This window comes from Tachyglossus aculeatus, chromosome 13 (assembly GCF_015852505.1).
Source record: "Tachyglossus aculeatus isolate mTacAcu1 chromosome 13, mTacAcu1.pri, whole genome shotgun sequence".
In the NCBI taxonomy this organism is placed as follows: Eukaryota; Metazoa; Chordata; class Mammalia; order Monotremata; family Tachyglossidae; genus Tachyglossus; species Tachyglossus aculeatus.
The window spans coordinates 133,750-255,645 of NC_052078.1; the positions used below are offsets into that span (position 1 = coordinate 133,750).

The 121,896-nt window shown below is 54.4% G+C and overlaps 2 protein-coding genes across 2 annotated transcripts; both read right to left on the reverse strand.

The window, feature by feature from the left end:
- Positions 1-13,009: 13,009 nt before the first annotated feature.
- Positions 13,010-82,400, reverse strand: LOC119936124 (sodium channel protein type 5 subunit alpha-like). Its single transcript, XM_038755545.1, is given in 28 exon segments — positions 13,010-15,468; positions 17,251-17,521; positions 17,863-17,967; positions 19,143-19,280; positions 19,631-19,684; positions 21,244-21,531; positions 22,501-22,623; positions 29,121-29,294; positions 29,800-29,954; positions 30,565-30,685; positions 36,890-37,342; positions 40,117-40,473; positions 41,201-41,374; positions 42,725-42,963; positions 43,380-43,494; positions 50,320-50,506; positions 50,508-50,692; positions 51,340-51,519; positions 51,918-52,115; positions 53,117-53,258; positions 56,150-56,213; positions 58,565-58,795; positions 61,988-62,079; positions 64,346-64,474; positions 65,336-65,425; positions 71,601-71,719; positions 72,597-72,895; positions 82,301-82,400. Coding segments are annotated over 27 exon segments (5,877 nt in total). The 5' UTR covers positions 72,864-72,895; positions 82,301-82,400; the 3' UTR covers positions 13,010-14,242.
- A 7,546-nt stretch (positions 82,401-89,946) lies between these two features.
- SCN10A (sodium voltage-gated channel alpha subunit 10) lies at positions 89,947-121,658 on the reverse strand. The gene is given in 32 exon segments (XM_038755441.1): positions 89,947-91,343; positions 96,822-97,092; positions 97,872-97,976; positions 98,263-98,400; positions 98,643-98,696; positions 100,003-100,290; positions 100,937-101,059; positions 101,968-102,141; positions 102,317-102,471; positions 103,279-103,402; positions 106,036-106,330; positions 106,390-106,511; positions 106,960-107,102; positions 107,105-107,324; positions 108,097-108,270; positions 109,626-109,864; positions 110,839-110,965; positions 111,388-111,597; positions 112,916-113,101; positions 113,378-113,575; positions 113,911-114,052; positions 114,204-114,267; positions 114,976-115,194; positions 115,598-115,689; positions 116,029-116,157; positions 116,524-116,604; positions 117,190-117,308; positions 118,332-118,646; positions 119,326-119,385; positions 119,784-119,825; positions 121,180-121,310; positions 121,622-121,658. Coding segments are annotated over 32 exon segments (6,087 nt in total). The 3' UTR covers positions 89,947-90,033.
- Between the last annotated feature and the right edge of the window lie 238 nt (positions 121,659-121,896).

A 121,896-nucleotide genomic window follows, 5' to 3' on the forward strand; every position in this document is an offset into this window, starting at 1 on the left:
CCCATCGATGGAGCAACCAGCCTGCCACAGTTTTGTTTCTGATCATGCTTCTTGTCCACTTGTGGCCAGCAGCCATCCCCTGGAGCAGCTCTGGATCAGCTCCAGGTCAACACCAAGCTAGCTCTGTGGTCCGAATGCACAGTGGCACAGATCAGGACCCCCACTGACAGGCAGTGAATGTGCCTCTGGGCACCCTGCTGGACATCATGTTGGTGTGGGGGCCTTGGGGAATGGAGAACTGGGAGCCTCCTCCCCCCTGCTCTCTCAGCCTTGCCAAGAGTCTGCAGGCCTCTGTTCACTCTGAAGACTGAGGTCTGGTCCCACCCGCCTTCACCCATCCACGTCCCCCACCCCTCCTCACTAGTCTTTACTCCCTCTTCACCCCTCTTTCTCTCTCACCATCCTCACCCCACTCATTCACCTTCTCCCTCCTCACCCACCCCCTCATCCTGCTACATCTCCGCTGGCCCAGACCTGCATTTCTACACCTCGTAATAAGTCCCGGAGGGGCGAGCTGTGGAGACAGCTGGATCCTGGTGGGGACAGGGTCTATGGCAGCTATGCAAGCAGAGTCAGCTGACACTCTTCCCTATCGCTGTCCTCTCCGCCTTTCCGATCCATAGGGATGCCGAGGATTGTCCACTGAGGGAGAGGGGTCATTCCGGGCTAAAGGGAGAGAGGTCACAGAGGACCGAGAGGAGGGAGTCAAAGAGTGCCAGAGGAGGAGGGTGGGGGTCATGGAGGGCTACAGGGAGAGTGGTCTCAGAGGGCAGAGGGGAGGGAGTCATAGAGTGCCCAGGGAGTACGGGGAGTCACAGAGGGCTACAGGGAGGATGGTCATGGAGGGCTACAGGGAAGGTAGTCACAGAGGGCTGTGGGGAGGGTGACATAGAAGGCCAAAGGAGGAGAGAAGGACTCTCCTGCCTTGAACTCACTGCTAGAAATCCCAGGTGTTAGCTGCCCTTGGACACTGCATCATAGTTGGGAAGAAAAGGAACAGTGTTAGAAATGGGGAGATGAGAGACAGGTCCCTGAAGCAGAGTTGGATACCCTGTTTTGACCCAGTGGACCCAGACTTGGTTCTTCATCATAATCACCGAGTCTTGGAGCCAATGGGGTATATTTCTATGGAATCAGAGTGTTCCCCATTCTCCCCCTCCTCGAGCCCTACCAGCCCCATGGCCCCTCCCTGTATGGCCCCCTGGCTCATTTCTGACACGTTCCCAGCCCCTACCGAATGTCAGAATCTCAGCTCCTATTTATGGCATTGACTCCCAGGGACGCGGCACGGCAGACTGCCGTGACCCTGACAGACAGGGCCTGGGGGGACTGCTGAGACCCCCCAGCTGCCACCAGCCACAGCCTCGGGGACCAGGCTGGAGCTACACTGGGCAGGCGTGGGACAGGGCCTGGGCCCGGGTTCCTCCAGTTGCTGACCATCCACTCCCCGGCCTGCACTGGGGACACCCACAACTGCTAAACTATCAGTCTCCACCCCATTCGGTTCTGGGACCCTAGTCCCCCAGCTCCCTGCCATCGGCTACCTATCTTCCCATCAGTGGACACTCAGCTCTGGGATGAATGGCACCCTAGGGGCTCCCGAAGAGGCGCCAGGATAACATGGCAATAAAACCCATGCAAGGGGCTGGGGGGAATCCATCTCCATACCCTGACCCAGACCAAGCCCAACCCACTCTCTTTGTCCTCCCTTCCTTGCTCTCTGCCTCTGTCTCTCTCTCCCTTCTTCCCTCCCTCCCTGTCCTCCACGGTCCAGGGTTCTACAGGGCCCCCAATGCCCCAGTCTGTGATATGGGAGAGGAGATGACCTTATGGAGACCAGGCCGGAGGCAGAGATAAAAGAGGATAAATTCCTGCTAGGGGCAGCCCTGGACAAGGGGACTGGAGGAGCTAGAGTGACCCAGACCAGATGGGTAAAGTGGTCACCCTGCCCCCAGCCTGCTGTGTGCCTGGCAAGAGACCCCCAAGGAGGCAAGGATGAACATGGCCTTACCACTTCCTGGGCCTGTTCTAAATCCTTCCGGGGCATGTGCGTGTTCGGTGGGGGCAGGGAGTGGGGATCAGAACTGGGCAAGGACTTGGGGTCCTGTTGGCCTTGATAGGAATTGGGGACCTGCTGAGAGCGCTGGTCCAACTCTCGGAGATCCCCCTTCTCCTCCCCCTGCCTCAAAGCGGGAGACAGAGTTCCTGGGCAGTGGGAGGGAGGGGATGTTGTCCCAGAGGGGCTGTCAGCGGGTGTCAGTGTAACGCCAGCAGGAAGGTGTTGGCTCGAGGTGTCGAGTGCGGTTTAGTGCCTGACATTTCTGGAGCCTCCAGGCCTTCAGCAGCCCAGGGAGAGTCAAGGACCCCAGGCCCAGGGTGGGGGAGGTGGGGGCGGGGCCTGGTCTCTGGCAGGCTGGTGAGTGGGCTGGGGAGACCAGGACCCAGGTCGGGGAGAGGTGAAGGCAGCAGCAGAACCATGTTTCCCAGGAACCTCCAGCACTGTTGTCTGAACTCAACCAGCCTAGCTGTTGAGAACAGGTTTTTCTCCAGGGAGGGAGTCCTGACTGGCGCAGGCACCCAAAACCAGCCTTGGCCTGGGCCACCCAACCACCAGCTTGGGACTGGGCCGAGACCTGGGCCTAATAATAATAATAATAATGATAATAATAATTGTGGTATTTGTTAAGTGCCAGGCACTGCACCAAGTGCTGGGGTGAAGACAAGTAAATTGGGTTGGACACAGTCCCTGTCCCAGATGAAGCTCACCGTCTCAATCCCCACTTTACAGATGAGGTAACTGAGACACAGAGAAGTGAAGCAACCAGCCCAAGGTCACACAGCAGAACTTTAGACTGCCCCTCTATATTATAAACTCGTTGTAGGCAGGAAATGTGTCTGTTTATTGTTGTATTGTACTTTTCCAAGCACTTAGTACAGTGCTCTGCACACAGTAAGTACTTAATAAATACAACTGAATGAATAAATGAATGAATAAAAGTGGTGGAGCCGGAATTAGAACTCATGGCCTTCTGGCTCCCAGGCCCATTTTCTATCCACTATGACATGCTAGGCCACCCCATCACCAGCCTGGGCCTGGGCCTGGACCCTGGCCAGCCTCTCCCTGTCTGTTAGGTTCTCTGTGGCTCAGTCTCTTTGCCTATGCCTCTGTGTCTCTGGGTGTGTCTCTCTGTATCTTGGTCATGGGCCCAGGCTGGTGGCTGCCCAAGCTGTGAAGCTTTCTTCCAGGCTTTGGAACCTCCAGTTCAACCCCAATGGGACTCTACGGACCATGTCTGGACTAGTCAGTCTCCGTCCTGGAAGCAGGGGGCTGGTATGGATGGCCTCTTGAGGTCCAGTATAGCTCTGGCAGGCCCAGAGCCCAGCAGCTGGCTAATGCCCATCAGTCTGGGGAAGAGGGGTCTGTGGGGTCCTGCAACATACCCTGGGCAGATAAGAGGGGGCAAGGGGGACTAAGGGCTGGCTTCCTCCAACCCTCACCGGGGATTGTGGATGGCACCCTTCACCTAGGTGCACACCTCCAGTCTGACACTTTGGGGATGGGGGCAGGGGGGAACTCTTCTCTGTTGTACCCCTGCCCCCTAACCATCCCACTCCTACCTCTTGCAGCCCTCCCCCGTCCTCCCTCAGCCCCTGATTCTGCCATAGGCCGAGTTCCTATAACATCCTGTCCTCTCCCCAGTGCTTACTTCAGGGCCCTCCACAAAGTGAACACTCAATACATACCACTGGTAAATTGATCTTGAAACAAATTGCCCTGAACTAAAGAAAATATTTGTCTGTCCATCCGTCTGTTGGCCTACCTGTCTGTCCCACGCGGCCCTTCCCCGAGGCTGGTTGATGGCGTTGTTCGGGGCAGGTGCCCTGGGTCCCATCTCGGGGGGGTGGGTTGGGGGGGTAGCTGTAACCCGAGTTGCCAGGACGGGCCCGGGAGGCCGGACGTGTCTCAGAGAGTAGACAACCAAACCCGCCAGCCACAGCGATGCCCGGCGGGGGCAAAGGAAGGGCAGGACCCCGCCCTCCCCTCCCCGAGCGCACTCGCCCCAGCACCCTTTCCCCAAGCCAGGCCGCAGGTGCGGCCGCTGGACGTGAAGAGTCGGAGCAGCTGCTTCCCTCCCCCTCCCCTGCCCTCCTCCCTACCCACCAAGCTCCCCCCGCCCTCCTCCTCCACCTCCTTCCCCTCCCGCTCCCCGCCGGGCCCTAATCCCCTGCCTCCCGGCACGCGGGATCGGATGGCCCCGCGCACTCTGCGGGCTCCGGACTCAGGAAACGCGGCTCCGGACTCGGCGAGCCGTGCAGGTCGCGAACGCAGATCAGCCGCGGCGGCGGCGACATCTGAGCCCTGGGCGCGGGTGCCGGGGGCGGGGGGGCGGGGGAGGCGCTCCTTGCGCCTCTGCGGGAAGGGTTTCAGTGCCCCCGGGACCCCGCCCGGCAGCCGGGGGGCAGCCCGGGGCGCTGCGGATGTTGCAGCGCTTTGCGGCGGCCGGGGCGGGACGGAGCCTTTGATCAGGACAGCCCGCCCCGGGCAGGGCCGGGAGCTCGGAGATCCCGGCTGGGGCTCCCAGCTCGCTGTGGACCCCCGCCACCCCGCCACCCGCTCTCGGCCTCGGTTTCCCCGGTGCCTCCGGAGAAGCCAGCCAGCAGGTCGGGCCGAGGGGCGCCAGCTCAGGCTGGGGCTGACCCTCTTGGCTGCCCAAGGATGAGTAATAATATTAATACTCATTATGGTATTTGTTAAGTGCTTACTATGTGCCAAGCACTGTACTAAGCGCTGGGGTAGATACAAGGTAATCAGATTGTCCCACGTGGGACTCACAGTCTCAATTCCCATTTACAAATGAAGTAACTCAGGCACAGAGAAGTTAAGCGGCTTGCCTAAGGTCACACAGCAGACAAGTGGAGGAGCAGGGATTAGAACCCACGACCCTCTGACTCCCAAGCCCGTGCTCTTTCCACTGAGCCATGCTGCTTTTCCTGCTTGTACATATCTATTCTATTTATTTTATTTTGTTAGTATGTTTGGTTTTGTTCTCTGTCTCCCCCTTTTAGACTGTGAGCCCACTGTTGGGTAGGGACTGTCCCTATACGTTGCCAACTTGTACTTCCCAAGCGCTTAGTACAGTGCTCTGCACACAGTAATTGCTCAATAAATACGATTGATTGATTGATTGCTTTTCCTCGGAGAGAGCTGAACCTCCACTGCAGCGGGCCGAGCCCCCGGGGCGCAATGGACACTGCAAACTGCGGCTCCTGGGAGTTCGAACTGATTTCGGGCTTTCTCCCACGGTCCGACCCCACAGGACAGGGACTCCGTACACCGTCCCGTCTCCTCCTCCAGGCCGGGACTCCCCAAGGCTGGAGACCGGGCCTGCCCTCCGTACATCTGGTCCCGCGCTCGGACCCCCTCCCCCCAACCCCCAGAACCTCGGGCCTCCATCCCTGCGGCCGGATGGCCGGAGCAGCAGGGACCCGAGAGCGCAGGGCCGGACTCGCCCCGGGACGGACTGACCCCTGGCCTGGGCCACCACCGGCGCCCTGACTGGCTCGGTGGCTTCCTACGACCCTCTCCCCCCGCCGCCCGGGTCTCTGTCTCCTTCCGCCTCCGAGGATGCTTTGTCCGTGATGTCACAGGCTCCGAAATACCCGCTCCTCCGCCCGCACCCCCCGGGCCCCGGGCTCAGCGCCCCACCAGACCCTTGAGAGCTCGTGTTTGGCAGCGGGGGCGGGGGGCGGGGGGGGGGCGGCTGCCGCTGACGGGACCCAGGGACCCTCCGGGAGGGCGGGCGGGCGGGCGGGGGCTGTCGTTGCGGCCGATCCAGACCCCGAGGAGGTGTCGCCCTGACGGGTCCCAGCGTGGACGAGGGCGCGGGGTTACTGCGGCGGGGGGAGAGACGGAAGCTCAGGCCCGGGGCCGGCGGGAGGGGCGGGCTGTCCCTGTGTTTAAGGAGTTTGGGGGAGGGGAGGGGACACGGAACTCTTCGCTCTACTCGTCTCTCCATCTTTCCATCTCTGTCTCTTTCTCTCCAAATATCCCTGTCTCCGTACCTCATCTTTCTCCGAGCAGCGTGGCCTAATGGATAGAACACCGGTTTGGGAATCGGAAGGATTTGGTTCAAATCCCGGTTTTGGCACTTTTCTGCCATGTGACCTTGACTTCTCTGGGCCTCAGTTATCCCATCTGTAACATGGGTACTAAGACTGTAAGATCCATGTGGGACATGGACTTTGTTCAACCGGATTAGCTTGTGTCTACCCGGCGCTTAGAACGGTGTTTCGCACATAGTAAGCGCTTAACAAATAGCATCGTTATTATTCACCTCTATCTCTTCCACAGTCTCTCCCTCAGTGGCTCCCGGGAATATATCCCCTTTGTTTCTGGCGGCTCGGATTGACCAAGGTTTGTGGCTTGGAGTCCCCCACCCTAGGCTTCTCTAGGAGAGGGGAGCCTACAGGCCCCAACCCCCCCCCCCCCGCCCCGCTCACACCTCCCCAGCGACGGCGTGCGAAGAGCCGAAATGCCAAGCTGGCTGCACTGTCGGGTGCGTTGAGAGAGCCGCCGTCGAGATAACAGTCGCTAATGAGTTTCCCGCCCGCCTGTCTCCGGCGCGATGGTGGCCGCTGTAGCCGCCGGCTCCCTCCCGGCCCCTTCGCTCAGGCGCCCTCTGTATGTTCAGCCCCTGTACTGGGGCGCCTAGTGCGGGCGGAGTGTTGTCTTGGGCACGTCCTCTGTGCGGAGAGCAGTCCTGGGCGCCTACTATGCGCAGAGTGGTGTCCTCAGCCCCTAACGGGGGCAGAACACTCTACTGTGCTCTTGGAACGTGGAAACACACAGAAGCACCTCTCACCCAAGGGCTCCTTCTCATGGCCTTCACGTGGCCACATCATGTGGGGCCCCTGGCGGCTCCCCACGAGGGGCTGATTGACATGTCCAAACCCTCATCACAGCTCAGCCTGGCATCCGATCTGCCATGCCTGCACCCACCCCGACCCAGGACCAAGGGCAGGTCGGGGTCCCCAGCCAGGTTTAGAGTGATGGGACAGGCCAGGACTACATTCATGGGGAAACAGGGACTGCGGGGGCAGGGGTCAAGGCCGGCAGGATTAAGTCTGGTAATTATTCTACTCTCTGGGCCTTCACACACATGGAAAGCTTTTGGGTTAATCTGCTTTCTGGAACAGAAATCTCCTTTGGTCCTTGGCTGGAAGCCAGAGCAGGCAGCCCCATCGAGGCTGGCAGGGGAGGGGGAGGGGCAGCAGGGACTTTTCTGGCTGTGGGATCCGACCAGGGTCACTTCCGGTCCACATGGGGCCCATGGAGGTGAAGTGACTTCCTCGAGGGCACTCGGCAGGCGTGAGGGCAGTGCTAGGACTTGAACCCAGGCCTTTTGACTCCCAGGCTTGGGTTCTGTCCAGGAAACTCCACCACCTTAGGCAGGCTGGGTCCTGGGGTCTGGGCCAGTTCTGAACGTCTCCCGTGACCCCTGCATGGGCAGGGGGGTCAGGGGATGAGTAGCACAGGTCTTGATCTTAATTGAGGCCATGGCCTGGCTCCTCCAGCCCCAGCTGGGCTCCCCTCAGCTTAGAGACAGAGAGACAGAAACTGGAGCAGAAAGGCTGACCAACAAGACTGGCAAGAGGATCCTGGCATTGTTGGATATGCTGCCCATGCCCTGCTCATCCCTCTGTCCTTCCATCCACTCTACCTGCCCCCCGCCCACCCCCAGCTCCTTGTCCTTCCATTCCCGTGTTCTCATCTCCATGCACTCAGCCCCCACACTCCTGTTCTGGTGTTATCCCCCCATCCCTGCCTCCAATCCTCCTGTCCCCCTGCTCTTGTCCCTGTGTTCTCATCTATGGGCCCCTCAACACCCCCGTCTAGACTAGGGCATGGCTCTTCCCTGGCCTGGGGCCAAGCCTACATAGGGAGGGTGGGCCCAGCCAGCCTTTGGGACAGGCTTGAGACAGGGAGAGTCCCTGGCCCTCCGGAACCTGGTCCCAGACCTGAGGGGAGCTCTCCAGGTTCAGAGCTGTGGAGACCTCCCAGGCCCAGACTTCCCAGGAACCGGACCTGCAGGGGCCTCCCAGCCCCAGACCTGAGGGGACTTCACAGGAGACAGAGCTTCAAGAAACTCCCAGGACCCAGAACTCTGGGGAGCTTCTGGGCCCTGGGTCTGCGGGGAGCTCCTCAGAAGGATGTGGCCCTCTGTCAGGGGTAGCTGCTGAGTCCATGACTCATGACTCCCGACGTGGGGGTGCACACTTGACCCGGAGGTTTAAGACTTGCAGGAATGTGGCAGGCAGCTGCACTGACCTCAGTAACCCCCTGGTTGGGAGAGGGGAAGGAGGGGGGGCACCAGGGACAGGGCACAACAAGGGGAGGTTGCAGGCAAGGACCAGGGGTCTATAGGGCCAGGGGCTCCCAAAGCCCCCCTGAAGGCAAGGGCCCACTCTGATCGAATAATATGGACTGTCTCCCACCGGGCAGGACTGGGTCCTCTGGCCTCCTCCATGGCCCATCCCCAGTCTGTGTCTCCCCCACAATATGCACTAGATGTCTGGGAGAGTCCCCATTTACCCACTATGACCTCTGACCCCTGCACCTCAGGGCTGTCCATGCCACCAAGCGGGTATTCTGTCCAGATCACAGCCTGATCCTTCACTAAGTAAAATGGTCTCTGCTTGTTCTCCTCGTCTCTCCGCTCGCCAGCCTAACGGTCTGTCCTTCTCCCTGCCTGCTTGTCTGGGATGGGATGAGATAGGAGGTTCCAGAGACCACACTTCCCAGGCTCACTTAGCCCCTCCCTCCCATCCCAGTGGCCACAGACCCTATTCCTCTTCAGGACCAGGGGGTAGTGGGCAATGAGACACCACCCTGGACTTGCAGGGGAGGGGGAGGAGACATGGCAGGCACGGAACACAGTGGGGAGGGAGCCTGTGGGCAGGCAGTGAGGCACTAGAGGAAGGAGTGTTTGTGGAGGAGAGAGCGAGATAGGGGATGGGAGGGGAGGACCCCAAGAGTGAAGGGGGAGCCTCTATTTCCCTTCTCTCTGGGTTCATATCTGAGAGTGTGAGCAAGAGAGTGAGTGACAGAGTGAGTTAGAGAGTGTCAGAGAATGAATGAGAGTGTGAGAGTGGGTGAGAAGGAATGTGAGTAGGTGAGAGTGTGAGTGTGAGTGAGTGTGAGAAAGTGTGAGAGTGAGAAAGTGAAAGTGAGTGAATGTGAGTGAGTCATAGAGAGAGTGATAGAGAAGGAGTGAGAGAATGAGTGTGTTTGGGGGCAGGGGTGAGATTGTCAGAACCCCCACTTCACTTTGAACACACAAAAATTGTCCTGCCAGGCCTGGACAACAGGCCCCTTCACCCACCACAGAGAAATGCTTCACTCAGTGACCTCATTCACCCTCACACAACACTGGGAGGTGTGGAGGGTAAGCTCATAGCACACCCATCATACAGACGAGGAGATTGAATTCCACAAAGGATGACTTAAAGTTCCTCCTACTTAGACCGAGGGCCCCATGTGGGATAAGAATTGAAAAACATGAAGATCTTGTATCTACCCCTGCACTTAGTACAGTGCTTGGCACATAGTGAGAACTTTAAAAATACCACAATTATGAATTATTATACATCATAAGGTCACAGGGTAGTCTTGAAACTAGGACATGAGAGCATGTGTGAGGTGGAGTGTGGTGAGCACCATGATTGTGTGGAGTGTGTTTGGGTGAAGGTGTGTATTTATCAGTGGGTAATTGTATATGGGTGATTACATGTGGGGTAATTGTACTTGTGTGCATCCCTGCATATGTATGCTTTTGTGGGTACAGTTGAGTGGCTATATGAGATTGCATGTGCGTGAGTGCCTAGCTGCAGTCAGTTGTGTATTTGTGTGCATGTGACTACCACCATGGTGACACACTGTCCAGCTGGGGGCTTGTGTCTTTGGAGAACCAGGGTTGCTAACTCTTATGTCTGGCTGCTGGTTCCAGTTCCCACTCACAGCAGGAGGAGCGGGTGGGTGGGAAGGGCAGGTGGCAGCTGGTTAGGGTTCCCCCTGCCCTTACACACAAATACACACACACACACACACACACACACACACACACTTCCCCTGGGAGCAGGGTGCCAGCTGGATTGGAGACAGAGAGGTGCCAGCTGGTGCCCCAGGCCCAGAGCCATCCCAGAGGAGGAGACTAACTCAGTCCCTGCTAGGAGACTTGCTAGTCACCCGGGGGGAGGAGAGGGGGAGGGGGTCGAGGGAGGGGGAGCCGAAGAGTGGCTCACCCACAAAACTGCAGTCCTGGAGTACATAGCCAGGCCCCTCTGCTTGAAGTCAAAACACCAGCTGGCCTTTCCCAATGGGTTTCCAAAAGCCTAGTGCACTGGCCTGTACCCATGTCCAGCACTTGGTCTGACCTAACATAAGCTATCACCGGATACATCCTTGCCTCCCTCCTGCTCCCACTGTCCATTTGTCTGTCTTTTTGTGTGTCTCCTCCATCAGTCAGCAACTAGGGGGCAGAAACCATGTGTCTCGCCTCTGTGCAGTGCTACTGCCCTATCGCTCAGTGCATTGCCTGCACTCAGCAGGTGATCAATACTGACTGGTTGATTGCCTGTTAGCCCAGCTGGCCCTGAGGAACAGGTTGACAGGCTTCTTTCCCCTCTCATCATTCAATCTTATTTATTGAGTGCTTACTGTGTGCAGAGCACTGTACTAAGTGCTTGGGAGAGTATAATATAACAGTACAGCTCTCCTCCCTGACTCAGTTTCTTTCTCAGTCCACAGCCAGGCAGCAGGGCCAGGTGAGATGGCCTTGCAGTTGCCCAGGGTCAGGGCCCGGTTTGTCTGCTTGCATATGCTGAGCTGCCGCCCAAGGCCCCTGTTCCCCTGGAGAGCCCCGTGCCCTGCTGTGGATGGGGAGCCCGCAACCCCAGACTGGCCCCCACCCTCAGGGAGTGGGTTACCCTTACCCTAAGAATCATTTCTGACACCTGGGGCAGGGGTTGAACCTGCCTGGGGTCAGCGTTCTCAGAGTGGTCAGTTAACCAAACTCTCCATCGGGTCTGGGGGAGCCATCACCACTCAGATCAGCCTATGGCCTTAATGGTATGGCCAATGTCAGCTGGGCCCCACTTGGGGCAACTAGGTCCATGGTGACCCCAGGACCAGTCCCTCTCTGGACACTGAACCCAGCAGAATGGGCTGGGGGCTGAAGGCATGATTCCCTGGCTCTGGCCTGGCCCTCCACAGCCACCTGTGGAGGATGCAGCTTGGCTCACTTTGTGCCCAGCTGGATTAGGGGCTGACCAGACCAAAGCCAGACTCTCTCCCCATTTCACTTTGCTGCTCAGATTATTTATCTAAAAAAATCCATTTAGTCCACATGTCTCCACTCCTCAAAAACCTCCAGTGGTTGCCCTTCCACATCCACATCAAACAGAAACTCCTCACTACAGGCTTTCAAACATTCAGTAAGCTTGGCCCTTCCTAATGTACCTCATTGATTTCCAACCACAATTCATTCTGCACTCTTTGTTCCTCCACCTCCAACCTACTCTCCACACCTGGATCTCAACTACCTCACCACTAACACCTTGTCCACATCCTCCCTCTGGCCTGGAACTCCCTCCCTCTTCATATCTGACAAACCACCGCTCTCTCCACCTTCAAAGCCCTACTAAAATCGTATCTTTTCCAGGAGGCCTTCCCCGACTAAGCCCTCGTTTCCCCAAAACACTCTCCCTTCCATGTCACCCTTGAACTTATATCTGCACCCTTTGAGCACTTGATATTCACCCCACCCTCAGCCCCATAGCATTAATGTCTATATTAGTGATTCATTTTAATGTTTATCCCCATCTCTAGACTGTAAACTCCTTGTGTGCAGGGGACATATCTACCAACTCTGTTGTACTGTACTCTTCCAAGTGCCTATTACAATACTCTGGACATGGTGCTCAATAAAAACAGTTAATTGATTGACCAAGGCTCTCCACTACCCTCCACAAGCCAAGCAATAACTTCCACCCACATCTCGTGTCCATGAGCCTTTATTGATCTGTTTCACACAGCCTGATTTCTGACTCGGGTCTTTGAGGCCAGGGATGAGGACTTGGCCCTGGTGCTTCCAAATTGGCACCTAGGGCCGCCCCCCTACAGAAGCCAAGGCCTGTCCCCACTCCCCATTCTGGGGCTGAGAACTGCCATGCCAGGCCTCTGCATTAACCAAGCCCATCCTGGCAGGATCTGGGTCCCACCTTCATTCCATAAGCAGACCTTCGGAACCCGGCCCTGCCTGGGAGCTGGGTAGAAGTAGGGCGGTGGGCTGGTGGGCCCTCACTCTCTGCACATGAAGGTGAACCAATTTTCATAGAAAAATAAGCTTTTCCCCCTGAGAAAACTGGGGCAGGGTTGGGGGCTGAATTCTAGTCACACAGCAGAGTCAAAGCAAACCAAGCTCACCTCCCCATGGGTGGGGCAGAGTGAGAGTGGGGCGGGTGTAGGGCCACGGCAGAGACGGAGGATAGTAATACTTTCCCCTCTAGCAGGGCCTGTCCTTGGGGTGTGAAACCCCACATGAACGTCCAGTCTGCCAGCGCCCCAGAGAGGTAGGTAAGTATTGTTAAACCCATTTCACATCTGGGTACACTGAGGCACAGAGATTGGGCAGCTCACCCCAAATCAACCTGGGAGCTGGGGACTGGGCCTATTCCTGCTGACCGATGAGGTGCGAGCTTGGGCAGCATGAAGACAGTGGGTGCAGCCTGCCCAGCTGCCCTAGTGAATCTGAGCATGCTTGCATATTCAAAACCAGCTTCTGCTTGGGGGCTCTGTCCCCAAGATTTGTCTCACAGGGTCACCAGGCTGGATGCTGCCAAGGGCCCAGAGATGCATCCCCGTCGGCCCCAGAGAAACATAGCTGCTGTTCCTGCCAGGTTCGTGCCCAACTCCTGTGCTGCATGGACCCCCCCCCCCCCCCCCGCCCCATGCAGTCACCCTGTCCTGCTGACCCGGTGCTCAGGCCTGGTGGTCGGCTAGTCTGTGTCCATAGGGCAGAAATTGCAGATTCAGAAGAGGGGCCACTTGCTGTCACAGGAACCCCTGGGCTCCTCGGTCCAAGCCTGTGGGGCAGGGGGTGGCAGGGTGAGAGCGCATCTCCACCCCACCCGCCACTTCATGGGAGATGGAAATGGATGTCCAAGGTAGCTGGACATGAAGCATCTTCAGGGAATACTCTCAGAAGAGTGACCCCTGGCACCCAAGGGGAAGCTGAGTCTGCCAGTGGACCTGGGTGCCAGAGCCACGGACCTGCTCTGGGACTCTGCTGGGGACCCCCACAGCATCAATTCAGAGCCAGGAAGACTCGCTGGAAATTCCAGATCCCAATCTCCCACAGTCCAGCCCTGTGCCGGGATCGTCTCTCCTCTCCTCAGGTTCCAGGCAGAAACCACCAGCAAGCGTGGCACCAGGCCACTAGGGACCTGTGCAGCGGATCTATCTATGCTGAGCTTGATTCTCCCTCCGGGCCAAATGGCTCTTGACTGAAGCTCCAATCCCTTGGGAGCCCGGGGTCGTGCCCCAAACCCCAGGGGTACAGACATAGTGGGGGGCCAGGAGGCAATCCAGTGGATCTTGGGGAGATGTCAATAGGCCCAAACCCCTTGAATATTAGTGGGGTGCCCAGGGGGGCAGGGTGGGGTCCCATGCCCAGGGTCACACCAGTGACTGTAAGAGCATGTTGAATATGGCGGCACCCAGGCGGGTGCCCCTGGCTCGCGGGCAGAGAGGCCAACGGGGAGGATCTAGGCCGCAGAGTCCGGCCACCTCTGTGACATCCCATGAGGGGGCAGCTTGTCCCCAACTTCCCCTCGACCACCCACCTGGAATCCATTGCCAGGAACTCACGTTCCTTTCAGCCCAGGGGAAGAGGTCACTTGCTCGCTCGCTCCAGGACCCCAATGCCCAGCACAACTCACCCAGCAAGGTAGGATTTTAAGACCTTGGGCCACCCTCTCTTCCGGCCTGCCACTGTGGTCTACACATCCACTGACACCCTGGCTGTCCACTTGAGGGACCCTGGCAGCGGCCAACCCAGATGCTCCTGGGCCCGTGCGGAGGGAGTTGGGGGCAGCTGGGCACCAGGGCAGCCCCAACGCTCTGCAGCCTGACTCTCCCGCAGGCTCCCCACCCGGGCCCCAGCCCTGGCCCCACCACCCGGCCTCAGACTATGGACTCACGGTCCCGACCCCATGGTGTTAGCAGCCCCCCAAACTCGCCACTCCCGCTCGAGTTGGACCCCTGAGCATGGGTGCGGTCGCCAGTGATGCGGGTGACGCTGTCATAGGACGGTGGGAAGAAGCTGGAGGAGGTGGGACTTGATCGGCAGGAGAAGTTCTCACTCATTCTGTCAGCGATGAGGCCCCGGCACTCGGGCGGGTCAGGCCCCAGAACGTCGCCATCGCCCACCTGCTGGCGGTAGAGGAAGGAAGCATGCTTCACAGAGCGCCGGAGCAGGTGGCTGCGGAACGCCCGCTGGATTACAATGGCAGACACCTCCTCGTGCTTCCGGCGTAATGTGGTGGTGATGGGTTCGTAGGACACCTTGCTCGGGTTGGCTGCCATGAACTTCTCCTCCATCTGGATCTTCAGGGCGTCCATCTCACCCGACTCCCCCAGCACACGCTTGGTGAAGGCGAACAGGATGTCCATGCAGTGGATTCGGTCCCCGCTCACCATCGGCAAATCCATGTGGATGAGTTTAATTCCGTTGGGCTTGGCAACTCGCAGGGGCTCAGGCAGGGCATCGGCAAAGTCCGACAAGGCTTCATATCCGATGAACTGTGAGGCCTCGGGATCAAACTTCTCCCAGACCTCGTAGAACATGTCAAAGTCATCCTCGCTCAGTGGCTCAGTGCTCTCCTCGGTGGCCACGCTGAAGTTCTCCAGGATGATGGCAATGTACATGTTCACCACGATGAGGAAGGAGATGATGACGTAGGTGACAAAGAACATGATCCCAATGGCAGGGCTGCCACAGTTGCCCTTGGAGCCATTGGGGTTGGTGATGTTTGGGTCACAGAATGGAGGCCCCGTGTTGAGGATGGGGTTCAGGAGACCGTCCCAGCCAGCCGATGTAGTGATCTGGAAGAGGCAGAGCATGCTGTTGGCGAACGTCTGGAAGTTGAACATGTCATCGATGCCACTCTCCCACTTGACGTTGGCGAAATTGGCCATGCCAAAGATGGAATAGATGAACATGACTAGGAAGAGGAGTAGACCAATGTTGAAGAGGGCCGGTAGTGACATCATCAGGGCAAAGAGGAGAGTGCGGATGCCCTTGGCCCCACGGATGAGCCTCAGGATGCGGCCGATGCGAGCCAAGCGGATGACCCGGAAGAGCGTGGGGGAGAAGAAATATTTCTGAATGATGTCCGAGAGCACCATGCCTTAAGGAGAGAAAGACACAGAGTCAGTCAGAGAGGCTGAATTGTGTGCAAATAGCCAGCCTGGGGCGGGGGCTGGTGGGTGGGCCCAACTGCTGGCCCCAGGTTGAGATTAGTGTTAAGTGACTCTCCTTCCCAGAAGTAGGAAGTGACTTTGTCAGCATCCATTCCCCATTAGCCCTTGGATGTGCCCTTCCCAGCCAACTGGGCATCCCAGGAACCTCGAGTCACAGTGACCAAAGATCTCCCTTCTCTGCCCTGGACCACCCTGCCTTTGACACTGTGGACCATCCCCTTCTCCTCAACATGCTATCCAACCTTGACTTTACAGACTCCATCCTCTCCTGGTTCTCCTATCTCTCTGGCCATTCATTCTCAGTCTCCTTTGCAGGATCCTTCTCCCCCTCCCGTCCTCTTACTGTAGGGGTTCCTCAAGGGTCAGTTCTTGGTCCCCTTCTGTTCTCCATCTATACTCACTCCCTTGGTGACCTCATTCGCTCCCACAGCTTCAACTATCACCTTTATGCTGATGACACCCAAATCTACATCTCCTCCCCTGTTTTCTCTCCCTCCCTCCAGGCTCGTGTCTCCTCCTGCCTTCAGGACATCTCCACCTGGATGTCTGCTCATCACCTAAAACTCAACATGTCCAAGACTGAGCTCCTTATCTTCCCTCCCAAACCCTGTCCTCTCCCTGACTTTCCCGTCACTGAGGATGGCACTACCATCCTTCCTTTCTCAGAAGCCCGCAACGTTGGTATCATCCTTGACTCCACTCGCTCATTCACCCCACACATCCAATCAGTCACCAAAACCTGCTGGTCTCACCTCCACAACATCGCCAAGATTTGCCCTTTCCTCTCCATCCAAACTGCTAACTTATCGTTCAATCTCTCATCCTATCCCAACTGGATTACTGCATCAGGCTCCTTTCTGATCTCCCATCCTCCTGTCTCTCCCTGCTTCAGTCTGTACTTCAATCTGCTGGGCATGTCACTCCCCTCCTCAAAAATCTCCAGTGGTTGCCTATCAACTTTTGCATGAAGCAAAAACTCCTCACATGGGCTTCAAAGCTCTCCATCACCTTGCCCCCTCCTACCTCACCTCCCTTTTCTCCTTCTACAGCCCAGCCTGCACACTCCACTCCTCTACCGCTAACATCTTCATTGTGCCTCGTTCTCGCCTGTCCCACCATTGACCCCTGGCCCATGTCCTACCTCTGTGCTGGAATGCCCTCCCTCCACACATCCACCAAACTAGCTCTCTTCTTCCCTTCAAAGCCCTTCTGAGAGCTCACCTCCTACAGGAGGCCTTCCCAGACTGAGCCCCCCTTATTCTTTGCTCCTCCTCCTCTCCACATCGCTCCCACTCCCTCCTTCTGCCCTACCCCCTTCCCCTCCCCACAGCACTTGTGTATATTTATTACTCTATTTCATTAATGATGTGTATATTAAGCGCTTAGTCCAGTGCTCTGCACACAGTAAGCGCTCAATAAATCCGATTGAATGAATATATCTCTAATTCTATTTATTTTGATGGTACAGATACCTGTCTACTTGTTCTGTTTTGCTGTTTGTCTCCCCCTTCTAGACTGTGAGCCCACTGTTGGGTAGGGATTATCTCTATATGTTGCCGAATTGTACTTTCCAAGTGCTTAGTACAGTGCTCTGCACACAGAAGGTGCTCAATAAATATGATGGAATGAATGAATAAATGAATGAGAAGAGGAATGTGAAATGGGCTAGCCCTGTGGGAGAGCTCCCTGGCATGTGCTGGCCCACCCACCGGCAATAGATAAGATGACCACCACAAAATCGAAGATGTTCCAGCTGTTGGTGAAGTAGTAGTGGCGCAGAGCAGTCACTTTGACCACACACTCGGTGGTGAAGATGGCCACAAAGAGCAGGTTGATCTTGGCGAGGATGTTGGTCTTCCCCTCACTCTGGTCGTCCGTCTCCACCATCATGGTCACCATGTTGAGGCATATGAGGACCATGATGGTGAGGTCAAAGGCCTGCTTGGTGACGATGTCGAACAGGAACCCCTGGTACTTGTTCTGGGGGACAAGATGGGTGTAAGTTAGGGAAGGGGTAGTGGCCCCAAGGGAGGGTCCTGTCCAGACCAAGAGACAACCTTTGCTCCCCATGGTTTCAATGTCAAAGACTGCCCATTCCAACCTCAGTCTTCCCTCTGCCTCCTCCTGGCCATTCCCCAGCCTTGCACCACTGGGGGCAGCTGAGAACAGGCACTTGGACATGAGCAGAGCTGGGGAGATTTAGGCTTGGAGATGCCAGATACCATCCTTGACCAAGTGAACCCCCAGGGGCCTAAAACTGTGCCTGCCACCCATCCCATCTCCTCAGGTAGCTGAGTGACCACTTGGCCCAATGACCTCACCAGAGGCCGGGGGATGGGCTTCTGTGGCTTCTTGGAGCCGAGCTTCTTCATGGCGTTATAGTATTTCTTCTGCTCCTCCGTCATGAAGATGTCCTGGCCCCCTAAGTGCAAGGAAAATAGAACGGCTGTCACTTTTACCTGGGAGAAGACAGAGTGGCCACACTGGGTAGACACCCTGCAAAGATGCTGTGGGCACAGGAGGAGGCAATTTCCCACATCCCTACGGGATGCTGAGCTGCCACAAACCTGCTCCGATGCAGTGGGGTAGTCTGGATCTTGGGGAGATAGATCTAGGGCAAATATGGGCAAGGATGATGGCAGGGAATAATAATAACAATAATAATTAATAATAATAATGATGGCATTTATTAAGTGCCTACTATGTGCAAAGCACTGTTCTAAGCATTGAGGAGGTTACAAGGTGATCAGGTTGTCCCACGGGGGGCTCACAGTCTTAATCTCCATTTTACAGATGAGGTACTGAGGCACAGAGAAGTTAAGTGACTTGCCCAAAGTCACATAGCTGACAATTGGCGGAGCTAGGGTTTGAACCCATGACCTCTTACTCCAAAGCCTGTGCTCTTTCCACTGAGCCACGCTGCTTCTCTGAGTAGTTGGGAGATGGGTAGGGGCATGGGCATGGGCCGGAAGGTAGCATAGGCACAGCTGTGGACTGCAGTGAGACAGGCCCGGGCCACAGAAAGCCAAAGATGCGCCCAAGCAGTCAGCTGTACTTTGGCAGGCTGTAATATATTTGGAAAGGTTTGATAACAAAGTGCCTCTGAGATCCACTGGTCTGAGGCACCAAACCCATCAGGGCCACATTGCAGACATAGGGTCCTGAGCTGGCTCAGATAATCAGCTCGGTGGCAGATCAGACCAAGGGACAGGATTGCTTTGCTCTCAGAAAGTGAGAGAGAGAGAGAGAGAGAGAGAGAGAGAGAGAGAGAGAGAGAGAGAGAGAGAGAGAGATTTCTGTTTCAAGATGGTGGGGCTGGAATTGGGAGGTGGGGGGAACCACAGCCAGGCCACAAGTGTGCACATCAGAGCTGGTCAGATGTCACTGAAACCTCCTACCCACTGCTTCAAGACCCTCACTACAACGGTTCCCAAGCCAAGTGAGATGGTGGGTCAGCTCCAAGAACAGGGCTGAGTCAAGATGCCATGCTCTTTGCCTACCACCCCTGCAAAAAGAGACCCTCTTGTCAACCCTCAGTCTCCCCTGTGGGCCAGCCAGTGGGCGGGTGGGTCAAAGGGCAGGGGCCCGAGCAGATACATATCTTTTTCTTCTGCTGGTTGAAGTTGTCGATGATGACGCCAATGAAGAGGTTGAGCGTGAAGAAGGAGCCAAAGATGATGAAGATGACGAAGTAGAGGTACATGTACAAGCTGTGCTCCCACAGAGGCTGCTCCTCATACTGCGAGGAATCGGGGGAGACCACTGCCAAGGGGCCCAGCTCCAGCTCTTCCCAGCAACTGGTCCTTGCTCTTAGGACTGTGCTGGACCATTCATTCATTCATTCAATCGTGTTTACTGAGCACTTACTGTGTGCAGAGCACTGTACTAAGTGCTTGGAAAGTACAATTTGGCAACAGAGACATTCCCTACCCAACAACAGGCTCACAGTCTAGACCACACCCGAGGTGGTGGGTGGTGGGCAGGGGAGAGTGTGTGTAAAGGGGAAATAGGAACACTCCTAGGAGAGCAGAGATCTCCTCCTCCCGTACCACCCCCGCCAAGCAGGGAGAGGGCATCCAGTGGACTTACCCCCCGGGAATCCACCGCCGCATACATGATGTCCATCCAACCCTTGAAGGTCGCCTACAAACAGCACAGCCATCAGCCCCTCACCAGCTGCCCAATCCTCGCTTTGGGGGCTTGGGAGGCCAGTGAGACCCTACTATTGTCAGGGGAGAACCAGAACCTTGTGGGAGCCTGGGGAAAGCTCACACCCATCGGACAGCAGCAGGCAAGCCAGATGACACCATCAGGCAGAGGCACTTGGGCCCAAGGGGGCCTGGAGCCTCTGATTGGTTTCCAAGGATTTTTCGCTCCATGTCCACAGCAGTGAAGGCTCAGAGAGTGACCAGGCCAAATCAGCTGCCCCAGATTATTGCCTTGGGAGTTCAATCATCCTACTGAGATTCAGGCTAATGGCCGGTGAGGGGGTACCCAGTGAGGTGGTCCAAGGGTCCAGCTGGGTAGATGGGTGGGGAGGAGACTCCCCCAGGGTGGGCCCCCTACCTCTGCAGAAACCCTGAAACAAAGTCCAGGCACTGGGCAGGGCAGGCGAGCACCAAGCAGGAAAGAGCAGCCCCGGGCAGGGAAGGGTATCCCTGGACAGGGCAGGGTAGGGCCAGGCAGGCCTGGGGAGGGCATTGGCCACATTCCACTGAAGGCGTGGGGATGATGAAGCCCAGAGGAATCTGGGCTGTGGGAGCCAACTCGGTTTTGGTTGGGAATGTAGATGCGGCAGGAGGCATGAGGCCGAGCCACCGGGAGCTCAGTGTCCTCCGGACGGGAATTGGAATCAGCAGAAGCCGGTGACCAGGACACAGGAATGGAATTAATGGTCGCGGCATTTTCAGCTCCCAAAGCGCTTCCTGCCGATGACCTCACTGTCCCTCCCCAAGGCCCGCCTGGGGTTTGGTTGAGGGGGGAGAGATGGGGAGGAGGGTGACAAGCAAGGGTCATTATACCCAGGGCAAAGATCCAGGCCTGAGCTGCGAGATTCCTGCGGGATGACCATCCGGAGGTTGAGGCAGGGGACTCGGAGCAGCTGAGCAGAGGGGGCCAGCGTGATACGGTCCCTTCCCCCAACCTACTGTGGCCTATCTTTCACTATCCTATAGTGACCACTGACATTGGCAGAGCTCAGGATGTGTGTAGGTGTCTATCCTTGTTCACAGAGGGCAGGAACTCCACTCCATGACCTAGCCAGGTAACATCCCCCATTAAACACACATTGGCAACACCCACTGTACACTTGGGGAAACAGGCTCCGGAAGGGCAAGCGCTGGCCTGAGGTCACACAGTGTGGCAGAGCTGGAATTGGGAGTACAGCATGGGACTCCTGCCCGCTGCCCTCCTACTCCCCTACCCCTGCCTCTCTGCCACCCTACCCCTGCCTCTCTGCCACCCTACCCCTGCTTCTCTGCCACCTGGGATTTCCTTACGAGACTCTGATCATGTCCTGGTTCATCTCCTTTGACTTCCAGGTGCTTGCATAGGGACAATGCGGGGGCTGTGATGGCAGAGAAGCTGCCACAGTTAGTCACACTGGCTGCTGGGGTTGGCTGTCTAGCCCCTCTCAGTCCTCTTTCTAGGTACCTGGAGGAACTCACCACCCCAGCCCAACCCCTGCCTGCCAGAGGGCTTACCACCTGCAGGAGGGCCAGGTACCCGGCCCCCACATTGTCAAAGTTGACTTTGACTTTTGTCCAGTACAGCTCTCCCGTGGTGTTGAGCACTCTGCAATCACTCTTGTTGTTGACGAGGGAGGAGTCCAAGGGGGCTTCGCTGTCTGCTGCTGTCTGGTTGACGCAGCGTCCGAACTTGCCAGCGAACATGTTGACCCCCATGATGCTGAAGATGAGCCAGAAGATGAGGCAGACCAGCAGCACGTTCATGATGGATGGGATGGCCCCCACCAGGGCGTTCACAACTACCTGGACCCACAGTGAGAAGATGTGAATGCCCCCCCATCTCTTCCCACCACTCCTGGAGCCATTATGCCCCAGGCAAGCCACCCTATGGGGGTAGTCCTAGGAAGCCCATTGGTAGCCTCAGGTTAGGTTGGGTCCAACTGGGTCAAATGGCACTGAGAATCAGTGCTTTCACAAGGGGAAACAGCTCCCTTCTGCCCTCTGGGTATCGATGGGGTAAGTTGACATGCATCCATCAGCACCAGAGACAAGCACCCACGTGCTCGGGCACACAGAACAGCCTCGTGAGGATACAGACACAGTCACTCGGGGGACAGATAGCCTTGTGGATATACAGACATAGGCACACTGGCTCTCTGATGCATAGTGACCACGGCGCTGGTGAAGATGCCAGAAGGAGCCCAGTTCTGCCCTGGAGACCCTTCTGCCAATAACTCCAGTCTTCCCTCGCCCACCCTCCACTCCCTACCCCCGCCCTGGGCTGAGCCCTCCCTGTGTGGGGCAGTGTCAGCTAGTTGGCAGAGAGCAGGGGAGCTGCAGGCCAGGTGCCCCTCTGGTGTGTGCACTGTCTTCCTCTGTAGATGGCAGCTCCTCCCTTGGGAGGCTGGAGACCTGCTTCTGGAGGAACAAGCTGGCGCGATCTTGTGCCCACACACTTCACCTTTCCAATCACTTCGCCCACGCCAGGCCGGCCGTACAGACGTGGCTGGAACTGGCTGAAATGCAGGGAACCGACTCTCCTCCCCCAGCACAGTCACCCTGCTGGTTCCCACAGATAAACAAATACCGGCCAAGTGGCTGCCCCAAGAGCTTAGCCCATGACATACCATGCTGCTAGCCAGACTAGCTCAGGGATGGACACACACACACACACACACACACACACACACACCCCTATATGTTCATATGGACCTAGACACACGCGTGATCTCACACAAAGACACAGGTATCCCCATATGCAAGCCACCTTACCCTCATCCCTTCGAAGCGGGACAGAGCCCTCAGGGGTCGCAGGGCCCGGAGTGTCCGGAGAGATTTGATGGGACCCATCTCGGCGTAACCCAGGGCATTTGCCACCAGGCTGATCAGAGACACCTGAATGAGACAGTCAAAGGGCTTAGGTCACCTGCACACATTCCACTTGTCTCTGCCTCTAGAGACATCTGGGAGGTGATGACATCACATGGTTTGCTCAGATGGAGTGGGAGCAACGGGTGAGAAAGACCTCAGGGAATTTCTTTTCTTCTGCTTCTTATCCCGTCTCTGTGTGATGGGAACGGGAATAGGTATTTAGTCCCCATTTTATCAATGAGAAAACTGAGGTCCACAGGAGTTAAGGACTTTCCCTTATAATAATATAATATAATGATATCATTATAATAATAATGATATTTGTTAAGCGCTTACTCTGGGCCAGGCACTGTACTAAATATTGGGGTAGATACAAGCAAATCGAGTTGGACACAGTCCCTGTCCCACGTGGGGCTCACAGTCTCAATTCCTATTTTCCAGGTGAGGAAACTGAGACCCCGAGAAGTGAAGTGACTTGCCCAAGGCCACACAGCTGACAATCAATCAATCGTATTTATTGAGCGCTTACTATGTGCAGAGCACTGTACTAAGCGCTTGGGAAGTACAAATTGGCATCACATAGAGACAGTCCCTGCCCAACAGTGGGCTCACAGTCTAAAAGGGGGAGACAGAGAACAGAACCAAACATACCAACAAAATAAAATAAGTAGGATAGAAATGTACAAGTAAAATAAATAAATAAATAGAGTAATAAATATGTACAACCATATGTGGGGAAGGGAAGGAGGTAAGACGGGGGGATGGAGAGGGGGACGAGGGGGAGAGGAAAGAAGGGGCTCAGTCTGGGAAGGCCTCCTGGAGGAGGTGAGCTCTCAGCAGGGCCTTGAAGGGAGGAAGAGAGCTAGCTTGGCGGATGGGCAGAGGGAGGGCATTCCAGGCCCGGGGGATGACGTGGGCCGGGGGTCGATGGCGGGACAGGCGAGAGCAAGGTACAGTGAGGAGATTAGTGGTGGAGGAGCGGAGGGTGCGGGCTGGGCAGTAGAAGGAGAGAAGGGAGGTGAGGTAGGAGGGGGAGAGGTGATGGAGAGCCTTGAAGCCCAGGGTGATGGAGAGCCTTGAAGCCCAGGGTGAGGATGTGCCCAGCTGACAAGTGGCAGAGGCAGGATTAGAACCCATGACCATCTGATTCCCAGGCCCATGCTCTATCCACTACACCACGCTGCTTCTCATAACCCAACTCATCTGATTTGCAGGCCTGGGTTCTTTCCATCAGGCCAGGCTGCTTCTCTACATGGATGTCTCCATGATACTTCAAGATCAGCATGCTCAAAATTAAATTCTTCATCTTCCTGCCCCAAATCCTTTTCTCCCCATAACTTTCCCATCACAGTTGACAAAATCGCTGCCTTCCTGTCTCTCCCCTTCTAGACTGTAAGCTCGTTGTGGGCAGGGAATCTGTCTGTTGTACTCTTCCAAACACAATACAGTGCTCTGCACACAGTAAGCACTCAAAAAATAAGATTGAATGAATGAATGAATGAAACCTGCCACCATGGCATTCTCCTCAGCTCCTTTGCTTTGAACAGTCACCCAAGCTTTTGCTAAATCTCCATTTACTAAAATCCAGTTTTTCTTCCACATTCCCTGGATCCACCCTTTCCTCTCCACTACCCTGGTCCAGACCCCATGTTATCCCAGTTCAATTATAACATCGGCCTCCTCAGCTATCTTTCTGCTTCCAGCCTCTCCCTTCTCCAGTTCACACTTCGCTCTGCTGCCTGAATCATTTTTCTCAAACTCCATTGTGTGCATGTCTCCCAGCTCCTCAAAAACCTGCAGTAATTGCCCATTCCTTTCCCCATAAAGCAGAAACTCCTGATCATTGGTTTTAAGACTTTCCACCAAGTCCCTCCCCATTACCTAACCACTCTCTTCTGCTACAACTCAACTCTCACTCTCAATTCCTCCTAAGCTCACATCACTGTGCCTCATTACTAACACTCCCACTTCTGATCCCTGATCATACCCTTCCCCCTACCAGGAATTCCTTTGCCCATATCTCTCCCCTTCTGAGATCCCACCTCCTCCAGGAGGCCTTCCCAATGAATATTTCTTCCCCCCAGGTTCCACATTCCCGACTATCATCTCAGCACTTTGGCACAGAAAACCTCCTGCTGCACTTCTGTACATAAGGACTTATATATTCTGCTATTCCAACACTATTTAAAGAAGCTGAGCCCCATGGGGAACAGGGTCTATGAGCAATCTGATTATCTTGTATCTATCCTAGCCCTTAGTCCATAACAATTAACAAATGCTCTAATTATCAGAAATTATTTTGTGTACATCTTCTACATTCGATTCTAAGCTCCTTGTGGGCAGGAATCATGTCTTTTACCTCTATTTTACTTTTCCAGATGTTTAGCAGAGTGCTCCACACACAATAGCCATTCAAAATTATTCTATTGCTTGATTGACTGCAAATTGGGACAGTTTTCATCCCCAGAGTTTGTTGCTATCAATGCATACACAATCCAAACCAGGCTTTGGGGGAATAGCCAGGGGGAGGAGGAGACAAGGTTCTTCCTTCATTCATTCAGTCATAGTCATGTTTATTGAGTGCTTACCATGTGCAAAGCACTGTAATAATAATAATAATTATGGTATTTGTTAAGCACTTACTATATGCCAAACACCGTTCTAAGTGCTGGGGTAAACACAAGGTAATCACGTCGTCCCACATGGGGCTTACAGTCTGAATCCCCATTTTACAGATGAGGTAACTGACACACAGAGAAGTGAAGTGACTTGCCTAAGGTCACACAGCAGACAAGTGGTGGAAGCGGAATTAGAACCCATGACCTCTGACTCCCAAGCCCGTGCCTTTGCCACTAGGCCATGCTGCTCCTGCTAAGTGCTTGGGAGAGTACACAATAACAATAAACAAACATAGTTCCTGCCCACAATGAGCTTACAGTCTAGAGGGGGTTGGTACTTGTTAAGTGCTTACTATGTGCCAAGCACTGTTCTAAGCTCTGGGGAGGATACAAGTTAATCAGGTTGGACACAGTCCATCCCACATGGGGCTCACACTCTTACCTCATTTTACAGATGAGGTAACTGAGTCACAGAGAAGTGAAATGACTTGCCCAAGGTCACACAACAGAAATGTGGCAGAGCCAAGATTAGAACCCAGGTTTTTATGACTCCCAGGCCTGTGCTCTATCCACTAAGCCATGCTGCTGCCTTCTTGCCCTCAAGGGGCTGTTAATCTGATGGGGAAGCAAGCCATGGGGGCTGACTTATGAGACTGGGCTGGACCTCAAGCTCAGATCTCACCTGTTTCTGTATTTCTTCACTGCCTTGAGCCAGGGGCCCAGCCCCCTTATCTGCCTAGCCCTCACTCCCAGACCCCAATGCCAGTCCCTGTTCTAGGTTCAATTGATCCATTAGTGATGCACCGAGCACCCCCCACCCCCCACCGCCTGGCAAAGTCCGATTCCCATTGGATAGCCTGAGGTGCCTGGCTGGGTCACCAGAGACCCAAAGGGTTTCAATTACAGCCAGAGAGATTGTGGCTAGAGTCAAGGAAACACCTCCTGATAATCAGGGGCCCAAACCCTGGCATGGTGAGCATGGAGGTGTCTCTGGAGACAATCCAGAAGAAAGTCCCCTGCCTTGGGTTGGCTTGCATGCTCCAGAGCCCCAGTTGCGGATGCAGGTCAGATGTGGCTTTTTGCTTCAAACCAATTCCCTGGCCCTTCTGGGGTTCTTCTCTAGGGCTCGTGGCCTCTGCTGTTTCCCATCTCCTTCTGTCTTGGGGAAGCAGCCCCCGCTGCCACTAGCGCGGCCACCGTGATTGGGGGGCGGCTGAGCCTGGAGCAGTGTGTGCCGTTCCTGCTGCTGGGAAGCTTTTACGTGAGTCATCACAGCCAGATAATTACTTCCACGCTCGGCCCAGGGACACTTTGCGAGTCACCTTGCTCTCTGCCACTGCTGCCACCAAGCCAGATATGGCCACCTTCACGCCTGCCCACTGTCCACCCGAAATGGGGGCAGGGGCTTGGGTCTGCAGGCAGGGCCAGACCCTCCAGAGCTCCTCCCTCCAGCTTAAGGCCAGACATATGGACTAGCAGATGGACAGAGAGGGTAGGCAGAATGGAGAGAGCATGGGGCTGGGAGCCCGGGAGTCCCACAGGCCTGTTGTTTGACCTTGTGCAAGACAATCAATGACATTTATTGAGCACTTACTATGTGTAGAGTACTGTACTAAGCACTTGGGAGACTACAATACAAAAGAGTTAGCAGACACGTTCCCTACCCATAATGAGCTCTTAATCTCCCTGGACCTGTTTCCCCCTTGGTAAACTGGGGATAAGATCCCTGCTCTCCCTGACTCAGGGATCCTTAAGGGGGATAAAGTGAAATTCCAGGTGGCAAGTTCCAGGTGTTGGGCCAGACAGGTGGGGAGGGAAGGTGACCCCTGGGGTCTTGGGAACTTGTCGGGGGATGGATAGCAGAAAAGTTTTTTGAGTTCCATCTTGTCCCTGGGTCCCAAGTATAGTCTTGGGGTGCCTACAGGATCACCTCTCAGTCAACCCCTCCCCGCATCCTCTCATCCCCATTTAGCCGGCAAGGAGGCCAGCCCTACTCCTGATTCCCTTAGGAACTTGCCTCCTCAATTCACATTTCCCCCACCCCTGCCCCAGTCCCATTGGAGCCCACTAAGGGCCAAGCACCCTGCAGTGCCCTTCCCCAAGTAGCCACCGGGCATCTCAGCTGGGCTCCCACCCCCACTCACCAGGCCAAGGAGTGACCCTTATCTTCTTCTTCTTAGAAAGTCCAACTGAGCCATCCAGAAACCAGCTGGGACCAACCAGACACCTGTTAATCCAACCCCCACCATGGGAACTGACAGAAAAACTAAGGGAAGACTGCCACTACCTCTGTCACTAACCTTACCCCTACCCCTACCCCCATTGTTGCCTGCCTCTGTCATTGCCTCTGACACTAACCCTATCCCTATTCATTCATTCATTCTTTCAATCGTATTTATTGAGCGCTTACTGCGTGCTGATCACCGTACTAAGCACTTGGGAAGTACAAGTTGGCAACATATAGAGAGGGTCCCTACCCAACAATGGGCTCAGAGTCTAGAAGGGGGAGACAGACAACAAAACAAAACATGTAGACAGGTGTAAAAACCGTCAGAATAAATAGAATTATAGCTATAATAAATAGAATTATAAATACCCCTATGACTGCCACTGTCCCTACCTCTGTCTGGCACTGCCTCTAAGCCTGCAGTTGCCTCTGCCACTGGCTCTGCTACCACTTTGACACAAATTTGCTAGAAGCATTTTCAAACCTCCAGACAAAGGGGGTCCACTGCTTCTCAGCAGGGACCCCTGAGGCTCCTTTCTCCACCAACTCCTTCCTCATCTGTAGAGACCGGGGGCTACGAAGCCTGGAAGAGGAGGGGCAGGGAGAGCATGGAAAATCAAAGTTCAACAAAATCTCCAAAACACTCCTGATCCCTGACTTCTTCCTGTCTCTCCCACCTGGTCACTGGTTGGTAGAAATGGGGATTGAGGGGCTTTTCACCCCAGTGGGAGAGAGGGACTGTCATCCCCACAGACTCACCAGTGATGTTTTTACCCCCAGGGTTCCCAGAGTTCTGGAGGAGTGGGGAGACAATGGCTTGGAGAGCCAGCTTCAGAATAGAAGGGCAGCTCCAGCATGGCTCAGTGGAAAGAGCATGGACTTTGGAGTCGGAGGTCATGGGTTCGAATCCTGGCTCACCACTTGTCAGCTGTGTGACTTTGGGCAAGTCACTTAACTTCTCTGGGCCTCAGTTACCTCATCTGTAAAATGGGGATGAAGACTGTGAGCCCCCTGAGGGACAACCTGATCACCTTGTATACCCCCAGCGCTTAGAACAGTGCCTTGCACATAGTAAGTGCTTAACAAATGCCATTATTATTATTATTATTATTATTATCCTAAAGCATGGAACAGTCACCACAGTGTCACACAACTCAGTTGTACTATACTCTCCCAAGCTCTTCACACAGTAAGCACTCAATAAATACCAACGATTGACTGATTGATTGTCATGGCCAGCATTCATTAGAGGAATGAGTAAGCACGCATAAAGGGACAGTGTTTCATTACAAAGTGCAAAACCCAACATGGACCTCTTCATCTTGGGCCGTGAAAGACCCAACTCTCTTCCCACCCCTTCCTGGACCCCAGAGCAGGCCTCAGCCCTGAGGTCAGGTGGGTGGGTGGATGAGATTCTTGTCCACATGAGGAGACCCAGCCTTTCCCCACTCTACCCCCAACCCCACAGCAGGTCCCAGCACAGCAGACCTCAGTATGGTGGGCAGACAAGTGGGACTCACGTACACAGTGAGGAAGTCCAGCCTCTCCCTGCTCCATCCCCGACCCTGAGGCCAGCCCCAGCACAGCAGCCGGGACTCACATCCACGAAGAGGAAGTTCAGCTTCTCCCCACTCCATCCCCCACCCTGTGGCCGCCCCAGGGTGGGTGGGACTCACGTCCACGATGAGAAAGTCCAGCCAGCACCAGGCATTGGTGAAGTACTTCTGGAAGCCGTAAGCCACCCACTTGAGCAGCATCTCCAGGACGAAGACGTAGGTGAAGAGCAGGTCAGCATACTCCAGCAGGGCTTTCACAGTTTTCCTCCCCTCCAGGTAAATGTCTTCAAATGCCTGAGGGCACCAGGTGCTCACCTGGCACTGTGCACTGGGGCAACTCCATGCACAGAGCCCATGACACAGACGGACCCCAGGGGGCAGAGATTCCATCTACGGCCTGACTGCGGGTGGTTGTGTGAAGGGGGAGGGGGTGCAGAGAGGGTGTGGAGCGGATATGTTGTGGGGGGGGGAGGGCGGATCTGACCCCAAAGGGGTCATCCTGGATCCTGGATGCTTGATGGGGTTTGGAGGCAACAGTTATCAGCCATTACTTGCCTGTCCCTCAGGAATACAAACTTTCTCCTCTACTAGACAGGAATCCCATGGAGGGCAGGGACCTTGTCTCCTCTCCCCCCTCCCCCCCCCCCGCGTGTGTGTGTGTGTGTGTGTGTGTGTGTGTGTGTGTCCTCAATGGCCAGGACCACATTTCCTCCTTCCTCTCCCCCTTCAGCCCACACCAAGACCAGCCCTGCCCCTCCCTGCACCCCTGCCTACCCCCAACCAGACCACCCGCCCGCACCAGGGCACCACTGCTCAGCAGGATCATGAAGATGATGAAGCTCTCAAACCAGTTGTGCTCCACGATTCGATGACAGGTTTTCCTCAAGCGCCACCACACCCTCCCAGGACACCGCGTGGTATCCACCATGAAGCATGGGCAGCGCTGGACACAACCTGTGCAGGGACAGAGCAGGGACACAGCTGGACTCAGCAGGACTGTCGGGAGTAAATGGCTCAAACCCCAGGGCCCTCCAGCCCTGAGCCTCCTCAAATTGGCAGCCAGGGCCTCTGGCCAGAGGGTCAGCAAGTTTGCAGAAGTTAGTGTGGTCAGAGAGGATCGGCAAGAATGAGGGTGGCAGCAAGAATCAGGGGGCCGGGGGATGCAATGAGGGGCAGCTCAGAAGGGAATACAGAGTAGCCTCAGGCCACTTTTGGCCCTACGGACTCTGCAGTCGCCTTCTCACAGTTGGCATCTACATGGCCTACTGGGCACGGATCCAGGGGCTTCAGAGGCAAGTTTTCCCGGTGAGCTGAATTTCCTGGGGAGCATCCCCTTCTCTCCTTGGCTTCAGGGCAGGCTAGGCCTCCAAGCTCCAATTCCCTCTGAGTGCAGATTCAAGGCATCATTCATTCATTCAATCATATTTATTAAGTGCTTACTGTGTGCAGAGCACTGTAGTAAGCACTTTTATCACAGTTCTGCAGGAAAATGTTGGGAAGCCATCCTCTCCGGCATGGGCAGAAGCAGCAAAGGGGAGGCATGATGAGGCTGGGTGGCTCTTACCTTCAGGGAAGCAGTCCTCAGGGTCTTGCAGGTCCTCCCCTACACCAGGAAGAGGCTCCAGAAGGTCGACGGAGTTGGTCAGGTCGGCCGTGCTGCCCTCCGAGTAGCTGTCCTCGCGCCTCTGCATGGCGAGAGGCACGAGAGCCACTTACCACTCAGCCTGGGGCATGGCAAAGACCCATCCCGATCACAATTGGGCAGAGAAGAACAAAGTGGCTCAGGGCCTCCTCCTCCAGGAAGCCTTCTTTGATTTTTCTTACAACTTCTCGACCGTACATGTACAATCCCTGCCCCAACCCTCCTCCTCAGCTCCCTCCTGCCATGCCTGTGTCTCCGTCTGACCATGTACATGGACAGGAACAGTCTGTGTTCCATCCTGTCTTCCTGTCAGACAAGGGCTCCCCAAGAGTGGGACGGGAGCTCCCCCAGGGCAGGGGGCAAATGTGTTCCCTGCTAGAGGTGTGACTGCGGGGGCCAAGAGCCAACCCCTCTGGCTCTGCAAACCCTGGAGGTGAAAGGTTCCAGAAATTCCCTGAGAAATTCCCCAAGTCGTGGTGAAGCCCTGGCCCGGGGGCCCGGGCCATGAACTGTGGGGCAGGTGTGAATTCTGTTCTCCCCTCAGAGAGCTGTTGGTCACACATCGCTCTAACTGATAAATCTCACCATCAGGGGTGTCACCTTCAGGCCCGAAGGATGGGTCTCTATATATAGCAGAGACCTGGCCAGAACAGAAGCCAGGGCTTAGTGACAGCCACTCGGTCCCTTCCGGTGCTGAGAGGGCCGAGCAGGTCTCGGTGTGGCTGGGAACAGGCTGGCTTGGAGACGACAACCTCAACTCTTCACCATTCCCCAGCCCTCCTGTCTGGGCCCCTGCGGGGATTTGCCTAACCTTCCTCCATCACATCTGCATCAGTCCCTCCTCTATCAATCATCAATCAATTAATGGTATTTATTGAACACTTACTGTGTGCAGAGCACTGTACTACACACTTTCCAGCTTAGTACAATGCTCTGTATGCAATATGCACTTAATAAATACTATTATTGCTACTATTTTACTCCAACTACTGGGGAAAGTACAATCAGCTGACAAACTAGAGGGGGAGACAAACACTGAAGTAAATTACTGATACAGGAAATAGCACAGTATAAGGCTATGTACACATGTGTTATGGGACTGAGTGTGGGGTGAACATCAAGTGCTTAAAGGGGAAAAATCCGAATGCTAGGCAATATATGTGGGAGGGAAGGGAAGGGAAATGGAAGTTTAGTCAGGAAGGCCTCTTGGATTAGATGTGATTTTAGGAGGGCTTTGAAGGTGGGGAGAGTGGTAATCTGTCAGATAAGAAAGAGGAGGGGGTTTAGGGCTAGAAGGAAGTCGTGGGCAATGGCAGCAGGATAGATGAGAAGGAGGAACAGAGAGTAGGTTGGCATTAGTGTAGAAAAGTGTGCAGGCTGAGAAATAGTAGGAGGTTAGCAGGTAAGAAAGGAGGGAGCAAGCTGATTGTGTGCTTTAAAGGCAATGGTAAGGAGTTTCACCACTGAAGGTTTTGGAGGAATGGAGAGCTATGGACTGAACTTTTTTTGAAGAATAATCAAGGCAACAGATTGAATCATGCACTGTAGAAGGGAGAGACAGGAGGCAGGGAGGTCAGTGAGGAGGCTGATGCCATAACCATGGCAGGAAATGCTAATTGCTAGGGTCAGCTTAGTAGCAGTTTGGATGGCAAGGACTTGCTCTCCACTCTACCACCTGTCTACATGTTTTCTTTTGTTGTCTGTCTCCCCCTTCTAGACTGTAAGTCCGTTGTTGGGTAGGGACCATCTCTATATGTTACTGACTTGTATTTCCCAAGCGCTTAGTACAGTGCTCTGCACACAGTAAGCGCTCAATAAATACGATTGAATGAATGAATGAATGAATCTGACCCTTTGCTCACACCATTCCCCAAGTCTGGAACTCGCCCCCCCGAAACCTGCTCCAATTCAGCCACAACACAGCTCTCCCCATCTTCAAAGTCTCCTGAACCCACATTCATTCATTCATTCAATCATATTTATTGAGCGCTTACTGTGTGCAGAGCATCGTACTAAGCGCTTGGGAAGTACAAGTTGGCAACAAATAGAGACGGTCCCTACCCAACAATGGGCTCACAGTCTAGAGGGAAAAACAAAACATGTGGACAGTTGTCAAGTCATCAGAATAAACAGAAGTAAAGCTTGGGGCACATCATTAACAGAATAAATAGAATAGTAAATATGTACAAGTAAAATAAATAGAGTAATAAATCTGTACAAACGTACATACAGGTGCTGTGGGGAGGGGAAGGAGGTAGGGCAGGGGGGATGGGGAGGGGGAGAGGAAAGAGGGGGCTCAGTCTGGGTGATGGTCCCATATTCATTCACAATCGGGTTAGACCAACACCCACCCTTAGCACTTATGTACACATCTATATTTTAATTAAACTATATTCATTCATTCAATCGTATTTATTGAGCATTTACTGTGCACACAGCACTGAACTAAGCACTTGGGAGAGTACCATACAACAATAAACAGACACATTCCATATTATCTACACATTCAGATATGTGCTCAGCTGTTCCATTTTGATATTTTTGGGCTGCTTCCTGCTTTATCCTTGTTCTGCCCAGCCTTCGCTATGTGTAAATAATTTTTGCCAGTCTTTCTCCCCAAGAAGACTATAAGCTCCTTGAGGGCAGGGAAAGGGTATTTTGCTACTATTGAATTCTCTCAAGGGCTTGGCATGGTGCCTAGCACTCAGCAGGAGCTCAGCAAATGCCATTGATTGACTGCTTGACTGGCGGCGGGGGGCGGGGGCGGTGTCTCTCCTGGCAACGAGCCCGCTCTTACTGTCAACTCCCTATGCCCCTACCATCCCATGACTCCAACAGAGATCATGTGGACTGTGGCTGGCCGGAGGCTCCGGGGGTATAAGGAGAGGGGTTGTGCATGTGTGTGTACATGAGCCTGAGTCTGCTGGGCAAGTTGTGTTTTGCTATGGGACAGACCTGTGGAGGCTCAAGTCTGGGAATAGGGATGTGGAAGCCCTCCCCTCCCTCCGTGTACCATGTCTAATTGCCAGTTTTGACCTGGGCCCCTCCCTATCTATCTGTCCCTCCGGGAAGCCTTGTGAGATCATGTTGTCGCTGGTGAGAAGGGTGAGGCAGAGCAGTGTGGGGTGGAATGGGGTCCGGGGGCGGTGGTAGTAACGAAGAAGTGGATTCACTTCTTCCCATTGCTTCTCCCCAGTTTTATACCATTTTCTTGGGGGGGGGGGGGTGACGTTTAAGTGCCCCAAGGCTGTACCCACCTTTGCCTACTATTTTGACACCCTGAGGGGTCCTCTCCTCCTGGTCGTCTTCCCAGATTCCCCTGTGTATGTGACTTCCCTGCCCACATGCCTGGCCCTAGCCAAGTGCCAGGTGGGAGATGGCTTTGCGCTGGGGCCTAGAGGGTGGGGTCGCCACCAGGGCAGCGCCATGTCTGCCATCCTGGGGTCCTGCCAGCCCCTGCAAAAGAAGGTTAGGGGTCCCGGGAGCTAGGGTCACTCACTCTGGATACAGGTGTGCCCCTGCTGTCCAGGAGCTGAACTTTCGCTAAGCTGAGGCTACGTGCCAGCCAATGACACCCCACTTCTGCCCGGCACTCAGGGCACTGGGTTGGGCCCGCGGCTGGCGGGAGGGCGATGGGCGGGTGGTGGGGCGATAAGGCGACGGCTACAGAAGTGTGAAATTCACACCCCACTGTGGCCGCCGGCCCAGAGGCTTGGCCAGACTAGGGCAGCCTGAAAAGGACATTTTCCACATCCTCAACTCAGTGTGGAAGCAGTGGGGAGGCCAGAGAGTGGGACCCTGGAAGAGGACCCACCAGGGAGGGCTGACTGAACACTTGGAGCTGACCTTCCCTGACTTTGGCTTCACCCTCACACTTGGGTCGCAACCTCTAAACACTTTGATCCTTACCCCAGCCCTGCAGCAGTTGCGGACACCATCCTCATACTCAGCTGCTTTCCCCGTTGTAATTTACTTGAATGTCTGTGTCTCCCGGCTTGGTTGTAAGCTTCTTGAGCACAAGGATCGAAACAGGAGTTTCTGTTTCATGTGGTGGTGGATGGGCAACAACTGGAGGTTCTCAAGGAGTGGGGAAGCCTCACTGAAGGCACATCTCACTGAAGCCTTGTTGAATGTATATCTCCTCCAAGAGGCCTTCCCTGACTAAACCCTCATTTCCTTTTCTCCAACTCCTTTCTGTGTTGCCCTGAACATGTTGCCCTTTAATTCACCATGCCCTTGGTCCAACAGCACTTATGTACATATCTGTAACTTATCTTTTTATATTAACATCTGTCTCCCCCTCTAGACTACACTCCTTGTGGGCAGAGAATGTCCTTGTTATACTGCACTCCCCCAGTCGCTTAGTATGGTGCTCTGCACACAGTAAACTCTCAATATGATTGATTGATTAGGGAAATGAAGATAATTTTTTTTTAGGAAATTGATCTGGACAGCTGGGTGAAGTAAGGATTGAAGTGGGGAAAGACAGGAGGCAAGGAGGTCAGGAAGGAGGCTGAAGCAAGAGTCAAGGCGGAATGTGATTAAGTGGTTTGATCAGCATAGTAGCAGTTTGGAAAGAGAGGAAAAGATGTATTTTAGCAATGTTGTTTAGGTAGAACTGGCAGAATTTGGTGACACTGTACTCTCCCAGTGCTTAGTACAGTGGTCTGCATACAGTAAACACTCAATAAATACAACTGATCGATTGGGTCAGGTCCCCGGTGTCCAGCACAGTCACGGCCTTGGTGGACTCAGTCCTGCGGAGTTTGGGGTGAGAGCGCTTTATTCTGACCCAACCCACATTCCCAGCAGAGCAACAGGAAAATGGACAGGAAGGAAGGAATGCATTAATTCCAACATTCCATGCCTCCAAGCCCCCAGCTGGCTATTGCCATTGCATTAAACCCAAACTCCCAGCCACCAGTACCACAGTGCCCCACCGGTTCTCCTGCAACCAGCCCCCCAACCTGTGCTTAACTATTGGGACCTCCTTAATCCCAGCCAAGCTAGCAGGGCTGCTGCCTCTCTTGGGATGAGGAGGAAGGGAAGGGCAAGATGAGAAAGAGAAGAGGGAGAGGGAGGAAGCTGGGAAAGGAGGAGAGGGAAGCAGAGAAGGGGCAATAGGTGAAAGGGGAAGGAAAGGAGTGGAAAGAGAGGGAGAGGGGAAAGTGGTGGGGAAAGAAAAAAGAAGGAAGGGGAGAGGAGGAGAAAAAGGAAGGGAACAAGAGGAGGAGGAAGAAGGGAAGGAAAAGGGGAGGTGGTGGAAAAAGAGGAGGAATGACAGGAGGAGGAGAAGGGGAGGTGAAAGAGGTTCAAGGGGAGGGAAAGGAATGAAAGGGAGAATGAGAGGAGGAGAGGAGGCAGAAACTTCTCACCCTCAGCTTCAAGGCTCTCCATCACCTCGCCCCCTCCTACCTCACCTCCCTTCTCTCCTTCTACAGCCCAGCCTGCATCCTCCTCTCCTCTGCCACTAATCTCCTCACCGTGCCTCGTTCTCGCCTGTCCCGCCGTCGACCCCTGGCCCACGTCCTCCCCCGGGCCTGGAATGCCCTCCCTCCCCACATCCTCCAAGCTAGCTTTCTTCCTCCCTTCAAGGCCCTACTGAGAGCTCACCTCCTCCAGGAGACCTTCCCAGACTGAGCCCCCTCCTTCCTCTCCCCCTCCTCCCCCTCTCCATCCCTCCTGCCTTTCCTCCTTCCCTTTCCCACAGCACCTGTATATATGTATATATGTTTGTACGTATTTATTACTCTATTTATTTATTTATTTTACTAGTACATATTTATTCTATTTATTTTATTCTGTTAATATGTTTTGTTTTGTTCTCTGTCTCCCCTTTCTAGACTGTGAGCTCACTGTTGGGTAGGGACCAGCTCTATATGTTGTCAACTTGTACTTCCCAAGCGCTTAGTACAGTGCTCTGCACACAGTAAGCGCTCAATAAATACGATTGAATGAATGAATGAATGAATGAATGAGGTGTAGCAAGAAAGAGGAAGGAGGAATGAGAAGAGAGGTAGAAGGGAAGATGAAAGAGAGGGATGGGGAGAAGGGGAAGGAGGATGGGGAAAGGGAAGAAAAGAGGAGGAGGGAGGAGGAAGAAGAGGAGGAGGAGAGGAAGATGCTTACTGGGTCCCAGGCCTCTTTCCTGGGCACAACCACCCATGGGCCTGAGAGGCTCAGACACAACCCCAAGAGCCAGCCAATCAGTCTGTTTTCTGGATACCTGCCCCAGGAGGAGCCCTACCTGCTGGTTGGATTCCTGGTCCGTGCAGAGACTGTCCTCATCTTCATGGTCATCTATGTCTGACTCCCCAGGGGCAATGGGCACGCGGATGGCCCCATTGGGATCGGTGACAGAGTCCTCGGGCTGCAGGACTGAATCCTGACCCTGGAAAGCCCCCACAGCTGGGTTAGTCTCCCTGTGGCCCTCAGGCTCCGGAGCCGGGTCTGGCAAGGCGCAGAGGTACACACAGTCGGGCAGGAGCCCCGAGGATGGAGGGGCTGCCAGCTTCCCTGAGGCAGCGGGGGGCCAGGGTGGGCGCAGAGCGTGACCGCACAGACGCCGCAGGGCACAGAAGCCCCGCTGGATGCGGGCAAAGGCGAGCTGCAGGTTGTTCATCTCCCTGTCCTCGTCGGGGGCGGAAAGGCTGTCGGCACTGAAGGAGCTCAGGAGCAGGGCCAGGAACAGGTTCAGCACCTACAGGAGGGTGGACAAGTGGGACACTGATCTTGGCAGCCCGGCCCGACCCCAGCCCCAGCCTTGGCTGGGATTAAAGTCAGGGTTAGGCCTATGTCTGGGGCCCATTGGTAGGGTTTGGGCCTAGGTGGGGAGCCTCTCACTGACGTCACCTTCCTCAGTTAAACCCAGACCCATCTGGGTCTGGACGGCCTGAATCTTGAAGAACAGCAAAGAAAGTGCTCCACCTTAAAGCTTTGCTCCCAACTCCCCAAGCCCTGCTCATCCTGGCAGCCAGAACCACCTTACAGGCCAGCTCTGAAGTCCAGTTTCCATGGCCCCAAATCCACTCAATCGCAGGTCCTAGAGGGCTGCTCCTGCAGCTTGGGGGGCTTCTCAGTAACATAACCTACACCCCTCACCCAGGAGCTCGGGTCCCCTCTCCTTCTCCCAGAAACAGAGTCAATGACTGCTCCTCAGCCATCTCTTCTCCAGGTGGGACAGTCTGCCCCCTCCTCCCCTTTTCTATCTTTCACTGTTCCTGAGGCTCTTCCCTGGACTCTCCCCAGTGTTCCCACTCCCTGCTGATGGTGCAGGGTCAGAAGCCAGACACGGGGCCAGTGGGGGTCTGCCCCTGTGAGAGCTATTGGGAAGGTTACAGCCTGGCTCCTGACCGTCCCCACGGCCATAGCAGTTCCTGTAATATCACCCGTGCACAGCTGACCTTTAGCAGCTGGGGGGGCCACTGTGGCCCTCAGATTGTTTTCGGCTTTCCTGGTGCCCAGCTGAAGTCTCTCCACCCTGGATCCTCATGGTACCAACTTGGCACACCTCTCTGCAGCACCGAACGTGAGTTTGCATTTCTCCCCTTTGGCGGGCGTTTGTCTCGGTGTCTCAGACAGCACCGCACCATCTCTCCCTACCCTGCTTCACCCCAGTGAGCGGTAATTACCCTCCATTCAAATGGAAATCTTTACTTGTGCCTGCCCGCCTGCCCACCTGCTTGCTTGCCTGCTGCAGCCGGCCACCCACGCAACTCCACTTCCGCTCCCTGCACCACACAGCAGCTAGAGCCCCTAGAGCACCAGGCCCTGCAGGGGACCCTCAGGGGCGTGGCTTCCCAGGCACCGCCCCCCGGGCTCCAAGTCCCCCATAAGAAGGTGGCAGCAGGCCTTGCTCCAGGTCTCCCTGTGCTGTGGAAAGGCTAGATGGCTGTTGCGGGAGGCCCAGAAAGTGAACATCACCCCCACAGTTGGGCAGTGCTGCCCTCTCCTCCCATGGTCCAGTCCCATCTCCCACACACTTCCCGAATCCTCTCCTACCCTGAGGGAGAAAGTCCCCATCCTGTTCCCAGCAGGACCTTGCTGGGGACCACATGATCCATGGATGAAGGCACCCAAGGGCATTTAGGGCCCAGGGAGACAGGAGTCCAGGGGCCTCAACCCAGTGTCCCTGTGGGCCTCAGTATCCCCATCTGGTCAGAACCAAGTGCCAGCCTCAGCCCCGTCTCAGGGACCAGAGTTCCTCAGGGATCTCCAGACCTCCTGCCCAGGGCCCAGTCAGTTAGCAGCGTGTGCTGAGCCCCGGGCCCTGATTTACTGCCTCTTCCTCCTCCTCTTCTCCTTCTCTTCCTCCTCCGCCTTAGGGTAGCACAAGACACCAGGCCCCTCTTGCCCCCACAGACAACACTCTGCACACTAGATCCTATCCAGGAGCCTGGGGGAGAGGCATCATCTATCCCAGGGTAGAACCTGTGTTCTAATCCTAGCTCTGCCAGTAGCTGCTGTATGACCTTGGGAAAGTCACTTAAATGTTCCATGCCTCGGTTTCTTCACCTATATGGGGGTTTAATGCCTGTTCTCCCTCCTTAGACTGTGAGCCCTATGTGAAACAGGAACTATGTCCAACCTGAATAACATTTATCTACTCCAGTGCTTAGAACAATGCTTGACCTATAGTAAGCATTTAATATAATAATAATAACAATAATAATAATACCTTGCATGATGAACACCATGTCTAGGGTCCGGGTCCTCCCCCAGAAACACTGACAACATGATCCTGCCTCCACATTGAGCCCCAGGTCTCATGCATATGGGGTTCACAGGCAAGAATGGTGTGGCCCCACTCTCTCGGCTCTGCTGTGCCCTGTTCGAGGAGCAAGCTCCCTCACCTCTTCCCCTCTCTCAAGCCAGCCCATGGGGAGGACACACACAATGGGTAGCTAAGAGGCCCTCCCCGAGGTGGTTGGATTTTCCTTCACCACTCATGCCCCACAGAACGGATCATGAGCGATGACTCCCGTTCAGCCAAAGGTCTGTCCAGATAGAGACTATGTCCCCAACAGGGACACCAGGTCACTGGGTGGGGACCCTCTACTGGCTGCCTCGTGGTTGAATTTAAATCACCCAACCCCACGATTCTCCCCTCTTCATTCGTCATTCTCCTCTAGTGACCCAGAAAGGACCATCCAACACTTCTGACTCTTCCTCCAGTGACCCAGCACTCACCTTCCAACACCCCTTTACCAGTATGGACCGACCAACAACCCTGACATACCCCTCTCCATCCCTCACTCTCTCCCAGTGACCCAGCATGGACCATCCAAGACCTCTGACTCTCCCTTGAGTGGGTGTTCCTCACACCCATGGGAGTGGGATTTTGGGATGCAGCAATTCCAAGCTCTCCCTTCCTGGTTCCATCAACGCCAACCCTACTCCTCCCAGCTTGCACCTATCCAGCCTGCAGATCCTGGCCCATCTCTCTCTGAGAGTGAGACCCCCAAAGTTACTCACCACTAGATTGCCAATGACCATGACCAGCAGGAATACAAGAAGGCACAGCGACTGGCCAGACACCTCCATGCAGTCCCACATGGTCTCGATCCACTCGCCACACAGTATGCGGAAGATGATGAGGAAGGAGTGGAAAAAGTCGACCATGTGCCAGCGTGGAAGGCTGCCCGCAGGGCTGATCTTGAGCCTGTGGTCATCGTAATTCTTCCCAAACAGCTGCATGCCGACCACAGCAAAGATGAAGACAATGATGGCCAGCACCAGAGTCAAGTTCCCCAGAGCCCCCACCGAGTTTCCGATGATCTTAATTAGGGTGTTGAGCGTCGGCCATGACTTGGCCAGTTTGAAGACCCTCAGCTGTGGGCGAAGGGGGCAACAAGGGATCAGTCGGGGGAAGAGGGTGCCCTGGCTCCTCCTTCCCGGGGGAATGGGTCTTGGGGTGAGGGGAAGGGTCCTAGGAGGACCTGGGGCCCCTTGCCACCTGAGCATCCTGAGAGATGGGCAGATCTCAGTCTGGCATGGGTCCAGGGGAGGAGAAGGTGGTTTGGATGTGCTTGTGCCAAAGGTGCCAGCCAAGCTGTAGGGGCAAGGGACTGGGGCAGGATTGATGGTGACAGCTGCCCCACAGTCTGGCCCAGGGCTGGAGATGGGTGGGGGTAATGGAGGGGGTTTGTGGCAGAGGTGGGGCAGAGGACCAGAGTAGGGTTGATGGTGACAGCTGCCCCATGATCTGACCTGGGGCTGGGCATGAGGGGATGGAGATGGGGGCAGGATGTCAGTGAGACTAGGGGCCAGGTAGACCAGGGTTTCAAGGGGACCAAGGGACTGGGTGGGCTAAGGACTTAAGAAGACCATGATTGAGGTGATCCTAGATCCTCCATCCAAGAGGTAGACTGGGGGAGGTGGCTATGAGTGTGGGGTTGATGGAAAAAAATTAGCAGTGGGCTTGGATGGGGATCCTCCTCATTGTGTTGGGTTGTCAATGGACCCCAAGAGCCCAGCCAGGACCCCGATCATGGGGGCTCTGATACCCTCTGTCCACCCTGCCCCGTGGCATGGGCCTCGGCAGAACGGACAGTAATACCAGGCGGAAGGAGCGCAGGACAGACAGGTTGCCCATGCGGGACAGCCCCAGCTCCATCAGGCTCAGGATCACGATGATGCTGTCGAAGATGTTCCAGCCTTGCTGGAAGTAGTAGTAGGGGTCCAGGGCGATGACCTTGAAGGTCATCTCGGCTGTAAAAATCCCAGTGAAAACCTGCAGGGACACGCGGGCCAACGGCAAGATTGGTGGGGATGAGCTCACCTTGAGCTGTTTTGGGGCAGCAGGGGGATAAGCCAGGAAACATGGTCTCCTAGCAGGTGGGAATGAACAGGAATCCACCAGGGTCCCCACACCTAGGCAGCCCCCCCCCGCCCCCAAGCCTGCTTTTTCCAATCAGTCAATAATTCATATGTCCTGGGCACCTATGGTGTGCTGAGTGTCGTGCTGGGCCATTGCTGTGGGCAGAGTGCTGAGTTGAGTGTCTGCTGAGTCAGAGCACTGTACCAGGCCCTTACTGTGGGCAGGGTGCTGTAGCAGGTCCTTACTGTGGGCAGGGTGCTATACTGGGCACCTAGTGTGTGTGGAGCTCTGTACAGGGCACCTACTCTGTGCAGAGCACTGTACTGAGTTCTTAGGAGAGTAGAGAACAGGAAGTAGATGGGGTACCAGTCCTCAAGGATCTTACTATTGAGCAGGGGTGACAGATGCTAAAATAAAAGCCTGGTAGGAAAAAGAAGGAAAAGGTAATATGTACTTGAGTTAGAGAAGAAGTGTCATCAATAGTTGTGAGCTCTTAAGTGATTAGATAGGGCAGAAGCACTGAAGCAGCAGAAAGGGGAAACAGAAGTAAGGGAAATTGGAAATTTTCCAGGGAAGGCCTCCTGGAGGAGATGGGATTTCAGAAAGGCTTTGAGGATTGGGAGAGCAGTGGGTTCCTCGGGGTGAAGAGGGGAACAGTTCCAGAAAGGAAGGGAGGGTGCGAGCAAGATGTGAGTGGCAGGAGAGGTGAGAACAAGGCAAAGGGAACAGGTTGGCTGGAAAAAAACCAAGCAAGCGAGCTGGGATGGAGTGGGAAAAGAAGACTGGAAAACAGAGTGGGAGGAGGAGTGTTTATTGAGAGACATAAAGCCACTGGTCAGGAGTTTCTGCTTCATGCAGAGAGGGCTGGGCACCAATGGAGGTGAGGAGTGGGGAGATGCAGAAAGTTGTGGGCAGAAAGCTGTTTTAGACAAATGATCCGAGCAGCAGAGTGAAGTAGGGACTGGAGAGGGGAGAGACTGGAGGCAAGGAGGTCTGTGAGGAGGCTGACACAGTAGTCAAATTAGGATATGACAAGTGCCTAGACCCGCGGGGGGAATGAATGGAGAAGAGGTATATCCTGGATCCTGGAAAGTGTAGTGATGTAGTAAGCGCCCAGGACAATGCCCTGCAAACAGCAGGTGTCCCGTCTGTTCAAACCCCACCCAATGAGGATGAAGAACAGTTTGCCATTGAAGTTTAGAAATAATAGCAGGACATGGCAGTGGGGTAGGGTAGGGCAGCGGTGGGCCAGGGGTCCCTTACCAGGTTGCCAACATACAGCATGTCCTCAAACTCAGGTGTCATGTCGTAGTGCTCCAGGGCCATGAACAGGGTATTGAGCACGATGCACAGGGTGATGGCCAGGTCGGTAAATGGGTCCATGACTACGAACCTCACCCACCGCTTGATGGACAGCCAGAAAGGGCAGCAATCCCACACCAGGTAGGTCTGGGCAAAGTGGGTCCAGCACAGGGGGCACTGCCGGTGGGAATCTTCCAGTTCTGGGGATGAAGGGTGGGTGTCAGCACCCCCAGGACAGTTCCTTGCTCTTCTTTGGCTACTGGGGCTGCAAAGGTGGGGCAGACCCCCGCAGCAGGGACCACCACGAGGAGGTAGGGAGGGGAGGGTGCGGGAACCACAATCCCAACCATAAGATTCTGGGCAGGCTCACTCCCCTGAGCCAGGTTGCTTCTTCCCATGGAAGGGGTGGACATAGCTCCCCTCACTGCCCAGAGTGGGAAACTGAGGCCTCAGCTGGAGCCGACAGAAGACCACTAGCGTGTTGGGACCTGGGGTATACAACTCTCCCCACCCCAGGGCTCTTCTTCCCATACAGGACCCCACCATACGGCCACGTCCCTACACCCCACAGACACCCTGGCGGATGGATAGACAGGTGGATGGGCAGCAGACTCACCCTCCAAGGCGCTCGTGATGACACTGGCTGCACTCAACGCCCTCTGCCGCTCAAACGGACCCTGGGAATGGTCCTCAGGTAGCTGTTTCTGGCTAACCCCATCTGACAGTGTCGTCTGAGAGGGAAGACATGGCGGGTTCTGACCTCAGACCCCGGACTGGGTCAACTAGCAGATTTGGCCCAACTGTCTCCCCCCAGCCAGAGCTTCCGGCGGCTACCAGCCAGCAAATGGATCCTGGGATGATCTATGAGACCCTCCAGCTAGCCACCGAGAGTGAAGGGGAATGGTTCTGGGAACTTGTCTGCCCGGGTGAGGGGAGGTGGAGGTTGGGCAGCTGAGAGGCTGCTGCTGTTTACTCTCACAGGTTGGTGATGGCTGATCCCCGTGTCTGCTCTCTCGTTCCCCTCCCTCCCAGGTCTGCCTACCAGATGGCCGCCAAGAACCTAGGCATGGCTGAGCCAAAACTCGCCCGGGCCTATACGTGCACCTTGGGGACTGTCCACCTGAGGTGAAACACCTGCCGTGTCCGCACCACCATGGAAAGGCGAGGACACCGATGGGAGTGAGGCCTACAGAAAGCACGTTGCCAGATGTGAATCACATTAAGGAGTGTATGAGCTAGGCCAGGGCAGGATAGCCAGAGCTCTGCAGCCTGCCACCAAACGTGGAGCTTCCTACACATAGCTCAAGGCCCCGCATGGCCCTCTGGCCCATTAAGGAGGGAAGATGACTACAGTCCCATCACAGGCCAGGAGAGAAACCTGCACAGACAGCTATAACGTTACAGTACGTTCCCTTCAATGTGCCTTCAATCTGTAGAAGCAGCATGGCCTAGTGGATACAGCATAGGCCTTGGAGTAAAAAAGACCTGGGTTCTAATCCCAGCTCTGCCATTTGTCTGCTGTATGTCCTTGGACAAGTCACTTCACTTCTCTGGTCCTCAGTTACCTCATCTGTACAATGGGGATTAATACTGTGAGTCCCATATGGGACAGGGGCTGTTTCCAACCCTATTTGCTTGTATCTACCCCAGCACTTAGTACGGTGCCTGGCACATAATAGGCACTAACAAATACCAGAATTATTATTATCAGTAGTAGTAGTATGATTATTATTATTAAAAGTGAAAAGGGGTCCCTTTAAAACATCCAAAACCTTCTGATATCCAAAGACCTGGCCCTTGGTTCATTGGAAAGAGTATGGATCTGGGAGTCACCATTCATTCATTCATTCACTCATTCAATCGTATTTATTGAGCGCTTACTGTGTGCTGAGCACTATACTAAGCGCTGGAGAAGTACAAGTTGGCAACATATAGAGACGGTCCCTACTCAACAACGGGCTCACAGTCTAGAAGGGGGAGACAGACAACAAAACAAAACATGTGGACAGGTGTCAAGTCATCAAAATAAACAGAAGTAAAGCTAGATGCACATCATTAACAAAATAAATAGAATAGTAAATAGGTACAAATAAAATAAATAGAGTAATAAATCTGTACAAACATATATACAGGTGCTGTGGGGAAAGGAAGGAGGTAGGGCGGGGGGAATGGGGAGGGGGAGAGGAAAAAGGAGGGTCAGGGCTGGGGAGGGGGAGAGGAAAAAGGGGGCTCAGTCTGGGAAGGCCTCCTGGAGGAGGTGAGCTCTCAGTAGGGCTTTGAAGGGAGGAAGAGAGCTTGCTTGGCGGATGTGTGTGTGGGGGGCATTCCAGGCCAGGGGGAGGACGTGGGCCGGGGGTCGATGGTGGGACAGGCGAGAACGAGGCACGGTGAGGAGATTAGCGGCAGAGGAACGGAGGGTGCGGGGTGGGCTGTAGAAGGAGAGCAGGGAGGTGAGGTAGGAGGGGGCAAGGTGATGGAGAGCCTTGAAGCCGAGAGGTCCTGGGCTCTTATCCCAGCTCTGTCACTACCTGCTGTGAGAACTCAGGCAACTCACTTCGTTTCTCTGTGCCTCATTTTCCTCATCTGTACAATGGGGATGAAATACCTGTCCTCCCTCCCCTTAGACTGTGAGCCCCATGATGGGCTGGGTCTATGTCTGACATGATTGCCTTTTATTCATTCATTTTTATATCAACCTCAGCACTTACTTCAGAATTTGATACATAATAAATGCTTAACAAATATCACAGTTATTTCCATTATTGTTCCACCTCCCAAGTAAGTCGCCATAGCATTCCTGCAAAGCATTCATGCATTCTTTCATTCAAGCACCTGGGCCCAATGGCTGAGATCTCCATCCTGCTTAAACCCTTACACAAACTATTCCTCAACACCCAGACCACCAAGAAGATGCCACGGGATCTCCAAGGTGCTACCATCATCTCCTGTCTTCAAGAAGAAAGCAGGAGATTAGACTACAACAATGAGCAAGGGTCACATTACTCTCCATTGCTGGCAAGATCCGGACCAATGTCCCTCCATAGAGCAGATCCACAAGTGGCTGAGGAAATTTGGCTGCCCTGAAAAGTTCATCAGGGTTCTGAGACAACTTCAGGACGCTTGGCTGGGCCAGGGCTGGGGATGCCCCATCTGAGCCTTTTCCCATCACCAAAGGGGTGAAGCAGGGATGTGTGCTGGGCCCTAGCCTGTTCAATTTACTCTAGGCAGCCATGCTGGAGGATGCAAACAAGAGAAGCACCATGATCTAGCCATTAGAGCACAGGCCTGGGAGTCAGAAGGACCTGGGTTCTAAACCCAGCTACACCACTCGTCTGCTGTGTGACCCTTAGTTATCTCATCGGTAAAATGGAGATTAAGACTGTGAGCCCCATGTCCAACCTGCTTACCTTGTATCAACCCCAGGGCTTCAAACAGTGCCTGGCACATAGGAAGCACTTAACAAATACCGTTAAAAAGAAAAGAGAGAGCCCTGGATGTGGAGATTAGATGCGGGTGGTAGAATTATAATAATAATGATGGTATTTGTTAAGTGCTTACTATATTCCAAGCACTGTTCTAAGCGCTGGGGTAGATACAAGGGCATCAGGTTGTCCCTCGTGGGGCTCACAGTCTTAATCCCCATTTTACAGATGAGGGAACTGAGGCACAGATCAGTTAAGTGGCTTGCCCAAGGCCACACAGCAGACAGTTGGCAGAGCGGGGATTAGACCCCATGTCCTCTGACTCCGAAGCCCATGCTCTTTCCGCTAAGCCATGCTGCTTCTCCTAGTGTGAAGGAGAATACTCCTCCAAGTTTCTAGGAAACTCTTCCAACGCAACCGACTGCAAGGATCTTCCAAATTAATGAATTGTTCTTTGCAGATGTCTGTACCCTAGCAGTGCAGACCTCAAAAGACATGCTAACAATTGAAACAGCTTCAACGAATCAGCCAGGTGTTACTGTCAGATGATAAGTCTGAAGAAAGCTGAAGTGAGGTTTCAGCTCATGCCAGGGAGCTAAACGCCAGCACAGAATTCCACTACCCCGGCAGCACATGGGTCAATAATACAATGACAGACAAGGAAGAAGGCCAGTTCTTCTTTCGGGAAGCCATTAAACAGAGTGTGGCAGCAGAGTGGCACCAGGCTAAAGACCAAATTGAAGATCAACAGAGCTGCCTGACTTCCTCTTTGAGACTCCCCACAAATGCCATATTTGACTCCTTTACCAACCCCATTAAGGTTACTTATGGGAAATGCTCAGCATCAAATGGGAGGGTAGAATCGCAAACAGTAGAGTCTTCGAGTGAAGTTAGTCTCCTTCTTAACACTGATGCAACACAATTGCACCAGGTAGGAACTCCTTCCCCTAGCACATCTGGGAGATCACCTCTTCCCCCCGGCACCCAAAGCCCTGCAGAAATCACACTTCCTCCAGGAGGATTTCCCAGATTAATCTCTCATCTCTCTACCTTATATCCCCACAACTTCCATTTCAGCTCTTCTCCCTGTAGACTGTAAGCTCACTAAGGACAGAGAACGTGTCTATAAACTCTGTTGAACTCCAAGTGCTTAGCATGGTGCTCTGCACACAGTAAGCACTCAATAAATACCACTGATTGATTGATTCTTGATTTACTAAGCACTTGGGTACCTGTCCCCCACTCTAGCACTTAGGAATATATTTTTATACTCTATTACTTCTTCCTATCTGTAATTTATTAATTCATTCATTCTGTTGTACTTGTTAAGTGCTTACTGTGTGCAAAGCACTGTACTGAGCACTTGGGAAAGTACAATACAACAATAAATAGTGACCACAACGAGTTCACAGTCTAGGGCAGGGAGACAGACATCAATACAAATAAATAATTAATCTTAATGTTTTTTCTCCCCTGTTGGAGTGTAAACTCTTTGTGAATAAGGATCATATCTACTAACTCTATTGCACTTAGTACAGTGCCTTGCAATCGGTAAGTGCTCAGTATATACTGACAGATTCAGTGACTTATGAAGAGAATGAATGGCAGAATTGTAAACCCTCTGAGGGCAGGGATTATCTTTCGCATTTGGTGTATTCTCCCAAACACTTAGTACACCCAGTATGATCTTAATAAATACCACTGATTGATAGCCAAGAGCTGTTGTATGGTGATCTGAAATGTGGGAGCCCAAGCCAAGGGGAACCTTGGATATTCTGTAAAGATGCATTCCAGATCGAGAACCGGGAGACACCTGGGGCAGAAAGACCAGCAGGGCACACTGTGATCCAGGAAACAGCAGCCTCTTGGGGAGTAGAAGCTTCAGGAGAATCATGGGATATGGATGCAAAAGGGAAAACAGCACCACACACTCCAGACCACCGTTAGCGAGACTAGGCTTTGAGGTTAAAGTGCCATACATATGATGCATAAATGGGGAATACTGGAGAAGCCCGCACACTCTGCTCCTCTGCCGCTAACCTCCTCACTGTGCCTCATTCTCACCTGTCCCGCCATAGACCCCTGGCCCACGTCCTACCTCTGGCCTGGAATGACCTCCTTCCTCACATCCACCAAACTAGCTCTTTTCCCCTCCTCAAAGCTCTACTGAGAGCTCACCTCCTCCAGGAGGTCTTCCCAGACTGAGCCCCTTTCCTCTGCTCCTCCTCCCCTCCCCATCGCCCCTACTCCCTCCCTCTGCTCTACCACCTTCCCTGCCCCACAGCACTTGTGCATATTTGTACATATTTATTACTCTATTTTATTAAAGATGTGTATATATCTATAATTCTATTTATCTATTTTGATGATACTGATGCCTGTCTACTTGCTTTGTTTTGTTGTCTGTCTACCCCTTTAAGACTGTGAGCCCGTTGTTGGGTAGGGATTGTCTCTGTTGACGAATTGTACTTTCCAAGCACTTAGCACAGTGCTCTGCACACAGTAAGTGCTCAATAAATATGATTGAATGAATGAATGAATGAATGAATGAACGAATGAAGAAGCAGGAGAATGGGATGGGGCAAACAGTTCCTGGCAGTGGCACAGAAAGCAGATACCAGAAGGCATACGAAAACAAATAGAACACAAAAGGACAATGGGATCAGGGCAGTTATGAGCACAATGGAAAAAGGACAATAGAGCTATGACAAGAATAGATAATCCCATCACCATCAGGAAAACTATTACTAACAGCAATATTGAAGGGGCAGGAAACCTTCCCCCACTTTCTTCTCTGCAATCAGCCCAAGAAGGTAATTACTAATTGACCCGACCGTAATGCTTCTGCAAGCATTGCATAAACTCCCCACCAGGGGATATCCGACATTCAGGAACTCCCCAGACCACCCAGACTGATGTCAGAGGCGCGGAAGCCCACCTTCAGTCTCTAGACTGTAAGCTCACTGCGGGCAGGGACTGTGTCTGTTTATTATTGAACTGTACTCTCCCAAGCACTTAGTACAGTGCTCTGCACAAAGTAAGTGCTCAATACATATGATTGAATGAATGAGTGTTGGAGTAAAAAAGGGAACAGGTCTTTGTTTTGTGGGCTGGGGTCCATTGGTCCCTCTACCAGTGTAAAATTGATCCAATAAACTGCACTGTTGCAGACTTCTTGGTCTGTCATCTTGTTCCTAGAACGGCAAATCTACTGGGATGACAGGGTTCATTCCCCTTTTTTTGGTGGGGGGGTTTCCTTGTCTAGGAACCCTTGCACACTGTTGGTGGAAGGTGGTTGTCAGCAACAACCATAAACAGAATAGCAAAATGGATTCTATGTGGGCATGCGTGTGCCCTTGGGACCGTGGGCCCCATACTGGCATTTCCAGCCACACATGCAGCCATTTCATCACAAGTGGCATCTTCAAGAATGAAGGATGGTCACTCAGGCACATGTGTGTGCACACACAATCACACATTCTTTTACTTACTGAATATTTAATACTAATACTACTAATAACAATAGTAATAGTAATAATGGCATTTATTAAGCACTTACTATGTACAAAGCACTGTTCTAAGCGCTGGGGAGGTTATAAGGTGATCAGGTTGTCCCACAGAGGGGCTCAAAGTACTAATCCCCATTTTACAGTTGAGGTAACTGAGGCACAGAGAAGTTAAGTGACTTGCCTAAAGTCACACAGCTGACAATTGGCAGAGCCGGCATTTGAACCCATGATCTCTGACTCCAAAGCCTGTGCTCTTTCCACTGAGCCACGGTCCCTGCTTCCCTCCCCCATTAGACTGTAAAGTCTTCAAGGGCAGGGACTGCGTTTTCTACTTCTAGGTGCCAAGGATAGTGCTCTGCCCAAAGCAAACTGGGTCAAAGGTGCAAGGGACCTGGAGAGGTCATCAGGTCCAGCCTCCAGTCTCAGGGCCTGTCCTAGTCTTAATGATCGCCTCACCCTCCCTTAACTTTCCAGGCTCAGGCAAACCCATCCCGGGGGATTGGGAAGTTTTTCCTTACATCCATCCACACTCCCTCCTGCTGCAGTCTGAGCCCGTTTCCTCCTGGTCTGTACCCAGAGAACATGGAGAGTCCCAATTGCACCCCCTCGTTTCTGTGTGTCTCACCGTCTCCTCCATCCGCAGCATCTCCGTGGGGCCAGGGAGGAGCCTGGGCAGGGCTGTGGGGTCTGGGCCAAGAACGTCACTGCTGCCAGCCACCAGGGACACGACGCCATTGCAGTCCACACTGCTGTGGCGCTTGTTGTGGCCCGGACTGCTTGTGGTGGTTGAGGGGGGAACTTGGGGAGATGGGGCCGGGGGCACCGGGGCGGCAGAGGGGCCAGGGCACTGGCAGAGATCCTTGGTGGCCGTAGCCATCGCCTGGGATGCTGGTCTCATCGTCAGCAAAGTCGGTCTCCGAGTCGCCGCCTCTTCTCCGGGATGGGAAGATGCTCCCGCGGCTGCCCCGCCTCTTTCCTGAGGCCCGCTGGGGGCCGGGCTGGAGGCCATGGAGAGAGAGAAGAGGCACCATTGAGGATTTCCTTCTTGACCTAGTGGGTGCTGGCCATCCACCTGTCCATCAGCTTCCCAACTCTGGGGGCTAGAATCTGTGGGTTTCTGCCCAAATGTCAGCTTAGTGTTGAGGATGTGTGCGTGTGTGCATGTGTGCATGTGTCTCCTTTTCCCCCATAAGACTGGCAGCCCCTCCAGGGTAGGGGCCCTGTCTCTTCCCACCTCTGACTCTCTCCAATGACCATGACTGTGTGCGTGACGGGGCTGGGGGTTGGGGGGATGCACATGCCTAACATGCTCCGGACTAAGGATATGTACATTCTGATTGTTACCCTTGAGAACACATGAACACCTCAGGCTAAGGCAGGAACTGAGTGTGCACTTGGGCAGCCACAGTGAGCACATGCAAGATAAGCTGGAGGGGCCAGCAGCAACTGAGATGAGTAGAGGCGCAGTTTCCACTGTCCGAGGGCCGGGGCTGCTTCTCAGACAGCAGGTCAGTAGGTAGTGTTCACAGCTCACTGGGGCATGATGTTGGGACCTGGGATATTACTCCACTCAGGGAGGGACAGGGATGGGATGGTTCTGCCTGGCTCAGAGCTGCAGTCCCCAGGGCCCAGGTAGGGGGCTTACCTTTGAGCACTGGCTGTCTTCTGAGTCAGATAGGAGGAATTTGGGGTCTCTGATGGGTCCGCCCATGCCCAGGAACCTCCCGTCCCTCCTCAGCTCTGGGCCCTGAGGTGCTGTGCCAGGCAATGGGGCCATTTCCAGTGAGCTGCGAGATCCGGTGTCCAGCTCTCGGGTGGCCAGAGCCTGGTGGGAGGGCCCAGCAGGCGGGCAAGAGGAGAGGGGTGTCACAGTGAGGAACATTGGCTGAGTCAGGTGGAGATGATTACAACATTAAACTGGCAACACGCCACCACAGAACCTCGGCCCTGAAGGAATGTCCCAGCCTTCCCATGGCCCGTGCATTCCACAAATCTCTCCTACAAGGGCACCAGCACACTGGGAGGAACCCTGTGCTGGCTCTCTTCCTGTACAATCCCCACTTATGACTAAGAGTGGGCCAAACAATACCACTGACTTTCTTCGCTGTACCTGACTCTCCAATGAGTACCCCAGCACAAACCATCCAACACCCTTGCCTCTCCCCTCTCTATTCCTGACTCTCTCCCAGTGACTGTGGATGGACAATCTGATGGGGTCCAGACCTCGTGCTCCTTCTTCAGCACTTCCAGAGCCTCCTGGAACTTTCTCTCCTTCTCCTCAGTCTCCGCGATGGTGGCCTGGTTCTGTTCCTCGTATGCCATGGCCACCACGGCCAGGATCAAGTTCACCAGGTAGAAGGAGCCCAAGAAGATGACCAGCATGAAGAAGATCATGTAGATTTTTCCAGCACATCGGAGAATCTGTACAGAACCCGGAAGAACGGATGAGACAGACACATAGCCCAGATCCGCATGAGGAACGAGACTTGGCGGAGCGGCGGGGGTAGATTCATGGGGCTCAGATAATCTCATTAGCTCCCGAGCAATGCCCCCCAGGATCAGTCCTATGGCCTGTCCAGCCCAGCTTTCTGAATCTATGAAGGACCCTGGAATTCTGGGAGAGACTACGTGCTAAAAGACCTCCTAAACACCCACCATCATGGTTAGGGGCCATCTCCAACTGTCTTTTCAGTGACCCAGCACAGACCAATCAACACTCTTGATTTAGCTCTCACTTCTCTGACTCCATCTCTAGGAACTCAAGAGACTCAACCAAATTGGTGCCCGATTGTCTCACTTCTCATCTGTTTGGAACACCAGCTTCCAATCCCTGAGAAGTTGGGAACTCAATCCTGGCCCCTTTCTCCACTGGCACCTTATCAGGGGAAGGACCACCACACTGACACCACACATAGAGGAGCAACCTGGTCTAATGGATAGAACGTGGGCCTGGGAGTCAGAAGGATCTGGGTTCTAGTTCCTGCTCCGCACGTATCTGCTGTGTAACCTAGGCCAAGTCACTTAACCTCTCTGGCTCTCAGTTACCTCATCTGCAAAATGGGGATTAAGACTGGAGCCTACAGTAGGCTCCATGGAGGACATGGATTATGTCTAACCTGAGAATCTTGTATCTACCACAGCCCTTCGTACAGTGCCTGGGGCTGAGTAAGCACTTAACAAATGCTATTAAAAAAAAAACTGTCCTGAGATTCTCAGTTCCTTCCAGTGCGGTAAAGCCTGGGAGCCCGTATAGACACTCCCAGGACCTGAAATCCCTATACCTCCTGTGCAGAGTGTCCTGACTCTGAGCCCCCTCCTTCCCATCCCCTAGTTCACCTCCAGGCTTCGCCAAGGGACCTGTAACTCAGTTGGTGGGAGCCCATGGTCCTCTGATTGGTGTTGATGGGAGCTGGTGGTCACACCTGCTGGTAGAGTCGCTCCCAATAATCCTGAGTCATCAGGCGGAAGAGGGCGAGGAGGGCCCAGCCGAAGGAGTCGAAGCTTGTGTATCCATGGTCAGGGTTCTGGCCAGCCTTCAGGCATCGGTATCCCTCGGGACATGTCCTGAAGGAAAGGCCCAACAGTGCTGGAGAGCGCAGCTCACCCACCAGCCCTTCTGCTTCCCTGGGGAGACGGCTGTCAGGTCTCCAACCATGAGACCCCTCCCTGGATAGAGACATAGCACCAGCAGGCGCCCAGGATACAGCACTGTTCTGACCTCAGTGGGCACACCCAGAACACCACCTGCCCAGAGTGGACACGTCTAGGACACACTGGGCCCTCGGCAGGCATCCAGAATGATAAAGCCAAATTCAAACTGATTCTGGTCTCCTGCCCTCTAGCCTGGCAACCAAAGAAGATTTAGGGGGTGAGGGAAAAGGAACCACAGTCTGAAAAGTGGATGGATCCCAAAGCCCACCAGCAGCCTGGACCCCAGTGACCCACCCAGCTGCATGATCTGATCTCTGTTCAGGATGGGTGAGGCCTGCTGCCCGCAAAGACTGGTCAAGAGGAGGAGCCACAGAGGTGGGAAACGCTGAACCCCTCAGGGCCACTGAAACTTGGGGGAGGGACCCCTGGCTCCTGCTTCTGGGACTCCAGTGCCTGACCAAGGGGAACTGGCACACAGGACTGGGGGAAGGGGGTCGTGTTGGATGGCAGAGTGGAAGGGTGCTGGCTTTCTTGGCAACATCTGTCCACATCTGCACAGGCTTAGTGCACGGATTACCGCAGTGTCACCCAGCAACACCCGGATCAGGGATTAGGGCCCCACCCCCAATGGCAGTCCTGCCCTGAGGTCTCTGGTACCCTGGTGTACAGGAGCATGGTCAGAGTGCCAAGGAAATCTGATGGGCTGCCTCGCCTCACAGGAATCCCGGGCTGGAGTTAGTGGAGAGTTGAGGGGGGCCAGGCAGGAAGTGTCCACACAGACTCTATCCCTGTTCAGTACATCTGCCCCTTTCCCTTATGGCTCTAATATCAGGGGACCCTTGCTTATCCAGACCCACACCTCCCCACAGTTTGGGGGGAGGAGTACCTGCTCCTCCAACAGTCGCCCAGGAGCCCTGGAGGTCAAAGCAGGGATTCGGAGACCCACATTTCCATGGTGACGGTTGCTAAGATGCAGTTGCCCCGGGCGACTCTCCCATCTCCCAATCGGCTCCCAGGCCAGCCCCGCCCAATGCAGCTAATGCGCCAGTGGCAAGAACCCACCTGGGATGTGACAACTGGACCCTCGGGGCCATGAGTATCAGGGCGGAGAGGGATGTGGGGCCAGGGGAGCCCCAGAACCAGAGACAAACCTCAGCCCCTGCCTGGGTCAAATCCCTGCCTATGGCTGGAGCACGTTGGGGAGGTAAGCTAGAGATACCATCCCTCCGTTGCCCACTGGGCACCAAACAAATTCAGACAGTCAAATCTGTCCTTTTCCCCTACCCGGCCAGGGAATCTAGGGCTTCAGCAGCCATGGAGACATGGACAATTATTCGGATGTTTCAGCCAATCTCTTCTAGTGAGGACAAAGAGGACACTTGGGCCTGGATTACCCACAATTAATAGGAGCATCACACACTTAGTAACGCCCCCTCCCTGGGTCAGTCCAGAAGACTGTCTAGCCCAGGTTCGTGTGTCCAACAGGGGCACCAGAATGCTGGGGCGACAACCCTGTGCTGCACAACTAGATAACACTTATGGCTAAGTATGGACCATCCAACACCCCTGTCTCTCCCTTCTCCATCCCTGATGCTCCCACAATGACTAGCATAGACCACTACACACCCCTGACTCTCCCCACTCCATCCCTGATTTCCCAAAGTGACCCAGCTTGGACCTCTGTCCCTTCTGGTGCTTCTCTGGTAAGGCGGGGTGAGGGTCTTTTCTGCATGCCCTTCCTAGTCCTTGGCTCCCAGTCCTCCCCCTCAGCCCCAGGCTGACAAGAGTTTGAGATGGCAATGATGAAGATGAGCCTGACCACTGGTAAGTTCCTTCTGGGCAGGGATTGAATTTACCAACTGTATTGTATTCTCCCAAGTGCTTAGCACAGTGCTCCACACAGTAAGTGCTCAATAAATACCACTGATTGATCGATTGGAGGGGAGGAGCCACCCAAGCCCTGGTGACATAGGGGCAGGAGGTCTGGCTGGAGAACGAGACTGTCCACTTGGGGGCTGATGCTAGGGCATGCAAATCCAAGGCCGGACCAGTTTAGCAGATTCCATCCCATCCCAAGTTCTAGTCAGCATGGGACATGGGGTTTCTGTGGGGATTCCAGAGCCCGGGGGTGGGGCGACCTCAGGCCTGTGTTGGCAACCCCGCAAGCCAGTAGGGACTACAGAGCTGTATCTTCCTGGGCTCAATGCTTGGAGAGTGGTGGTGGATTGTCAAGAGAAGCAGGGTGGGCTAGTGGATAGAGCATGGGACTGGAAATCAGAAGGACCTGGTTTCTAATCCCAGTTATGCCACGGGTCTGCTGGAAAATGGGGATTGAGTGTGATCCTGATTAACTTGTATCTACCCCAGCACTTAGTACAGTGCTTGGCAGATAGTAATAATAATAATAATGGTATTTGTTAAGTGCTTACTATGTGCAAAGCACTGTTCTAAGCGCAGGGGGGGATACAAGGCGATCAGGTTGTCCCACATGGGGTTTACAGTTTTAATCCCCATTTTACAGATGTGTTAACTGAGGCACAGATAAATTAAGTGACTTGCCCAAAGTCACACACCTGACAAGCGGCAGAGCTGGGATTATAACTCATGACCTCTGACTCCCAAGCCTGTGCTCTTTCCATTGAGCCATGCTGCTTCTCTAAGCACTTAACAAGTACCACAGTAATAATAATTATTATTATTACTAAGAGTGTGGGTGCTGGAAGATTATGGGTTCTGAGGAAGGGGAAGGGAGAAAATGGAAGGGGGAGGGAAAGGAAGGAGGGGGAGAAGGAGAGAGCACTTACCCTGCATCTGAGCTGTTTCCGCACAGCAGCACATCGGACGAGCCATTCTTGAGCAAGTAATTGTCTGGAGGGGAAGAGCAGAAAATGGGTCCTATCAGTCAGGACAAGGGGCAGGGAGCAAGAGATCCAAACAGGAGAAGAGACAGAGGATTTTCTAGGGAGCAGGCTGCCGGCCCTTCCCCACTCCCACTGAAGGATGGGCCAGGCGGAAAAGACTGCAGTTGAAAATTAAGGACTTCCCGAATGTAGGGGCTGTACTCTGGGGCAGGCAGGAGAGAGACGGTATGGGGTCTCTGCCCCTGAGGAGCTGTAAGGAAGGAGCGGAGTGAAACAGTCTTTCACCAGCCTGGAGGCAGGGGGCTGCACTGAATGACATCCCAAAGTCTGGAAGCCTGGTCCTGCCCTGCCCTGCCCTGCCCTTATGTTTGGGGTCTGGGAACTCTAAGCACACAGATAGGAGTGGTGCTGGACCCTTTGACCCAGAGCTTGGAACTCCTTTCAAAATGCCACATCTCACCCTGGCTTTGGAGGCCTTGGGCAGCCGGCCCAGCTGGGGCTGACAGCAAACTGGGGTTCTGGCGCCAACTCATTCAATCATATTTACTGAGCGCTTACTGCGTGCAGAGCACTGTACTAAGCGTTTGGGAGAGTTCAATATAACAACAAACAGACACATTCCCTGTCTACAGTGAGCTTACAGTCCAGGGGGTGAGGAGGTGGGAGACAGACATTAATATAAATAAATTACAGATATTATCATAAGTGCTGTGGGGCTGGGAGTGGGGAAGAACAAAGGGAGCAAGTCAGGGTGACACAGAAAGGAGTGGGAGAAGAGGAAATGGGGGCTTAGTCTTCCCCATCTCATCCCACCCCTTTCCCTGCTACCCAATTGCCCGGCCCCTCCTCAGCTCCACTGTCCCCCCTACCTTGACACCCCTCCTGAGCCAAGCTGCTCCCAACCTCAGCCTGTTAGCATGGGAGCTAGTGGTCTCAGGATTCATAGTTTAAAACACTCAATCACCTGTCCCCTCCTGCCTCACCTCTCTATTCTCCTACTACAACCCAGATGGCACACTTTGCTCCTCTAATGCCAACGTTCTCACTGTACCTCAATCTCATCACCGACCTCTCGCCCACATCCTGTCTCTGGCCTGAAATGCCCTCCCTCCTCATAACAGACAGACAATTGCTCTCCTTGCCCTTTAAAGCCTTACTGAAAGCACATTTTCTGCAAAAGGCCTCCCCTGACTTAGCCCTCCTTTCCTCTTCTCCCAATGCCTTCTGCATCGCCCTGACTTACTCCCTTTATTCATCCCAGCCCCACCGCACTTTTGTTCCATAGCTGTAATTTATTTATATTAATGTCTGTCTCCCTCTCTAAACTGAAAGCTCTTCATGGGCAGGGAATGTGCCTGTTTGTTGTTATACTGTACTCTCCCAAGTGCTTCATCCAGTGCTCTGTACACAGTAAAAGCTCAATAAATAGGATTGACTGACTCATCGGGGTGGCCCAGGGCTGCAGTTTTAGAACAATTTAAAGGTCCAGGGCCACCCCCTGCCCCTGCCCAGCTGGCCCAGCTGCTAGCAGCAGGGCTTGTGAGGACACAGAGGGTAGGGGTCGGGGAGGAGCAGAGGACAGCTCGGGTGTCCTATGGGAAGAGAAGGGGCTGCCACTTTTTCCAGCCTCTGCGCCATCAAATGGTTGGTGGCAAATGGCCATCCCCTGCCCCAAAGCCGTCTCCACTCCCCTCGAGCCCCCAGGGCAGGAGCTGAGTGCCAGACCGACTCCGGATAACGCTAGGAAAGCAGTATGGCCTAGTGCGGGCTTGGGAGTCAGAGGATGTGGGTTTTAATGCCGGCTCCACCACTCGTCTGCTGTGTGACCTTGGGCAAGTCACTTAATTTCTCTGTGCCTCCATTACCTCATCTGTAAAATGGAGATTAAGACTATGAGCCCCACGTGGGACAACCTGATTTCCTTGTACGTACCCCAGGGCTTAGTGCTTGGCACGTAGTAGGCGCTTAACGTATACCATGTTAATAATAACAGCAATAAAGCGGCGAGGGGAACGGCCCATTGGCCCCAGGTCTCCCTCCGGATCTTTCCGTATTGCTCCTTGGGAAAGGGGGATTTCTGGCGGGGGGGGGGGAGAGAATCGGGTTCCTGAGCTACCAGAAGTGAATCCGGATTGAAACTCGTTAGCGCAAAGACCTGGGAATTCTAAGAAAACTGCCCAACCCGCCCGCGCCCCGCCGGCCAGGTGTCCAGGGTGGCAGCCGCAGAGAGGCGGAAGCGGGGTGTAGGTGGGGTCGGATGCAGTGAGGCGGGCGGGGGTGGATGCAGCAGGGTGGGCAGATGCAGTGAGGTGGGCGGGGGCCTTGCGAGAGGGGTCGAGGCGGGGTGCGTGGGCTGACCTGGGTCATCCAGAAAGTCCTCCAGGGACTCCCAGGTCCTACCGACCGCGGCCACGGACCCGTTGGTGCCGTTGAGGGGGAAGAAGTCCCGCACGCACTTGTGCCGCAGGTTCCCCATGAAGAGCTGCAGCCCAACCAGCGCGAAGACGCTCAGGCAGAAAACCGTCAGCACCATCACGTCCGCGAGCTTCTTCACTGACTGGATCAGCGCCCCCACGATGGTCTTCAGCCCTGGGGAGACGGCCGAGCATGGGCCGCGGCCGCCGGGAGCGCGTGGGGCTCCCCGCCAGCACACAGCGTGGCCGCCGCAGCCCAGGGCAGGAGGAGCGGGGAGGCTGGGGGACTCAACTCCCACAACCTCTCCCACCCCCCAGATCCAGGCATGGGAAATTTGAAACCAAACATACCCACTTGGGACGTTGACCATCCAGCCACTCTGAGGGACTTTTCTCAGCTTCAGCGGTAAGCAGGACGATTAAGGGTGTTTTACCTCCAAATTTTCCAGGGCATGTTACCCCCAGCGATAGAAAGGGGTTTGACGATGGCCACTGCCTTATTTATAGGTCTCCCGTTGTAGATGCTGTACCGTTTGGTCAGGAAAGATCTTCAGATGGGGCCACTGGTTAAACAGGCTCTTTTGGCCAGTCCGTGGGGCTGCACTTACTCCTGGCCCTCCCAGAACCTCCTCCCACAAGAAGGAGGAAGTGGAAAGTACCAGTGCCCCTAAACCACAAAACCAATCATCGCCTGCACTACGAGAAGTATTCGGTATGGCCAGTGCCACCCAAGCACATCATCCGTTCCAGATGTTGGCAAACCGCGTGGACAGGAGAAAGGGGTGCCGAGCCAGACATGCTTTCCACAGCTCAGACACAGGAATTTCCTTGTCCCAGTAGAGTGATGGAAAGACAGAAGGTCTGTCCATCTGTCCATCCACTCATGTATTAATCTGTATATCTGTCCTTTCTGAACCCCTCTGCCCTCCCCAGCTGTCACCTCGCCTCTCTTCTCAGTCATGTCCAGCTTCCACAAACGGGCTGCATACATCTCCTGCCTCTACTTGACTCTTCACAATCTTGATTTCTTTGCCCTTGACTCAACTGAGATGGCTCTGTCCGGGGCCACCAATGACTTCCTTCTCACCAAATCTGTCAGACTCTACTCCCCTGCCTTATAAGCATTTTGGGACGTTAGTCTCCCTGATGTGGTTCTAACCTGGTTCTCCTCTGACCTTTCTGACTGCACCTTCTCAGTCTCATTCACCGGCTTTTTCCGACTCTCATCCCCAACTTTAGGTGCCCCATAAAGTTGTTTTCTGGGTCCTTTCTCACTCTACACTCACTCTCCCAAGGAACTCTTCCATTCTCATGACTTCAAGTACCACCTCTATGTGGAGGACTCCCAAAGCTCCAGCCCCCTCCACTCATCTCACCTACAATCCTTTACTTTTTCTTGCTTCAAACTCAGCATGTCCAAAGCTGAATTTCTTGCCTTCCCTCCTATTCCCACTCCCCAACTCTGACATCAACACCACCATCCTCTCAGCTTCGGTGTCATCCTCTTGCTAAATCTTGTCAGTATTTTCTCAATCACATTTCCAGAATCTGCTCCTTCTTCTCCATCCAAAAAGCCATCACGTTGGTCTCTGAACTAGATTAATGCTTTGGTTTCCTCACTGGTCTCCCTGCCTCCAACCTCTCCCCTCTCCAGTCCGTACTCCACTCTGCTGCCCACATCATTTTTCTAAAACACAGCCTCAATGAAACCTTCAATGATAACCAACCCACCTCAGTCAGTGGTGTTTTTGAGTACTTACTCGGTGCAGAGCACTGTACTAAGTGCTTGAGAAAGTGCGATACAACAGAGTTGGTAGGCATATTCCCTGCCCTCAAGGAGCTCACAGTTTAGAAGGAGAGATGGACATTAAAATAAATTACATGTATTAATTAATCAATGGATATGGACATAAGTAGGGTGGGGTGACTATCAAGTGCTTAAAGGGGACAGATGCAAGTGCAATAGGCCACAAGAGAGGGAGGGCTTAGTTGGAGAAGGCCTCAAGCATGGGCCATCTTTCCCTCAAGCAGAAACCTCTATCATCCAAGTCCTGCATCAATTCCTTTATTTTATGTCTGCCTCCCTTGTTAGATTTTAGGTTCTCTGAGGGTCCAGGTCTTCTACTTCTATTGAACTCTACTAAGCACTTAGTGTAGGGCTTTGCTCCTAGTAGGTGCTGAATAAATACTATTGATTAATCAGTCGCTGAGTGACCTAGTATAAAGAGCACAGATCTGTCCAGGATTCAGTCCTTCACTGTCTGCTGTGACCTCCAGCAAGTCACCTAACATCTCTGGGCCTCAGTTTCCTCCCCTGTAAAGTGAGGAGGGTGATCCCTTCCTTTTCCTGCCTCTGGGATGTTTTGGGACTTAAATCATATGATGGAGGCTGGGGCGCCTCTGCAGGGGAGGGGAACGGTACAAACCTCCAGCAGCCAGCGTGGCAAAAGGGGAAGTAGCCTGGGCTGGGTGGGGAGCTGGTTGGCTTGGATAGGGCTGGGCTGAGATTTGATTTGCTAGCTTGCTCATCTCTGAGCTGGAAGCAGTCGAGATAGGTGAATTGCCAACATCTGTCCGGGAGATTGACTACGAGTCACTAGGATGCTACCATGCAGTGCTCTGGGCCCTCTCCCTCTCCATGCTGGTTAGCAACATTAACTATGGCTGCAGTGGGGCTAAGCTGTGGCTGGGGATGAGGCTGGGGCTGGGGATGAGGCTGGGGCCAGAACAGGACCAATCATTTCTCCCATTGGCCCCAGCCCCCTACAGACACAGACAATCTCTCTCTCTCTTCAGGCTGGGGCATTCATTCATTCATTCAATCGTATTTATTGAGCGCTTACCACGTGCAGAGCACTGTACTAAGCACTTGGGAATTACAATCGGCAGCAGAGACGGTCCCTACCCAACAACGGGCTCACGGTCAGAAGTGTGGGCAGTGGGGAGTGGGGCAGCGCCTTGGTGAGTCTGCCCACCTCTAACCTGCCCTCCCCACACTGGCTGGTGTGCTGATCAGGTGGATGCCTGACTAGTCAATAGATTCAACCATGGTCTTTGATCTAAAAGGGGAGCCTGTTGGGGGTGGGAGGGGCAGGCCCCACTCATACTTCTTTTCCATTGCAGGAGCGGGTGGGAGGCTGGAAGCACTTTGGGTCATGTTCTCCTGGGTCTGCAGACATTAAAGATGCCACTGAGCTAACTGTGGGGAGCCAGGGAAGAGACGAGGAGCAGTAGCCCCTCCTCCCACCTCCATCCACTCGTGGCAAAGCCCCCAGCTCAGCACCCCCTAGCATGGAGAGGGTATCCCAGCTCTGCCCCCGGCTGGCCCTTGGCTGGCCCCAGGCTCGGGGTTTAACCTGATGTTCACCTGAAATGACCGAGATTGTTTTCAGGGCTCGGAGGACGCGGAAGGTGCGCAAAGCTGAGACATTGCCCAGATCCACAAACTCAGTGATGTACCTGTAATGGGGGGGAGGGGCACACACAGGGCAGGGGCAGGACACAGCCAAGACCAACGACGGACGGATGGGGAAGGGTCAGGGGGACAGAGAAAGGGTCACTGGAAGCAGCCATCCGGGGGCCCTCCCGCCCCAGGGCTTCCTTCCCAAGGGTCTGAAAGTCAAGTGAACAGTGGGCCAGGCAAAGAGTTGTTGGAGAGGTGACCGGGCCTCAAATCTCAGGTGCAAACTTGCAGGGGGCAAATGGCACTTGGAAAGGCCCAGTGCTGGAAGCCCTCCCTGCCTCACCACCGCTGGTCAGCCCGGGCAGCTCAAGGACCAAGTCTCACTGCTCCAGCCTGGCTGTGGGAAGAGCCACAAGGCAGGGAGGGTTGGAAGTTGGAGAGCTCAGCAGGGGCAGAGTCTCACTCCTTGAAGAACCAGAATTACAACCCAAAGGGCAGGAGGTGGCTAGGAGAGTACTCTGCACACAACAGGTGCCCGCCCCAGCACAGCACCCAGAACAGCACCCAGAACTCAGCAGGCACCAGGCACAGCACCTTGTCAGACAACCCTGCTAATGCTCATACTGGCATGGGAGAGTGTTGATCATGAGCTTTACTAGCCCACTACTATCCCCTGCCCAACCTCCACTAGGCCCCTGCATCCCTGAGGAGAGCACATTTCTACCTTCTTAGCCATCCATGAAGGGAAGGATCCAGTCTGTCCTTGCTCCACCCACACCCCCAGCTCTGACACAGATGCAGGGGGTTGTTTGAAATGTGTTCAACAGCCCCAGAAACTGGGAGGGTCCAATGTGTCTATGGAGGCATCCTGGGCATGTTTGAGGTTCTGGACATTCAGTTGTCCGAGTGACAACTGTTGTTCCTTCCTCACCTGTTCTTGTCTCCTCCCTTAAGCATGACCCTGCCCTTCACCCCACTCGCCACACCCTGCACCCTAACTTCCACCCTGCTCTCCACACCCCATGTCCCACACGGCATCCACTGGCAGCTGAAAGGATGATTAGCTGAAAAGCACCATGGTCTAGTGGAAAGAACCTGGCCTGGGAGTCAAGAGACCTGAGTTCTAGTCCCAGCTCTGCCATGTGGCTGCTGTGTGACCTACAACAAGTAGCGTAACTTCTGTGGGCCTCAGTTTCCTCATCTGTAAAATGGGAAATCAAGACTTGTTCTCCCTCCCTCTTAGACTTTGAACCCGATGAGGGACAGAGACTGTGTCCCACTTGATTATCTTGAATCTGCCCGAGGGCTTAGTAGAGTGCTTGGCACATAAACACTTAACAAATAACATAACTGTTATTATTAGATGTCCATAGCTGGTGTGAGTGGGGGCCAGCGGGTGGAGTTCTGTTATCATGACAGACCATGATCCCGGCTCAAGTTCCACAATCCTGGTGTCTGGCAGCTGACTAGATGTGGCCAATGTTGGGAGGACCCAAAGCTGAACTGATAGGAAGGAGTTCGCTTCTCCCTCCTCCTCTCCCCTGCCTCTCCTCCCTCCCCACCTTGCCCTCTTCTTTCCCCTCCCCTAAACCTCCCCAATCCTGATCCCCCTCTCCCTCGCCTGAAAATCTAGAGACCTTCCCCTCAATGTCAAAAGTCTCCACCCAGAACCTTTCCCAACATTTTCCAGGATTTCTCTGGGATGAGGCCATTCCCAACCACTGCTTATCTGGGCCAATGAGGGGACAACAGAAATATGTGAATAATAAAAAACCTCACTTTAGTTCACAACTCTCCTCCCCCTGCCCTCTCCTCCAACCTACACCTCAAGCTGCTCATGAGACCCCACTAGCAGAGGAGGGGGCGGGAGATATGGTCTCATGAAGGGTCTAGCTCACAGAAGAGACCTCCCCATCCCCACCGATCAGCTCCCTCTGGATTTTATCATCCTGCTCCTTATCTCCTGGCTGGATAAACTGCTGGGCTTGAGGAGGGAGGAAGAGAGAGAGGAATGGAAGGAGGAAGGGAGTGAACATGGGAATTGTGTCTTCCACTGAGAGCTGGGCTGCCTGCCTGCAGCAGGCAAACTGAGCCTGAGGGCAGCAGAAGGTGACTTCTGGCCAGTCCAGATGGGGCAAGAAGGGGCAAGTGGCCTGTACACTGACACTGATCCCATGTTTGAATCAGCTTAGGCCCACGTGTCTGGAAACAACACCAGAGCACATCTGGCAGAGGCAGACAGTGGGGGAGCTAATGGGTGTTGTGTGTCCAAGAGATTCCGCCCCTCCCCATCCTGGGGCCACCAGCCGAGGGCTCACTCACGCCATGATGATGACGCTGAAGTCCAACCAATTCCATGGGTCTCGCAGGAATGTGAACTCGTTCATGCAGAAGCCCCTAGCCAGGATTTTCACCAGAGACTCAAACGTATAGATGGCCGTAAACATGTACCTGCAGAAAGTGTCCGACAAAGTCCATAATAATAATGATGGCATTTATTAAGCGCTAACTATGTGCAAAGCACTGTTCTAAGTGCTGGGGAGGATACAAGGTGATCAGGTTGTCCCAAGGGGGGCTCGCAGTCTTAATCCCCATTTTACAGATGAGGTAACTGAGGCACAGAGAAGTTAAGTGACTTGCCCAAAGTCACACTGTTGACAATTGGTGGAGCTGGGATTTGAACCCATGACCTCTGACTCCAAAGCCCTGGCTCTTTCCACTGAGCCATGCTGCTTCTCTGGAGACCATGGAGGGGCGGGGGCAGCTTAGGACTGCATCTTTACCACAAGGGGCAAGTGAAAACTGGGAACTCTTCCAAGGAGTTCACCCAGTAGAAGCCAACCGGGGATAAGTCAATTGAAATTCTACCCAAGGCCACCCCCCTGCAACTCCAATCTTCCCCAGTTGAAAGTGAGGAACCAGAATGGTCTGGGATTTCACCTCAAGGCCTCCCGCCTTTGGCAGTGTAGATGCTACCCTAGCAGGTAGGCCCAGGGTGCTGAGAAGGAGCCCCCCCCCTCCCCCCCGGGTCCCCAACCACGGGCAGAGTGCCACACTGAGCTCACCTGGGGCCCTATACCCAGTACAAGAGGACTAAACAGGGATGTTTTAGCCAGGGTGGCACAGGCAGGCATACAGGTGGGTGGGCGGGCAAAGGCATTCACTCCACAGGCAAGGATACTCACTCCACAAAATGGGGATATTCACTCCACAGAGGGGGATATTCATTCCAAAGATGGGGATACTCACTGCACAGACGGGGATACTTATTCCAAAGATGGGGTTACTCACTGCACAAACGGGGATACTCACTCCACATATTTGGCCCAGGGGGGCGGGTCAGATAGCGCCATGAAGCCACAGTTGGTCAGGATGGTGAACATGATGGACAAGCTGAACAGCGTTCACTGCAGTTCCGTCAAGGAAGCAAAGGGAATCCCGGAACCTCCAGCTGCTCATCCCCTCCAACAGCCCCTGCCCCTGCCCCCTGGCTCCTTAAAACCTCCCTCTCCTTGAAGTCCCCTCTGTCCTCCAGTCCCCCACCTCAACCTCTAGAGGCCCCCTCCCTCTTCTGAGTTCTTCCCCACCCTGAGTCCCCCCACTGCTTTAGGTGGGACTGGGGTGAGCAGGGGGCATGTCTACCAACTCGGTTCTATTGTACTTTTCCTAGCACTTACTAGAGTGTTCTGCACACAGTAAGCTCTCAATAAATACAAATGATTGATTGAAGGGCCAGTAGGAGCCCAATAGAGAGACAGCTAGTCCAGGCATGGTACTTAAAGTGAAAAGGGTTGGGAGTCCCAAAGCGATCTGATGGTCGGGTCTGGGTGAGACTTGATGCTCTTGATTTTGTGTGGAGGCACGCAGAGCCCCTGGGAGCTAATCTGTGGACGGGGCTCCCAGATCTCCGCTGACAGGCTCTCCCACCCACTGGTTTGGCTCAGCGGAAACTTTCCCAACTTGGAAGTTAGGGGTCGTGGGCCCCTCCGCCAATAATAATAACAATAATAATGGCATTTATTAAGTGCTTACTATGTGCAAAGCACTGTTCTAAGCACTGGGGAGGTTACAAGGTGATCAGGTTTTCCCACATGGGACTCACAGTCAATCCCCATTTTACAGATGAGGTAACTGAGGCACAGAGAAGTTAAGTGACTTGCCTGAAGTCACACTGCTGACAAGTGGCGGAGCCGGGATTTGAACCCATGACCTCTGACTCCAAAGCCCGTGCTCTTTCCACTGAGCCACGCTGCTTCTCTGTGCCAAAAGGAGGGAGAGGGATTCAGAGATACTGCAGCCCATCTCCGCCCCAACAGGAGGTTGGCCGGGGTAGGGGATGGCGAGGTACCAGCCCAATGCTGACCAGAAGAATTGCAGGTGTCCTTGTCATCAGGAAACCCAAAGAGGGAAGCGCGGGAGATCGGGGACTTTGGGTTGACTGAACTGTGGCCCTCCCGTAGCTGCAGGGGAGCCCTGGAGTGGGGTGGGGGTCTGGCTAAGGGGACCCTGGTGAGAAGGTCATGGATTCTAATCCCGGCTTCCCCACTTGTCTGTTGTGTGACCTTGGGCAAGTCACTTCACTTTTCTGTGCCTCAGTTCCCTCATCTGTCAAATAGGGATTGACTGAGGCTGTGAGCCCCACGTGGGACAGGGACTGTGTCCAACCTGATTTGCTTGTATGCACCCCAGGGCCTAGTATAGTGGCTGGCACATAGTAAGCGCTTTCCAAATACCACAGTTATTATTATTATTACAGCCCTGGCCACCTCAGGCCACCTCCCTCCTTATTTACCATCCAAGGGTTGCGAGCACTCCCGCCCCAGGACCAAAGACAACCCCCGCAACTCATCTCAGCCCTCCCGGACCACGCAGCCCTGACAAAGGGGAAGGAGCCATGTCATTAAATGGATGGGAAAATGGACCCGCCTACTTCCCGGAGCAGCATGAATTAGTGGAAAGTGTCCGGGCTAGGGAGTCAGAGCACGTGGGTTCTAATGCCCGCTCCTCCACTTGTCGGCTGTGTGACCTTGGGCAAGCTGCCTAACCTTTCTGGGCCTCAGCTACCTCATCTGTAAAATGGAGATGAAGACTGTGAGCCCCACGTGGGACAGCCTGATTACCTTGTATCCATCCCAGAGCTTAGAACAGTGCTTGGCACATAGTAAGAGCTTAACTAATATCATAGTTATTATTATTCCCGAATTTCCAGCATCGCGTTCCACAGTGTCCGCAGATGGATTCGGGACCGGGCAGGGGCGGCTTTGTGGGAGGACACCTGCCCACCCAGGTGAGCCCCTCCCCCCAGCTTGCGGGTTTCTCATGCAGCGAGAACCCGAATTCCCCTTGCTCCCACCCAGCCTTAATTGGGCTCCAGGGGCCTCCTCGTGCAGGGCAGAATCCAGCTTGTTTTCCATCCCGAGCTCCGGTCTCCAGCCCTTGGGCCCCGTGGGGGAAGGCCGAGCGGCCCAGTCGGCAGAAGCATGGCCAGGGTGGCGGGGGCCTAACGTGCCCCACTCAGACCTGCTTCACGTCCGCGGAGGCGGCTGCCTCGGCGATACTGGAGGCAGCTCTCTAACCGGTCCCCAACCCAGAATGGGAAATCTGATCCCAGCTAACGTCCCTAAACCTCCCCAAGGCCCAAGCGGGCTAGAAATGTGAACCCCGGCACCAATCCCATCGCCGCCTCCCCTTCCCCCAGGTGCCGCCCCAGCCTAGCCTCCAACTCCAGCCCCGGACTGGTCAGCTCTATGCGTTGCAGTAAACCCTTTAGGTCTCAACCAGATAATAATAATGATGGTATTTGTTAAGCACTTACTGTGTGCCAAGCATCACCTCTACCGTCCCCGCCGCACCCCACCGCTCCTCCGCCAGGGGGGCATGGCAGCAGAAGCCCCAGTGACACCTCCAACCACCCTCTTTTACCCCCCATCTCCTTCTGCATTGAGCCAAAACGCTGGACCATTGGACCATTGGCTTTGAAGATCTGGACCAGCTCTCTCCAGGTATCTACTGGCTTTCTTCATCCACTCCTCCCAAGCCAACTTCTTCCTGTGCCTCGCTCAGGCCCTACTGAGAGCTCACCTCCTCCAGGAGGCCTTCCCAGACTGAGCCCCTTCCTTCCCCTCCTCCTCGTCCCCCTCTCCATCCCCCCATCTTACCTCCTTCCCTTCCCCACAGCACCTGTATATATGTATATATGTTTGTACATATTTATTACTCTATTTATTTATTTTACTTGTACATATCTATTCTATTTATTTTATTTTGTTAGTATGTTTGGTTTTGTTCTCTGTCTCCCCCTTTTAGACTGTGAGCCCACTGTTGGGTAGGGACTGTCTCTATATGTTGCCAACTTGTACTTCCCAAGCGCTTAGTACAGTGCTCTGCACACAGTAAGCACTCAATAAATATGATTGATTGATTGATTGATTGATTGATTGCCCTCTTCGGGCCCCTCGCTCACTCTGGTCCCCAGGACTGGAACTCCCTTCCCACCCGAATCTGCGGGACCACAGCCTCATCCACATCTGAGGCCTCCTGAGGGCCCACCTACTCTGAGTACGATTTCCATCACCCTAAATTAGGTCAGCCTCCTTGTAATAACAATAATAATAGTAATTATTATTATTGTATTAAGCATTTACTGTGTGCCAAGCACTGCACTAAGCACTGGGGTAGATAAAAGATTATCAGGTTTGTTCCACATAGGGCTCACAGTCTAATAGGAGGGAGTAGGATTTCCCCATTTCACAGATGAGGCAACTGAGACTCAGGGAAGCTAAGTGACTTGCCGAAGGTCACACAGGGGCAAGTGGTGAGACCTAGATTAGAACCCAGGTCCTCTGATTCCCAGGCCCACGCGCTTTTCACTAAAACATGCTGAAAATGCATGCTTATTTCTAGCACTTGCATATGTACAGTGCTCTGCACACAGTAAGCGCTCAATAAATACGATTGATGATATGTATCAATTTACAGACTGGTGGTATGCATCATTTTAAAGATGCTACTTATTTCTTCGCATATTCGTTCATGAGGTGCATCTTCCACACTTTTGCTACTTATGACCAGTTATATCCTTCTTCTTCCATCTGCTCCCAATATTGGTAAGTAATCTGTGTCCGTTTGTCTCCCCTAGGAGAATGTAAAGTCCTTGGTGGCAGGGCCCAAGCCTTTTTCATTGCTTGTTTTCTCCCAAGTGCAGTGTTCAGAGCTCAATAAATAGCCCTGAAGGATTGATTGACTGACTGAAAGCATCGCCTCCTAAATAAAGTTAGTCAGGGTTTGGGGGTCAAGGGCCTAGCAATCTGGGTTGCTCTTGCCAGGATCCACATTGTCACCTCTGGGCGGTGTTGGCTCTAGGCCCCCTGGCACACAGCAGAGGACTCTCTCTGTTTGGTTTCCCATGGAATTGGGATGGCAGACCCTCTCTTAGGTCGATGTGGAAACCTTCATGGTCTTAGAGCTGCAGTAATAATAATAATAATAATAATAATAATAATAATAATAATGCATAATGATGGCATTTATTAAGCGCTTACTATTTGCAAAGCACTGTTCTAAGCGCTGGGGAGATTACAAGGTGATCAGGTTGTCCCAAGGGGGGCTCACAGTCTTAATCCCCATTTTACAGATGAGGGAACTGAGGCCCAGAGAAGTGAAGTGACTTGCTCAAAGTCACACAGCTGACAAGTGGCAGAGCCGGGGTTTGAACCCATGACCTCTGACTCCAAAACCTGGGCTCTTTCCACTGAGCCATGCTGCTATGCCATCTTCCCTGGGTCATCACCCAGCTATCCAGCCCAGGAATCTGTATCCATTAGGGGTACCAAGACAATGGAAGGAACTGTGCTCTATCTGACCTTGTGGACACTCATCCTCATGGTTAGCGATGGGCCACATAACACTCTTAACTGTTTCATCTCTGTCCCAATTCTGACTCAGTGACCCAGACTGGACCATCCAACCAGCACTGCCTCTTCCCTCTCCATTAGTGAATCAATGAATCAATCAATGCTATTTATTCTAGACTGTGAGCCTGTTGGGTAGGTATTGTCTCTATCTGATGCCAAATTGTACTTTCCAAGCCCTTAGTACAGTGCTCTGCAAACAGTAAGCTCTCAATAAATACAAAAGAATGAATGAATGAATGAATTGAGGAGCAGCACGGTTTAGTGGATAGAACATGGGCCTGGGAGTTAGAAGGACCTGGGTTCTAATCCCAGCTCCTCCATTTTTCTGCTGTGTGACCTCGGGCAAGTCACTTCACTTCTCTGTGCCTCAGTTACCTCATCCTTAAATTGGGGATGAAGTCTGTGAGCCCCATGTGAGACAGGGACAGACTCTGTCTGACCTGATTGGCTTGTATCTATCCCAGTGCTTAGAACAGTGTTTGACAAGTACTGTTAAGCGCTTAACAAATACTATTATTATTATTATGTGCTTACTGTGTGCAGAGTGCTCTACAAACTGCTTGGGAAAGTGCAAACAACTGAGCTGGTACCTGCCCATAATGACTTTAGAGTCATTGTACTCTTCAGGAGGAGACAGACATAAATAGAAACAAATACTTTATCATGTAAAACACAATATTTTATCTGTAATATAATATAATATAAAATACGGATATGTACATATCTCCATCCATCTATGACTTTCCCCCAGTGACCCAGGGTGGACCACCCAACACCCGATTCTCCTGACTCAATCAATCATATTTATTGAGCACTTACTGTGTGCAGAGCACATACTGCCTGGCAACATAGTAAGTGCTTAACAAAGACCATAATTACCAAAATTATTACTGTACTAAGTTCCGGAGAAAGTACAATACAGTGGAGTCGGTGTATATGTTCACTGCCCACAATGAGCTTACAGTCTAGAGGAAGAGACAGATAAATATAAATAATATAAATAAATAAATTACAAATGTGTACATGAGTGCTGTGGGGCTGAGGGAGGGATGGATGAAGGGTGAAAATCCAAGTGCAGAGGTGATGCTGAGTGGAGTGGGAGAAGAGGTAAGTTGAGGAAGGCCACACTCCCCCTCCAGTGACCCAACATAAACCATCTGACACCTCCAACTCTCCTCTCCCCATCCCTGTCTTTCCCAGAGATCTTTGCTTTGTCTCACTCACGAATTCCTTCCCAGACTGAATGAGAGGTGAAGACAATGAAAACGCTCTCAGGAATGGAGTCTATAAGGGCAATTGCCTATCTGAGACCAGAGAGTACCTCTGGTTTGCGTTCTCTCTGCCCACTGGCCTGGATCTCAGTTGATCAAGCAAAAGAGAATTCATTCTCTGAGCTGTCTGGGGGATGAAGATCAAGTGGTGGGCAAGTGGGTCGAGCAAGACTTCTGTCCTTCCCCACAAACTACAGTTTGGGGGAACTGACCAGCAACACTGCCCCCGCTCCAAATCCCACTCCCCCATTCCTTATCCCTGTCCTCCACATCATCCCCTGCCCCTACCTCACGTCCCCCACACCCGTATTCCCCATCCCTGCCCTCCATCCCTGCCCCCTCCCTCAGCCCCATCCCCCATCCCCTCACGGCCCAGGAAGGGCTCCAGGGTATGAGTGCACGAGGACCTTGATGGCTGCTCTCCGGAGTGGGTGGAAGGGGCTGAGAACGAAGAGTGCAGGGGTGGCACTGAACCGGAAGATGGTGTTGGCCCGGTTCAGCACAATGAAGGTCTAGAAAGAAGCACAGAGGGTCAAAGTGGGTGGAGCTTCTAATTCCTGTGTCTCGTGGTCCCTGGGAGAAGAGGTCAAGACATCAGCTAGAATGAGAGGATCCCCCCGCTCAGAAAGACCAGGGACTAGATGATACCCATTGCACAGCTCAGCAGGGTTCTGAAGCCAACCCATGTACAGGGTAGTGTGGGAGCTGGGGCCTAGCCCACCCACATTGGAGTGGCATTCTTGGGGGCAGGGTGGTCCCCGGGGCCAGTTCCACGGGGGAAATTAGGACAGTGATCCCTGTCCCAGCTGTGGTGGCGATGGGGCCAGTGCCTTTGGGTTCCATATGTGGGACTGATGAGGCTGGGGCCCTCAACTTCCAGCTGTGGGGGTGATGGGGCTCAGGCCCCAGGCTCCAGCTATGAGGGTTATGGAGCCAGTTCCCCTAACAGTGGTCATCATCATCATCATCATCAATCGTATTTATTGAGCGCTTACAATGTGCAGAGCACGGTACTAAGCGCTTGGGAAGTACAAATTGGCAACATATAGAGACAGTCCCTACCCAACAGTGGGCTCACAGTCTAAAAAGTGGGCTCACAGTCAGGGCTGGACTCCAGCCCTAATCATCCAGGGTCTCCATCCAGACCTGAGACCATCCCAGTGGCCTGAAAGACCTCTATCTGGGTGTCTATGTACTGGGTGGCCCCTCCCCAAGCCCTGTCCTATACTACTACCCACAGCCTCCTCCTGACTTCACCTCAATCACCCTGAAAGGAATTTTTAAAGAATTTTATCCTTGGTGCTCGACAGACAGTGGGCAAATAATTATGCTAGCCAGGATGTTTCCCCTCCCTCTGGGCCTTTCCTCCCCCAGCACCCCTCCCCTCACCTTGTGGGTGCTGTAATAGGGGTCGAGATCCTCCAGTGGCTCGCCCACCAGTTCCCGGGGTAGCCGTCCGTATAGCTCTGGCACCTTCCTGGATGCCTGCAGGTCCACCTGTGGCCGCGCCGGCTCCTCCCCTGGGTCGGGTAGTGGCTCACGGGCACCCGGTCTGGACCGTGGTGTGGCCGCACGCTTCTCGATAGCCGCCAGGGACTCAGCCGTGAACCGGCGGAAGCTGTGGATGCCACTGGGCAACAGGGCGGCAGCTGCCATCCTCTCATCCTGCTCCACCGCAGCTGCAGCAACTGCTGTGGGCAAAGCACAGGGCAGTGGGAGGCCAAGGGGAAGGGCAGGGTTGGGGGTCTCTGGGAGGCAGGAATATGGTAGTTAAAGGGAAGTCAGCAGAGGTCAGCAGAAGGCCAGGGGGATGGGGCAAGCAGGTTTGGGGGCCATCAGGGACAGAAAGGTGAGGGTCAAGGGATCATCAAGTGTGGCCAGGACCCTTTGGCCCCGAGGTACAGGGAGTATCCAGCCACTGGACTGTGCAGGGAGGCTTCCAGAGAATCTGAGCCCACTTAGGTGAGATGATGCTAGTCCCTGCTGGGAAAGAAAGAGTCCACCCTTCACCCCCACTTTTCAGATCAGCAAATCTCCCAGCCAAGAGGCTTTGGACAGGGAGGATGGTGAGCAGCTAGGGTAGCTGTTGGGCAGTGAGGGCAGTGAGCAGGTAGAGTGGCCCGCAAGGAAAGGGGGTGGCAAGCAGCTGGGGTGGCCAGCAGGGAGAGAGGGTGGCAAGCAGATGGTGGGCAGGGAGGTTGGCTGGTGAGCAGGGAGGGTGGTCGGCAGGCAGGAAGGGTGGTGGGCAGTTGGAGTGGCCGGCAGGGAGGAGGGGTGGCAAGCAGCTGGGTGGTCAGCAGGGAGGGAGGCTGGCGAGCAGCTGGGGTGGCTGCACCGAGAGGGCTTAGCTCACCCTCTAGTTGTAAGCTCATTGTGGGCAGGGAATGCACCTACCAACTCTGTTGCATTGTACTTTCTCATACGCTTAATACAGTGCTCTGCACACAGTAAATGCTTAATAAATACTACTGATTGACTGGAGGGCACGGGGTCAGGGTCGGGACCTGAAAGAAAGACCTGTGCTGGACCTTCATTATGTACAGAGCGCTGTTTTGGATGTCTACCCTGTGGAGGCCACTGTAGTGGACACTTACCCTGTGTGGGACACTGTACTGGACAGTTGGGAACAGGCAGCAGAGTGAATTACACGATCCCTGCCCTCAAGGAACTTGAAATCTACTGGGGAAACAGGAGAAAGTCATAAACAAATATGCAGGGGTGAAAACAGGCAGAATCAGCGGAGACAATAGAGACAAGTCAATCCATCAGTCAATGACAGAGTTCTCTGCAGGAGTTGAGAGCCTGAAACACTGGGAATGGGTCGGGGGCAGTCTACAGCATTGAGGGCCCAGAACTTGGGGGTTGAAGGCATTGAGAAGCTGGGAATGTAGGGGATCAATGACATTGAGGTGACGATCTTGCATCTACCCCAGCACTTAGAACAACGCTTACTCATAATAGTAACAGTATGCTATAACTGTAGTATTTGGTAGGTAAGGAAGGTGGCCAGAGGGCAGGAAGTGTGGTGAGCATACCAAATCTGTGGTATTTAGTAGGTGTTTACAATGTGTCATGCACTGTACTAACAGTACAATGATACTGGACACAGTTCCTCTTCCACACAGAGTTCACAGTCTAAGATGGAGGAGAACAGGTATTTTATCCCCATTTTACACATGAGCTAACCAAGGTACAGAGGAGTTAAATGACTTACCTAAGTAAGTTCACACAGCAGGCAAAAGATATAGAGAAGATTAGAACCCAAGTCTCCTGACTCTCAAGACAGTACCTTTCACACTGCTTCCTTGACACATAGCAAGACTTTAACAAATACAGTAATTGTTATTATTACTATTTTAATTCACTCTCCACTTTGGGAGTGGAGCAAGGACAGAGGTCACTCCACAGCAGACTGTCCAGGAAAAGTGGAGTCAGCTAATCAGACTCCCCATGGGTTTGGCCATGGAGAGCACAGATGGGTTCTAATCATTCATCCTGTCAATCAGTGGTACTTACTGAGTGGATACTGTGTGCAAAGCACTGTGCTAAGCACTTGGGAGAGTACAATACAGTAGACTTGGTGGGCATGATTCCAAACTTTGAGGGGCCCCGCACCAGGACAAGGGAATGGGCCCCCAGATCCAAGGAATGGACCACCAGGTCCGTGATGGAGCAGCTCGGTCGAGGGGTCAGAGGGCCAGAGTCTCCGGGCGGGGTTGAGGATAGAGTAGACAGGTCCATCTGGGCTAGGGGGAACTCGATGGTGGGATCCAGAATGTGGGATTGCAGAAATGAATCAGTTTGGGCCAACCCAACGCCAGCCGACGGGTGTGAAACTGTGGGGTAGGAGTGGAGACCGAACACACAGACAGACACACACAGACAGACAGACACACACACACACACACACACACACACACACCCCACAAGCTCATTCCTTTGCCAAAATAAATATTTGCAAGAACTATGCTTAATTAGACATGTCATAATGCACCAAGTCAACTAATTAGCTAAAAATAAAACCGGAAAGCTGTCTGGATTCCAGGCATGGGAAGGGAGGAATGAGCTGGGGTGTCAATCTGCCCTGGGTCCCCAAAACCATAAACCAGTAGTTGGGCTGGGGCTGGGATGGGGCCAGGCTGGGCCTTGAGATAACAGAAAAATGTGGCAAAGTTGAAAATGAACCCTGAAAACGGAGGATGTGGCAGGTTAGAATCTTGACTCTACCCAAGTGCCACTCCTGGGACGTGCCAAAGATGAAGAGGAAGAGTCAGAGACAAAGAGGGGAGAGTCAGGTGTGTCTGGTGGCTTGTTCTAGATCACTGGGGGAGACCCAGGGATGGAGAGGGGAGAGTCAGAGGTGTTGGGTGGCTCGTGCTGAGTCAGGGGGAGAGTCAGGGGTGTTGGGTGGTTCATGCTGGGTTACTGAGGAACAGTCAGGGGTATTGAGTAGCCTGTGCTGAGTCACTACGGGAGAATCAGGGGGGTTGGATGGGCCATACTGGTCAGTGGGAGAGAATCAGGGGTGTTGGGTGGTTCGTGTTAGGTCACTGGGGGAGAATCAGGGGCATTGAATGATGTATCCCGATCCATGGGGCTGGTGCCCAGGAAGTCAACCAGTCTGTGCTTTCCAGTGCCTGTCAGAAACAGTTTCTTGGGCTAGGCAGCCTTAGGGCTGACTGGGGAATGTCACTCAGGGGATGATAAAGGAATAGTATTACTTAAGCACTTACTGTGTGCAGAGCACTGGGAGAGAATACGCGTGTGAGAATTAGAATGATGTAGGCAGGGAAGGTCCAAGCTGGAGCCCGTGTTGCTACAGCAGCACAAGTGGCAACTACCTTGTGGGACCCAGGGCGGCAGGGAGCACCCGGGCAGGTCCCGTATCTCAGGGTCTGGAAATCTAGCCTGTCAGGGATCAGGGAAACACTCGGCCTGGCTCTGTACTGACCCTGGCCTCTGTGGATGACGAGGCTGTAGATTCAGGGTTGGAGGCACTGGAGGGACTGAGGTGGAAGTGGAAGAAGTGTGCACACTCGAACCCTAGCTCCGATCTCTGCTCTGGATCCGGCCTCTCTGACCCGGCCACTCTGACCCATCCCATGACCTCTACCAGCAGGGAGAGGAGGTCTCTTGTTCTCCACCAAAACCCTTCTAGCCCCTATGGGAAAGGTCTCCACAACAGCCTGGGAGTCTGGAAGGGTGTCCTCTACATGTTTCGTTTTGTTGTCTGTCTCCCCCTTTTAGACTGTGAGCCTGTTGTTGGGTAGGGACTGTCTCTATATGTTGCCAACTTGTTCTTCCCAAACGCTTAGTACAGTGCTCTGCACACAGTAAGTGCTCAATACAGTTGAATGGATGAATGAATGAGTGAATTTGAGCCCTGGGACAACTAGAAGCAGCATGGTCTAGTGGATAGAGCACAGGTTGGGAGCCAAAAGAACCCGGGTTCTAATCCCAGCTCTACCACTTGTCTGCTGCATTACCTTCTATTTATTTTGTTAATGACGTGCATCTAGCTTTATTTCTATTTATTCTGATGACTTGACACCTGTCCACATGTTTTGTTTTGTTGTTTGTCTCCCCCTTCTAGACTGTGAGCCCATTGTTGGGTAGGGACTGTCTTTATATGTTTCCAACTTGTACTTCCCAAGCACTTAATACAGTGCTCTGTACACAGTAAGTGCTCAATAAATATGATTGAATGAATGAGTGAAGTCACTTCATTTCTCTGGGCCTCAGTTACCCATCTGTGAAATGGAGATTAAGCCTGTGAGCACCACGTGGGATAGGGACTGCATCCAACCTGATAACTTCTATCTACCCCAGTGCTTGGAACAAAGTAAATACTTAACAAATACCATCATTATTACTAAGATTACTGTGCAAACTGGTGTCCCTTCCTGAGGTCCCCATGATGATCTAGAAATGAAAAGTCACATCTCAACCAATAGATCAATCAAACATATTTATTGAGAACTTACTATGTGCAGGGCACTGTACTAAATGCTTGGGGGGGTACAACACAACAAAATAACAGACACCTTCCCTGCCCACAACGAGTTTATAATCCACAGTCTCCCTCAGTTCATTCATTCATTCATTCAATCGTATTTATGAGTGCTTACTGTGTGCAGAGCACTGTACTAAGCGCTTGGGAAGTACAAATTGGCAACATATAGAGACGGTCCCTACCCAACAGTGGACTCACAGTCTAGAAGGGGGAGACAGAGAACAAAACAAAACCTATTAACAAAATAAAATAAATAGAATAAATATGTACAAATAAAATAGAGTAATAAATATGCACAAACATATATACATATATACAGGTGTTGTGGGGAGGGGAAGGAGGTAAGGCGGGGGGATGGGGAGGGGGAGGAGGGGGAGAGGAAGGAGGAGGCTCAGTCTGGGAAGGCCTCCTGGAGCAGGTGAGCTCTCAGTAGGGCTTTGAAGGGAATCCTGGGAGTTCCTCTCCCAGGTTGGCCTACCCCTCTCCCCACACACTGCCCATCTTAACTGCCGGACCCGAGCCCTGGATGGCACCCCACCAGCCAGTGCCTGGAAGGAGGATCCTGCTGAGGAACCCACCGTGCAGTGAATGGGAGCATGGGTGAGGGGTCGCACGCCATCAACTCCTTGTGGGATGGGTCAAGCTACTAACAGGACAACACAAACTGAGCCTCCAGCCCCTCAGGCAGGAAAATGCTGGGTGCCCAGAGCCTGGCCAGTCTGTCCAGCTCATCTTTCCTAACCCCACACTCTGGTCAGAGGCCTGGGCTTTAAGCGAGGGGGCCATGGAGACTTGGCCCCTCGTCTGGAGGGGCTGCCAGTCTGATGGGTAGAGGATAATAATAATAATGGCATTTGTTAAGTGCCTATTATGTGCCAGGCACTGTACTAAGTGGTTGGGTGGACACCAACAAATCTGTCCCACATGGGGCTCAGAGTTTCAATCCCCATTTTACAGATGAGGTAATTGAAGCACCTTAGATCAGATGGAAACTTCACATTCCCATCCTGGGGACACTCACCCACTCTCAGGATTCAAGCTACCACCTCTGCATGGATGACTCCTAAACCTCCCCCCCTAGCCTCATCCTCTCCTCTGCAGTCTTGTATTTCCTCTTGCCTACAAGACATCCCCATATGGATGTTCCTCTGGCACCTCAAACTCAATATGTTGAAAACTGAATTCATCATCTTCCCTCTCAAGTCCTCTCCCCTTGCCTATTTTTCCCCTCACTGTTGACAGTATCTCCATGTTCCCTCCCTCTGAAGCCCTTGCTTGACCATCACATTATCCTTGACCCCTCCGTCTCTCAACTTTCAGATCTAATCTAGCTAAATTTGTTGATTTTTCCTCCACAGTATTTCCCGGATCCTCCCTTTCTGCTCCATACACACTACCACCACCCTAGTCCAAGTGCTTGTCATTTCCTGCCTTGACTAATAGTAATGATAATGATAATAATTGTTAAATGCACTGTTCTAAGTACTGGGGTAGACACAAGTTAATCAGGTTGTACACAGTCCCTGGCCCACATGAGGCTCACATTCTTAATCACTACACATCAGCTTCCTCGCTGACCTCCCTGCTTCCAGTCTCTCCCCACTCCAGTCCGCACTTCACTCTACTGCCTGGATCATTTTATTAAAATATTGTTTTGTGTATAATAATAATAATGGCATTTATTAAGAGCTTACTATGTGAAAGTGGTTGCTCACTCCTCTCTGCAACAAGCAGAAACTCCTGACCCTCATCTTTAAGGCACTCAATCAGCTCTCTCCTTACAACCTATCCTCACTCTTTTCTCCCACTAGACCTCAAGTTTGGATGTTTGGCTCTTTTTCTGATGGTATTTGTTAAGTGCTTACTATGTGTTAAGTACTGTTCTAAGTGCTGGGATAGATGCAAATCAATCAGAGTGGACACAGGCCCTGTCCCACATGGGAATTACAGTCTAAGTAAGAGGGAGAACAGGTACTGAATCCCCATTATACAGTTGAGGAAACTGAGGCACAGAGTAGTTAAGTAACTTTGCCCAATGTCACACAGCAGGCAAGTGGCAGAGAAAGGATTAGACTCCCAGGCCCAGGCTCTTTCCACTATACCATGTTGTTTCCCAATGAACTTGACTTTCTCTAGAAGTTTTATTTTAAAAATTGCCCTCACATTAATTAGCTCAGTTTTGTCTTCACAGCAACCTTGTGAGGCAGGTAGGAAAGGCAGGTATTACTAACGCCGTTTTGCAGATGAGGTAACTGAGGCATAGAGAAGTGGAGTAACTTGCTCAAGATCACACAGCAGACAAGTGGCAGAGTCAGGATTTGAACCCAGATCCTCTCACTCCCAGGCCTGTGCTCTTTCCACTAGGACAGGCTGCTTCTCTTAAAATGACTCTCCATTCATTCATTCATTCAATCGGATTTATTACGATTGAATGAATTTATTGAGTGCTTACTGTGTGCAGAGCACTGTACTAAGCGCTTGGGAACTACAAGTTGACAACATATAGAGACAGTCCCTATCCAACAACAGGCTCACAGTCTAGAAGGGGGAGACAGACAACAAAACAAAACATGTGAACAGGTGTCAAGTCATCAGAATAAATAGAAGTAAAGCTAGGTGCACATTATTAACAAAAGAAAATAAACAGAATAGTAAATATGTACAAGTAAAATAAATAGAGTAATAAATCTGTACAAACATATATACAGGTGCTGTGGAGAGGGGAAGGAGGTAGGGCAGGGGGAGGGGGAGGGGGAGGGGGCTCATGGCAGGTGAGCAGCACAGGTTGGACTCGAACCCGGGTCTGCCAGCACTCTGCCACTTTGTCATACCATTTCCCCTTGCCCGTCTTCTGGCTGGGCCTCGCTCTCACCTTTGACCCCTTGCTCACTGCCTCCCTCCTGCCTGGAACTCCCTCTCTTAACATATGATAGACCGCTTCTCTCCGCATCTTCTAAGTCCTATTAAAATCATATTTTTCCAAAAGACGCTGGATCTTTTCCCTTCAGAACCAGTGCAACCTCAGGAGGCAGCTCTCTACCCTCCCCATGCCTAGAGGCAGAGGACAATCTTCACTGGGCTCCAGTGGTCTCATCCAATTCTTGGCCCCAGGGTCAGTCCTGTGGCCCCTGAATCCATGCTGGAGGCTGGAATCACTAGCTGGGGGACGTGTCTGTGATGGTCATGCCCACCCCCATGGACTCACCATGGGCAAAATTGGACACCTGAGGCCCTCGGACTGCAGGGGTCCTCCTGCCTGTAACCAGGCAGGAAAGGATGGGCCAGGGGCTGGAGCCAGCTGGGGAAACAGGGTTAATGAGGGCCTCTGGGAAGAGGGCATCAAGGGAAGAAGCCAAGGGAGTTGAGGGGCAGGACCAGAAAACAGTCCACCCCCTGGCCCCTAGAACAAACTTTCCAGGAAACAACCCTAACCGGTGCACAGAAATCCTCCCTCCTGGGACAGCCACCCTGGCTTGGGACCGATATAGTGGCTTCTGAGAGAGCGAAGGCCAGATCCCAACACCCAGGACTGTGGTGGTAGTGATGGTGGTGTGACCTGGGGCCAGAGCTCAAACTGAAGAGATGGGACAGGCCACAGGGGCCAGGGGCAGGGCAGAAAAAGGGGGTAGGGAATGGGGGCAGAGGACAGGAAACAAGGACTGAAGGGGCAGAGATCAGACGGCAAGGAGAAAGAAAGGGGCCACAGGAGCAGGGAGCAATGGCTTGGGGCAGGGGGCAGGTACAGCACTAAGGGCAGGGATGGGGCTTGGGGCAAGGTCCTGGAGCAGAGGGCAAGGATTTTGGGCAGGGGACAAGGGCTGGGGTAGTAGGCAAGATCAGGGGGCAGAGACAGGGAGCAGATACAGTTCAGGGAGCAGGGATGGCAGCAAGGACTGAGGAAATTGGGCAGGGAGAGGTACAGGACAGGGGTCAAGGATAGGGAGCAAGAACTGGGGAAAAGGAACAGGGATGGGAGCAGGGATTGGGAGCAGGGATGGCAAGGACTGGGGTGTAAGCTCACTGTGGGCAGGAAATGTGTCTACCAACTCTGCTATATTGTACTCTCCCAAGTGTTTAGTACAGTCCTCTGCACACAGTAAGTGCTCAATAAATGCAATTGATTGACTGACAGGAGGACAGGGGGTGAGGGACAAGGAATGAGGGGAGGAATAGCTCCATTCTTGGCTATACAACCTAAATCACCTAGCCCCAGAGAGCCCTACCAAGTCCTAATCAGCATGGAGGACAGGCATGGGGGTGGGGGCTGAACTCCAATACAGACCCGCCACCCCAACCCATCTCAACTCCATTGCAGCACAAGTGAAAAAACTAGTAGCCTTGGTCTTTGACCAAGGGAGAGCAGGAATTTCATCCCTATTTTACAGATGAGGAAACTGAGGCCCAGAGAGGTAATGTGACTGGCCCAAGGTCACACAGCAGGCCAGGGGCAGAGCTGGGATTAGAACCCGTCTCCCCTCACTACCAGTGTTGTCCTTTGTCTTCTAGGTCACACTATCTTCCATTTGCGAGAGTGCACACACGTGTGTTTCTGCATTTGTGCGCCTGTGCGCGGCTATGTGTAACTGTCTTCTCTCAATCCTCCCTCCCCTACACTCTGAACACCTCCATACCTCCTCCCCAGAAAAGGGGCGGCTGAAGTAGGGGAGGAAAAGAGAGAGGGGAGGAAGGGGAGGGGTATGTCCTATCGGTGCGCTTTCTCCAGCCTCGTTCCTCGCCTTGATGGTGAGCGGGCAGGTCTCAGTCCCCCCCAAATGGGGGTCGGTATATTTTTTTGTGGGGGAAGGGTCCTGAGACAGGTGAGAGGAGCCGAGACACCCCCCCACCCCCACCCCGGCGCGCCGCTCGAAACATCTCCCTCTCCCGACCCGTCTGTGGCGGAGTTGGTGTGCACCACAGCACAATATCACAGCAACACAGCCCTGAAATCCCACAACACAAACCACACGGGCACAACCGTCCAACCCCCTCAACCCCCAACCGTCCACGGCACAACCCCAGGGCCCCACAACTCCACAGCTTGCCAACTCCACAACCGCCCAGCTCTCTCGCCATCACTCACGATCCGTCCGTGGGTCCTGCGCGGGGGTCCGAGGCTGCTCTGGTCGCTTCGTGAGAGAGGTCGTGGTCGGGGGAAGGGGATGCGGGGGGAGTCGGCTCCGTGGCCCGGCAGCGCGGCCCCTCCGGCCGGGTCTCCGCCGCGCTCTGCCCCGGGCAGAGGCGGGGGGCGGGACGCGGGAGGTGGGACGCGGGGGCGGCGCTAGGCGGGGGCGGGGCGAGGGCTGCGGGGAGGAGAGGGGGAGAGAGGCTGAGCTCCCCAAGGAGATTGGGCCGGGGGGCGTCCGGGGGGCGTCCTGGGGGCGGTGCGGCTCTGGCCCTCCGTCTGGTCCGGTGCGGTCCGGCCCGGCCGGAGCTTGACTCCGCACCTGCTTGGGGGCCGAGGCCTCCCCCAGGACGGCGCTGATGGGCTCGGACACGTGGGCCCCGTCCGCCCACACATACACACACACAGAGCCCAGAAACTCAAATGCACGCACGTACCCACTCTGTTCAAAAACATATAGGCACGCACACAACTCACACACAGCAACCCATAAAGAAACACACCGACAGAAGGCAGAGACGCAAGGGGCAAACTCACGCACATGCACACGCACACATGGGGGGTCTCGTCCGCATCTCCCCCCCCCCCCCCCAGTTCATGAAGCCTGGTAGCCCTCCGGGCAAGAGGATTAGGCTGGATCAGATGGGGAGCCCCGGTGGGGTGACGGGACTGAAAGGGGGAGAGAAAATGAGGGGTCTCGGACTTCGTGATCAGGGAACAATCAGTCAATTAATGGTATTCATTGAGCGTTTACAGCTCTAAGCGCTCAACGGAGGGGGGAGAGGGGGCGGAGAACGTCAGAGAGGAGGAGTCACACTTTCCGCAGGGAGGTAGGGGGGCAGGTTTCACTGGGAAAATGTAGGTTTCGTCCACATGGCTTTGAGTCTCCCCGGAGGTGGGACGAAGGGGCGGGAAATGGACGGCGGCGATGGAAAGCGGGGCAGAATGAAAGGTCTGTGTCCCTGCTGACCCTCCACGCCCCGGAGTCAGAGCTACGGTCTGAGACTTCGATCCCTCACATGATCGTGTCTAATTCCAACCTGTGTATATTCCACCAGAGTTTAGTACAGTGCTCTGCACACGGTAAGGGCTTAATAAATACTATTATCAGTACTACCTTTATTACTCTACAGGGTCAGCGAATTGGGACTGTCTGTCCGACTGTCAGCCTGCTTGTTTGTAAGCTCATTGTGGGCACAGATTGTCATTCTTTATTGTTGTACTTTCCCAAGCGCTTAGTACAGTGCTCTGCACACAGTAAGCGCTTAATAAACACGATTGAATGAATGAATGAACGAAAACCTTCAAGGAATGTGCTCAGAGATTCTCCTGGTGGTTATGTTTTAAGTGCTTACTGTGTGCTAAGCATTATACCAAGCGCTGGGGTAGATATAAAGTAATCAGGTTGAACACAGTCCTTGTCCCGCATGGGGCTGACATGCGGCCACAAACTGCAGAACCAGCTAAGGCGCTGCCCTGGGTCATTGGGACACGAACCAATCTGTTTGTGAAGTTGCGAGGCCGAGCTCGTAGCGTGTTCCGTGTAGACGCTTCGCAATCAACATCGGACGAGCCAACACCTCCACCTGCTGGTCAGACTGAGTACCGCAGCTCCTGCCTCCCCCTCCGCAGGCCGCAGGGAGCGATACAGGGAAGATGCCGAAGGCCCTGAGTTCGACCGTTTGTCCAGTTTCCGGCTTTTCTCAAGCTGCCCCCCCCCCAAAAAAAAAATTACCCCTATCTCCAGACCCCAGACCCACCCAACAGATCCACCCCCTGGCCCTTGATCTGTTTCTCAGACCCATCCCTCGGGCCCCAGAAATGCCCCAGACCCATCCCCAAATCCCAGAGCCACCTCTCCATATTCATTCATTCATTCATTCAATCGGATTTATTGAGCGCTTACTGTGTGCAGAGCACTGTACTAAGCGCTTGGGAAGTACAAGTTGGCAACATATAGAGACGGTCCCTACCCAACAGTGGGCTCACAGTCTAGAAGGGGGAGACAGAGAACAAAACAAAACATAGTAACAAAATAAAATAAATAGACCAAACATGTACAAATAAATAAATAAATAAATAGAGTAATAAATACGTACAAACATATACACATATATACAGGTGCTGTGGGGGGGGAAGGAGGTAAGGCGGGGGGGATGGGGAGGGGGAGGAGGGGGATCCATCCCTAGACCCCAAACTCATTCCCAGGCCTCAGGCTGCCCTTCTGACCCACCCACAAGCCTCCAAACCGCCCTAGGCCCAACCCAAAGTCCCTGAGCTGCCCACTCCCAACTCACCTCAGACACTAAACCGACTCCATCTCAAGCCCCTTCCTCCAGGCCTCCCCATCTGGCCAAAGAGGGCTCTGCCTGGCTCTCTGGGGTTGCGGTGGTCTGAGTCTGGGGTCGGCGGAGTCACAGTTTGGATCCATCCAGGAGGGGCTCAGCGTCTGGGAAAGAGCTACCGGTCAGCTAGGATACTGGGGAGGACTACTGCCCTGCCCAGGCCAGGCCTGCCGCTTGGACTCATTCAGACATGTGCACTACCATGTCCTGGAAGTCAGAAAGTCATGGGTTCTAATCCCACTCTGCCACTAATCTGCTGTGTGGCCCTGGTAAGTCACTTCACTTCTCTGTGCCTCAGTTACCTCATCTGTAAAATGGGGATTTAGACTGTGAGCCTCACATGGAGACAGGGACTGTGTCCAACTTGATTTACCTGTATTCACCCCAATCAATCAATCAATCAATCGTATTTATTGAGCGCTTACTGTGTGCAGAGCACTGTACTAAGCGCTTGGGAAGTACAAGTTGGCAACATATAGAGACAGTCCCTACCCAACAGTGGGCTCACAGTCTAGAAGGGGGAGACAGAGAACAAAACCAAACATATTAACAAAATAAAATAAATAGAATAGATATATACAAGTAAAATAAATAAATAGAGTTATAAATATGTACAAACATATATACATATATACAGGTGCTGTGGGGAAGGGAAGGAGGTAAGACGGGGGGATGGAGGGGGGGTGAGGGGGAGTGGAAGGAGGGGGCTCAGTCTGGGAAGGCCTCCTGGAGGTGAGCTCTCAGTAGGGCCTTGAAGGGAGGACAGTGCCTGACACATAGTAAGCACTTAATACCATCATCATTATTATTACCCTTGGAAACGTGTGGCTCAGTGGAAAGAGCATGGGTTTGGGATTCAGAGGACATGGGTTTTAATCTCGGCTCTGCCACTTGTCTGCTGTGTGACCTTGGGCAAGCCACGTAACTTTTCTGAGCCTCAGTTACCTCATCTGTAAAATGGGGATTGAGACTGTGAGCCCCATGTGGGACAATCTGATTACCCTGTATCTACCCTACTGCTTAGAACAGTGCTTGGCACATAGTAAGCACTTAACAAATACAATAATAATAATAACCACGGAGGATGGTTAATGAGCCAGGCTCATTAGCGCCCCCTAGAGGCGGAGTAACTCAGAAACTTGCTTCTAGAGCTTCTCCTTGGGCCCAAGGGAAGGGGATGGGGGACCCTGTCCGGCCGTTGGGGGGGGGAGGGGGGGGAGAATGAATGTGTGGCCTGAGGGGATGAGGAACCTATGGAGAAACAGCATGGCCTAGTGGGTACAGCATGGGTATGGAAATCAGAAGGTAATGGGTTCTAATCCCGGCTTTGCCACTTGTCTACTGTGTGACCTTGGTCAAGTCACTTTACTTCTCGGGGCCTCAGTACCCTCATCTGAAAAATGGGGATTGAATTTGTGAGCCTCACATGGAACAGGGACTGTGTGCAACCCGATTTGTTTGTATCTACCCCAGAGCTCAGTACAGAGCCCGCGCATACTAAGGGCTTAACAAAAGGCATCATCATTATTATTAATGCTGTTATTATTATCCGGCTGGAGGACATGGGGGGGCCTGTCGGGCCTGGGGGTGGGGGACCCGTCCGGCCGGAGAAGATGAGGGAATCTGTCAGGCCGGAGGGAGGGATGGGGGGGGAGGAGAATGGAGGACCTGTCCGGCAGGAGGAGTTGGGGGACCCGTGCGACCTGAGGGGATGGGGGATCTGTCCGGCCGGAGTCCGGGCTGCTTTCTGGAGAAACAGAATGGGGACCATTTGTGTTAATGAACGTGAATGGGGCAGTAGAGCAGCGAAAATAATAATAATGTTGGCATTTGTTAAGCGCTTACTATGTGCAAAGCACTGTTCTAAGCGCTGGGGGGGATACAAAGTGATCAGGTTGTCCCATGTGGGGTTCACAGTCTTAATCCCCATTTTACAGATGAGGTAACTGAGGCTCAGAGAAGTTAAGTGACTTGCCCAAGGTCACACGGCAGACATGTGGCGGAGCTGGGATTCGAACCCGTGACCCCTGGCTCCAAAACCCGTGCCCTTTCCACTGCGTAGGGAGCGGGTTGTGGGGGAGGGGGGGCGGCTGGAGGAGAAGCGGAATAGAGAGACAATGGGGCAGCGAGATGGGGGGCTGCGGTTTAGGGGGCAGCGGAGTAGCGGGGCCGCCCTCGGTCGGCGGCGGAAGTGAGTCACCGGCGGCCGCGGCGGCTCGAAGAGGCACAAAAGCGTCGAGGCGCGCCAAGCTCTAATGGGGCAATCTGCTCGACACCCGCCAAGTGCAGGATTTTGAGGTTCTTTATCCTCCGTGTCCGGGGGCGGGAGCTATTTATTCCCCTCGGGCGCGGAAGCGTCTACCTGTCGGAGGCGGGGGCCCTGGGAGGGAAGAGAGGCCAGGGCTTCCGCCGGGGGAGGGGGAGTGAGTTCAAGCGAATAAATACATCCTCCTAGCTTCCTGGGGGACCCCAGCCCCTCCCCCCACCCCCGCGACCCCCGCCAGAAAAAGGAGAGCCGCTGCGTCGGCGGAGTGTCAGTCAAACTGTCCAACGCTGCCCTTTCTGCCAGGAAGCCCGTCTGTCGGGACGTCTGCCCATCTGGGGGGCTGGGGGGCAGGGAGGGCAGTCTCTGTCGGGTGTCTGTGGACGGGGATCCGTCCGTCGGGTGTCTGCCCGCTTTGGGGAGTGTCCGTCAGGGGTTTGATGGCCGTGGAGGGTGGGGGTGTCTGTCCTAAGGGTGTTTGTGGATGGCCGTCCATCCTCCGGCTGTCTGCATGCCGGGGGCCGGGACCCCCTCTAGACTGTAAGCACGTTGTGGACAGGGAATATGTCCATTTATTGTTATACTGTATTTTCCCAAGAGTTTAGTACTGTGCTTTGCACACAGTAAGGGCTCAATAAATGCCACTGAATGAGTGAATGAATCTGCCCATCAAGTGTCTGCCTACTGGCACGAGGCGAGGAAAAGGGGTCTGTCCGTTGGGTGTATCCCTGCCGGGTAGCGGAGGAGGGATCCGTCCGTCGGGTGTTTGTGGGTGGGAGTCCATCCATTGGTCTGTCAATCTGCCAGGGGGGTGGTTTCCGTCGCGTGTCTGTGGGAGGGGGTCAGTCCATCGGGTGTCTGCCTACTGGGTGAGGGATGTCCTTAGGGGATCTGATGCCGGGGTAAAGGGGGCCGTCCCTCTAGTATCTGTGGGCGGGGGTCTGTCCGTCGGGGGCCTGCCTTCAGGGAAGGAGAGGGGTGGTCCCGTCCTCCTGTGGGTCAGCATCAGTTTCCAAAGCTCCAGGCCTGAGACTTGCCCCAAGAAAGTCAGGGATGCGAAGGAGGGAAATCTCTCTTTGGGGATCACAATGAAGGTTTGGGGGCCCCTGATACTCCCCTGGGGCCGCCGACTGGCTCCCGGAGCCGCAAGCTGTCACTCCAGCCCCCCTGGGTCACAGCCTTGAGCTCCTGGTCTGCTGGTAGTCACTACACCCTCTTTCCCCAGCCCCCCTCCCCCCCATCCCCCGACTGACCGAACAGCAGGAGTGGAAGGGGGAGAGGAAAAAACTGGGAAGAAGGAAGGGCCTCCGACAGGTTCCCTTGGGGAACGGGTGGTTTTTAGCATCTCTGATCCTGGGAGTCTTTGCCTGGGAAGTATCTCTGGGTCCAGTACCCTGTTTCTGAGACGGGACCTGTCTTTGGCCCTGAAAGCTTGTCTCTGACCTGTAGGGGTCTCCTCCGATGCCCAGTGCCAGTCGCGGCCCCAGCACTGAATCTCGGAAATGACCGGTGGTCTGTGTACTACCTTTTTACATTGGCTGTGCCCGGCATGGCCGCAGAGGCAAAGCTGAAACACCCCGGGGCTGAGCCAGGAACTGTATTCAGGGCCCTCTCCGAAGAGCTCGGGTGGGCAGGACTTCCGGGGATGGGAAGTCTGCTCTGTGGGGGAGGCTGGCTTGGGATCGAGCTGGGAGTGGAGTCCAGAGATGTGGAAGAGGGGCTGGGGCCACTGGAAGGGAGGAGTCCTGGAGGGTAAACCGGGAAAATTCCTGGCAGTTGCGGAGAAGGGTGGAGGATCAGTGGTGTAGAGGGTGAGAGGGTGGCTTTACCCAGACCACCAGCCCATCCCACCCCCTGGCCTGTAGCTCTCAGTGCCTGATATTTCTGGGCCTAGCAAGAAGTCAATGGGGCTTGGGGAGACCCTGGGCATGGAGCCACCTTGAGCTCCTGGCCAAGTCATACTCAATCTGATCCCTTGCCCTGGGGCTGCTCTGCTCTTGCCCTGAAAAGCCAGATAGCCCCCATCACCCTACTCCCCTGGAGCCCTCTGTCCCTTGTCCTGGGGACACCACAGCTTGCCTGAGCTGTGGGGGATCATCGTGTCACCACAAACCCCAACATGCCCCAGCCATGGCACCTACTGGGGATGGATGCCAGACCCCCTGAATCCCCCACGACCCTCCACCATGTAAGGGGGCTGATCCCAGTGGGACTCAAGTACAGGAGGGGTGTCACAGAGGTCCTTTCAGGCATGGGGTGCCCTATGTCCTGTCACCTAGGGGGAGGGGTCCCCAGAAGGGACAGAAGCCACCATCCTCATCCATCCCCTGGCCACATTCCCTAGCAGCACGGGCTGTGTGTGGGGAGGAACTCATAAGGGCAGGAGTCACCTGGGCAGGGGCCTGGCAACATTTGTCTGTTGTGTGGCCCTGAGCAAGTCACTTCACTTCTCTGTGTCTCAGTTACCTCATCTGTAAAATGGGGATTGAGACTGTGAGCCCCACATGGGACAGGAACTGTGTCCAATCCAATTTGCTTGTATCCACCCCAGCACTTAGTACAGTGCCTGGTACATAGTAGGCGCTGAACAAATACCACAGTTATTATTAACAACGGCCATGTCTATATCTAGACTCTCAGGAAGGGGCAAGAGCCGAGAAAAGAGCAGCAGCATTTGGCTTCCCAATGTATATGTGTGTGAGTGGGTGGAGGGGGTACTTAACCACTCTCTGGGCCCAGGCAGCTAGTGCCCCTTGAAAAAGAGTCACTTTAATGGGGTTCTGAACGCTGGGCATCAGCTGCCACATCCGATTGGGTCACAGTGCCCCCAGCAACCCCGTTCTTAGCATGCAACCGCGTGGGCAAAGCTCTCAGCTCTACAGAGGGTGGCGAATGAACCGGCAGGCAGGAAAGCTCCCGGCCCAGCTCTGTCCAGTCCCATCCGGCCCCCCCACCAAGTTTCCAGTTCAAGAAGAAACTCAGATCAGAGTCCAAGGTGGGAGGGGAAGTGGTGAGAGGTGCCGGCCCACAGCACCAGGCACTCCCTGAGCGGGTCCAGAGGGAGCGGAGCTCAGACATGGTGCTCAGCGGAGGCTCTGGTGGTGTCCTGGGGTGAGGGGGCACTTCAGGTCATGTCCCACAAGATCAGTCGATTCCACATTGTGTCCCGAGAGGGCAGTGGGCTCCTGGCTTGGGCCCAGGTCATCGGAGGACTCTGGATCTTGTCCCGAGAAGGCTGAGGCTCCAGACGAGGCCCGAAAGTGCGGCTCGAACCTGGAACCAGGCTGTCCAGCCTCACTCAGACCCCGGGTGACGCTGTCATAGGATGGGGGGAAGGACAAGGAGGAGGTGGACTGCTCCAGCGCCGCTGGCTCTTCCTCCTCCTCTCCTTCCCCCTCCTTCCAGCCTCCGAGGCCAGGCATCGTGGGACCTCGCCTCATCGCCTGCTGCAACAAGTGGCTACGGAATGCCCGCTGGATGACCACAGCTGACACCTCCTCCTGCTTCAGCCTCAGAGTTGTGGCAATGGGCTCATAGGACACCTTGCTTGGGTTGGCCACCATGAACTTGTCCTCCATCTGGATCTTCAGGGTATCCATCTCGCCTGACTCTCCCAGCACACGCTTAGTGAAGGCAAACAGGATGTCCATGCAGTGGATCCGGTCTCCGCTCACCATCGGCAGGTCCATCATCATCAGCTTATTCTGGTTGGGCTTGGGAATGCGCAAGGGCTCAGGCAGGGTGTCAGCAAAGTCCGACAGGACTGTGAACTGGATGAACTGTGAGGCCTCGGGGTCGAACTTCTCCCAGACCTCATAGAACATGTCAAAGTCATCCTCGCTCAGCGGCTCGGTGCTCTCCTCCGTGGCCACGCTAAAGTTCTCCAGGATTACGGCGATGTACATGTTCACCACAATAAGGAAGGAGATGATGATGTAGCTGACAAAGTACCCAATCCCGATGGCAGGGCTGCCACAGTCACTGAAGGAGCGGTTGTGGGTTCTGATGTTCGGGTTGCAGAAAGGGGGTCCTGTGCTAAGGATGGGGTTCAGAAGACCATCCCAGCCGGCTGACGTGGTGATCTGGAAGAGGCAGAGCATGCTGTTGGCAAACGTCTGGAAGTTGAACATGTCGTCGATGCCCTTATCCCACTTGACGTTGGCGAAGTTGGCCATGCCGAAGATGGAGTAGATGAACATGACCAGGAAGAGCAGCAGGCCGATGTTGAACAGGGCCGGCAGCGACATCATCAGGGCGAAGAGGAGGGTGCGGATGCCCTTGGCTGCACGGACCAACCTCAGGATGCGACCGATGCGAGCCAAGCGGATAACCCGGAAGAGTGTGGGGGAGAAATAATTTTCAAGGCTTTTAATGATACGAGAAAGTACAAGGCCTGTGAAGGGGGAAGACAGAATTTAATGAGTGATTCACCCCAAATGCCAGATTCTACACACAAATGATGCAAACTCATCACCCAGATGCTCTCATAAACTCATCATGTCTGAAAAAGAGATCCTCATCTTCCCACCCAAACCCGGCCCTCCTCAAGAATTTCCCAACACTGGACAACGCCCCAACCTCCCTGTCTCACAAGTCCATAACAAGGTGTTATCCTTGATTCATCTCTCTCATTCAATAGGCACATTCCGTTTGTCACCAAATCTGTTGGTGCTTCCTTCATAACATCTCTAGAATTCATTCCTTCCTCTCCATCCAAACTTCTATCACGCTAAACCAAGAAGTTATACGTCACTTCCTCTGGACTGTAAGCCAGTTGTGGGCAGGGAACTTGCCTACCAACTCTATTATAAGGTACTCTCCCAAGTATTTTTGCGTGCAGAGCACACAGTAAGTGCTCAATAAATATCCTTGATCGATTTATTGACTGACTGACAACTGCATCACCCTCCTCGCTGACCTCCCTGCCTCCTGTCTCTCCTCACTCCAGTCCATAATTCACTCTGCTACCCGGGTCATTGTTTTTAAAAAATTCACTCCTCATCTCCCCTCTCAATCTTCAAAAATTTCCAATAGTTGCCTATCCACCTCTGCATCAAACAGAAACTCCTTACCATTGGCTTTGGGGCACTCAACCAGATCTTCCACTCCTCCTTCCTTAGCTCACTGATGTGCTATCCACACACTTTGCTCCTTTAATGCCAATCTACTTTGTATCTTGACCTCATCTCATTCATTGCAAACCCCTTGCCCAGCCCCTTCCTCTGGCCTGGAACTCCCTCTCCCTTAATATCTGACAGAAAACCACTCTCTCCCCCTTCAAATCCCTCCTAAAGTCCCATCTCGACACAGAAGCCTTTCCTGATTAAGCCATTTCCCCTACCCGCATGCCCTTCCTGCCATTATCTATGCACTCGGATCTCCACCTCTTAAGCACTTGATATTCTCCCCACCTCCAGCCCCACAGCATTTATGTACTCATCCCCAAAACTCCCCCATATCACCTATCTGTGATTTATTTTAGTCTTTCTCTCCTTCTACACTGTAAGCTCATGATGGACCGGGATTGTGTCTACCAACTCTACTGAATTGTACTCTCACAAACAGTATAGTGGTCTGCATACAGTAAGCATTCACTAAATACCATTGATTGATTGATCTTTCATGAATCAACCAGCAGTATGTATGGGTACCAGGCCCCTAGCATATGCAGAGCTCTGTACTGAGCACTTGGGAAAGTTTCTTTGTATTCGTAGAAGGTATCACTAATAGTGATATTCCCCTATGAGAGAGAGAGAGAGAGAGAGAGAGAGAGAGAGAGAGTGTGTGTGTGTGTGTGTGTGTGTGTGTGTGTGTGTGTGTGTGTGTGTGTGTGTCTGAAAAGGGCAATGCTGGATCTATTTTCCTGATCACACTGTGCGTTGTCACATTCAGCGATTGCTGAGCCTGTGGCTGCTTCCCTGTCTTTCGTTCCTTAGGACTGCTTTGCTCAAAAAGAACCGCTCCTTTCCAGAGAGCTGTGCTGCGTGCCGTGCCAGCCTGTCCTCGGCAGCTGACTTCCAGTTTTCCGTTGGGATTCAGGATTGTCTGAAGCTTTGTTTTCCCATTTCCTTTAGATGTTTCCTCTGGCCTCCTGTCTTTTGGTTTTCCAGTTTTGACTCTCCATACAGCAGCCGGCCGGAGCCCTGCTGTCGCTCCTTCTCCTTCTATGCCTTACCAAGTGGAGCTGGGTTAAGGTGAGAGTTGCTCTCTCTGATGTCCAGTAACTGAAGATGTTCCAAAACTTCACCGTTTGTGTTCTTGTCTCAGCAATGGATGTTAAGCATGGCCCTTAAATGATGTTGATGGCATTTCTCCAGGAGCTGGATGAGGAACCTGTGTTGGGTGTGGGCTTCCCAGCCATAGAGAAAGCTGGACAACAATATGGCTCTGGAGACAATGTTTGGTCTGTGGCCTAATATCACTCTGCCCCGACACTCTGTTGGACAGTCTCCCAAGGGACATTCTAGCCTTTTTGTTTCTTTTTTCTTTTTATGGTATTTGTGAAGCACTTACTAAGTGCCTGGCACTGGCACTGTGCTGAGGTAGATACATGATAACCAAGTTGGATACTGTCCATGTCCTGCATGGGGCTCAAACTCTTAATCCCTATTTTACAGATGCTGTAACTGAGGCATAGATAAAGTGATTTGTCCAAGGTCACGTATTGGACTAATGGCAGAGCCAGAATTAGAACCCAGGTCCTCTGACTTGAAGGCCTGTGCTCTTTCCACTAGGCCACACTGGTACTCTATTTCCTTGTGTACCACTGTCCACCATTTGGCCAGTTTACTGCCTAAGGCACAGAATTCTGTCACAGCTTTTAGTGCTCTGTGGTCAATACTTGGGAGGGCACAGGTGAAATAAATGGCATGCTCCATGCGCTTAAGGAGTTAACAGTCTAAGGTGGGGACAAACATACACAGTTGTTTTCCAACAGTAGGCACTGGAGGAACTAGGGACCTAACTGTGATGGAAGAGTGTAGGAGAGAAGCACCATGGTCTAGTAGATGGAGTACGAGCCTGGGAGTCAGAAGGTCATGGGTTCTAATTCTGGCTCCATCATTTATCTGCTATGTGACCTTGGGCAAATCACTTGACTTCTCTGTGCCTGAGTTCCCTCATCTGTAAAAAATGGGGATTCAGAGTGTGGGCCAGTGTGGGACAGGGACTGTGTCCAACCTGATTAATTTGTTTCTACCTCAGGGCTTAGAACAGTGCTTGACACACAGTGAGCACTTTACAACTACCATAATTATTATTATTTATTAGTAATAGTAAGATTGCCAAAATGATCAAGTGAGGGAGGGTGCTGACTGCACTGAACCCAGACAAAAGAAGGTTGCCCTCACAACTGGTTCCTGCCTGGAAACGGGCCACAGTGGGGTATCAGAAGAACTGTTTGCATGCATGCATGCAGTGCACATGGTGCCAGCTTCAGGGCCACCGAGTGAGATTCACTTAACGCAGACTAGGCTTCCAGGGACCCTGGGTGTCCTGGGTGGCTCGGAATCCAACGCATCTGCATGTGCTAGGGTATCGATGGGGGTGATCCGGCCTGGGGACAGCTTCCTGGATAAGGGGGGCACTGGCCAGTCTTCCTGGACCTCTCTCTTGGGATGGTGCAAGGGAAACCACCCAGGTCTTAGCGGGGGGGGGGGGGGGGGGGGGGGGCGGGGGGGGGGCGGGGGCAATGGCTTGGGCTGGCTGGTGGCTCCTCTCTGTTTTGTTGGGCTCACTGCCAGCTGCCCCTCTCTGAAGTGCCCTGAGGCACAGGCCTGCTTGCCTGAGTGGTGGAGGGATCGGTGGGGCATTAATTCATTCATTCAATCATATTTATTGAGCGCTTACTGTGTGCAGAGCACTGTACTATGCGCTGGGGAAGTACAAATCGGCAACATATTAGAGACGGTCCCTACCCAACAACGGGCTTACAGTTTAGAAGGGGCAGGATGGGAAGTTCAGTGCCAGAGGCACTTTCAGCAACTGCTAGCCAATAGGCACTACCACCCACAACAGAGGGGCCACAGCTGGCCTGGGCCACTGCTTCCCAGCCTGGGCCAATGCTGCTTCCATTCACTGGGCCCACAACTGCCTGGGCCCTGGACACCCCCTGGGCTGGGGGAAAGGTCAGCCCCTTGGAGACTGGCCATGGCCCAGCCAGCCCCATGAGGAACTGACCACCCCCTGACCAGCCCCACGGGGACTGACCAGCCACCCGCCACTGTGCTTCATAGAAGCCATTCTCTAGAGATCAAGGCTCTGCCATCTGAGGACTGGAATCTGGGAACCCTGGATTGAACCTGCCCTGCATATGATCATGCGGGCAGAGCAACATCCTGCCTGCTCTGAACAACAGGCCAACCTTCCTCTGACCCTCGGCCCCTGTTCAGATGAGTCCTGGCATCCTTCTGCCACCCTGCCCACTAGTTCGCATCTGGGGAAGGGGGAAGGGAAGGTCTCAGTTGAATCCTGCCAGGGCCTTGGACAGCCAGAGCTGTTTCCCCTCTCTGCCCCGACTCTCCCCCCTCCATCCCTAATTCTCCCAAAGCACCCCAGCACGGACCACCCAACACTCCTGACTTTCCCAGTGACCCAATATGGACAATTCAACACTCCTGACTCTCCCCCGGGGACCCAGCACAGACCATCCAACAACCCTGACTCTCCCTTCTCACAGCGATCCAGCACAATCCATCCAACACCCCTGACTCTCCCCACAGTGAATCAGCACGGATCACCTGACACCCGACTCTCCTCTCTCTGAACCCAACTCTCCCCCAGAGACCCAGCACAGACCATTCGACACCCCTGATTCTCCTCTCTCCTTCCCCGACACTCCCCTAGTGACTCGGCATTGGTCATCCAATGCTCTGGCCTTCATTCTCCATCCCGGACTCTCCCCGCAGTGACCCAGCACGAATGCTTGTCCATGGATCTCCCCAAGTTCTCTTGACTGGCTGGCATTTCCTGCTTTTTAACTCCCCATGGGGACAGATGCCCCCATTCACCTCACACCCCTCTTCTCAGGTTCTCAGGGGCAGGGGAGGAGAGGACTTAAGGCAAACTACTTCCAGCCTAGCTGAGGGTACCAATTTGGGATTTGAAAACACCAGCACTAAGATGCAGTGCTGAATCCCAGGCCCCTGGGAGAGAGACTGTGGGAGCCTGATATATTATTAACTTGCAGACAGCATCCAAAGCACAATTATCAATACTTAATGGGGCTGATAATGAACATCTTGGTGATAGCAACAGCAAAGGCTCAGCTGGGATCTGCTCAGCCCCAAGAGGGGAAGGCAGAGGAAGAGGATTGGCAGCCTTGGAGATGGCTCCTCCCTCCCTCCCTCCCTTCCTTTCCTGGAAGGGTCTGTCTGTCTGGGTTAGGGCTTCAGGAGTGGGGGCTGGGCTGTCGGCACAGGAGGGCCCTAGGCCACGCCAGAAAAACTCTTGATGACCAGCCAGCGCCCTGCCTTGGGCTGTGGTAAGTAGAAGGGGGTATGAATCAATCCATCAATCAATCAAGCAATTGGTGGTATTGAGAACCTGTGTGCCTAACCCTGTATTGTTTGCATACCACATACAGAGTGCTGTACTGGGTGCCTAACACAAACAGAATGCTGTACTGGGCACCTAGTATGAGCAGAGCAACGCCTTAATCCCCTACTGGGTGTAGACATTGCTGTAGGTTTCCCGTATAGCACCGTGGGCAACTGGGACAGAGTTCAGCACTTAGTATACACCCAGCATAGTCCTCTGTACACAGGAGATGCCCAGCACAGACTGTTAATGCTGATATATACTGAAGAGATTTATTTTCCCCCTCATCTACTAGTCCTTGGGACCGCAGAGCCTGGCAGCGAGCATCACTTACTGCCGATGGAAAGGACCACGACGATCAAATCAAACACATTCCAGCCGTTGGTGAAGTAGTAGTGGCGCAGAGCAACCATCTTGACCAAACACTCGGCGGTGAAGATGGCTACGAAGAGCAGGTTGATCTTGGCGAGGATGTTGGTCTTCCCTTCACTCTGGTCATCTGTCTCCACCATCATGGTCACCATGTTGAGGCAGATGAGGACCATGATGGTGACATCAAAGGCCTGATTGGTGACGATGTCAAACAGGAACCCCTGGTACTTGTTCTGAGGGATGAGGATGGGCCAAGTGAGTACCTTCCGGGAGTAGGCTGGACACAGCCAGAGACTTCGCCCCCAACCTCACCCTGCTCCCACTGGGACATTTGGCCAGCCTTGGAGAATCAGAAGCAGTGTGGCCTAGTGGAAAGAGCATGGGCCTGGAAATCAGAAGACCTGGATTCTAATCCTAGGTCCATCATTTGCCTGCTGTGTGACCTAGGGTCTTCACTGAGCCTTAATTTCCTCATCTGTAAAATAGGGATTAAATTCCTATTCTCCCTCCTTCTTAGTCTGAGAGGCTAGGGAAGGACAGAGATTATCTTATATCTACCATGGTACTTAGTACAGTGTGTGGCACATAATAAGCACTTAACAAATACCACTTTTATTATTATTATTATTATTATTACTACTTACGCTACCAGCAAAGAACCTAAAAACCATTCTGTTCTCCCTCCCAGCCCACTAGCTCCAAGCCAAAACTGCTATAAACTCTTTGTGCACAGGGAATGTGTCTGTTATATTGTACTCTCCCAAGAGCTTAATACAGTGCTCTGCACACAATAAGCACTCAATACATATGATTGACTGACAGCTTCTTGGGCAGGGGTCGGGGGACAGCCGGTGAAAGGCAGGGTGTGTGGGTTTAAGGTTTACAGCAACTTCCCCATGCCTCCATGTGGTCTGGAGGTCCCACCTACTGAGGACCCAGGGTTCCTAGGAGTAGGAAGGTCTTGGGGTCCCAGGGTCTGATTCCAGAACTGCACCTCCCAACTGGCTCTCACCAGCGGCCGGGGAATGGGCTTCTGAGGCTTCTTGGAGCCGAGCTTCTTCATGGCATTGTAATACTTCTTCTGCTCCTCCGTCATGAAGATATCTTGGCCCCCTAGGTGCAGGATGGGAATACTCACCCGTCAACCAATCCGGGGACCAACCCCTTGGTGCTCAACTCCCCTGCCCACCTTGGGGAGGGCCCATGCCCCATCTGTCTTCTGGGTGGGCTGGAAAGAGCCCAAACCAGGGTTTCTGCCCCAGAGCTCAGTGCCAGCTGCCCCTCTCCTTCCGGCCCTAGGCTTGTCCCCTGAAGAGAGGACACCCTCCCCTGCAGCCCCTGGCCCCAAGCCTGCCTTCTGTGATTGGACACCCTCAATTCATTTGCCCCTCCCAGACACATATCTTTTTCTTCTGCTGGTTGAAGTTGTCAATGATGACACCAACAAAGAGGTTGAGTGTGAAGAAGCCGCCAAAGATGATGAAAATGACGAAGTAGAGGTACATGTAGAGGTTGACCTCCCAAATAGGCTGCTCTTCCTCCTGGAAGCCAAGACAAAGGCTGGTGGAACCACCCCAGCCAAAAGCCAGCAGCCACAGCTGATCCAGTGCTCGCTCCCAGACCCGGCTCCAGGGCCCAGCTTCCATGTCTGCCTCCAGTGCCCTTCACCGCCTCACTCCTGGGCCAGGTTCCAGGGCCCAGCTTTCATGTCCAACTCCAGTGCCCTTCACTGCATCTGACTATAATGCCCCACTTGAATGCCCGCTCCTGTGTCCGGCCTCACCTTGCGGGAATCCACTGCAGCATACATGATGTCCATCCAGCCTTTGAACGTCGCCTGCAAATAGAGGGTCGGTCACCCCATGCCACCGAGGTAGCCGTCCAGCCAGGAGGCCACCCCAGGATGGGTGGCTGGCATTGCCAACTCTGCCTGGGACCACCCACACCTGGAGTTCCCAAGAGCCACCCACGCACTCTGCACTGACTTGGCACCCGACGTGGAGGGGAGAGACTTGTGGTTGTCAGGGACCCAGACCAATGCCCACTGAACAAGATGGGCCCTTCACTGCCCTGGCCTCAGCCTGCCCAGCTTGGTTTCCAGGTCCAAGTCCCAGACCATGCTTCTCCTCCATGTTGGACACTGAGGCCAGACATGGCCAGGCTCTGCTACTGGGCCTTACCCATTCCCATGGCACTGCTGCCCCTCCCCCCACCCCATTTTCCCCCTCTGTCCTCTCCCTCCCCAGCCCTCCCCTCCCCTCCCAACTTGGGGAAGCAGGATTGCCTAGTGGAAAGAGCCCGGGCCTGGGAGTCAGAGGAGCGGGGTTCTAATCCTGGTTCCGCCACTTGTTTGCTGTGTGACCTTGGGCAAGTCACTTAACTTCTCTGTGCCACAGTTACCTCATCTGCAAAATAGGGATTAAATCCTTCTCCCTCCAACTTAGATTACAAGACCCATGTGGGGCAGGAACTGTGTCCTACCTGATAATCATTTACCTACCCCAGAACTTGGTACAGTACCCAGGACACAATAGGTACAGTAACAAGTGCCATAAAATTTTAAAAAACAAAGCAATACAAAAAAATTTCTGCCCTCTTGTCTCCTCCTTCTCTCTCCCTCCCCTCTTTCTACCCCACTTCCCTGTTCCTCCCTCTCCTCATTACTCTTACACTTGGAAGCAGGGTCAATTCCATTTCCCTTGGGCAAAGAAGGATTGAGATTAGTGAATCGCAAAACCTCATTTTTGTTCATTCTCTCTATTCCTGCTGCTTCACCTGAGGTTTCCAGTGTTCTCTGGGAGGATGCCTCAAGCTCAGTGTCCATTTCGGAGAAACCAACGGACCTTGGGTGCCAGGCAAAAATCCCTGTTATCGTGCCGTCGGTTGATTTCTAACTGCCACCTTGCTAGGCTAGAAGTTCCTCCAGGGCAGGAATTGGGCCTAATGACTCTGTTGCACTCTCCTAAATGCTCAGTACAGTGCTCTGCCCACAGAAGGCAAACAGTAAATACTATCAATTGACTGGGGCCTCCCTGGAGCTCCTGGCCACCATCCCAGAGGGCTAGGGACTACTCTGTGCTAAACATTGACATCTGCCCCACCCAACAGTCGACCCTCCTCCAACGGATCAGATGGGAACTCACCACCTGCAGGAGGGCGAGGTAGCCCAGTCCCACGTTGTCAAAGTTGACTCTGACCTGGATCCACTTGAGGTCACCTGTGGCGTTTAGCCCCTCACACTCGCTCTTGTTGTTGACGAGGGAAGAGTCCAAGGGGCTTTCCCAGTTGTCCCCCGTCTGGTTGATGCAGCGTCCGAACTTGCCGGCGAACAGGTTGACTCCCATGATGCTGAAGATAAGCCAGAAGATGAGGCAGACCAGCAGCACGTTCATGATGGATGGGATGGCCCCCACCAGGGCGTCCACCACCACCTGGACTCCAAAAGGACAGGGAGAGGTCCTGGGAGGGACCGCTGCCTCCCCCCACCCTGCCCCACTGCACCTGGAAGCCCCTGAAACCCTCACTCTTGCACACGTGTACCCATACCCAGAAAGACTCATTACAGACACACACACAGGACTCATGTGAACACAGGGGGAGGCACACATAGAGGGACTCACGCACACATAGAGGGGCTTGCACACACAGTGGGATTCACAGAGACACAGATATGGACATAGAGAAAGGGAAATATATGGATATACACACACAAGGGCATGCACACCCAGACACATACATGTTCAATCAATCAACCTATTTATTGAGTGCTTACTCTGTGCAGAGCACTGTAGTAAGTGTATAGGAGAGTACAGTATAATGGGGTTGGTAGACATGTTCCCTGTCCACAACAAGCTTACAGTCTAGAGGAGGATTCAGATATTATTATAAATAAATAAATTATTGCTATGGACATAAGTACTGTGGGGCTGAGGGTGGGGTGAATAAAGGATGTAAATCCAAATGCAAGGATGACACAGAAGGCCATGGGCAAAAAGGAAATTTGGGCTTAGTTAGGGAAGACCTGTTCTCACACATACAGCCACACTCATAGGGACCTCCACATGCAGGCCATCTTACCCTCATCCCCTCAAAGCGGGACAGAGCCCTAAGGGGCCGCAGGGCACGGAGTGTCCTGAGAGACTTGATCGGACCTATCTCGGAGTAGTCCAGAGCGTTGGCCACCAGGCTGATCAGAGACACCTAGATGGGTTCACAAGGCAGCAGGTTACTTCATGGCCAGAGACATTTCACCATGAAGGCCAGCTAGGGTGAGGGGTCACTGCCTGCCCTGCCCTGCCCTGCCCAGTGGCACTCCCGGATCTCTAATCCCCCTCCCCTCTAGGCAGCCGAGGGCAGCACCCTGGACACCCCTTGCCCTAGTATACCGACCACGGCCTCACCCATCCCCGCAGCCCACACGGTGCTGAGCTAAGGAGTCAGTGGAGCCTGCCCTGGTGCCAGACATCAAAAGGTAAGTCACTGTCAAGCACCAAGAACTGTGCATCTTTGACAAGGTCAAAAGTCAAAGACTGAGAGTCAGTGTGAGGATTGGGGTCAATGTCAGTGTCAATCAATCATATTTTTTGAGCACTTACTGTGTGCAGAGCACCGTACAAAGCACTTGGGAGAGTGCAGAGTAACAGAGTTGGTAGACACGTCCCCTGTCCACAACGACCTTACAGTTCAGAGTCTAGAGTTGAGCTGAAGATCAGAGTTCTCCCAACTGCACCCAGGTCTGAGGCTCTGAGGATCAGTACTGGAGTCCTGACAGGACTCACATACACTATGGGATAGTCCAGCCTCTCCCCACCTTGTCCCCAATTCCAGGGTAGGCTCCAGCACCTCTCCACCCGATCCCCAACTCCAGGGCAGGCTCCAGCCTCTCCCCATGCTGTCCCCATCCTGTAGTCGGCCCTAACACGGCAGGCAGGCAGGACTCATGTCCGAGATGAGGAAGTCCAGCCTCTCCCAGCTCCATCCCCCAGCCTGTGGCCGGACCCAGTGCAGTGGGACTCACATCCGTGATGAGGAAGTCCAGCCTCTCCTCAAGCCATCCCCACACCCAACAGCCGGCTCCCCAGTGCAGTGGGTGGGCAGGCAGGACTCACGTCCACTATGAGGAAGTCCAGCCAGCACCAGGCATTGGTGAAGTACTTCTGGAAGCCATAGGCCACCCACTTGAGCAGCATCTCCAGGACGAAGATGTATGTGAAGAGCAGGTCAGCGTACTCCAGCACAGCTTTCACGGTTTGCCTCCCTTCCAGGTAAATGTCTTCAAATGCCTGCACCACCGGGAGACGGGGCCGGGCCCCTCAGCTGACCTGTTGCCCGGAGGCCATATGGCGCGAGGGTCCAGCACAGCCCGAGGGGCCCAAGAACAGGACCACTGGCTAGCCCTGGCACCCACAAGTCCCCAACCCACCATCCACCCCCATGCCCTTGCCCCCTTGCCCGCACCAGGGCGCCACTGCTCAGCAGGATCATGAAGATGATGAAGCTCTCAAACCAGCTGTGCTCAACCACCAGGAAGCAGGTCTTCCTCAGGCGCCACCAGAGGAGGCTGGCCCGGGAGCTGGGGTCTCCTACGCAGCAGGGGAAGCGGCTGCGGCAGCCTGGGGAAGTGCAATCACTCAATCGACCAATGACGCTTATAGAGCGCCTTTTGTGTGCAAACACTATCCTAAGCACTTGGGAGAATACAATGCGGCTGGTAGAAACGACCCCTGCCCTAAAAGAGCTGAGGAAGACAGATGTTTAAAAAAGTGGCAGGTAGGAAAAGTAGCAGAGCGAAAGACATGGACACAAGTGCTGGAGGGGGAGGGGTGAGGGGTGAGGACCTAACAAGGTATCTAGGAGTGACCAGGTGCCTTCCCAAATCCTGCAGTTTCCCCGTGGGCCAGGGAGGGTGGGGGTCAGCCACTGGTCAGCCTCACTCAAGGCCGGGGCCCTTGTCCACGACCCCTCCCCACAGGAGTCCTGGCACCTGCCCCGAGGACTGCGGGGATAATAAATAATAGTAATTATGGTATCCATTAAGCGCTTACTATGTGCTAGGCACTGAACTAAGCGTTGGAGTGGATACAAGCAAATCAGGTTGAACACAGTCCCTGTCCCATATAGGGCTCACAGTCCTAATCCCCATTTTACAGATGAGGGAAATGAGACCCACAGAAGGGACGTGACTGGCCCATGGTCACACATCAGACAAGTGGCGGAGCCGGGATCAGAACCCAAGTCCTTCTGAGTCCCAGGTCCATGCTCTATCCACTAGGCCACACTACCTCTGGGGCTGTTAACCTGCGTCCCCTCCCCTGCTACCTTCCATCTGGACTCTGGAGACACCGGATCTCACTAACTGCTCCCATGTATGGCCCTTTGGGCGATAGGGTGGTTAGTGGGACCCCCGAGTGGCAGTTCACCTTCAGTGCAGCAGTCCTCTGGCTCCTCCAACACTTCTGCCAGCTCGGCGATCTGCTTGACTAACTCCTCTGCATCCGGGACAACTACTGTGCTGCCCTCCGAACTGCTGGTGTCGTCGAGTTTCTGCCCGGGAGAAAAACCCACCGAGTCACCGGTGTGTGCCCTCCTGGGGTGCCAGGCACAGCCTGGAACCACTCCCGGACCCCAGAACCACCCACCCACCCACACGCCCACCCAGGGGGGGTCCGGGCCTGGCCTCCCTAGGGATCAAGGGCCATTTCAGCCACCAGAGCCCAGCCAGGTGCCCCCCGGCCCAGAGCTGCCTCCCGATGCTGCCATGGAGGTGTGGGGAGGGCCAGGCACCGATAGCCCACCCAGCATCCTTCTCCCAGCTCTCTTGGCCCCAGCCAGGCTGGAGTGGCTCTTCCGCTTTCCAGCAACTCCCGGACTCTAATGGCTCCAGATGGATTCAATTAGGGGCGGCTGCTTCCAGCGACCATGATGGATCGACTCGATAATGCCCTCAAACGGGGCGATTGCTCTTAATCACCATTTACCCGGAAAGCCCTCTGGTCCCACAGGGAACCCCTCCCCACTCCTGGCTGCGGCAGTGGGGACAAAAAGGCAGCTCTGGGTCAATCTCAGGTCAGCTGGGACCAAGCATACCCCAGGTCAGTCTTGGGTCAGCACCAAGTCCAGTTCCAGATCAGCACCAAGCCTAAACCAAGCCCTGCCCCAGGTCAGCCTCAGGGCTACCAGCAGGCCAGACCCAAGTTCAAGCACAAGCTTGGGTCAGCACTGAGCCAACATCAGGCCAGTCACAAACCCAGCCCTGGATCAGCACCAAGCCCAGCCCTGGACCAGCACCAAGACAACACCAGGCCAGAACCATGCCCAGCCACAGGTCACCACCAAGCCAACACCAGGCTAGCCCCAGGTCAGTCCTGGATCAGTTCCAAGTCCAGTCTCAGACCAGCACACTGGGCACTCTGGCCCCAGAGGAGAGACTAGGTCCACTGGCCCAGCAGGGCCGGGGCCCACACATCTGGAATCTGCCTTTTGCCAACACCCTTGTCTTCAGATGTGGGAAAGGGTGGGGACTTTGTCACAAGAACTGAGAAACAACTGAGAGACCTTGGGGGGAGGTTGGGCGTGGTTTACCTAGATAGGGCCCATTTGATGGCTGGAGCCTGGGCTGCTGGGCCTGGCTCTGCCCTGCTAGTGGGGGGAGGGGCGGGGGGAGAGGCCTGGAAGAATCAGCAGTTCAGGTCCCTTGGCAGAGCCCTGGGATGCTGGGACCCAGTTTGCTCCTCTACCAGGTCAGCGACTAGCCAAACAGCTACTTCCGCACCTTAAGTCTCTATTCTGCCCTTTGTGGGAGGCTGTTTCAGAGGTGGCCCCCCACCCCTGCCCAGACCCTCCAGTTTCTTCTCCCCCTGCCCTTCCCCCACCCCCCAGATACGAGCAGAGGCACCATACACCTAACCTGGCAGTGGCTGCAGAGCTAAGGCCTTGGCAGGTTGAGGGCCACAGCATGGGCTGGAAGCCCAGGATTTCAGACTCATGGAGGTGGGGGGATTACTTGTGGCTCCCGGCCCCCAAACTGCCTCGTCCCCCACCCCACCCCCACCCTCAACAAGCCATTCCCCTGCAGTCTCAGTTAGGGAAGTTCTGGCCAGGTCCGGGCCAGAACAGGAAATCCCATTCAGCACTGTACCATTCCAGCCACTTCATCCTGTGACTCGGTCTCCCCACAAGCCCCCTCCTCAGGAAACGCCTGACAGAGCCGGTTGGGCCTGGTACCTTTTGTTTGTACCTTTTGCAGACACGGGCACGACCCCGGGATCACAGAAGGTCTGAGGCCTGACAGAGGGACCCATCCAGCAAGCACCCAGGGTTCAACCGGTTTCTGCACATGCTTCCCCAGAGGTTTCACCGTCCCCTCGCCCCGCCCAAGTCCTCCTCCTCGGCTTCAAGCCCCGGGCTGAGGCCACAGTGGACGGCAGCCCTGTGACTCCCAAGATCGGCGGGAAGGCAGAGACATGAAGGAGCTCAGGGTGCAGGAGGCTCCAGCGCAGAAGCTGCAGGATTGGGAGGCTCCAGCGTTACCTCCGTGGAGTTTGGCTGGGAAACCTTGGCTGTCCACTCTTTGTCCATGGTCAAAGCCTGGTCTTGAGAGGGGTATGGGGACCTGTGGTTTGATGTCCAGTGTCCCTCAGGGAGTGCTACTCTTTCCTCAGGCTCAGCGTCCTAGCGGGAAGGAATACTAACTGTGCATGGGTCCGGGAGACCCGGGACTCCTGGGAGTCAGCCCACCAGGGCTCTTGGAGGGGTTGGGGTAAGTCGGGTAGGCACAGGGGGCTCAGGCCTGGAAACAACTGGATCGTCGACAACCAGGGCAACAAGACGTCATCCTCTCTGGAGTCCACACCCTCTAGGAGCCCTTTGGCAAAGGACAACCTCAAATACCACCCCCCAAGGCCCTTCCTCCTTGACACCCCAGTCCTGAGATGGCACACTAAGAATACCCCTCCCTTTGACACTGCCCCCTGCACACTACATTCCCTGTAAACGCTCAATAAATACTACTGAATGAATGAATTCCCTGGAGGCCTCTCCCCTTGACAGCCACAGGCGGTGGAAGAGGAAGTGGATACGGTGGGGAGTAGCAGAGGGAGGGCTAGGCAATGGGGCAATCTCATCTGCCCCGAGCCACCCCAATCTCCATCTCAGTGGCCAAGATGGAGGAGACTCACCGGCCTGGGTGAAGCAGGAGGGGAGTTGGCACTGTGACGATCTTGGCTGTCGCCCTCGTCCTCCCCATCTTCAATGTCGGACTCTGCCTCTGCGATGGGCACCGTGGACGACCAGGCCAGGGCCAGACAACAAAACCATCCACCTCCCCAACAGGACGTCCACTGCCGCACTTCCCCAATTGGGGGCCCGTCCCGCCACCGGCCTTCCCGTCCTTCCCTGAACTCCAAAAGACTCAGGCCCCAGGTGATTGGGGGGCTGCCGGGCTTGGTGGGGCCGGCTCTCTCGGCCCCCAGCCTAGGGAGCTTGCAGAAGGCCCCTGAGAACGTTCAAGCACGATCCGACTTCCCCGCCACACAGCGGCCCGCACCCGGGCCAGCGCCACGTGCAGGTTGTTTAGCTCGCTGTCTTCCTCGGGGGCCAGCAGGTTGTCCGCGCTGAACGAGTTGAGCAGCAGCGCAATGAACAGGTTTAGCACCTGGAGGGGGGGGAGGGGGGCACACACATCCCCAAGAACTACCCAGCCTCTGCAACCGCTCCACCTCATCGTCCCCCTTTCCTCCTTCCATGAACCAATCAATGGGATTTATTGAGCACTTACTATGCACAGAGCACTTTTACTAAGCAGTTGGGAAAGTACACTACCCCACAGGGGTCTTAAAGTCTACAGGGGAGACTCCCACTTTCCTAACCTTCCCTTTGCTTCTTTCCCTCCCCTCCTTCCTGCTCTCCATTCTCCACCCTTTCTCCCTCCCTTCTACCCAACTCCCACCCTGTTTCCTCTCACACCCCCTGCCCTCCCCTTTCCCTCTTCCCCCTCCCCTTCTCCCTCCTTCCTCTTCTCTCTCCCTCCTCCCACCTGTTCCCTCTCCATTCCTCCCTCTCTCCTTCCCTTGGCCCCTCCCCCACCTCAAGCACCATCTCACCACCAGGTTGCCGATGACCATGACAAGCAAGAAGATGATTAGGCACAAGGGTTTTTGGGCCTTCTCCATGCATTCCCACATGTTCTCAATCCACTCGCCGCACAGGATGCGGAATACGATGAGGAAGGAGTGGAAGAAGTCGCCATGTGCCAGCGCCGGGAATTCTCCCTGTTGCACTGAGTGACGTTGGTCTTGGTGCAGTTGTTGAAGGAATTCCCGAACAGCTGCATGCCGACCACAGCGAAGATGAAGACGATGATGGCCAGCACCAGAGTCAGGTTCCCCAGAGCCCCCACCGAGTTCCCGATGATCTTGATCAGGGTGTTGAGCGTCGGCCATGACTTGGCCAGTTTGAAGACCCTCAGCTGTGGGCAAAATCGAAGTCCAGACAGTCCCTGGGCTGCTCCCGCATAGGCCCAGGCTCTGAGCGCTGGGACCAGGGGAGCCCTCCACAAGGCGGGTCGGGTGGACCAAAGTAGGAGAGCCATGGTGATTGCTGCTCTTCTGCAGGTCCTGTACAGACCCCTGCGGTAGCAACACCCCAATCGCCCCACAGACCCCGCACATTCCTTCCATCAGGCCCCTGCCCAGCACCGTGGCCTGCCCGCCGCTGTCCCCCCCTATACCTGGGTTCTGGACTTCGGGGGCCCAACACAGGGCAGCCTTCATCTCCCAGCAAGATGGCTGGACCATATCTCTCCTGTCCAGAGAGGTCCCAAACCCCACTCCCATTACTCCCCAGACCCCGATCACGAGGACCATTCAATCATATTTATTGAGTGCTCACCGTGTGCACATCACTGTACTAAGCGCTTACGAGACTACAATATAACAATTAGACACATTTCCTTCCCACAACAAGCTTTCTGGAGGAGAAAGATGACACAGAGTGTACCAAAAGACCACTAGTAGGGGGCAGTGCTAATAGACGGCTAGTGGGATACAGAGGAAGGGGCAGGGCATCTGTGGGAGCAGGACAAGGAATGCCATGTCCTCACCATTTCCCACCCCTGACCGGTTGCGCCCAGAAACCACAATAGGCACCCATGGGCACCACGCAAGCCACCGGCCAGGGTTTCCTGCTGGGGAAGGCACGGAGGGAATATGGAGAGGGCACGAAGGGAGAGATGGACTTACCAAGCGGAAGGAACGCAGGACGGACAGGCTGCCCTTTTTGGGCAACCCCAGCTCCATGAGGCTCAGGATCACGATGATGCTGTCAAAGATGTTCCAGCTGGTCTGGAAGTAGTAGTAGGGGTCCAGGGCGATGACCTTGAAGACCATTTCAGCCGTGAAAATCCCGGTAAAAACCTGGGCAGAGAGGACGCAGCTGGGGCAACTGTGCTCACATCTCCCTCCGGCCTCCCCAGGCCCCTACGGGCTGGGCCCCTGGCTGGCCACCAGCCCCAGCGGCAAAGTGGGCGTATCTGGTCAGTCAGTCAGTAAATGGTATTTATTGAGCATTTACTGTGTGCAGAGCACTGTATTGAGCGTTAGGAGAGTAGGATTTAACAAAATAATAGACACATTCCCTGCCCACAATGAGCTTACAATCTAGAGGGGAAGCTGGTATTAACAGGCTTATGTAGCACAATTATCAGATCATGGAGATACATCAGGAGGATGAGGAGGCTAGTGTTGACACCCCCATGTTCCCTGGGAAGGAGTAAGTGTCTAGCTACGGCTCTCCCAGACCTGGCAAAGAGCCCGGATGTTGGAGGAAACATATCGACTTCTCCTCCCAGCTGGCCTGGCCCGGCCTCAAACAGAGGTGGCAGAGGCCCCAGTCTGGGACCGAGGATGAGCAGGGGTTTGAGAACTCTGGGGTTCCCAACCTCAAGGGTTCAGGGGCTCAAGGTTTGGTGGCTCTAGAGGCAGAGGCTGTGGGATTCAGGCCTCGGGTGTTTGGAGGGCTTGGGGCCCTGGAGTTTCGGGGTCTTGGAGGTTCAGGGACTTGGAAGTTCAGGGACATGGGCTTGGAGGTTGGGGTCTTGGAGCTTCAGGGGTTTGGAGGTTCAGGGGCATGGCTTCAGAGTTTCGGGGGCTCAGAAGTTTGGGGACTCAGAGGTTCTGGGATTTGGAGGTTCAGGGCTCAGAGGTTCAGGGGCTCAGACTTGGACATTTGGGGTCTCAGAGGTTCAGGAGCTCGGAGCTTCAGGGGGATGGGCTAGGAGGTTTGGGGCCTCGGAGGTTCAGCAGCATGGAAACAGAGGTTTGGGGCCTCGGAGGCTCAGGAGCTTGGAGGTTCAGGGGCACAGAAACAGAGGTTTGAGGCCTTGGAGGCTCAGGAGCTTGGAGGTTCAGGGGCATGGAAACAGAGGTTTGGGGCCTCGGAGGCTCAGGAGCTTGGAGGTTCAGGGGCATGGAAACAGAGGTTTGGGGCCTCGGAGGCTCAGGAGCTTGGAGGTTCGGGGGCATAGAAACAGAGGTTTGGGGGCTCAGAGGTTTGGAGTCTTGGATGTTTGAGGATTTGGAGATTCAATGGCACGGGCTCAAATGTTTGTGGTCTCGGAGGTTCAGGGGCCCAGGCTCAGTGGTTCGGGGTCTGGAAGGTTCAAGGACTTGGAGGTTCTGGGGCGTGGGCTCAGAGGTTCGGGGATCTAGGGGCAGAAGCTGGGGGGCTCAAGCCTCGGGTACTTGGAGACTCGGGGGATGCAGGGACTCACCAGGTTGCCGACGTGGAGCAGCAGCTTGAACGTCTCTGTCATCTTGTAGTGCTCCATGGCCATGAAGAGCGTGTTGAGCACGATGCAGCCGGTGACAGCCAGCTCCACCAGGGGGTCCGTCACCACCGCCCGCACCGTCAGCTTGAACCGCCGCCAGCGCGGCCCACAGTCCCACACAAGGTACTTGCTGGCCATGCGGCTCAGGCATGGCGGGCAGCGCTGCTCCGACTCCTCCAGCTCTGGGGGTCAGGGGTTGGGGGTGACCTCCATCAGGGCCGGCCAGCCCCAACCTTGCCCCCTTCTGCCTAGCCCTGCCCCTTGCTGCGGAGCCCCAGCCCTGCCCTCTGATTCCCAGTCCCGCTCTCTGATGCCTGGCCCCGACATCTAATAATAATAATCATTACGGTACTTGTTAAGCGCTTTACTGTGTGCCCAGCACTGTTCTAAGTGCTGGGGTAGACACAAGTTAATGAGGCCGGACACAATCCCTGTCCCTCATGGGGCTCACACTCTCAATACCCATTTTAAAGATGAGGCCCAGATAAGTTAAATAACTTGCCCAAGGTCACACAGCAAAGTGACTGATTTTGCAGTCACTTTGAGATGCTACTTGTTAAGTGCTTACTGTGGGTCAGGGCCTGTACTAAATCCTGGGATGGATGCAAGCCAACCGGGTCTGGCACAGCCCATGTTCCCACATGGGGCCCACAGTCTTAATCCCCATTTCACAGACGAGGCTTGGCCCCATCATCTGGTGCCCGCCCCCCCCACTCGGAGAGGGTTCAGTCTAGGCCTTCCCAGACTGAGCCCCCCATTCCGCTCCCCCTCCCCCATCCCCCCTGGCCCCTACCTCCTTCCCCTCCCCACAGCACCTGTATATATGTTTGTACTGTTTTATTACTCTATTTTACTTGTACATATTTACTATTCTATTTATTTTATTTTGTGAATATGTTTCGTTTTGTTGTCTGTCTCCCCCTTCTAGACTGTGAGCCCGCTGTTGGGTGGGGACCGTCTGTATATGTTGCCAACTTGTACTTCCCAAGCGCTTAGTACAGTGCTCTGGACACAGTAAGCGCTCAATAAATACGATTGAATGAATGAATGGGGACGGAGGGGGGGGGCGGGGGAGCAGTGGGGGAATACCCTAGGCCCCGGGGGCTGGGAGCGGGGAGCAGGGTGGAGCCTCCTTCTGGGTCCAGACCTTCCTTACCTTCCAACACCGAGGTGATGACGCTGACCACGCTCACGGCCCGCTGCAGCCGCAGGGGTTCATCCAGGTAGTCCGGGGACAAGGTTTGGGCCGACAGCCGGTTCTTCCTCCGGGCTCCGACGGCGGCCTGGGAACCAGAGCAGAGAGGAGCCCCGGGTCAGCGGGAGGCCCCGACCGGATGACCCGGGTTTGACTCTGCGTCGGGGGCCCAGCTGACCCCATCCATCCTGTCCAGGGCAGGGCAGGACAGGGCACGGGAGGGCAGGACTGATGCTCCACCTTCAGTCCAGGCCAGAGGGTCCCCGGGGATGAGGGGTGGGGATCCAAGCCCCAGCTTCCCAGGGAATGACTCGTGTAGAGGGTTTGGCCTGTGTCTCCCGGCGTTTAGTTCGTGTAGACACAACTAGGTTTTCGGAGAATGCTTCCTAGCCAGGAAGAGGGCTTGGCATTTGAACCCATGCCTCCTCCTCCTCACTGGGCGGGCGGGCGCGCGCGCGCGCGCGCACACACACACACACACACACACACACACGTGTGTCCTGATCTCACCAGGTCCTGGACGCTGAGGTTCCTGTCCATCTGTGCCAGGCGCAAGGCCTCCTGGCGGCTTTCGTTCTCCCCGGAAAAGCTGCCGTCGTCCTCCGAGGCCTCCGTGGCCGAGCCGTCCCTGCCCCGGGGCCGGAAGGTGAACACGCTGCCGTGGCTGGTCCTGCGCTTGGCCGGGCTCCCACAGGGGCCGTGGCTGAGTCCCAGGGCAGACTAGGTGTCCACCCGGAGAGAAAAAACAAGCCCCGTGCTGTGAAAAACCCCCACCGAGGTACCCGCAGCCCCTAGACCAAGCCCACTGAAGCACCTGCATCCCCTGACCACGCCCACCGCGTCACCTGCAACTTCCACCACTCCCACCGTGGCACCCGGGACCCCGGCCGTGCCAACTACAACACCCATATATCACTGCCCACCCCCTTCCTCTGCACCCGCAGCCCCAAGCCACGCCTACCGCAGCCATCTGGCTGCATCCACCACGGTCCCTGAACTGTGTCCTTGGCGGCACTCAGCCCAGCCCACGCAAAATGGTGGGTAAGGCTTGCTTGCTCGCTGACCCTCCAGAAACTCCTCCAGGCTGGAACCCCCCAAATCCACCACAGCATAGTGCTCCTCAGCTTCAAAACCCTGGTATCCCATTTCCTCCCAGATTGGTGTCTACCAATCCAGGGTCCCCACCCTATAGCCACTTTTGGCACTGAGGAAATAATTGAGCTACGTGCACTTCTTCACATTTGTCCTCTTCCATTTGCAGCCTTAGCCTCCTCCTCCCACCTAACCTCCTCCTCCCACCAATGTGTGTACATACTGCACACAATAGGTGTCCAATTGAGGGCTTTGCAGGTAGTAGATACCCAGGACGGTGCTCTATATATGGCCAGAGTCCATGAATACCACTCAGTTAATTTAGTCATTTTTCAGACAAGCAGGAAACAGGAATTGGTGGGGAAAGGAGAGAGGGGAGGGGAGGAGGGAGGGGAAAAGACACCAGATCTGAGCTCAAGACTGCAAACTATCCGGTAGATTCTGGAGCCCAAGTTCAGTGCCCCCATCTCAGCTAAAGCCTTTTCCACCTTTCTTGGTTCGAATGTGCCTATCTGATATGCGATTAGTACGTTTCATCAGCACTTCTTTCATGCAACTGATCTCTGAAAATCAATGTTGCGACCTTTGTAAAGTTCCTAGAGGGTCTTGGAGTGGGTCGCTCTCAGTCATCCACACCCCATCAGGGAAGTGCAGGTGCAGAGACGAGAGAGCGGCTAAATCACTCACAGTCCCTCAAGGCCCTATTTCCACTCCCATAACAGCCTCTAGTCTGTCCAGCAGCCTCACTCAGTTGGAGGCTCAAGGAGCAGGGCCTCTGGAGTCCTGGGGGGACAGTGAAGACCGTGGAGACAGATGGCTGCTTCTCCCAGGAGGGTGATTATCTGGGTAACTCGATCAGTCGACGGGGGCGCCGGTGGCCGCTGGGGACATTCCAGCCACCCAAACCAAGGGGCCATCAGCCGCCTGCACTAGTCGGAGAATTTACCATCCTCCTCTGGCCGGGCTGCGCTTCTGATTCGGAGGCCCTGGCGCCGTCTTGGTGGTCGTCTGCCTCCGATAGCTTCCCCCGCGGCTGGCGCCAGCTCTTCCGCCCCTTGGTCAGCCTGGAGGCATGGGGCGACGTCTCCAGCGAGGTCAGAGAGGCTGCATCAATCCCCAGGGCTTCCAGGGCCTGACGGGGCCGCATAGGGGAGGACTGAGATGTGGCTACACCTCCCCGCCACCTGCTCTGGTCTCCCACCTCCCAACCGCCCCTAACCCTAGTCCCCTGTTCTCCCCGGCCTTTAACTCCCCACACCCCTGCTTCCTGACCCTCCCACCCGCCAAGCTCTCTGACGACCCCCTCCCCACCCCTCACCCCCTGCAACCGCTGCAGGTGGTCTTGTTCCCGGCCCAGGTGGAGGCTGCCCTCCCGCCCCCTGGGACCCAGACTGGCTGCCGTCCAGACCTCGTGCTCCTTCTTTAGCACCTCCAGAGCCTTCTGGAACTTTCTCTCTTTCTCCTCAGTCTCCGCGATAGTGGCCTTGTTCTGCTCCTCGTATGCCATGGTCACCACAGCGAGGATCAGGTTCACCAGGTAGAAGGAGCCCAAGAAGATGACCAGCACGAAGAAGATCATGTAGACTTTGCCGGACGCCCTGAGAGTCTGGAGGGTGAGCGGTATTCCCTGCTGATTCCGACAGAAGACCTCGCCCCACGCCCGTCTGGCGTCTACCGAGAGCAGAGCACTGTACCGAGCCCCTCCTGGGAAAGCCTGATTGCAGCCGGACTCACATTCGGGACCCTCCCGAGGTGTCCGGTCCGAGGTGCCGGGGGCCAGGCCCGGGTTCCGGCACTTCGTGGGGTGGGGTGGGGGAAGAGAGAGGGCAGTGGGGGCACTGGAGCGGCGGGGGCGAAATCTGGCGCTAACAGGAGCCTCTCCCCCTCATGCCTCCACCCCCCAGCATCTCCCCAGGGTTTCCGTCCCCAGCCCGGTCCCACCTGCTGGTAGAGTCGCTCCCAGTAATCCTGCGTCATCAGACGGAAGAGAGAGAGGAAGGCCCAGCTGAAGGAGTCGAAGCTCGTGTAGCCGTAGTCAGGGTTGGAGCCCATCTTCTGGCACCAATAACCCTGGGGGCATTGGCTGTAGACCAGGAGCGCGGGTGCAGGTCAGTACCAACCCAGGGACCTTCTCTGGGGGCCCCGCTGTCCAGGCGGGGCTGAAGGGCAGAGTTCCTACCCAACTCTTGCTGGCCCTACGGAATGGGGGAGGGGGAGGAAGGGGCGTCACTCACCCTGCATCTGTGCTGTTGCCACACAGTAAATAATCCTGAGTCCCGTTCTTCAAGGCACGATAATCTATGAGAAAGAGGACAGGCCACCCAGAGTCCGAAGATCAAACTGCGGGGTGAAGGGCAGAGGAGGGCCGCAATGGCTGGGGTCCGTGAGCCTGTCTACTCCCTCCAGCCGGACCACAGCCTGCCCCTGCTCCATCCGAGAGGCCTGAGGAGCTGTGGGCAGTAGGAGCAGAACATAGGGAAAATTGGGCTAAAGGGGGTGGTATTGGTGGATGTTGATTAAAAAATGAAGGCACTGGGAAACGTGGTGCCCAGAAAGGTGGTACCCAAAGAGGAGGCATCAGGAACTGTGCAGTAGGAAATGTGGCCCCGGCAGAGGATGTGGAACTGGGACATGTGGTGGTGTGAGGCGTGGCAGTAGAAGACATGGCACAGGGGAAACCCGGCACTGGGAGGTGAGCAGTGGAAATTGTGGCTCTGGGAGATGTGGAACAGGGATTTATGGCAGTGGAGAGATGAGGACTGGGGGGCGTGACCCTGGGAGCTGTGGCACCCTGAGACAACACTCTGGGAGGCGTGGCACTGGGAAGAATGGCACGGGGAGTCATGCCAGGAGGGAGATATTACGGTAGGAATCGTGGCATCCAGAGATATGGCACCGTTAACCAGATTCTCAGGGTCTGCCATGGAGGATCCTGTGGAATAGTCAGGCCTAGGGCCAGATCGGCTGGGCCCACGTTCTTGGCCCTGGGGCCATCAAGAAGGTCACCTTGGTCTTTACTGCAGAAGTCCCACGTCCGATTGATGGGCGTCCCTTCCTCAGTGAGGTTGAGGGCGGAGCAGTTCTTCACACAGTTGTTCTTCAGGTTCCCCTTGAAGAGCTGCAGTCCCACTAGGGCAAACACGCTCAGGCAGAAGACGGTGAGAACCATGACGTCCGCCAGCTTCCTCACTGCGTGGATCAGGGCTCCCACGATCACCTTCAGCCCTGGGAGAGGAGAGTACCCACTGGACAGTTGAACAATGGGCCACTGGGCTGAGCAAGCAGCAGCCGTGGGCCTGGAAATGGCGGGACCTGGGACCCATGGACCCTGAGAAGTGAGGGGTAGTGCAACCTCACGGGGGTGGGGAGAGCCTGGGGCTGGGAGGCAGGAAAGCTGGCTCTGACCCAGGCCTGTAGAGTGACCTCAGGCAAATCGCTGAATCTCCCTGGGCCTCGGTGTCCTCTGTGCCATGGGAATGGGATTCCTGCTTTCTCTCCCTCTCCGACTGTGAGCCCATGGGGCATGGGAACGGGCACTGCTGAATAAGGACTGTCCCACCCACTTCCTTAGACTCCCTCTTCCAGCCCCAGCCCACAGGACCCCCAGCCCCCTAATGGAGCATCTCACCTGGGATGACCGACACAGTTTTCAGGGCTCTGAACACGCGGAATGTGCGCAGGGCTGAGACGCCTTTCAAATCCACAAATTCTGAAAGGTACCTGGGGCAAGGGCTGAGGGTGAGACTCCTCCCGGCGATCTTCCAAAGTTCCCCATGGTCACTATGCCATAGCTCCCCTCAGCAACTGTGCCAGAGCTCCCGTGGCAACTGTGCCACAGCTCCCCAAGGCAACTGTACCAAAGCTCCCCATAGCAACTGTGCCAAAGCTCCCCATGATGATTGTTTCAAAGCCGGTGGAGACAGTGGTGCAGGGGGGCAGTTCTCCCTACCCAAGGAAAAATAAAGCCTTTTCCTGCTTCCCCTCACCCCCAAAATTGAGATCAGCCCCCCCGCTGCCCAGTGGAGATAAGCCCCTCCCCTCCTGAGTAGAGTGACTCACGCCAGGAGAATGACGAGGAAATCCAGCCAGTTCCACAGGTCCCGCAGATAAGTGAATTCATTCAGACAAAATCCGCGGGCCAGGATTTTTATTAATGATTCAAATGTGTAGATACCAGTGAATGTGTACCTTAGAGAAACGAGGGACAAGGGGTCACTCAGCTGTGGTTGGGGGGGACCAGGGCCTGGGTCTGATTGTGCTGACCAAAGAGGGGTGAGGCTGGTCATTCAGGAGTGGAGAACAACTCAATAGAAAGTGGACAGAATAGAGTCTGAAAGGACAGGAAAGGCCAGGGCTGAAAGTGGACAGGACAGGGCCGGACAAGACAGGACACAGCTGTATTGGACAGGGTCGGGACAGGACAGGGTCAGACAGGCCAGTGCTATACAGAACAGGGCCATACAAGACAAGACAGCATCAGAAAGACCAGGGGAGGCCAGGACAGGGTTGGCCAGATAGAAGTGGCCAGGGAGGGGTCCCAGGAGCCATACATACTCGGCCGATGGAGGAGGGTCAGCTTGGGTCATGAAGACGCAGTTGGCCAGAATGGTGGCCATGATGAAGAGGCTGAAGTATGTGCCAGGAAGGATTAAGGAAGGGTTGTTATTCCGCATGTGACACTGCCCCCGGAGCCCCTTTCCTCTCCAATCCTCAACTGTGGCAACCTCAGTTGTGAGGCATTTGAGCCAGCCCCGATTCTTTTACCTACATTCCCAGAATTCCCATTGGAGGGTAAGGCAATTCCCTGGAGAGCAGCCTGGACCCTTCCTCTCTCAAAGTTTAAATAGGAAAACCCAAGTTGCTCCCGCTGTCTCAGGGAGACGTTTTCAGCAGGTGCTTCCAGAACGCAAACTGCTTTGGGGCAGGGCAATTGCTCTCACCCATCCCCTCCCTCCGAGAACTGCCCTACGTGTACTAGATGGACAGGTGGCATTTCAGCCTTTCCACCTCCAGTCCCTCCCCCTGGCCGCACTGCTGCCTTTGGGTCGTCCCCCAGGCTCCCCAAAATCCAATCTAGCCGGGAGCAAGATGAATCCCCATTCAAGAGTTCTCCCCACTGGAGGGCAGCAGCTGTCAACCTTATGGACTCCCAGACAATTAGGAGGCAAAACAAAAAAACCTGCGGGGGGAGGCAGAAGGGTGGATGAGCTGGAAGGATATTTGTGGACGGAAACTTTGACGGCAACTCTCCTGATGGGGTGGAACGGACTCAGCACAAACAGGGCGTTGGTGGCACTGAATCGGAATATGGTTCTCCCTTTGTTCAGTACCATGAAGGTCTGCAATGACAACAGGGGCGGCACAACATGGGCAACACAACACAGGCAACATCAACAGGGCAGGGAAAACAGAGGCAACCACATCAGGGGCAGCGACAACGATGGCAGTGAAAAGGCTGGAGTTGTTGTGGGAAGACACAGGAAAATGCTTGGCCTGGTTCTCTTGTGGATTAGAAAAGGAACAGTGGGAACTGGTGCAGATTCAGTCAGTCAATCAGTGGTCAGTGCTTACTGGGTGCACAGCACTGTACTAAGCTCTTGGGAAAGTTGGTAGACTCGATCCCTGCCCTCAAAGAGCTGACAATCTAATGATTTGGCACCAGAATCGGACAGCTCCTCCAGGTAGGCTAAACATTATCAGGCTGGGCCACTGAGCGGGGCTTCCTGGGGCAGGGCTACCTGGGGTGGGGCTTCCCGGGCTGGAAGCAATTCCACTCTGCAAAGTTTCCATACACCCTGGATCACAGTCTCTCCTGCCACCTTCTTCTAAATGACCAGCTGTACGACTGACTGGCTGGGTGACTGACTGACGAGCTGTATGACTGTCTGACTGCCTGTGTGACTGACTGACTGGCTGTCTGACCGGTTGTGTGACTGGCTGACCAGCTGTGTGGCTAACTGACCGGCTGTGTGACTCACTGACCGACTGTACAACTGAGTAGCTGGCTGTACAAATGACTGCCCGGTTTTGTGACCGACTGACCTGCTGTATGATTGGGCTGCTGATGCAGCTCCCCTCCTACACTCCTGCTGCTCCTGGGTGGGCCAGGCCCTGGAGCTCCCCCGACCCCAAGCACATTGTGCTGGCCCCTGGATTCCCACCCTTCCTGAGCCCCTGGTCCCCTCTCTGCACCCCTCCCAATCTTAGATTGACTGAAGGGATTGAATGTGTAGAAAATGCAGCCTGGAGTCATGGAGAGTGAATGGCCTGGCATCTGGCAGCTTCTCACCTCCTGCCCCACACCCTGACCATGGTCCTGAGTCCCTCACCCTCTGCCCTGCCCCCGCCACGGGCCAGCCAACCTTTCTGGTGCTGTAGAACGGGTCCATGTCCTCCAGAGGCACCCCCACCAGCTCGGGGGGCAGCTCCCCATAGAACTTGGGCAGCTGGTTGCAGGCCTTGAGCACCAGTTGTGGCCGCAGCTTCTCCTCCTTGGGGTCTGGGGCCTCTGCCCCCTGCTGGGCCCTTGCAGACTTTCTCTCTTCAGCCCGTGCCTCGATGGCCGCCAAAGATTCGCGGGTGAGTGGCTGGAAGTTGCCAACCTCCAGGAAGTCCAGCGGGTCTGCCATGCTGTCATCCTTCCCCGGGGACACGCTGGGTGGGGGCCGGAGGGGCTCCTGGAGGTCAGGGGGAAGGCTGGTCACATGGCTCAGGGCCCCCCTCAATAAATCAATGGTATCGATTGTGCTGTTACTGTGTGCAGGACACTGTGACAGGCACTTTGGAGAATGCAATACAGCAGAGTTGTACACGTTCCTTCTCATGAACTTATAGTCGAGACCACTGATCACTTCACCCCCCTCCCAACCTCTCCCTGCCTCCCCTCTGCTTCCTCTCCCCACCTACACCCCCGCCCCGGCAGGGTAGGCTGTCAATGTGGCTGATCCCAGGCTGAGGGGCGATGTTTCGGGACCCCTGCCAAAGCCTATGCCCGCGAGTCGGCTCCAATTGACTCCATGAGGCTGGAGACCTAGATCCCCATGGCCACTCCTGCCCGGAGGTGGCCACAGACATGGTCCAGCCGGGGACCCGTTGAGGCCTTGCCCACAGGGAGAGTGTGGTGCCCAGGTTGGCCTCCTCCTCTGACCAGCCAGCCACCCGAGGCTCCACCCAGCTCCCCAAGGCCCTGCTCGGTCTCTCAGTCAGCTAAGTGGCCCAGGGGAGGAAGAAGAACTGACAGGTCCAACAGGAGAAAGAGGCCAGCTTCAGGGTTGGAGGGGGAGCACTGGGATTTCCTGAGAGGGGCTCAGGAGGTCCACATGATGCTCACCGTCTCTCCTTCAGCTCTCAGAGGACCTCTGAGGCCATCTCGGACAGGCCACCCCCGCGTCCCCACTTCTCAGGCTCCTGATGAGGCTGAAGGGGACAAGAAGCCGAGTGGAAACTTTGAGAGAGCCCCTGCCCTCCCCTCTCCACAACCTCTGGAAGCCTGGTGCTCCCAAAGGAACAGTGGGAGCAGCATCCATTTTCTTCCAGGGCTGGAAAGACCCAAGCTCAGCCTTCATCCTTCCATCACCCTATCCCCTTCTCCCTAACTCCCATCCGCCACTTAGAAGTCCCCACAGGTTTGCTTCACCGTAGCCACCAGCTGCAAGCCACCTAGTGCCAAGCCTTTAAATCTCTCTGCTTCCTTCTGACGCTGATTGCCCTAGAGCTTCCCGTATACACCCTCTCCACCCCACGGCAAGTGGCCAGAACCACATCCTCAGGCAGCTTCCCTTGCCCTGATCCATCCCTAGTCCCCCAGTCCCCACCAACCACAGGCTGCTGCTGGCCTGGCCCCGCAGTGCCTGCTTCTGGCAACGGCGACCAGTGTGGTCAGGGGTCGCTATCAGAGACCCAGCAAGCCAGGAGACGCAACCTCTCCCCACCTGTCTCTCCTCTGTGACACTGTCGCACCACGCCCTGGGTATCGAGCCTAGGCAGGAAGGGTCGTGGGGGCTGCGGTTGCCCCAGTCCCCAATTTGCAGGTTTCTCCAGTTCAGGGTTGGATGAAGAACGCTTGTTCAATTTTCAACCTTGGCTCTCTTTAACCCCATCTCTTGCAAAATGCAGAACTTGCCCTTCAAATTCCAAAGGGGCCTTCAGTCCCCGTGGGAAATTTCCCAACTGTCCCACAGGCGTCAATACTTTTCTCCCCAACTTTGGGAGGCCAAAACTCAGGGCCCGGGTGCTGAGTATTTCAGGGAATAAGATTTATCGTTCTCTTCACCCATCATTGCCATTGTCACCATTGTCACTGGTCACCACCATCGTCGTTACCTTCCCTGATCATCGGTGCCACCCTCACCATCATCACTAGTCATCACCCCCACACCCACCATCATCGCAATCATCAATAAGAATTTCCATTTCCACTAATCACCACCACCATCCCCAATCACCCGTGTCATCTTCACCATTGTCACTAGTCACCACCATCCCCTGCCATTATCACTGATCATTACCATTTTCACTAGCCACTAGCACCTGATTATTATCATCAGCACTATTTTCACTGATTATTACGACTTTCATTAGCTACCCCACCATCATCACTACCATCACTGATCAATCACCATTTTCACTAGCTACCACCACCCGGCAATCATCACTATCATCACTGATCATCACCATTTTCAACAGTTACCACCACCACCACCACCTTCATTATTAGCATCAAAAATCCATCAACCATTTTCACTAGTCAACACCACCACCACCACCACCTCACGGTCATCACTACCATCACCATTTTCACTAGCCACCACCAGCCCACTGGTATCACTAATCATCACCTTCATCATCAGTCACCATAATCATAAACTGTAGCCATCGGCTCCTGTTACACCACCACCACCACTGTCACTAGATCATCACCGTCACCATGAAGGCACTAGCCTCTCCTTTAACACCACCAGCAATCTCCTAATAAAACCCTCTATTCCCCATACTCATCCCCTCTAACCCCTGAAATTGTGCCCCAGCCCCCTCTGTTTCCCTGGGACCACAAGTCCCACAGCAACATTTTCGAGGCTTAGACCTGGGGTTGACCCAGCCCAATTTCTTCTTCGACGGTGGTCCCCCGGCTCTGAAGTGCCTTTCTCACTTTCCCACCGATGCTCTCGGAGCCCAGTGCCCGCCGGCTCGCAGGCGTACCCACCTACCCACCAGGGTGACCGCCTGGAGCACTGATGAAAAGCTCCAGCCCAGACCCTGGGTGGGGTTTCCGGGAGCCTGGGACAGGGGAGGGGAGGGGCTGGCGAGGACTCTGCTGGAGAGGGGTTTCCGGGGGCCTGGGGCTAGAGAGGGAGGGAGGGGCAGGGAAGGGGACTCTGCTGGTGGCTGCTTGGATCCCAATTCGTGCCCAGTTCATTTCTCCATCCGGGAGAAGGTGTGCGAGGGCAGGGGCGCGTGAAGCACAAAACGCTCGGTGTGCCAAGAGGGCAGGCCTGGGTCAGGATAATCCCCCTCCCTGCCCCCGGGGTCCGGTGTTGGGAGGGGAAAATTGAATCTAGAACCCCACCCCACCCGCGGGCTGGCAGGGGTCCTAAGCAGGCGGGCCGGACCCCACCCAGGGAGGAACTCCAGACCCGACGTCAGGAGGACTCACAGTCTCTTGGCTCCCAGGTCAGGTCAGCCAGGTTCATCCGTCCCTGGGCCTTGCTCCTCCCGGGTAGGGTGGCGGTGGGGGAGGAGGTGGGAGGGGCAGGATCTTGGAACTGGGGGGACCCAGCTCTCAGCTGGGCTTCTCCCAGCGAGTCTGCTGCCACCACAGCCTGGCTCCCACTGCTGCGGGCGGGTGGTTTTTGTATGGGAGGGGAGGAGGCAGAGAGCGTGAGTGTATGTTGGTATGGGAAAGTAACAAATGTGATTTTAAATGACCTC